The sequence below is a fragment of the Balearica regulorum genome, chromosome 4 (assembly GCF_011004875.1).
Source record: "Balearica regulorum gibbericeps isolate bBalReg1 chromosome 4, bBalReg1.pri, whole genome shotgun sequence".
NCBI classification, from domain to species: Eukaryota; Metazoa; Chordata; class Aves; order Gruiformes; family Gruidae; genus Balearica; species Balearica regulorum.
The window spans coordinates 73,057,661-73,179,556 of NC_046187.1; the positions used below are offsets into that span (position 1 = coordinate 73,057,661).

General features: G+C 43.3%; 2 protein-coding genes across 2 annotated transcripts; both read right to left on the reverse strand.

Moving 5' to 3' along the window:
- Positions 1 to 64,994: 64,994 nt before the first annotated feature.
- On the reverse strand, positions 64,995 to 76,349 carry NICOL1 (NELL2 interacting cell ontogeny regulator 1). The gene is made up of 4 exons (XM_010297823.2): positions 76,247 to 76,349; positions 75,912 to 76,069; positions 70,647 to 70,735; positions 64,995 to 66,741 (listed from the first exon to the last, which is right to left on the reverse strand). Exons 2-4 carry the CDS (start codon positions 76,042 to 76,044, stop codon positions 66,676 to 66,678), a joined length of 288 nt encoding a protein of 95 aa, XP_010296125.1. The 5' UTR covers positions 76,045 to 76,069; positions 76,247 to 76,349; the 3' UTR covers positions 64,995 to 66,675.
- Positions 76,350 to 90,538: 14,189 nt separating this feature from the next.
- LOC142601788 (NELL2-interacting cell ontogeny regulator 1-like) lies at positions 90,539 to 100,676 on the reverse strand. Its single transcript, XM_075752672.1, has 4 exons — positions 100,567 to 100,676; positions 98,337 to 98,479; positions 96,501 to 96,589; positions 90,539 to 91,559 (listed from the first exon to the last, which is right to left on the reverse strand). The coding sequence occupies exons 2-4, from the start codon at positions 98,458 to 98,460 to the stop codon at positions 91,488 to 91,490; spliced, it is 285 nt and encodes a 94-aa protein (XP_075608787.1). The 5' UTR covers positions 98,461 to 98,479; positions 100,567 to 100,676; the 3' UTR covers positions 90,539 to 91,487.
- Positions 100,677 to 121,896: the final 21,220 nt, after the last annotated feature.

Genomic DNA, 121,896 nt, shown 5'->3' on the forward strand with positions numbered 1-121,896 from the left:
TAGATGAAGGACCACTGTGCTGAGCTGCCGATGGGGAAATCGTGCAATGTCTTGCAGGATACAGTGAGCCTGAGAAAATGTAATGCTAGCTATGCTGCATAGTAGTTCAGAAGAGGTAAGAGCTGAATCACAGCTTGATCCCACCACCCTGCTGACCTGCAATCCTTTATGAAGTAATTGCACATATGCCAATGGGATTGCAAGAAAGGTGAAGTCAGCATGGAGATTTTAACAGTGTGGTGGTTCTCAGAAAGAGCTGCAAGATGTATTTATTCCTAGAAAAGTGACAAAACTAATTTAAACCAGATTTCTTTACAAAGCAAGTAAAAACAAGGAATCAGAAACTGCTGTGCTGGCATCTTGTCTCTGCAACACATGGGTCACATAAACCTGCAAGTAACTGCTTAGCAGCACTAGTCTGCATGGAGCATTTCAAAACCCCATGAAGCAGGAAGCAGAGCACACTCCAGCTGTCGGAGCTTCCTCACAGTCTTCAGCACTTCCAAAGCATCTCATGGTCCTGTCAATTCTTTAATTCCTTATTAAAAATATTAAGCACAGTCCAGTAAGAAAATCTTATTCTGTAGGATACAGTAGCGTAAGGTTCATGTTCATTCTTTGCCCTGTTGCAACTGATCCTTTATTTTGTTTTCTCTCAGCCAGTTTCTAGTCCCTGACAATATTCGGTCTCATATATTAGGGTATTTGTTTCCCAGATTGCCTCCTGTGAAGGACTTTGTCCTATGCCTCTTGAAAGTCTAAGAAAGACACAGCCACTCTTCTGGCAATGTATTTAAAAAAACTCTAGTAGATTAGAAAGACAATTTCCCTTCAGTGAATCCAGACCGAGTCGTCCCAATTCTGTCATGTTCATCCAGCTAAACTTCTGGTTTTAATTAGTTTCAACCAATGCAGCTGGCACTGGAGAAGGGCTCGCTGGTCCCCCATCCTAGGATCAGCTCCTTCTAAAATACAGATATGGCATAATGAGAGGCAGCGTATTTTTGTTAACAACTCAGCTCCCTTTTTCTTAAATTCCTCCAGTTCTCTTGGGATATATACCTTTCATTCCTAGCAGCTTGTGGCTCTTTAGCTTGTTCAACACCTCATGTTTTAACATCTCACTGTCTACAATTTGAGCCTGAAAAAATACATCTGGGGCCAATATTTCCCAGCATTCTCTGTGGTGCAGACTGATATTAATAAATCCTTTAGCTCCGCTGTAAAGGTCTTTATGCTCCTAAATACTTCGTTGTCACCTTGGTGCTCTAGGGAATCTCTCGGAGGCTTCCTGTTTCTGATGTGCTGAAGTTTGACATCGTTGGGTATCTGCTCCTCTGAAAGCACCATTCCACATTGTACGTGCCTTTGTATAGGTGCCTCTGTAAGACTGCATTTCCATCTTCTCACCTGTGGCATCGAGGCACACAGCTCTCCTCATTTACGTTGTGTGGCTGAAATAGATACTCCTAAAATGCACAGTGCGCATGCAAAATTGGGACTCCTTAGAAGCCTGGACATGACCAGATTCTACTCTAAAACGAATAAAGAAATTATTCAGATCCCCAGTCATGGCTTCTTTTCAGTGTTTAGTTACCACAAAATGAAACATCATTCTCTCGATGGTCACTTGCCAAGATGCCCGGTTGAGGAAGTATGTTCTCTGGAGAAGATTTTTTTTTTGACCCGATAACACTGAGCCAACAATTCCTTTCAGAATTGATCTTGAAATAAACAGTGCATTCTTCCACAGGCTTGTATCAGTAACAGCTGACAGTGAAACACACCCAAAGAAAACAGAGTACCACCAGACTGAGCAAGCTTGATGGTACAGCTAAGCTCTGGAGGGGAGCTGGAGCCCCTACAACCTTCTGTTTCTCCAGAACAAGAAGGGGTATTTGCCCACCAAGATCTCAGGATATTTACTTTGTTAAATGAAAGTGGATGCAAACCCTCCTTGCCAGCTTGCAAATATTTCCTGTTCTAGTTCCCTTCTTTATGGGTGCACATTTCCCTGCCTGAACCAGCAAATACCAATTTCAGCAGATATTATGCAAAATGGAGAGGATGCCAAGTGTGGGTATTTGTTCAGAAGAGCCAGTGTTTATCCCCCTAGGATGCTGAAGGTTTTATGAAGAGCATGGCCTCCCTTGGTGGGTGAGACAATAGGTGTCTTCCACTCCTTGGCTTGTCTCTCAGGAATTTATCTGCCCTACAAATGTTTTCAGAGCAGTTCTCCATGGTGTGGCTCTCCCTGAGCTATCACAACTTCAGAAGAAGCTCAGACCCATGAACCATGCACTCAGGAGAGATTAGGTACCGTATAATGACACTATTTACACGGCCAAAATTGCACAGAGTTGGAAACAAAAGACCATAAGAGATGCGGAGAAAATGTCTCTGCGTGCAGTCCAGGCCAAAGGAGTTGTCCTGACCCAGCTTTCCTTTTCTAATTATTAAAATTATTTGTGTTTGTATTGTTGGATCAACATGACATTGAGCTTAATCCTTCTTTCAGGATGTTGCTAACCACTGGACAGGAATTGCTAATGAAGAGCCGCATCCTTGCTTGGACAGGGACAGTAACTACAGGCTGATGTCAGAAGTTGTTTATGTTCATACATTTTCTGTGCTGGGCTGATGGGCAGTGGCTCAGAGTTGGCTCAGGCACTCAGCAGCCCCAATACCAATGCAGTGGTTGCCATATCCTTGCTTCAAAAACCCTCCTGAGGGAAGTAAATTGGCAGATCTTGGCCTTTTCTGACCAAGGTTATTCCCACAGTCTAGTTATGCACAGGACTGAGATGCCACCGCCCGGCCCTTAGCATCCAGGGCTGTGCACTTCTCCATAACCTTTGAACTTTTCTCTTAGCTTACTCTTTTCAGTCACTTTCTACCCCCATCCAATCTCCAGGAGCCAGGGTTGTGAGATGGCTGCAATTGTCATACTGGTCACGAAGAGGACAGACCTACTGGGTCAGCCCAGTGTCAGCCTTATATTGCTCCACTTCATTTTCTGTGCCTTCAAATCCCTCGTCTTCACACTTCTCACTTGAGATAGCAGGTAGGAAAGTGCGCAAGTGTTTTTATAAGCAAAGATAGATCAGATTGAAATGTAATTGTTCAACCACTATGACTTGCCTCTCTATTTTTCAGTGCCTGTAGTTAGATGTGATTTGTGACACTCGGTTTATATATAATCGTCTACATTGATTTAGCATGTCAGCCTCGTATTGATCCCACACTTAGGTCTTGTCATTTGTAGACGGTGCAGACTGTAAGCTTCTCTGCCTATTTGAGGGATGACATCCAAATCCTTAGTACACACCACCATCCTTCTCTGTTCGCGCTCTTGTAACCATTTTCCTGGCTTATATTCTGTCCCAAAATACAATTGACTGAAAACAGGGTTCAGTTGATTTTTTCTGTTTTTCCAGGTTTTCTCTTCATGTGTCTTAAACGCCTTTACTGATCTCATCCCTCCAGCTTGTATTGACATGTGAGAAAACCTGGAAGATCAGAAAATCAGCTGAACGACATCTTCCATCAGTCTCCTTGGGCTCACCCAGGCAATGCTGCACTATGGCAAAATTCTTCTTTTTGTTTTGGTATCTTGTTTCAGATGATGATAAAAGTAATGACTAGTAGGTAAGGTTTGTTGTCACCTTGTACCATACAGCATCCTCGGAAATAACCTGGGCACACCAGCACTCCTCAGTCACAGTGCAGATGGGTTTTGAGCCTATTATATCAGACTGGAGTGTGGCAGATACATGTGGTGAAGAGGGCACCTTCCTGTATATGATCATGGCATCAGAATGAAATGAAATGAAACAGCATGTTGCTAATGCCATTTGGCATTATACTGGATTTAAATAATCTTTCTGGGGAAGAGAACACATTTTTACTTTATTTTAAGAGAACCAAGAAAGCTAAGTAACTTTTTACATTTTAAGGTACCTTTCTGATTCATTGTTCTATTCAAATTGTGCTTTAAAATCTCATTATTTCTCTAGCTAGTCTGCTTATTAAACTTTCCCTTTGCCTGTCATGGTTTTGTGCAGCACAGTGGAGCTTACAAAATCTGATTTAATTACATTTTGGAAGAAGACACAGATTGCAACCACAGAGCTGCCACCCTCACGTAACCCCCAGTCAACTCCCAGGCTGGAAATATCACCTTTTACATCTGCAATGTAGCTCCATGTAGGAAAAGATGCAGCTGAAACCCCTCTCTGCTGAATGTAACAGTGTACAGTCCCCTCGGTTGCTACAATAATGACAAAGTTGTATTTTGATGTAATTAGCAGCTTGATCCTCAGAACTGACCTTCAGAGACAGACAAGGTTCAACCTCCATTGCTCAGATAATGAGTTGAAGAATAATAATACAAAATAAACATTTTCAAATAATTTCTTTCTTTACTCAGCGAACTCCCCAACCTGATGCTAATCCGTGTGGTGGGAGGACACAACAGTGTCTTCCACCTGACAAACGCAAGTAGTTTTACAGCAGGGATAGCAAATTGACTATAACAGAGGCACCAGCAGAGATAAGCTGAGATACAATCGCTATCAGACCATTTCTTCTAAAGCAATTTAACAATGTCAACACTTAAAAATGCTGTGGTTGGGTGCTCTGGACCCTTGGGAAGGAGGCCACCCTGAAAACATAAGTTTGCATTTAGTAGCCAGTGATATCCCAGAGAGAGGTTGTCTTCTGGGAAGAGGAGAAGGGAGGTGATGCTGCTGAAGAGAGACCTTAGGGCAGCTGGGGACAAAGGCAAGCTGACAGCACCCCTTACGGGTAATGTACGTCCCATCCTGTCCTCTGGTGCCAGCTGGCTGCCATGGACCCCTCTGCTGCTGGCCCCCAAGGACCACAGCTCAGCGGGGTGGGGACAACTATGCCAGTGTCCCTTTGCTTCTCCTGCGCAGGTGGCAGAAACGCAATGGCACTGCAGGAGTCTGGACAGATCCACAGATATCAGCCTTGTAATTTTAATGGAGGTATCTTCCTTATCTCGCTGCACATAACTTTTGCTAACAAAAGAGCTATTGATGCCTGTGGCAAACGGAGCTGGCTCCTGGCACAGGACCTTACATACTCTTTTTATCATCCTTGGATCTAGCTCAGTTTCACTCCACTCCAGAGCCTATGAACAAGAGTACGTACAAACGCAACTGTCATTCAAATATTAGGCATTTAACTGTGCTTTTCTATGTCCTTTGCTCCCTTAACAGAAAGCTCACATCCTTTCCAAAAGAAACAGTCTCCTGTTCTTCTTCCAGTGTCTGCTATTGAATGCTTTGCTACTCAATATACAATGGTATTTATTTAAGTGACACCCCCCCGCCCCCGCCCCCTCTCCTTGGAGTGACGCCTGCCAAGTAGTGATATTTAGCAGGTAACTTATTTTTGCAGCTTCCAGTCTCAGCCTCCCACAGTCCTGCCCAGGTGGAACTGGCCAGCATTCAGGGAATTTCATTATTTTTCTTGGGGAAAGAAAATATTTGTAACACAAATGAAGTGTTACTGAAATTATTTTTTTTATTTGCAGAAAAATATGTTTATTCAGCCACAAATTTGTCTATCGACACATTAAGCATCTAGTAAATCAGGCTGCAGTGATTTTTTTTAATAAAAGTTTCCACAGAAATAGTTCAAGGCTGTTGCAAAGTTTGGTATGCTTCATATCTTCCCAAAAGGAAGATGAATATGAAATTTCAGACTCATCTCTGAAATACTAATTTTTCTGGCAGGCCTGCCCTGCTGGCAGCATGTCTCCTGTGTTCCTGCTCAGTTCCACTTTCTCTGTGGCCAATGCGAAGATCCTCTTCTCCTATTGAGAGGGATCGCAGTTAACTTGTGTTTAATCCAACAACTAATTAATTACTTCAAAAATGAGGTTGTATAAACAAAGTCAATGGCAGCACGAGGCATTTATGTGTCTAAGCAATGAGCTGAACAGCAAAGCCCACGCCCTCTCCATTCCTCGTCATCTCCTTAGCAGGGATTGTATCAAGAGCTTGCAGACATTATATGTCAAGACTCATACTAAGGCAGGATTATACACCTCAGTTCATTTCCTAATAATTTCAGCCTGATCTAAACATTTGCAGCTTGTCTGAAAGTATAACTGAGCGCTCACAGCCAGGATATGACTGGCCTTCCCCCTCGTCTTGCCTGAACTCCTGGATGCACAAATCCCCAGCACCACGGCCCCGCAGCCAAAGCTGGCCGGGGCTGCACAGCCGTAGTTTGGCGTGATGTTTTGGGAGAATAATAAGAGCTGGTGAGACCTTGGTTGTTCCCGTGCCTGCTCTGCCTGGCCTCCCTGCCTGCCTTGTTTACAGTCAACGGGAGGATTGCGATACCCTTGCCAGCCCCGGCGTGCTGTCAGTGGTGGCCTGAGCAGACGCTGTGGAACCTTTCTCACTTCCACCAGGCTTGGGTCAAACTCAGACCTGGCTGCTATGGGCAGCCTTGGTCTGTTTGCAGAATCAGTGCCCCTGTCCTGCCCATTTTGTCTTGTAGAGGGCCTCCTGCTCTGCCAATGTCCTCTCAGTGCCCACAGATGCATTTTAAAAATACCAGATATGGTGGTTTCAGCTGTTGTCTCCTGCGGTTACAGAAGCAAGGGCTGGTTCAGGTGCTGTGTGTCAGGGAGTGACAAAGCAAACCCCCACATCCAACCTGGGCAGGCTCCATGCCTGTACTGAACACGCTGGAGCTCAGCATCACACAAGGGACAGGCAGTAAAACTTCATCTGACCTCCCAGTGCAGCTGGAGCAGAAAGACCCTTTGGAGCCTGCGGATGGGCAAGCAAAGTGCCAGAGAGTCTCTCCCAGGGCAAAACAAGGTCAGCCCTAGACAAGGCTCCCCTTGTTTTTATGTTTGACCTTCAGCCTTGTTGTCTGCAGATACATTCTTCTGTGTAAACTGCAGTTATATTTAGAGCTTTTGCATGCCCCTGGGTTGTCCTGGATGAGGAGGGTGGGGGTAGCGCTGTGCGCCTGGGCACAAGGTCAAGGGAGAAGCTCTGTGGAGTCCTGATAAAGGTTCCTTGCTCCAGCTACACATTTCTGTCTGGGGGCAATTTCTCTGCCCACAGACCCTATTACAGATTTTGAATGCTGAGAAACTCTGCTCTGGGGGTACAAGAGGTTTGAAAACCAGTGCTTGTGAAATGGGGGAGCAGGCAACCTCTGCTTACGCAGCACCAGTGCAGAGCCCAAAGGGCATCATCTTCCTCACCCCCGGGAGCTGCAGCATCCGGTGAACACACTCACCCGGGAGCTGGCCCCATGGGCTGAACTGCTCCCTAGGGCTGAAATTAGTAAATCTACATTTTCCCCATGGTCATGACCCTTCTTAGGTAGCTTCAAGGTAAAAAGTGTTTTTGCAAGAGTGCAGACCTTCACTTTAGCATAGACATATCCTTAGACATGAAAACCATGGGACTTGAGTTACAAGTAGGGCTGACCACAATTAAGAGGGGAACAGCAAAGCGCTGCTGACATTTGGAGAGGGATTTATGTTCTGGTTTTTTGTGTACATCTCGCACTACAAACGCTCAGGCACTGAGTGACAGTCTTTCTGCCTACCAGGAGAAACAGAGGACAAGCCCACTTAGTAAATGACACACATATGCACGCACACAAGTATGGTGATTCAGAAGAACTAATTCCTCCAGACTAAGGAAATGATATGCAAATTATAAGCAAACAGGAGGAAAGGCAAAGACAGAAGGCTAATGGAAATCAATGATTTTTCAAGCCAAAATAATCACAGTCCCACAATCAATAAAGAAGATAACATTGGCTAAAATCCCTTCCAGACTGTGGCAAAGTGAAGGCTCCAATTAGAAACAAAAAAGCACCATATGACAAAGAAGGAGAGGGGATGCAGATCAGAGCTGATAAAAAAGGCAAAGTCCTGAAGTCTAGAAAATTGGTAACGTATGATAAAAATATCAGGTAAAACAAGGGCTTTTAAAAAATATGCCAAGAACAAAGACCTTCTTCTACTGGACCAGAGGACAGAGATCCCATGATGCAGAAGTAGACCTCAGCAGGAAGGCGATTCCTCCAGTCCCTCTTCCCCCACAGTCTCCAGGGGAACTGGAAGGGAAGATATGCCAGACTGCCTCCACTCCTGCCATGCTGCAACACTGCTTAGGAGATTCTCCTTCCTCTGGCCCTGCTGCACATGAGAACTGTGGAGGCTTCCTTTGTTTTGGTCCCTGCTGAACTCCTCCTGCTGTTTTTCACCTGGGCCAGCAAAGAACAACAAATTTCCCTGCAGAGAGGCACTCTTGGTCCCCCCGAGGGATGAGAGCTTGCCATTTACATCCTTTGCAAGAGAGACTTGTTCTCCTTTGAACACAGACAAGCTGAGGTCTTGATTCACTGTGTTTTTACAGCGTGGCATTTTAGGTGCTAGCCTGCCAAGCCCTTTGTCTACCAACCACATTAATACAGGCAGGGGACAATGCTGTTAGACATAAGCAGCATCGAGACATTCATCTGCATGGCTGCCTTTACAGCGTATGTCCCACTCAGCCCCTCAAGAAATGCTTTTGAGCAGTGTCACAGAGTCTAAGCCTGCCAAAACCTGGATGGCTACTCAAGTTATTTATTTGAAATATGGCTTTTGCTTCCCTTTTGCTCCCCGTGTCATAGCATTGCACAGAAGGTGCCTAAACCAGCTTCTCTTCTCCATCATATGATTTTAGTTTGTCAGTGGGGTGAAGGGCTCTGTCGTTCTCCCACATCAACTGTACACGTGCAGAAACAGGATGCAACAGAGCTACCGGCAATTATGCATTTAAAGATCAAACACCCAGGCAGGTGTTTCCAAAACCTTCGGCTCCTGCAGGAGGCACTGCCCACTAACAAGCTCTCAGCAGCTCTTCCCCAGGGTTTTGCAGACAGTGACAGGCCCATGCCTGCAATAATCACCTCCCCATGTTCCAGTGCTGAAGGATAAGGGCAGCCACGCGGGATTTCTTAGTTACAGGCTTGGTGCAGGAATTATCATGATAGTGACATTCCCCGACAGCCTTCAACTGTGAGCCAAAGTCACTAGCCAGGTCTCCAGTACTCATTCGTAGCCGACGCATCTCCCTCTTCCCTGGAAGCCGAGTCCCACGTAGTGCCGGTCCCAGTGGCCTTGCATCTCCTGCCCAGCAGGTTCCCAGTGCCCAGCCCCACACAGGCGGCTCAGCAGGACCCCACAGTGCACGACACAGATGTCCCACAGCAGCCCGCACCACCAGCATTCACGCTAACCCTCCGACCCCCACAAATGTGATTTTAAAGCCTGTTGTTGGTTTTGCTGAAAGTTTGATTTAACTTTGTAGTGACACGTGTTCCTCCCTGCAACACACCAAAGGACTCCTCTGTGAACAGTCAAGCTTGGCTCTATTTTTTTTCTTCTCTCCTGAAAGAGAGAGAAAGGGTATCAGAGACACAGATTTCCACACCAGATGCATTGCTTATCTGCTCTGTGTAACAGGCCGTTGGATATTGGATCAGCTCCTGATAACACATGAATAGATTTCCCATCCCACACCTGAATGGCTCTTGGGATGACTCATCTGAGTATGCATGACTCCTCAGGCGCTGTGAGTGCAGCTGTAATATAAACCAGCTGTGGCCGTTTGGAAAAAATATCCATCCATGTTGTCCAGGAGTCACTGCAACTGGAAATGCCTCTAAATGACTAAAGTCACTCATCCATGTTATTCATAGGCTGCAGCAAACTGCTGTTCCAGAAATACTTAGTGGGCACCATATTACCCTGTGAATAGGATTTATTACGATGGATATAAAAAACAGTGAAGCTGTTCTTAAAACATCTTCCACCAAGGGATGGCTCTGCCTAAAACCATGGAAAATGCAAGATGTGTTCCGCAGTGCATTGGGAAGGTGTGAGGAAGGCAAACCAAGGAAGGCTGAATCCAAGACACCTTTAATGACTGTTGGAAGCAAATCCCAGAAAAGTCACCTTTCAGTCTCTTTCAGATGTGACAGGGAAAGCTGGAGCTACAGACAAGGCTCTGTGTGCTCTTCAGTTTCTCCCCTGCATTTTGGAAAGCAGGAACTCCTCTGTCAACACACTAGACTGTTTCGGGGTGCCCAAATCCATCACCTGTGCCTCCTCCTGTCTGGTACACACCACAGAACTGAAACAAAGCTGTTGGCCAAAGCTTCTCAGAGAGGTAAATCTACCCAGCTCTCTGTATGTTAAAATGAAAGGGCAGCTGCTTGTTCACCTGCTGATGGTCACTGAAGACTATACAATCCTTTTGATACCAGCTAAGCATCTGGGCTCAGGCTATGACGCTTGACAGGAGAGCTCTCCCACGTGCAGGACCACAGGTGACCCGCTAATTCCTCTTAAGTCAACAAAAAGACTTCCAGTGATTTCAAGACTTAATTCAACTCTTTGCAAGTACCGTGATGAATAAAAGGTTTCTCATATGGTCTTAAAAAGCTGAAAAAGGTCCTTGTACTGAAAGGTCAAGCAATCTTGACAGGACATCATGAGTGCTGGGGTTTTTTTCTAGTAGCAGAAGTCATGTAAAGAGGGATATTTGCTGAAGAGAAACTGGTATGAGCTTATTCCATCCCCACCCCTGAGGCAGGAAACAAATACGCAGAGGCAGAAATGGGAACTTAAACTACCTTTGTTATACATGTGCGTAACTACACCCTCTGGGGTTACTTGTAGGAGATATTTCAGCAAAGCCCAGTCCAAAGAGTCTGCCCTCAGCAAAGCTGATGAGGACTTTGTACAGCTCTCTACAGTGTGTTTGAGCAGACAGGACAAAAATTGTTGCAAATTCTGATTCCAGAGCCTCTCTTCTCCACTCTCCCTCAGAATTTGAAAAGTCAGTATTTCCTGCTAATTAGTAATATCTGCTTAAAGGAGTGAAGGCAGTATGGTAAGTGAAGTATCTCTCGAAGGAGAGAAGAATGAGTCAACAGCAAAGAAGTGACTTTTTAATATAATCCTCTTTCATTCCCAGATCCTATATCCATCCTACAGAAGGAGACTTAAACACCATGGACTCTAACGTGGAAAGCTGCACCACCACTGCTCACCACTGGCTGCTGGCAAAATTCACTGCAGCATTTTCCTGTCAAGGAGAAATGCCTGAGTCCACTACCAAGTCTCCCTTTAAGACATGCTTAGGTCGGACGAAAGACTAAAGCTGAAAACAGATCCTCTTATTGCCCTTTATGTAGATTAGGTCAGAGCTCGATGGTTTTTGCTGCATCTGTAGACATGGATAAGAACAGCCCATTCTTAGCTGCATCGGTCACCAGTGCATTAAGATCGAGTAACAAGTTATGGTAGCTATGGTTAAAGGTCTTGCTTACTGCTCTGATTCTCAGCTTAAAAGCGCAGCAGAAACACAGGAAAACAAACCCAAACGTTTCCAGGAGCTGAATTGCACCTGCTGGGAGAGCGAGCCATCCACTTCACAGCCTTTGCTGGGATTGCTCCATAAGGCAGCAGGAACCACAGTGCCTTTCCCTGGATTGCAAAGGGTGATTTAGAGACAAGAAGACCTCTAACTTGTTAATCACCATCCACTCAACTACCCTGCCACAGGATGAGGTCTGTACTAGCTCTCCTTTGCGTCCCATGTGTGAGGCTCGTGGCAGCAGCCCCTGCCCATGTGCATTAATTACCATTTGCCAGGCGAAAATCAGCTCCTGGAGCTAGATGCCATCTAGCATCTTCTCTGCTGGTCCACGACCAGTTTACTAAAGAGGTCAGTACCTTTGTACAGGAGGGCACCAGAGTCCCACAGGCTAGGAACTGGCTTGTAACCGAGGTGTAAATGAAACACAGGTATTCAAGCCCCATCCACTGCTCTCCACATTATTCAGCCCCACTCACACTGGTGCAAACCAGCAGACCTTGCAGGGCACAGACAAGGCAATTGGCATCACAGCATCTCTTTTTAACCAAGACCGTTGGAAACAAGATTTACTGTAGCTTTATTCCTTTGTCCTATAATAGATTTTAAAATAACAAATTTTATTTGACATAAAAAGGAGTGTAGAAGACAAAGATTTTTCATTTACATGAACATTTGGAGACTCTTCAAAGCAAACACAAAATCCAATTTCCTTCCAGTTTTTCAGCTACAAAAAAACCCCAAACCCAAAATGAGAGATACCAAGGGCTGACAACCAATGGAAGGAATTGCAGCAGTCCCCCGTGTAAGCAGAACAAGAGGCACTGCTGACCTCGCTGATATGGAAATGACAGATCAGCCCCAGGCTTGCACCCAAACTTGAACCGTACCCACGCTGTAGGGACAACGGCTTATGCTCTGGCATGTTTTAGGTGTTTAGAGAGGCTGGGCACCCTGCACCAGTCTGGGCAGTGGCTACTGCACAAATCTCCTCCTGGTAGGCAACTTGTGTACACCAAAATGAAACCATTTTCAGAGTGATTTGGCCCAATCAGTTTTCCTACCTGGCTCCATTCCTGATGATTTTGTGGTTTTCTCTACTCCTTTCTCTATTCCTTTTTTGGTACGTATGCTTATTTTTCTAAATAATCTGTTGTCTGGTGAATTATTCTGAACTGTAGCCTTCTAGACGTCACATTTCCTTTTTCTAAGCCTCCTGACACTGCTTACTGCTCCTGTTTATGCCTAATGCTGTCAGCTGCACAGTAATTACATCAGAAATGTGCTGGTTCCTTGAACATGTGTGGAAATCATGTCCTTCTGCATGTGCCCCTCACATGGTAATTAAAATTCTGCAGTTTTCCTCCAGCCGGATGATGGGACTCATTTCTTTCTTGGACAAAACATCTATTTTTTGTTGGTTTTGTAAGTGCCCCTTGAATATTAGGATCATTTTTGAATAACTGGACAAGAAGAGAAAATTGCCAAGCACCACAAAGATAGGAAAAGGCAGACAGAAAACTTGCAGAGATTAGCAGAGCTCTGGAAGGTTTCCAGAGCAAATCTGGGAGTTTGATCACTCATAGGTGACAAAGGTGAGCTGTGGAAAGGAAGGTTGTTTTTCCCGTAGGGCTGCCTTCCTGTGTTGACTTTCACATTCACACATGGGATGACCGAGCCCTGGCTGCTTACTCTGTCTCTCTGAAACTGCTGCTCCGCCTGACTGCCCATGGGGCAGACCCTGGGGCTGCAATTCTGGTTCTGCATGCACTGGAGAGCTCTACATGTGGCCATGAGTAAAAGCACCTCAGAGCCATGGGCGGTAGGAGGTGACAGTTCCTGGCCTTATATTGTCCCCTGTTGCATTGGAAACATCCATAGCACTGCAAAGTGGCCTGGCCTCCCCCAGCAGCCCCCAACGGGGTGGCTTGGAGTGGGAGACAGATGGCTGAGGGACCCCACTGCAGGCGGTGGAAAGCCTCTCAGTCTGCAAACAAACCCTGGGCCCCTCACAGGGTATAAACCATGATGCTGAAATGCTGCCCAGCACAAGCATTGTGCAGTAACAGAGGGAAACTGCAAAGCACCTTCAGAGAGAAACAACTTGGCCAGATGACAACCACGGATATGCCCTGTATCACAGAGTAAGTTAGAGCGACCCTGACTTTCCCTCTTGATTCAAATTGTCTCTGCAGAGACTCTGTTTACAGAGTAATGATGAAATAAATAATTTAAGAGGCTCTAAGCCAGTCACCACTGACCAAAGTCCGGCATTGCAGCTGGGGCCATCATGAAGATGAAAGGGAAAGAGCCCACCTTGCCATGGTTCTTTCTTTAGGGCCTAAGCAGGGAAGGGGTGAGATGGCAACATCTGCCCACTGGCCCACAAACCTCCTTGGGCTGCTTCCTGAGCCTCCCGTGCCTCGGTGGGTTGCCCTCTGACTGCACTGCCCTGTCTTCCTGGGCTGCACACAGGCTTTTCCTCCCCTGCCTGGTCACTGGCCACACAGGCTGTCCCTAGTGCCATGGGAGGAGAAGAGGAGAGATAGTGTATTCTGGGCCAGTGGCTGGTCTGCACTTCTCCACCCCAGGTGCCAGATACTCTGAACTGAGGCAGGAGAGAGATGGAGGAACGGAGGAATAAGGGGAAACCTATTGTAGAGGGGAGGGGTCGGAGCATGAATGGGGATGGGACCTGTGCATGGTGGCCGCAGGCTTGACAGGACACATTGGAAGAGGCCACCTCAAAGATTTTGTTAACCCCCCACCTCACTATACCCCAAGACATGATCTAGTGGGAGCTAATAAATAGAGGGAAGCTACAGGAAGTACAGAAGCAGCAAAAATGAGTGCTGGGAAGGGAAAGGTGTTGGGGAAGGGAAAGGACTGCAGCAAAAAAAGGAACGGGGAATGAACAGCAGGCAGTGGGGAGAGATGGAGGGGGCACAGCGAAACTCTCTGCAGTTGACTGATGGTTGCTGGTAACCCTGCAATATCCCAAGGACCAGTCCCACAAGGACTGGGGGCCAGTGCCTGGGAAACCAGCAGCCAAGAGATGCACTGGAACTCACGAGGGATGGCACCATCCCCTAGTGACATACCAGGCGGTGCCAGTGCCAGAAACCTGGCATAACTCCTGAGAGGGAAATAATCACTGCTCTCCCTGGGCAAAGGGAGAAGCAGCAACTGTAGGTTGTGTAGAGCAAATTCACCTTATCATCAGTTGTCATGGGAGAGTCCCCAGGCACTGTTGAAGAAAATGTAGCTGGAGGGAGGCCGCCTGCATCAAAAAGCCCGGCAAGAGCAAAAAAATCAGCTGAGAAGGGCATGCTTGTGATGTAGTGGACAGAAGATTAAAGGCTTTGCTTATTTGGGGTGACTAGCTCGGCTGGTGGCTCTGCAGGCTGACTGGAGGTGCACTGCAAAAGGCACCACCATGTCTAACTGGGATGAGTGTTTGACAAGTTTGTGACACAAGGACACTAGTAACAGGCTGGCAGCTAATTTAATTTGTTCGCTGGTGATGGGTACATGGGTTTCCTGTGTATTTACTTGGGTTTGCACACAGTTGTAAGGAGATTTACAAGCTGTGAACATCTGCAGTTTTGAATTACTTTTACAGCTACAGGATGCTTTTCAGATTAGTGTTACCTGCAACTTGGAAGATTAAGGATTTTCTGCTCAGAAACCTTTCTCGGTATTAAGAAGGGAGGTGTGCAGCAGGGTGAAAGAGATGCTTCTTTCCTGGACTGTCCTCCTCATTCCCACACACACAGCTCTCAATCTTGAGCAATCGCGCTGACTTTGGAGGAGCTTTTATGTTACCTCTGAAGCTGGGGGATCCCCAAAGCTCACTGAAGCCCAGATGTCTCCAAAGACTTTGTACCTCATGCTCTCCTTGTGATCAGAGGACAGCTCCATCTCAAACTAAGTCCACCCACTTGCCCCAGGAGTGGGTGATGTTGATATTGTCTGGCCAGTATATGTAAGAGTGGACAGCATCCACAGGGAAATATCCACAGGCCTACTGTGGATGGGGAGATGGTGGCTAAGTTTGCCTCGGCACAAAGCGGTAAATTTGGCCCATTTCTGGGTATCTCGTCAGGAGCAGAGAGGCGGATCCGAGGCTGCTATCTTTTCTTTTTGTAATGGCTTTTGGTCTGAGCACTGAGTTAGCATAGAGACTTTGTGCTGGGAAAATTGATAACAATATCCTCTCCTCTTCTGAGCTGCTGCTGGAATTGTTCAGTGGTTGAAATAAGTCCTTTGATTATTGTTTCTTATTGTTTGATGGCACTGGTTTGATAAGGTGTATTGAAGCCAGCGGAGTAAACCAATTCATACCAACTAATGATGAGGCCTGCTATTGTTCTGGGATGATTTGCTCCATGATAATTTCTAAGGCATTTGGATGCAATGTTTAATTAATTCTGGTGAGTGATTTAAACTCCAGTCAATTGCTGCTAACCTGAGATAGGGCTATTTGTATAATTTCAGTATAATCATCTTCTCCTCTGCATTAATTAACACATGACAGCATTACACTGACAGCTTCTTAACACTTTTCTAACATTTCTTCCAAATCTCTCTCTCCCACTTCCTTCTGGACAATATGTCAAAAAAAAAAAAAAGAAAAAAAAGCATTCTATTTGAAAGCCCTTCATTTTTTACCATTGCATTTTGCTCCGTATGCAATGATACAGGCTTATACCAAGGCCAGTTGGTCCCTGCCTTGCTGAAAGATTAATGAAGAAGCAATGGGGTCTCACCAACCTACGAATTCATCATGAGATGCAGAAATCACAAATACTGCTAATAATGACAGGACTTGGGAGATGTGAAGAACCTAGGGCAAGGCATCCATTTGGAGGAGGACAAGTCACTGCACAGGACAACTAGGCAATTTACTTTTTTGGGTAGGATTGAAGTACTCCATGCTCTGCTGCTATAAGCACATGATGTGTTTCATAGTCTATCAAGAGTTAATATGGCTGTAATTGCTGGAAAACATCTTTCAGTCTGTGGGTTTGTTTCTCACCATCTTTGTCTCTGCTTCTACATCTCAGCAATAACTTTTTCATGAATTAGCGTAAGCATTACTGCACCTTCCAAACATCTCTACAGCAATTCATCTGAGTTCCTACAGATATTTTCTCAATCATTTTTAGCAAAGGGTTCTGTTTTCTGTATGGTGCAAAGAGCCACCTTCACCTCAGCAGGGAATGACAGTGAGTCCTCTTGAACTCACATTCTCCACCTCATGGCACAGGTCAGATACATCCCACCAAACCTTAGATGTCCAAGTTAGGTACTTACCCTGTCTATGTTCCCTATATAGTCACTGGAGCCTCCACATGGGCAGTTATTTCTCCTGATTTGTCTCCTGCTAGTTTAGATGCTTGTTACCAAAAATTAATCCAGGAAGAACCTGGTCCAAAATATATCCACAGGTTTTACTACTTGGTCTTTTATGCTCTCCCCCATCTAATCATTAAGTCACTGCCGCAGCTTATACAAACAGCTCTCCAGAGATCACGTGGCTCATCCCCTGCCACAAAAACAGAACCTGTCCTTAAATCATAACTCTGCCTCTACACAAATCCCTGCAATGTGATTTCAAAGAGGTAGATGCAGGCTTCGGAAGAGGTTGTTCACAATTCACTGCTAAGAAATACCTCACAATTGGTAGATGTCGCTTTGAAACTCAGCCATGACTGCATGTCTGAAATGAACAGTAGCATCCCGAGCCTGGGTCGTGCAGCAATTGTTGCTCCAACACCCCTTCACCTCGCAGTCCTTTGGCTGGCACACCATTTTCTGAGTCACTGGCACTTGTGCTTCTTGCCCTTGCACGGTGATTACAATTTCTCAAATCATCAGTAGTTTTTCCTCTCCTGCTGTCTCTATGTCTTAAAATAGCCAGTAGAGCTCTGCGCCCTGCAGAGAGGATGACTTTGCTCTTAAACTATCTCCATGGCATGCAGTAAAGAAATACAGTAACAAGTGTCTAAATAGGAGTTTTCACAGTAACCTTTTCAGGTTACTGTATTTCTTTTTGGGTTATTGTGGTGTGGAGGTAAGTGTGCTCCTCTTTGATATATATCAAGCTTTGCCTAACTTGGCTAAGAACAACCATGATGCTCTGGCCTTACCGTCTCCTCACCAATGGTTTGGACCGATGCCTTCATTGAGCCTAGCTCCTGAGTCACCAGATATTCAGAGTTTCTGTAAAAATGAAATACCAGTTGAAATTAGCTGTTTAGCCTTGCTTAAACTTGCACAGAAGAACACTAACAAGGAGAGTTAAAAGATTTTATTTGTTAGAAAATTTTAGAGACCCATCTTGTGCCAGGAAGTACTGAGTATAAATTGCACAAAGCAAAAAAGTTTGACTAGCAATGTCCCAAGCGTTACTTCATAGAACAGCATTCCTGTTTACCCTAACTCACTGATATTTTTGAATGCAACATACAACGTAGCATTTTGCCCCTTCTGATGTGGTTCCTGAAATACTAATACCTTTTAGGCAAGCTGCAGGTCCCTTTGCATCGCATCTCACCGGTGAATTAAATTCTCACCACGTTATGCTCGTGCAGGCCAGCAAATGTATTCAGAGTGCTTGAAAGTTAACCATCAAAAATATTTTCACAGGGCTCTACAAACAATATTCATTAAAATACCCTCAGTATTTTGTGTAAAGAAGTGGCCTATATCAGACATCCACACTCGTAAAGCAGTTGTGGGAAAAAAAAATAGACATGCGTAACGAATGTTTCTGATAGAGGAAAAAATAACTAAGTAGGTGAGTATCTGGGAAGTACAGCCTTGTTATTAAAACACAGGGCTGGGAGATGGATGTCTGCATTGTATTTCTAGCCCGCCACAGATTTCCCATACAACTGTAGATAAATTGCTTGCAGCATATTTTAAACTTGGTCTGCAATTTTTGGATGACACATTCTGAAGGCTCACACTTCCTCTTGGCTCCAGAGGCACCATTGCTGCCTTCAATCTCAAAAACCTGAGGCCAAGGCTCTGTTAGCTCTGCCTATACTGCTCTGAAAGATCAGTCTCCAGAACGGGCTTCGGCACAGCGTGCCCAGCCTCCTGCCACCACGATCCACGTGGCCGAGTCCAGGCTGCCTGCTGACAGCCTGCCCGGGCAGCTCTGCCAGGAGGGTGTAGACATACTCCTGCTCTGTCTGGCTGGACCTGTCAAAACAGATCTGTTGGTTTTACTCCGTGTTTAACTAGCCTGATCCACCCGACACTGCTGAGTGCCAAGGCTCAGAGCTCCAGCACGGTATTTCCCCAGCTAATACACATGCGATAGATAGCAAGGGGTCCAACATGTCTGGTTTGTAGGGAAAGACCTGAACAGTGGTAATCCTAAACTGAGGTCATTCTGCTGTAGGCTTTGATCATATCAAGTGGTTAAAACTGAAATAATCAGTCATTGGTATCATAAACTGGACACTGAAATTTAAAGACAGTTTCCAGCCTTGGTCTGTGCCTCAGTCCCCTCACTGGTACAAGTGGGTTGGTCTCACTAATAAACTCGCAGGCTGCAACAAAAAGCACTAATATTTGTGAAATACCCAAATACCGAGGAGTTCCAGGGACATGCCCAGGAGAAAGCAAGTAATTCTGTATTCAGAGCAGGGTTTAAAGATGGGCATTAAATAAGACACAGGACCCTTCCACTGAACAATAGGGATAGAAGAGATTATTGACTAGCTGCTCACTAATTGAGCATCATGCTTTCTGGGTGCTAAATGAGGCAGGGAGCTAGAGGAAACAATGTGTGCAATTATAGTTTGTCTTCAAATGCATATGCATGGAGGGGCCTGAATTAACGTTGCACAAACAATATTAGTGCTGACATTTCCTGGATGTTGAATGCTAAGTTTCCAACTACTTTTCTAACTTACTTTGTTAGACAGCAGTTTCTCTCTTCTAGTCTTGTACTCTGCAGCATTATTTGGACCAAAGGAAATGGAAACAGAACGGAGACAGCAAATGCTTCCTTCTATTCTCAAACAGCAATTCTCCTCCACTTTACACTGGTGGGAAATACAGCATCAAACCCATGAGAATGGGGTCCTTGGCATCAACACTGGGAAGCCAAGAACTGGGGTCTCCCAGAATCACAGTTCGTAATTTGGGGTAGGACTTGACTGTGCCTTTGTTTTCCTAGTTACACAATAACAATGCAGGATCAATTTTCTGAAGGGATTTTCAAGGCCTCAGTAATATTTGGTGACACCATTCATTAAGAACCTGGGAAGAGCAGCTTTGCAGTTCGCAGCTGAACACCTGATTTCTGAGTCCTCACTCAATCATAATTACCATTGATTGACTGGTCACATTAATCCCAGTGCATGCAACCCTGCGCACAACTCACATGCCAGAATATGAAAGGGTAGGACAAGTTATAGCGAGAGGATCTGGTTTTGCTACAAGTAGTAAAATCCCCCTTAGTGCTCTTACATGCTGCCGTTGACCACAGTCAAGGAAAAAAATTAATGCACTGGTGTCAGATATTTATATATTTTCAGCTCAGAAATACCCTCCAGGAAGAGCAGGAGAGAAAAGAAGTGAGAAGGCAATAACCTAAGAAAGGAGGAGATCATTTATAAGAGATGGGCAGTTCATATATCTGTAAGAATGAAATGACCCAGTCAAATGGTGTCTGTGACACAGCACAATAGTCTATTGTCTTGGCGCCTATAAATCAGCATCTCGCAGCCTGTGCTTTGAGAGCCAGATGTTCATTATTAAACACTGTCCTGTGCTCCCTCTTGTGTTCCCTTGCCAGCCCTGTTCTGCACCGTGCACAGGAGACCGCTGTCGCTCCTACCTGGACAAAGCTGTGGTGGTGACTGATCCTGGAAGGGCACTTGAGGAACCACCAGCCCAACAGCAGTTATTTCAGCTCCACACTGCATTACACTGCACTGCATTAAATTCTGATTCCCACTGATGCCCATCACAGTGCACCAAGCCTAAGCAGTGCTCACACACGCTGCCAGGACAGAGCTCTTCTTCCCACATTTGCCTTGATAGACAAGTCTGCACAGTGAGATCTAGGTTCTTGCCTCAATTAACAGGATCGCCTCCCCTTAGATTGCAGCAAGGTCATCTTGGCTTGCAGGTTTCTCTTTAATGTGTTGGGAACCTAAGAAAACTTAAAGAGGAGTCTCCAGCTGAGAGCGCCATACTCTGATGAGTGCAGAAAAGTTTATTTTCTCTACAAGAAGGTTTATGATTAAAAACTCTTTCCTGCTTGAGTGGTGTGCAGCAATGCAAAGACATAAATGGTTTGGCATGGTACCAAACACACAAAATGATATAAAACCATCAAGAACTTTTCCCCAAATGTAGGCTGTGCTCCCCACTACCCACCTGCAATACAGCTGCAGCATATAAGGTAAGTAAAGGTAGTTTTACAGAGTTTGGATCTGAACTTCCCAACAGCCATAGTCTGCTGAAGAAGACATAGTGCTGTTTGTGAAGCTGAAGGGTGTTAGGTACCATGATCCTTCCCCTTTCAGGGTGCCAAGGTTAAAAATGCCCCTAAGAATCCTTCATTGAACCAGGCTAACCTGGGATGTAAAAAAAAGTAAATCCAAGCAGTTTTAGGCACATATGCTATTTGTTTATTTTCAGTGTTGAAAATGAGCGGAGAACAATTCATTTCTCTTGGCTCCAAGTCAGCCTTTTCCTTCGCTGGCAGAGGGAAATGGTGTTTGCATTACAAGACACAATGTAAAACCCTGCTTAGAAGGGCCAGGGCTGGTAACCAAGAGGAGGGCAATAACTTTTTGAAAGAGCATCCATCCCAAAAAATGGCTACCTGCCCTTAGAGAGAGTGATTTTTTTTGCCAGTGGCTTCTGTGGGAGACATCTGGAGGGATAATACAAATAAGTCCTCAAAAGGTCCTGCAGTCATACCTGTACTACAGGCACTACCTGTACAGGTGAGGGCTCAAAAAATCCAGTGCTGGGGAGGTGACAGACCTGCATTATCCTGTCCCTAGAGACTGGCTTTTCCTCCTCCCCTTTGCAGCTCGCTCTCTGACATAGTTCATGTTTGCTCCTGGCTTGCTGGACTTAAAAGCTTCTTGTTCAGTGATCTATCTCTTGTATAGAAATAAATTACTCTTCTCCTCCAACCCCCTGTTTCCTCTCCCCCATCATGGGGCAGCAGGGCTGGATTTTGGTGGGATCACTTGTGTGGGAGAAATCATGTCTGTGCTTGAGCACATTGCTGTCTTGCCAGGCTCTTACTCAATGCTTCTTTACAAAAAGGTGCACAAAGGAAAAATTAAAGCCAAAGAGAAGTGGCAGGAGCTGGTGGCAGGCATATGTCTCTCCTTGCTAAGTCCCCATCAAAAACAAAAGCTAAAATCCTCATGCAGGCAGTGCTTGGCTGAAGGTGCACATTAATAGAATGAAGTCTGGCCACGCAGAGCATCTGTGGCAGCATGTGAAAAATTGTGACTTACCAAGCAAGAGAAATAGAAAACAAATTTCATGCTGTGGATGAGGACAGACTGAAACAAAAAGCTGTCTGGGTGCGGAGATCAGAAGCTCTGAAGATCTGATATTATTAAAGGAGGATGGTGCATTGGGGAGTAACTGTCTCATTTAAGAGATTAATAATGAAGAAAGCATTGGTTATAATATATGGGAGGGAATACATTCATCCTCTTAATGATTACAAGACAGATGATTTCCCCAAATTTCATGCCACTTTTGGCTGTAACTGGGGAGGAACTGGGGATTGCTCCAGAGCATATGGACCCAGTGTGCGCTCCGATGCACATCCTCTTGTGAACATGCCACAGGCTATGATTAAGTGTCTAAAAGCATTTGCGAACAGAAGAATGATATGTGTCTGTTGTGGCTGTGTCCTACTGCTTCTGCTTTGAAAAAAGATTTGCACGGTAATACCGGTGCTGTGCAGCTTACCCACACGGTTTCTAACGCTTCTCACTGCCTGCATGCAACACATCACTTTTACATTTCCATCTTTTTGGAGTCCTCATTTATTCAAAGGCAAACATAGGGGTCTGTGGGGGTTTCCTTCCTTGTGTCTAATGGCATTTTCCATGGTACAGCATAACACCTGGATTAATTTGAAAGCACCCACAGACAGACCTGCCAGGGATCCCACGCAGAAAGACCTCTATACCTTAGAACAAACTGGAAACTGGCTTTCCCAAATCTGGGCCTTATTCTGGGCTCACATCCTGTCTGTATGTACTGGACAGCTCTCCTGCCTAGAGTACAGTCCTGGAAGTGAGAAGGAAGCAGAGCCACCACTGCAGGGCTGAGAAAGAAAACAGAGGAAAAATGATAAAACAGCCAAATGAAACAGGAAAGGAAAAAAAAATGTTTTTAGGGGCAGCACCCCTGAGCAAATACCAGCACTGAACTAACCCCCTCACTCCTTCTGGAGCCCAAAGCAGAGCTCTGTGGCTGCCAAGTTGCCAGGGCTCTCTCCAGGGCACTGCCAGACTGGCTTTGGACACCTCAAGCCTTCTCAGCAGCTCCGTTTCACCTAGAGAGGCTGATCCTCTGGCTGCCCTAATGCTGCGCTCAGAGCTCACCTCCGTATTGTAGTCTGTGCCTGCCTCTAATTCTTCTTCTGATGCTGCTCTGCATATTTCCACAGTCCTCTCTGACTGCCAAATCTCTCCAATTCCTATGCCTGGCGGTATATTGCTGCTCCTCCCCACCAAAGTTCATGAACTGCACTACACGCATTTCAGTCTTTTGGCATTTCCTATAGAAAACGGTCCCTTCAGGCCTGTTTTTGTTGGCACTTGCCTCTGTGTTTCTCACCCACTGCTGAGCGGACACACATGCTGCAGTTTTAAGAGCAGCAAAGCCCTGAGAAAGGAAGGACTGTCTGTATCCCCGGCTGCCCTGCCGAACGCCCTGGGCTCAAGGTGGTAATACTGGAAGGAAGAGGGCAGTTGGCTGCTCAGCCTGCTGAGGTTTGCCGTGGCAAAGGAAATTCCTCACTGCTGGTGTACCCAGCCCCATGCTCTTCCTTAGGGTTTGCTACAGTCAGAGGGATGGGACTGTTGATGGGTTTCAGCCCTGGTTGTATGAGGTTTTGCAGGAGGTGGAGGGGTTGGGGGAGGAGAGGCCAGTCCTGGCTGGCCTGGGATGGGGTGAGTAATTGGGAAAGGCCCATCTGCCCCAGCAGTGCCAAGCGTGGCACCTGGGAAACGTGCCTGAGTATTAGCTGGAAAGGCTGATTGCCCGAGTGATGTGCCAACAGCCTCGTGGCGAAGCCTGCAGACTCTCCTTGGCAGTATAGCAGGGAAAAAAGCAAAAGATAACGGTGAACCTGTCAGGAGCCAACACCGCCTTTTCAGAGATGCCACCCTTGGACTCAGTGTGCAGCTGCACAAAGCCTGTAAGACACAGCAAGGGAGGAACAGGACCAAGATTTGGGTGATGTGATGGGTGATGTGAGTTCCCTCCTGCCTCTGCCACTGACATAGTCTGTGATCTCGCTCATATTACTTTGTCATTCCAGCTTTTCCAGTTGCCTTTTTATTCCGTAAATTTGGGAGGTTGAACATTGTCTCTGGCTGCATCTGTACAACCAGTGGCACACTAGGACCTTGTTAGAGAGTCAGGACTCTTGCTGAATGTTTACCCCTACAATAGTGTAGAAAAATTTGATCTCCAGAGATTGACACCTGCAAACATGAGCTATATATTTGCAAATAAACACACAAAACACCCACAGGAATGAAGACGGAAAGGAAACACTGCTAAGCAGCTGAGCATGGGTTTTTGGAAGTTCCCTCTCAGGCAAAGAAAAGCTGTTGGGAGTTCCCCATCAGGCAGTCTGAAGGTTTTCTCTCTTTGAAACTCCTTGTGGAATGCTACAAGAGGAGCCACTTTGCTGGAATGAGGCATGCCAGAGCTATTTCACTTGAAAAGGCCCATTGTAAAATGAACATCCCCATTTTGGAAAGTTATTCACAACCAAGTGGTAAGGAACTTTTTGAGTGTCCTTGCGAATGCACTTCTACCTTCCAGCTCTCTTAATAATCCTGGTATCTCATTGGTGCCGGACAAAAGGCAAATGCAGAACCTCAAAGCTCAGGCAAGAAATCTGGAAGCAAACCTGGGTGTTTTGTAACAATGCCTGTTTGTTGCATTAAATATAGAAACAGTATACACAACCTATACCATAACTCATGTGAGCTGGTTGGCTGTTAGAGCACTAACACGAGCTATCTGTGCTTGTGGCTTGAAACCATTTGAAAAGATGAGTACGCAAAGGAAGCACGGATCCAAGGGCAGAGCCCAGGGCCTCTGGGCAGAGCTCCAAGTGCTGGCACAGAGCAGTTACCTGGGGCAAATCAGGCTCTGCCATCTGCCACAGGGAGCTGCAGAGCTGAGCTGGAGGGCGAGGTGGGAAGAGACCAGAAGGACTTTCTTTGCAGGCCTTGGTGAGCTCATGTAAGCTGCAGAAATCTTCTGAAGCTCATTTTGTTTCTGGAGTGTCTGAAAAGGAGTCAGTGTCTTTGGGGGTCACAGGCAGAAGAGGAGAAAGCATTGGAATAAGACCACTGGAGTTACACTCCAGAGAAACAGCTCAACAAGGGAATGATGTCTTCATTAAGGTCAGTGCCCCCTAGAAAAAGGACCACAGCACCCCCTTGTCTCAGAACAAGCATTTCAGGGCAGATGCAGATTCAGGCTTGGGCACTGTTGCAAAGATGTACTTTGCTCCTGCTCTACCAACTGTCCTTTTTAGGGGAAACTCAGTTCCTACAGACAAAATGATCCCTTTTTTACTGAAAGGTTAGAACAGTTCCCAAGCACAATAAGCTCTGCCAGCAAGATGACTTGTCTGCCACCCTAGGTATGTCTGCATGAAGGCTTCTGTTATTAAAAAGGAAAAGCAAAGCCCTACCAATGCTGTGATACTGCCAGACATTTCTGGAGTTGATCTGTTCTGCTATGGGCATGGCAGCCTTGCTCAGAGCAAAGTTACAGCCACATTCTGGGTTGGTGTAATTGCTGTGCAAGAGGAGGCTCTCTATGAGCCAAGTGGTTGAGCGGCTGCAACATCCGTGCATCAGGCGCAGGAACTGCATCACTTGTGCTAAACTAGGTTGTCCCTGATTGCCAACTTGGGTCCAAATGCCTCCCCTTGTGTGCTTAGTCCTCTACTAGCATGAAAGTGTCTGAGAGCTGTGCCCATATGTTTCCCTGCCATGTGGGACTAGCTACACTGGTATAAAACAACTTTATACCAGGCTAATTTCCTCCATTCTGCCTTTTCAAGTAGTTAAAGCAATAGACTTCTGTGCATAGGCAAGACTTGACATTCTTTTAATGCTTGGAAGGTTTTATTCACAGCTATAAAGGCCAGACACTTTATCTTTTTTTTTCCTTTGTTTAATGAAAGTCTGAGTCCCACAGAAGAATCTCAGCAGCTTCAGAACTGTGTTGTGCACAGGGACCTGAGAAACAGAAGCATTTCATGTTATAGATCAGCTAGGAATTACATGAGAGAAATCTTTTTTCTTTAAAATTGGTTTGTCTTGTCCTCACAGCTCCCAGTGGCTGGCAGTTGACTGAGCATGGCAATTTTTTTATTCATGACCTAATACTAGAAACTGCCTCTGAGCAAAATCTAACGTTGGGCACAGACTCAGGGCACATCACAGCATTCTTCCACCCACTCCAGTTTTCCCAGCATAGCCATCACTCCTGCACCCAGATTTGGTTCCAGCACTACGCCAGACACAGATCTGATTGGAATAAACCTAGCTGAGGGCTAGCGTCTCCACAGCTGGGATTGAAGTTGGCCAACTGCAGTTGGTGGGGTTGTGGTATTTTTCGCCATCATTTTGGATAAGTTCCCTCCCCTTTCCTTTTGCTTTTTGAGAATCTGCAGTATCCACATTGGCTGCCACTGTTTTTTGCTCTGAAACCTCATCAGTCTGAAGGAATGAGGTAAAAACCAGTCTTTTTAATAAACTGGACTTCAACTATTTTTTGCGATGAGAAAAATTAATTTCCTCTGGTGACCTTTCAGAGAACTGGGCTGTGTGAAATCAGAGCAGACCAGAAGAGCAGGTCTGAATATGCTTGGATTAAATAGCTGAGACCATGAGGGAGGTCTTGAATGGGGAGGACTGGAAGGAGCACTGCTGGAGCTGCCAGTGCAGTCGAGTATGGCAGAGAAGATGTGGCCCCTCTGTGATGGAGTGTGGAGTTGAAATCACTAAATCATGACAAGTAGGAGCCGCCAGCAGTGGAAGGGGAAAGCCAGAGGCAACAGCAAGAAGAAAATGCCCAGCAGACTTGGCTAGGGAAGGAGTGGCCCCTGAGTGAGTGGCTCTGGGAAAGGGCAGCGGGATGGTAGGGCATCTCTGCCCCACAGCCTAGCCTGGGATAGGTGGTAAAGCCTGGGAAGTCTCACTTTTCTTGACTCAGCAAAGTCAATTCACTGCTCTCCCTCCCCAGTGAGGGGCTGCTGCATTGGAGCCGTTCACGAACAGGGGCTAGCTGTAGTAGCTATTTCTCCTTCTCTCCTACCCTCCCTTTGCCACCCCCACTCCAATAAAACAGCGTTTTGGCAGGCCTGTTTATTCAGTTGTGAGGAGGGAAGGTGAGCTGGCTTATTCCCTGTCCTGCTCACTTTCCCAGCAGGGATGTGGCCACGGTTGTTGAGCATGGAGCCTTACAGGAGGAAGCCAGTCCAGCTGCAGCCCAGGGGAAGGTCACACTTCCACACTGAGAAGACTCTCGAAACCGCAGAGCGTATTTCCAAATCTTTGTCTATGTGAAGGCAGTCTTGGGAGGAGGACTGGGGAATGTGTGGGCTGAAGGCAGCCCAGGTATTTTGGATCTGTTTTGTCATTTTCAAAGGGACCTTCCCTGTTGATTACCTCCTAATTCAGTGAGAGATTACACAGTGAACCCAGGATTCTGTGACCTGTTGAATGCATTTCCAAGCTTGTGCCCTTTGAATGATGATATTTGTTTCCTAAAACAAAGTAGCATTTAGTGACAAATACAGAAAATCTGCTATTTCAGAAACTGTTAAAACTCGCTCTGTGTTTATTTGTGAAGTCAATGGAGTTGTTTATATTCAGGTCAGATTTGAATTGACCCACCAAGTCTAAATGGGCCATTATAACTAGAAATCTTGACAGTTCCTTAAGGAAATTTAACCACACAATGGTACTATGAAATCACAAAAGTCCATTCAAAAGACCACAGAAGAGCAGCAATTGGAACAATACAGCACTAACTAAGAAAATGTGCTGTCACAGTCTTCCATAGAGCTAGCTAGAAAAACCTTATAAAAGCCTGCTAACATATTGGATGAAAAGAGACACAGAAGAAAGTTCAGACTACAGTGGACACGCTAAATATAGAGGGAAGAAAAGATGAGATGATCCTAGACCAAGCTAGGTAGCTAAGCAACTAACCTACAAAGTGTCAAGCACAATTCCCCCCAAATTCCTCCATGAACTGAAATGAACAGTTATAGCTGATGTAAATCCTGAGTCACTGAGCAAAATCTCTGACAAAAAGAAGAGGTGGAAAGAGAAAATAGCCACTAGCAAATCTTTTGTATAAGTACATCAAAACCATACTATATAATGAATCAAGGAAGGAGAAAAATCCATGACACACGCAAGGAAAGAAATAATGGAGATGAACTCTAAAATGACTTGTGTAAAAGCCCAGGTGAATAAATTTTCAAATCATATAACCATGCTCCAGAAAACACAGGGAAAGGACTATAAAAGCCCTTTTAGAAAACCAGATCAATCCATTACTTCAGGGGATTACTTAAAACAGTCTGTTTGTTTTGTTGTGGCAAGAGAGAAAAAGTTGAGACATAATTGCAATTTTTCTTTATTTCTTCAGACTCTGAGGTAACTTCTTCAAAAGGTAAGTTTCAGCGAATTTTTTAGCATATGCTTCCCGTCCAGAGCTCCTCTTCCTCAAAGCACTGTCTGCAGTTCACTGTTTCTCACCATGCCATGGAACATGTAGGTTGTGTGCGAATCCACAGCCTGCCTGTTTGCCCCAAGAAATGGAAAATGCAGGACACAAGAAGAAGGCTGAGTTACCATCTTTCAAGGCTAAAATTTGGCAGCCTCGGCTAGATCACTGGCAGCATCTCCTGTGCTGACTAAATGTGACATTGGCTGCAATTTTTTTTTTTAAAGATGCTGCTATAAGCAGGTTTAAGCTATTACTTGTCATGCTAAGGCACAGCCCTGCAGGAAGTCTTTGCAGGCAAACCGAACTCATTTAAGATGATGTGTGCATGTGCATTGCGCTACAGAGTGGCAGGAAAATCTTGCCCCAACTTGAGGCAAGTAAAGCATTACATTCCTTGAAACCAGCAAAAGTTCTGTTATATCCAGATATTTAAAATGTGGCATTTTACATAAAAGAACAGATCCAGTGAAAGTGCATTTTCAAAGGCAACATACAAAGTTCTGTATTTTCTCATATATGTGACGACAACTTTGACTTTATTTAACATTTCATGAAAAAGCTAAATTCCAGTTGTACAAACACTTTGGCCAAACTGTTACAGTAAAATCAAATGTGAAATGTGATATGAATCAAGTTGTCATGTTGCTGCAAAAGTCCATTGCGTAGCCCTACCCCTGCTGATCTAAGGTCAGACAAGAAATATCTAAATAACCTACCTTTGTCTGATAAGTAGATTGTGATTGTTAAAAGCTGAAGTTTAGCTGATATATTACTGACTGATATATTCAGTCAGTAAACCAGGAAGAGCCATTTAGACTTGCCAAAAGAAATAGGAAACTAGGGGAAAGATAATTCTTGGCAGGGGAAATTGTGACCACCGACCCATGGACCACCTACCCCAATTATACTCCCTACTCAAAAGATAAAGGCAGAGAAAAGAACTGAGCATGCGTTCTAGTTTGCATGCTAGGCAAAGAAATCTAAACCAATCATTTAATAGAATAACAATGCATATGTATTAGAAAGATGAATATGTTAATGTTTTATGTATAAATAACCATTGATTTGGAGCTTTGGGGTGTGCTGTCTTGGGACAGACCCCTATATCTGTGCAGTCATGCAGTAAAACACCTCGGCTCTGTGTGTATATTGGTAGTATTGCACACCAGGTAAATGAAGCCCCAGTTTTGGGACAACGGTTTTTGCATCCCTGATGGGACTACGCTTGCCTCGATCATCTTGCCATGCCTGACGGGGGAGAAGCGGCCAGACTGGACTCCAGCGGACACCGACTTATTGATCAGGGACTTCATTGGCTCCTCTCCTGCAGTCAGGCAGTGAGCAACACAACAGTGCAACACTATTGGAAAAAGAGGTTTTTCCTAATAGATAAAGTAAGGGAAAAGGGAAACATCTTTTGGGGAAGTAGCACACATCCGGGGACATTCTGTCCCATCTGAGCTCTGTGTAAAACTCATAATTATACTGTTTCTACACACTCTTTTTAACAGTGGGAGACGTCCCTCGTTCTCTTCCGAGTGTGTGAATTGTGTAAGAAATGTCAAGTTATTCTTCACCAATATGGGCAATGCTACTTCTCAGGAGACTCCCCTTTGTTGTCCCTTAGGATGCATCCTGAAAAACTGGAATAAGTTTGGAGGGGACTCTGTGACAAAGGATAAATTAAAATGATATTGTAATCAATGGTGGCCACAGTATAAATTAGATGATGGTGTAAAATGGCCTGAAAATGGGTCTGTTAAATATAATACCATATTACAATTAATGTTATTTTGTTGAAGGACTGAAAAATGGGATGAGATACCTTATGTGGATTTCTTCTTTGCTCTATGAAATGATTGGGAACTTAGAAAAAAAATGTGGACTTGTGGATTCATTTATTTGATTAAGAAAAAGGATAGTCGTTCTACAAGCTGTAAAACAAAAAGGAATGGTAGAGAGGAAAATGATGAAGAGGTTCAATTGTTAGTTGTGCCTCCTAAAACCAAAGCTAAAAGTTTAGATGAACATGAAACTGGTAGTCCAATAGCTGGTAGGACAAGGGGTCGAAACCCAAGCATACAAGCCCCTGTCGAAAAAGCTGTTGGTTCAGAGGGAGGTCCAGTATATGTGCATGTTCCATTTACCACTTCAGATTCGTTAAATTGGAAACAAGCAGCAGGCTCATATCGAGACAACATGGAAGGGATGTAGAACACTATTAAAACTGTAACGATGACTCATAATCCTAATTGGGGTGACACTCAAGCTCTTTTGGAATATTTGTTTAGTACAGAGGAAAAGAGAACAGTTGTAGAAAAAAGCTAAAGGAGTAATCCAGGAATATAGGGGAGTGCCTAACATAGATAGCTATCTATCTCCCAAGGGGGGATCCAGGGTGGGATCCAAATACTGGTAGAGAGTTACAAAAAATAAAAGAGTACCAAAAATTTATCCTGTACAGTATCCGGCATGGAATCCAGAAACCACAGAATTGGGCAAAATTGTATGAAATACAACAGGGAGATAAAGAACCTCCATGTGTCTTTTATGAAAGATTATGTGAAGCAGCTTGGAAGTGGACTAACCTGGACCCTGAGGACAGAAATAATTCCAGTCTTTTTAATGTGTTGTTTATTGGTCAAGCAGCACCCGACATTAGAAAGAAATTACAGAAAGTAGACGGTGCTGATGGCATGACAATATCTCAATTGTTATCAATTGCTTATAAAGTCTACAATAATCAGGATGAAGTGGAAAAGAAGGAAAACCAAAAGAAATTAAAATTACAAGCTTCCTTGTTGGCTGCTTTGTCACAAGGACAAGGAAGAGGCAGAGGGAGAGGTAGAGGACATTTTAGAGGGGGATTTAGAGGTAGAGGAGGAGGTTGTGGAAATTTTGGAGAAAGCCATTGTGGTATTCCTGTAGGAGTAAATTAATGTACCTACTGTAGACAAGAAGGGCACTGGAAAAAAGATTGTCTGCAGAAAAAAGGAACGGAAGCAGCTACAGGGGTATTGGCAGAAATAGGCTTACATTGAGGGGGACCGGATGAATCTATTAGTCTCCCCAGCCAATCCTCTGGTTCCAGTAAAGCTGGGGAATGAAACAGTAGATTTCTTAATAGATGGTGGAGCAACTCACTCAATACTTATGGATTGCAAGGGACCTTTAAGTAAAATTAAAACTGGTGTAATTGGTGCCACTGGGAAAAGACCTTAAAGATCATTTTTACAACCAATGAAGTGTACTATCATCAGAAACACTACTGTAACTCATTCATTTTTCTATATGCCAGAATGCCCCTTGACACTGTTGGGATGAGATTTGTTATTAAGTTAAATGCACAAATAACCTTTTCTGAAAATTCGGTAGTTATACATTCCCCCAGAAAACGCCTGGAAAGCACAGATGTGCCTGCTGACTCAAGGTGCAAAGGATGACAATGCAGACATTCCGGAAGAAGTGCTGGATGCTGTAATATCACTGATATGGGCATCAGGGAAACCGGGACAAGCAAACAAAGTCACCCCAATTGGAACAGAACTGAAATCTGGAGCCCAGCCGCTAAGAAGGAAACAATACCCTGTGAAATTAGAGGAAGGGATTTGAACCACTCATTCATTCTTTTTTAGAATATGGACTATTATGGGAGTGCCAATTGGAATTTAATACCCCCATTTTGCCGGTAAGAAAGCCTAATTCTCAAGAATATAGATTGGTACAAGACTTGTGGGAAGTTAATACTCGGACAGTAGATGTCCACCCTGTGGTGCCAAACCCGTATACATTACTTGCTTCCATCCCATTACATGTATTTTACAGTTTTAGATTTAAAAGATGCTTTCTTTTGCATTCCATTGGATGAACAGAGTCAGCTCATCTTTGCTTTTGAATGGGAAAGCTCAACTACTGGACGAAAGACTCAACTATGTTGGACTGTATTACCACTAGTATTCAAAAATAGCCCAACATTATTTGGTAACGTATTGGCAAAAGAATTGCAACAATGGCAAAATAATAATAGGCACTATCTTCACAGATTCACAATATGCTTTTGGAGTTGCCCATGCTCATGGGGCAATGTGGAAAGAAAGAGTACTTTTGAATTCACAAGGGACTCCTGTTAAATATGGAACTGAGATTATGAAATTGCTACAAGCTGTGTTACAGCCAAAGAAAGTTGCAATAATTCATTGACCGGCACACCATTGTCCGGCAGACCTGTGAGAATTTTTTTTCTAACAATTGAAATAGGATTTTTGTGTGGTTTTTTTTAAGATAAGAAAGTGTCATTTCCAAAGCAGAAACAATAGACATGGTAGGATCGAAATTAGAAGTAGTCTTACTGATTTGCCAATTTATGTACCTTTGTCACAGCAATTTAGTTCTGCAACTTATCCAGTCCTTTGGGAGAATCCACAATGTTAGTCAGCTCACACCATGTTTACCGTTACCAAAATCTGCTGCCCCTCCCCTAGATTGGGGAATTTTAACTCTGGACCTAAACCAAACATTCAACACCATGTTGAGTTATGGAACAGGAATATTGCAGTTTAATTTAAAGAGAGAAAAAGTATTTGGGCTAGAAAGTGGAAAGTCTTGGGAGATGAATCTAAGAATTTGTGTTGGCATGTTAATGAAACACAACAGCCAGGGGTGGTTAAAGAAGCAGTCTTGTGATCAATTCCCTTGGGGAATGCAGTTTCCTTCTGTCTGGAAAACTGCTGAGGAAGGAGAATGGCATTACATGCAACAACTCCTTGGTGTATTGATTGGATAGGAGATCAATCAAAACAAAAAAAATAAAAAAAGTCATTTTACCTTCAAATTTGACTGCAAATAGGATAGGAGTTCCTAATGCTTATAACTGGAACTGCACTCAGGTCTATGACTGTTCAACAACTGTATCTGAACTTCAAAGGATAGGACCGTTAGCTTGAGCTTTACGATTAGGATGTTTATGTCAGAATTATTCAACACCCATAAAGGATACTTGGACAGGAACCATGATTAAGGACAAAATCATAAATTGTGAATGGGAAATTATTCATCCCATAGGACATACTGTATGGGTAGGCAGTGATGGATCTTGGTCAACCCAATTATCGTTAAAAGGACCAAGGAAACAAATTACTCTAGGAATGTTAATCTTATGTCCCTTGTGGAGAAAACAACCTTTAACTCCTGAGTTATGGGGAAAAGTTAAGCAATCTAGTATAGATCCTTGGCAACACCTGTCAACAGGAACAACAGTAGGATGGATATTAGAATCCATATTTAGCCCTCAAATATCCTTTAGAAATCATGTTTGGTTACATAATCTGACAGGACAAATTGAAGCACTGGCAAATGCCGCAAAAATTGGTCTGTCTGACCTAAATGTACAACTACAAGCTTCTTCAAGAATGACTCTGCAGAATTGCCTAGCCTTAGATCTGTTGCTACTACATGAACATGGTATCTGTGGTTATTTGAAATTAAATAATAACAAATGTTGTGTACATATCCCAAATGTAACCAAAAAATTAGAAAGACAACTTGATGCTATTCAACGAGTAGCAAAATCAAGCCAAAACTTGAGAGAAGCAATGGAAACAGGATGGCTTAATAAAATTTTGCATGGCCTAGGATTCTCCCTGACAGGATGGTTAGGAGGTTTGCTGCAAAATTTAATTATTTTTATAATAATGATAATAATTGTTCGTATCATGTTTGGATGTTTAAAGAGTCTAACTACTAGACAAATGCCTCAATCTTATGTATTAGTTGTGCAAGATGGAAGTGAAACTTGTTGAAAAATAGGATTTCGGTAAGTCTTAAAGGGCGGAAATTTTTACAATAAAATCAAATGTAAAATCTGATATGAATCAAGTTGTCATGTTGCTGCATGAGCTTTGGGGTGTGCTGTTTTGGGACAGACACCCATATCTGCACAAATATGCAATAAAATACCTCTGCTCTGTTTGTATATTGGCGTATTGCACACTGGGTAAACAAACCCCCAGTTTTGGGACAACAAAACCACAAAAGCACAAAGGACATCAAAGACACATCGTTAACTACATCAAATATTCCAGACAGAAGCCCCTAAACTTAATATTTCACAAAGAGTTAGCAATCTATTTTTACAAAGATCTGTAAAACACCTTCACTTCTGTCTTGCTGCCAGTAGTGGATTTGTTAGCAAATTTTGTCCATTAACTCTAGTTATCGTAAATAAGGAGATATACATGCTGGAAGCCAGGAAAATAATAGGATCAGATCAGCTACTGCCAACTGGTGTAGCTCTGATGGCTTTGTTTCAGCTGTGTGGTTGACATTCAGCTCACAGAATGAGACACCTACATTTAGACATCTACAGGTGTGCATCGAAGTTTCCATTTCAGTCCGTGGAGACATAATCAATGCTGACAGATAGCTGAATGGGCTATGAACTCCACTCACCATATGGAGTAGAGCTCCACTAATGTACCCCTGGATGCCTGAATCAAGTTATCTTACTTCACAGACAAATCTGGCCCCAGCTGAGGGTCTGATCCCTAGTGTCAGGAATATAAAACAAATCCTGCTGGGACAGATCTGTGCCCATTGCCCTCTCATTGGCATGGCCAGTGCCTCACCTTCAACAGAAATGGGCTTAACCCCTACATGTACCAGAAGGTGTTGTCCCTCTTCTTGGACCATGAGCTTCCATCTCCCATCCTGTTCTATTTTCCCAGATATTCCTATCAATTACTTAAACAGCCTCTCCTGCCAAGTGTCACAGTCCATCGCCTTTGGAATTATTTTTTCCTCTCCTTTGAAGACTTAACTAAATGCTGAGTGCCTGGGAAGATGCTTTTTCTAACGACGACTCTGTGAGCAAGGTAAATCAGACCTTTAGTTGGAGGCAGTAAAGTATTAAATAAAAACGCCCAGTTCATTTGCCCTGTTACTTAAGATATGTTTAGTGATTACAATCATCTGCTGGGTTTATCAATACCAAAGTGCTGGCAGAGTGACTTTCTGCCTCTTTGTTATAACCAGAAAAGAGATCTTTTCTTCTTCCAGGGAGATGCAGCACTTGCTAAGGGCTTATATTGCTCAGAGTTTCACTTTTCTCACTTCGTTTATTTATCTTCTTGCCCTCAACTGGTCTGATGCTCATTGAAGGTACCTGTTAGATTCATCCCTTTCTCTTACAGATTATTCCACTTGTATAAGATATTTGAAGATGGACATTTTTCTCTAAATGAGTGGGGGTTTGTGCCACAGCTTTTATTTTTTTTGATGGCACAATGACAGCTTTGCTCCTAGGTGCCTGGTCTGTTCAGGCTCCCTGCATGAGCAGTGGCAGTAGCGAGCAGGATTACTGCTACTCCTTATCACCATCAAAGCTGCTTTTCTAGCTGTGATAAGCATAAACTTAAGTAAGCAATGGAGTGGACAGGTAAGAAAAGATAGTTACTGGTGGGATACCTGCTCTTTCAGTTAAAATCACCATTCCTTCAAACTTCTGGGTCAGCAAGAGCAAAGAAGGGGAAGAACCTGTGTAAAGCAGCTGTGACTATTTTTAATTGCAGAGCAGAGACTAGTTCTGCAGCAAAATATGAGGACAGATTTTGGAAAAAACACCTACATAAGATCCACAAACATTTCCATTTCTACCCTTATGCCTGTAAACAGAAATAAGGTACAGGTATCCAAATACCTATTGTATCCTCAGCTACAGCTGTTGCACAAACTCACATCATCTAAGGAAGTATCGAGATATTTGCTCAGACTGTACAATTGCTGGAGAAAAAGATTCTTAAAAGCTCCTCATGTGTAATATTGGTCAGGTTGGTGGCATTATTAAGATGAAATGATTTGCATTTTAACTAAGATTTGTGAAAATGCACAAGCATTTGCTTTTGGAATACATTTAATTGAAGGGGGGAAAAAATGTGAGGAACTAGTAAACTAGTAGTACTAGTAAACAAGGAAGTCCCTGAATAAATCTTTTGAGGCACAGGGCTTTAGGCTGACACAATTTGACTGAAAACATAATATCTCATTGCCACTAAAGTATTCTGCATTTCAGACTTTTGGCTCATCCAAGGTCCACTGAAGCCAGCAAAAACACTTCCATCTTTTTCCATGTGTTTTAGGTCAGGAACTTTCTGAGGAAGATGTATAACAAATCCAGCACATTGAAAGCAACAGACACATTTCTGGCTTTGCAGAAAATCCAGCTAGGAAAGGCAGGAGAGATGACAATTTTTGTGATTTTTTAGCAACAATAGCTGTGTATTCATTCTTTTTCATACTAGATAATATTGGCCCCTTGTTCCCTTCCCATGCCACTGTTTGTAGTACTCATTTGTTGTCTCTTGTCTCACTTTCTGACTGTGAGCTCCTCTGGAGCAAGGACTCTTTCTGTTCTGTTTTTTACGGCTCCTGATGCACGTGGCCTAACGGTTCCTGGCCAAAATGCTACTGCAACATAAATAACCAATCAATAAATAATGACAATATCCCTTGTAAACACTGTAAGCAAAAGTGCCAGACTTTGCACAGATTTTGGCTGGTTGAACAGTCCCTGTAGTTGTCTTCTGTGCCCTTCTGGGCTGCACAGTGCCAAAGGACTCCACGACTTTGTCCCAGCCCTTGCTAAAATACTGGTGGGAAGTGCTGAGCCTGCCTGTCTCCTCTTAATGACAAGGGTATAGCCAAAGGCACTCAGCAGGTTTCAGAAGATACACAGTCCCTTGCAGGATTTGGCCCTGATACATTGCAACTGTATCATGATCGAGAAGGATAAATCTGTTACCAAGTCATGGATACTGAATTGTCCCTGTAGTAAGAAAAATGGGAAAATATACATACCATGCCATGAAGCCATTCATTTGGAGAGGGCTTATTCTGACAGCTTGCAGTTCTCCTGACTGCTTTGCACAGATTTTGTGAACAGTGAAAACAACTGTCCCTCTGGCATAATCTGGAGCTAATTCATCAAAAGGTGGCAAGTTTTCCATCACTGTTTCCCTGTCCTCTTTCTGTAGGCGTGCTGCCATTCTAGTTAGGGATCCTGGCATCTCGTCCGGCAGCATCCAGCAAACCTCTCCCCGAGAGCTGTCCGTGTGCTCCCCCCTCCTTGCTCTCAAGCATACTGTTGCCTGGACAACGTTACAGCTTTCTGCACAGGCATCAACACCCATCCATATAGACAAACGAGACTGTGCCACGGAGACCAACTTCCATGGCTGTGACAGCAAAGGCCCCAAACTGCTAATTAAAAATAGATCAGAACAGAGAGGAGCCAGCAGGCTTCGAGCCTCATCAGGAATGTACGAAGCAAAGACTTTGGACAACATCAGAAAGTGCTGACTAAGTGATCCATTCCCCAGGACTCTGACTAATACAACAACCACAGCCTAGAGGTGAGACTGACTGTTAGGACTAATTAAGCTGACTTCCTGTAAAATGGCCATGAGATTAAAAATTTGCTGTGAGGTTGATAATTGAAGCCCAGCAGGTCTTTGTGGAAGCGATGCCCTTGCAAAGGGATGAAACTGAGGGCTGCATTGAAGGCAAAATCCGCCTAAAGGTCATTAATGAATGGAGGGTGAACAAACAGACCTTGAGCTCAGTGGGCGATGCTCGGTCCCCACAGCAGAGCTGAGGACCAGACTTGCCCAGCCCATCGGTGGCACTGGCCCTCCTGCGGTGAGGGTTTGGATCCTGGGTGCTCGCAGGTGGCACGGTGACACTGTGAGCGAAGTGCCACCAGGTGGCAGTGCTTCAAAGCAGTATTCAGGGCGCAGCAGCAGATGTTTATTTTTATTTAACTATCCTGAGCAATAATTTATGGGATTATAGTAGGAGAGGTAGAGGGTTGCCCAGCCGTTGAAAGGCTCCTGACAAAACCATGCTTATCCCTAAAGCCCGGACTTAGGGCCACTGTGCCCCACTGGAAGCACTTCCCAGCCCAGATTTTCTACAGTCCCATTTAGATTTCCAAATACAGCAGTGACGGCAGATGTTAAAGTCCTGGACTTGGTTTTGATTTTTCCTCTTTATTTAGAGAATAACAATCAATGAGTCAGGTTCATCTTTTATTCTAGCTCATCTCACTTTCAGATCCTCAACACAATACTGCAGCAGAGCATTTATTTGAAAACAGGTATTTCCTTTTTTGATGTTAACTGTGGAAATTATTTGTGGATGTGCAATCCTTTTAAATCTAAGGTGACATTGTCCTTTTAGAGGTAAGCAGCAGTGCTGAAACATTGAAAATGGTTTCCTTTATCAAAGGTGGCAATGAGGAGAGGGAAGCCATTGCAGGCTGACAGCGCTAAGTGGGTAAAGTGCAAAGTGTGTCAAAAGAATAGAGAGTTTAAAATGGATATTGATGCATAAACTACAAGGTGTCCTTGAACTTCAGAGCTATAGGAGGCAGTGGAAAGAGCAAAACCCCACTCAGAAAATGCTTGGGTTTAATTTTGTTTGTATTGGTATTGGACTTGCGCTGGGAGCTGCAGAGACTCTGTGATACTTTCTCTGGGGTGGGCAGGGAACGAAAACGTCATGGCTAGGGAAGAAGAATGCTCATGGGAGAAAGTGCTGCACTTGCTGTTGCTCCATGTATGGCAAATTTCTTTCGCAGGTACAGGTAAGGCACTCAGAGCTCCAGCCACACCAAAAAAATAAATTAAAAATCAGACATCTCAGTGAATTTGTGAGTTTAGACTCTGAGGTCTTTTCTTTGTGCTTTGGTTTTCTAACTGTGAAAAGAAAAAAAACAACACTCTTCACCCTCTGAAAGCAGGAAAATGTTCACAGATAACACAGGAACAGGGGCCATACAGATACCTGCAAAGGACAGTCCACAAAGTAGGTTTATCATTAGGGAGTTGATTTGTCTGTCACCAGTCAGATAAGTAAAAGTGTTCTTGCTCTGACAAAATCCACCTTGTGCAGAGGGTGAGTGCTAACAGACGGGCAGCTCTTTGGATGGCACCAAAATCTCATGTTTTCTTTACTGGAAAGACAAAATTTCACTCTCTAAAAGCTGCTTCTCACCACCACAGCACTCTCCGCAATGAAAATGACAAACACTCTGACAAAAAGATGGAAACGCAACCAAACCCCTGTATCTATTTGTTCCTGTAATCAGAGCAGCTCTTTGTCTCAGGACAGTGGCAGTTGGACCATCTCTCACCACCAACTCTCTATTGCTTCTGCAAAACAACCAGAGAATATTTTGGACAGAACTGTTGGGAATAACCATAGAAACAATCTCTCATATTTACAAGTCAGGAGCAAACTTCCTATGTAAAAGCCATGCGGGATCAAAGGGTACCAAACACTGCCATACAATGAGGACAGCAAGTCTTATCAAGTATGAAACACTGGAAATAAATTTTTCTCCCACACCAGGACATCACACCCTTGCTGAAGTCCACTCCTTCCTATGATTTAGTAAGCTGCAAAGTAAAAATCAAACCAATCCTACTCAAATTTTGCACTGAAAAGCAACAGAGTCGCTTTGTGAGGGAAAGGTCCGCAGCATCAGCTGAAAAAATTCAACATCGTTGACTATCTCCATTTACACATATATGCAGCAGAGCAGGAGGGACAGGAAAACCACCTCAGCTACATCCCACCCACAGGAATGGGAAGGCTCACTGGATGCATGGGTATAAACAGGGAGCTGAGTTCTAGCAACTGGCAGCCCACTGCAGGGTTACACAAGTCGAGTTGTTTAAGGAAATAAAAAAGCGGGATATGCTAAAAGCCAGCCATTGTCTCCTCCTGGAGAGTTGCCCACTCTGCAGGCACTTACTGCTTGTCTCAGCTTTTAGGCTGAATTTAACATTTATACAGTTCTGGAGATGGCCCTATCTGGATTTGTGTGACATGCAGTATAAATATAAAACCCTCCTTCTCTAGAGGTACCTGGTTGGCTTTCTATTTTTCTTGCAAAAACATCATCTTCTGCCTGATCTAAAGGAACTTGGCCCATCAGTGCAGCCCGACATTCTTTGGAGCATCATCAGAGATTTTAAGACCTACATTAGCTGAGCAGCCGGCAAGCTTCCAGTCCCCCTAAATATTTTCTAAGCACTTGGCTCCCTGAGGGAAGAGATTTAAGAAGAAATTGGCATGCAGTAAAACTATTCGTATTTGTGCTGCCACTGTCAGAGAAATGTCTGTGGGCTTTTTTTTTTTTTTTTTCTGGAAAGCTGCAGGTCTCCACTAGCATTTCAAAACTTGTCCCTTTTTGTTTGCAGCTGACAGTGCCCAAAATGACGAAAAATTAATTCACCTGGTCCCCAGCTGGGTGCTGAAGAGAGTTAGAATCTCTGTATGTTGCTATTTTACCCTTGCCTCATGGCAGTCAATGCCCTTGGGACTTGAAACCCCTGCCTTGTCCCTCCCTCCTTTTCCGCAGTGTATGGTAGCGCACTGCCCATCCCCACTGCAATGAAGGTGAGATTTTCTGGTATCCTCCTGCCTGGTTAAATAGACTGGGAATTTACAGAAGATTCCTAAATTGAACATACGTCACTGGTAAAACTGCCCAGCTTTGCAGCAGATATCCAGGTTGAGTCCCAGAGAGACTATGGTGAAGATCCCATGGGAGGGCAAGATGACCAGAAGGGCAACTGTGTCCAGGGTAAGTAGTTCCTAGGTCTGGGAGGGGAAAGAGGTTGGTTCACTTCTTTTTCCTGCCTTCTCTTTTGATTTGTGCCCACCACAACCTCTGCCAAGGAAGCTGAAGCACTACTGGAGATGCTGCAGTTCAGTGTCCCGTCCAGCACAGGGCATCTCTGGGTGAACGCTAGAAACTGCAGTGACTTACATTAGATCTGCAGTTGTGCAATTTTCCTACGTTTGTTGGAATAGCTGAAGCTCACTAACTTCACAGTGCAAACCCAGTCCAAACAGTCGGAATCATGCCCATCACGTCAGACAGTCACTTTTCCCCTCACTTCCCAGTGACGTTGAACCACTAGCTCCCTCCATCCTCCCACTCCTAACTGCAAAAGGCAGTAAGATACCAACTCCTCCTCCCAGCTTTGGCAGTGCCATCGTAGCACATAAAGCCATAGGACTTACCTTGTCCCCAAGTGCTCTAGTCTCTTCCTGTGGAAGAAGGAAATGGTTTTAGCATGGGGATTATAAGCAGAAAGCCCAGCCTCACAGAAGTGCAGATGATCTTTAAACAAATCACCAGTGCAGAGAAAAAAAACAGTGGGTTTGGATGCTGGTATCGGTGGGAATTCTTGACACAGATATTCGAGCAGGCAGACAGAACTAAACCAAACACAGACTGAATACTTGTGAGGCTGTCTTGAAAAAGACTCGTATGACTCAACATGACATCCTATCATGCCATGTTTGCTCTGAGGTTAGTAGCACAAAGACATTATCCCAATAATATCGTTTTAGTCTAGGAATGCCTATGAAAAGTATCTATAATTGGAAAAGAAAATCACAGAGGAAAGAACTGAGGCATGTTATTATGGCAGGATGATAAAATGCAGAATACCTAAAAAAACTAGGATTTAAAACATCTTTGACGTTTCCACCCAAACTTTTTAACACCTGTACCGGTGTAAAACAGGGATTCCTGCTGAGGCAGATGCAAGGATCTCCTGCTGTACAGGTTCAATACAAACAAGCTATGGACTTTCCCCAGGCTGTGCAAAAGTAGTGCCCAAGTGCTGTGGTTAGCAATCATTACAGGCTTGTATCCGACCAGAAAATGTAGGAGCCTTGTCAAGTATCTTATCTTAGCACAGGCTTTTCCCAGGGGAATTTTTCTCTAAACACTTGGAATTGATTCTTCAATGCCCAGAGGAACAGATACTGACCCTCCTCCTCTGGGATGCAAAAACTGTGCTGAGGACTGAGACTATTAAATGATGAGTGCTGGGACTTGGCTCTAGGAAGGCAAACAAGGAAAGCAAGTTCTTATGGATATTCAACTATTCCCCTTCCTGTATAGGGTGTGACTGGAGAAAGCAGGAGCAGTCAGCTGTCTGACCACTCTATGAGTGAATATTAAACTCTATCTGAATATTAAACTCTATTTTGTTTCTATTTCTTTAGCCTGAATCTGTATTTATAAACACTCCTATATACACAATTTGTCTCTAACCTTATACTGAAGCATCATTGCTACTACATCATGAGGTCAGTGTCCTTCCAAGCTCCAAGGCAGCTGCAGGAAGGGATTATGGGATAGGTAGTTTTCTGGAGTTTGGCCAGCCCAGAGAATGGTGCTGCACCCATGCACACAAGGGAGAAGCTGTCAAGGGCAGCAGTGTGGCCACAAGGAGCATGGGCTCTAGGGAACTCCATTCATGAGCCTGTGCATGGGCCCTTCTCCATCAGAGTCTGGCCACCTGTTCATTTAATGAGATGACTGCACCTGGGAACTCCAAATCTACTATCTTAAAACAGGAAAAAAACAAGCATCCCCACCACTTCCAAAAGAGAACAAGGTTAAGTGAATTACCAAGGTCACCTGGAAGCCTGGGCAGTAACACAAGCTTCCAGACTCTTATTCTCCTGCAAGATGACCAAATTCTAGTCTCTGAACATGAGTTTTAGGTCTAACACTCATTACAAAAACATAGAACTGCAAACAGTCCTAAATTTTGTGCACTGACTGATAATAAAACCAAACAAAAAAGAAATATTATGAGCAAACTTTTTTCATGAAATGCTTGTGTAACTTGTTTTGCAAAATTGTTTTCTATGTTTGCGTGCATGTTCAACATTTACACTGCCACAATTTGGCTGTGTTAATCTTTAACTAGCCTACACAGCACATGGGCTGATCAGACAGGCAGCTCTGGGAGGGAAGAGGACAGAAAATACAGCCATAAGGAAGGAAAAATGTGTAGGAGTTCAGTTTACAAACCAGTGAAACTAACCCATGGGCTATAAATCAAGATGAAGTTAATGTGTCTTACTTCAAGAAGGCCCCAAGCATTGAAAAAATGAAGTCTGACTGAACTAATGAGACTGATTTGAACATAATGAAAGAGAAATTTGGTGTTGGTGTGACAGCAAAGCATCGCCAGGAGCAGTCTTTGTTAGATCTGTTTCACTGCAGACATGCTGGTTTGATTCTTGGCATCACTGAATGAGCGATGTTCATACTAGGAAGCTGATCCCAAATCATCTTACATTTCTGTAGCTGTCTGAAGCTGGATACTTGGAGCCACCTCTGAAGCAAAGCAGCTGCTTTTTGTTGTTGCTTTGGATTATAGGAAGAAAAGAGAGGCTCCGTGCTGCATTGAGCCCTGTGCATGTGTGTGCTAGCTTGGCATTCATGGCAATTTTCAGCCATCAGCAGAAAGTGCTACCTAATATTGCACGGGCATGATAGCTCAGAGAGGTCCTGGTGACCCTGCCTTGAGCGGTCTGTGCCTCCAGCTACTCAACAGCCTGGTGGCGTTAGCTGAAACAAAAGCACAAAGCTGAGATGTCTGAAACGCATGGGCTAGTTCCAGCTCGACTGATGATTCTGGTGCCTCATGTATTTTGTAACTGCCTGTCAGTGGCCTGATAAAGCTCTTGCTGCCACAAATGTACCAGACTTCTGTGCTGGACCTGTGTATTTGGCCTCAGATCTGAGCAAAGCTGAAGCACGTAGCCCATCCTTGTGCTCCTACTTGCATTCTCCACAGTGAATGTGTATCTTCTGCCTGTGTTACCTTGGGCCCTAAGATTACAGCCAGCTTGCCCAGCTCCCGCAAGTGCTTACCAGCTCCCCTGCTGGCATTCTGGTTAAGATTTTATGCCTTCAAAGCAGATGGCATGTAAAACCACGTAACACTCAGAGTGCTCAAAGATCAGTCAATATCGTAGGAAGAACAAGGAGCCAAAGGAGCAGACCTAAACATCCTTCCCTGCATTGCTTCCCTGAGAGACTGAACTACTCCTTGGGCTGGGGTTGGGTGATTCCAGATCTCCTGTCTTCCTGCACCTCCACTGCTCCTTTGTCAGCAAACCCACTAACAGGCCCATGAGCCAACAAGAACTCAGGACCAGGCGATAAACTGCTTAATTATGAACCTGCCTGAGCTGACTACTTGGTCTGACCTCTTTTCTGACCAAAGGGTACTGCCATACAAACAGAAAATTGCCAAGGTTTGGTGACTATCAAATTCTGGCACTATATCATGCCCTCTGGACATTTTTTTGTGCCAAAATTGATGTAAACAGACAGAAGAGTAAGATCAGCCCTACATTCAAAAGAAAGCTTGTAATTCAAGCAAGAAACATATATAGCAAGTCCTCAATATCAAACAGAATTTCTAAGTTGTACAGATAGATTTCCCAGATCACTACCAAGCTGTTTTATTCATGTACCACAGCTGTCAATAATGATTTGCGGTTGCTACTAAACAGCACGCGCAGTGTAAGGTAAGTTCCAGAATTGTGGGGCAGGAGGTTGCAAAGTCAACGCTCTGGGTTTTTTGCCCTGGCTTGGACAGTGTGTACAGTGCTGAGGAGAACCTGGGGTAAATGGCCTGGTTTTCATCTCTTCCTGCCCTTACTTGGGCATTATCTCCAAACATGACCTCCAGGGGCTCCTTATCTTTACAAAATAGTAGCATGCTTTGCCTCTGACAGGGACTCCTGCCTGCTTCTGCACTTGTACCCTATCCTAGCTGGTCACATAGACTCCTAACACCCAGGAGCTTGCTCAAGTCTTGCTTAGCCGTATTTCTGCTGCCACATATGTGTTGGAAAGCATTTCACAGCATGTTCAGGCCTGCTCCCAAACTCACCATAAATCCATCCTCCATCCAGAATCCTGAGAGATGCTCCAAACCTACAGCCTGGGGTCACGTTCTCTTAAACATGCTCTCAGCGCTCCTTTAGACACCAGAGTGAACAGCCACACTTCCAGGAGCTCAGACAAAATGTTGCTGCAAGAGTTGTCCTATCAGGAGCCACAGCCTCAGGAGCACTCTGGAAAACCCAGACCTTTTTTGGGGTCTTCCTGATCCAAAGCTGTTTTGATAAGCTGGGCCTCTCTGGCTGCACTATCATTCAAGATGATATATTTCATGCAAATATCTGTTTTCCATTCCAGAATTTAAAAAGAAATGCTAGTGACCCTGAACTGAGACTCTAAAATACTGTGAGCTGAGACGTTTTTCAGAGCTCTCATATCTTTACAAGTGAGGATCATTTTAAGGGTCTCCTGAACATAAAGGCCTGGCAGATGTATATGGAAGTGGGCGCTGCTTCTAGGTCATCTCATGTGAAATAGCAGGGTGAAGTTTATTGAAACAAATACATATATAGCATTTGTATGCTGATGGTGGGTTTTTTTTAATATCTGCTTTTATATTACATTATTATTAAGTAACTGCCTCTGACAACTTTATCTAACTATGATCCTTTATGTCACTAAGGCAAATTGGTTTTCAGGAAAGCATTGATAGAACAAGTGGTAATGGTTATAAACTAAAAGAGGGTAGAGTTAGACCAGATATAAGGAAGAAATTTTTTACAATGAGGGTGGTGAGGCACTGGAACAAGTTTCCCAGAGAAGTTGTGGATGCCCCCTCCCCGCAAACATTCAAGGCCAGGTTGGACGAGGCTCTGAGCAACCTGATCTAGTTGAAGATGTCCCTGCCCATGGCAGGGGGGTTGAACTAGATGACCTTCAAAGGTCCCTTCCAACCCAAACCATTCCATGATTCTATGAATACATGGAGGAAGGGGAAAAGGTTTTATACAATGTTGTTTGTTTCTTTTTTTCTTTCTTAGTGTTGGAGAATTTCTTCCCATCAAAAAAACAGTGACATTTCATCTGCCTTCTTGGTTGAAATTATACAGTGTTTAAGAACTATATATTCACTGAAATTTTAATTTTCAAATTAACAGGTTTGTAAAATGACACAGTTTTATATGTAACTTTTCCTTCATGTACATCCAATGTTCCAGTCTTGAAAGAATTTTGAATTAACAGGCTCAGCTTCTTATATAATGAAAGCTAGAACAGAAGAAAATAAATACATGTGAAGACGTTTAGCTTCTGATATTCTGAATTTTCTAAACAGTCAGTGAATTCAATGGAAATTGAATCAGATCATGGATGGCTAGGGATGACTTTGTGGCTAATAAATACTTTTGCTTGTGGCTGATGATAAAATTAATGTTGTTTGGATGTATTCATGAAGACGTGAAAAACTTACTTGAAAAGATGTGTTTCTCAAAGACTTCTGATGTTCTGGCATTCCATTTACACCTTATTGCTAACATGTCTTTGCCCCATGAGCAGTACGGACAAGTAAATATGATATAGTTATAATTACATTCCAGCTGAGTTTTAAAGGCCTACAAGGATGGACAGCTTAGGGAAAGGTTTCATTCTGAGTCCCAGTTTCACCAGGGTGCTTAGTGGCAACCATGGGAAAAGCCTCCAAATCCAGGTGAGTGCCATGAAAGTTAAGATTCATTCCTGGCACAGGCACACTGGCTGGTTTAAGAGTCATAGTAAATCCCAGCCTTTGGCACTCAGGTCTTCCGTAGTCTTGTACATCTGACTCATCCTACATATCTCTCACCTGGTGCTGGAAGTCACAGTGCACTTCACATGTCGTCCCTCAATTCTCTGAGCCAGACAGCACCTATATGATGGTATAGCTGCTCTTCCCTGTCACTCTGGGATGCTGCAAGTTTTATGCTGAGAAAGCTGCTTAGTAGTGGGGATGACAAGGACCATGTCGGTACTCAGATAAATAGTGAGAACCATCAACTAATCAACTTAATCTGCCTCTGGGAAGTTACTTTGTCCAAGTGGCACATGAGGGTAGAGGGGGTCACATTTCCTGCTTCTCAGGGGAGCGATGCTGCCCTTTCTTGTCCTGGCTGCCACCTCTTGACCTCTTATATGCATGGGGACAGTCACTCATTCTGGTGACAGTGCACAGATGGGACAACCCAGTTCACCCTTGCAAGCTGTACTAGTCCTGCAGGCTGCTGGTTGCACGGGAACGCTGCCTGGCTGGACACCACGTTGCTTTAAGTAGTTTCACAGCTGCTCTGATCCATTGCACTTCTGGGGAGCTGAGATGCTGGTCTGAGGAGCCAAGATGCTGGTCTGAGGAGCCATGCAGAGAGCAGTAATGAATCAATTTGGATGTTAGGTAGTGAGCAGTTAAAGCCCTGAGGTAGTACAATTTTACTTGTCTCCCCTAACATCAGCAGATCTGACATGAGCAGGGAGCAAAGCCACTGAATAAGAAAATGCCAGCCTGACAGCCCTTTTTCAGGGTAAAACTGCCTTTTAATTCACCCAAATAAAAGACTGTAATGTTTTTCACAGTCCCAGGACAAGCATAATAGTTGCTGGCAGCAGGTCTATTTTCATCATTATCAAAGGCCTTGTGATTATGTGTGTTACTGATTCCTGTTGAGATTGTTACAGTGAAAACCATTTGTGGAAAATTAAAATGAATAAAAGTATAAAAACATGGTGTCATGTTTCACTGTTGTCTCTTAAGGAGTAAAATTAAACTATCTATGTAGGGGAGAATGCTAAGAGCTCTGGTAAACAGGAACATTTATTTGCATGGAGTGTTTACATCTAATGAATGTGCTTTATCCTTGATAATTGGTCCTGTTTGGGTCCAGGAGAGCTCAGTCATCATTAAAGCATGGAACAAGGTATAAATGCTTCTAGCAAAGAAACCCATGTTGGATTGAAGTGTGTCTGCATGAGAAAAGCTTGTCTGTAGAGTGTACTGATCCTTTGGCAGGCTTTGGCACAGATTAGAAAAGTACCAGCTGAACTAGAAAAAAAAATCATAGAAGTGTCATTAGATGTGGACCATTTGGACCAACTTTCCTGACTTTGGCCTTAACTGATCAAAGGTGGTGTGAGTTGGTATGCAGATAAATGAAATGAAGGACCAGCCTGGATCAGACCAAGTCTTCTCCAGGAGAAGATCTAGCAGATACATCCTGTATCATTAAAATCTTTCCATTTACTTCTTGTTCAGGATCAATCAGCAAATGGCCTACAGGATGAAGGGAAATTTTAGGAGAGACTTTCTCCTTCCCAGTTCCAAAGGGATCAGACTAGAGGAGGCCACAAGGTAGCAGAGACATTATTTTTACTTCTTCTCATTTTTATATCACTGATCTCCCTGAGGATGATGCCAGTTACATGTTATTTTTCCTTAAGCCTTCGCATCAGTGGTTCTAACAGTGTTAAAAGGTTCTCACTGTGCTAAGCACACACCTGAGGCAAATTCATTTGTGAGGAGGCCTTGCTCACAGTGCCCCAACACACAGTTTTATCACTCCATTTTCTCTGGTCTCCCTGGCTTGGCTCATTGGGTTACTCAGGAGTGCAAAGCCTGATCAAGGCAAGGTGGCTGAGATGGCACCTAGTAAGACTGGGTTAATGCTGGCTGGCTGGGGAAAGCATCCAGAAGAGGCATTTGGGATGGTTTTGAGCTCAGCCTTTTGTTGATGGACTTTGCCAGCTGAGCGCACAGTTCAGCAGCTAGATGATGCCAGCAGGAACTCTGAGCCCCTTCTCTGAGTGAAGGATGTGCAACACTGAGGTTACATATCACAGGGCTATCTAGTCTATGCCCAGCCTCTCCAGAAAAAGTTTAGCTGCTGGCTTGTTCAGTAACATTTGTCAACTTTGGTTATGCATCACAAGGTCTGCAATGCTCACCATACCTTCTTTTGCTCTATAGCTTCTATTCCTCTCCCCACGACCTGGTAACTGGGGAGATTTTCTGTTTTATCTGCATTGTTGGGAAGTTAGCAGTTTTGTTATGTGGTGACTGACACATCTGTTTATTTAGGCATGTGTTGATACAAGATGTCATGGGCATAACTGTAGTGTAATACAATGCCAGCTATATGAGAGGAGCTGTTTTCTAGTAAATCCAGCCCCCATTTGTATCTCTAGTTCACAAGGATCCTGTAGGGAAGACTCAAGACAGAAGTTATCAGTAGATAAAAGGCTTCTTTACAGATTTCATTGCAGTTAAGCAAGCATGGGTAAATGAGTGTTTTATTGTAACACAAAAATCAGTTAATATCTAGGACAGATACCTCCAGCAGGAAATGGCAGAACAATATGAAGAATGGTGCAACATCTGCTTTACTCTACCAGAAGAACAGCCAACAGCTGGCTAAAAGGAAGAAGAAAGCAAGAAGAAAAGCAAAAAAAAAAAAAAAAAAAAGCATGGCCAAGAATCCTAGAATCCTAGAATCATACTATCATAGAATGGTTTGTGCTGGAAGGGACCTTAAGGATCATCTAGTTCCAATCCCCCGGTCAGGTTAAAGAGAGGAAACAACTCTACAGAACCGCAAATCACAATAAGGCAACACAAATATGCACCATTAACATCCACTTCCTAGAGCAGGCAGGATGGTGCAGGGCTCTGCACGAAATACTGATCGTAACTGCAAGTGCTGCTGTTAAGCCGTGGCTGTGTGCTGAAAGCTGCTGCAAGCATTTAGACAGGGGGAAACTGGTGTATACTGGATTTTGCACTAGAATGATTTTTGTATTATTACTGAAAAACATGAATTTTGACCACCAGCTGTGGTCGTCCTCCTGCAGATTGCTGCATATGATGGGATAGCTATTAACCCAAATTGCTTCCAAGTAAAACACAGCAGGCACTAGAAAAAGGGAATGTGAGTATCATTCGACTGAAAAGTGGGGCACAAGGGGATTGCAGGGATTCCCAAACTGCTCTGAAAGCTGAGTTGGCTTCTGATGAGCCTTGAGCTGTATGTGTGAGCCTTACCTTAGTGAAGAACATCATCAGGTGGTATTCCCGAGTGAACTATGACGGTCATTTTAACGCAGAGAGAAAATTTTTGTTTCCTAACAATTGCTACAGAGAGAATGCTTTTTTGGCCTCTTTCTGTCTGTTACTCTTATGCAAGAATTTCACTTCAACTCTAATTTTTCCTTGAATAGATTTTGTGGGGCTGCAGGCTGACCCAAAAGCCCTCAGAAAACAGAAGAAAAATGCTAGTGCCAACAGCTCTGCAATAGCCTGCGGCAGCTCAGCAGTGCACTGAGCAGCCAGAGCATCTGAGTGCCAGTTTGGGAGCCCACTGCTGCTCACCTCCACTCTCTAATGGGCAGAGAACTCCGTAATTGCTACAAGTCAACAACACCTAGAGTTCAACACAGAAATCAAACAGGAGGGCAAATTAAATGACTGTACATGGCAGGTACATGCTTCCAGCAAGACAGCCAAAGGCTACGCTTCTCTCAGCAAGTGGACTATAGAGCAAGTTCCTAACACATGCACGTAAGCTCCAGCATGCAAATGTACTGAGCACAGTGAAAATACTGACGTATTGATGAAAATACTGAGTTTGGCATTTATTTAACTCATGACATGGAAAAGGAGTTTTACATAGTTAGGTTAGGAAGTGAGAAGCATTTGCCTTCTTGTGCAAAGAATTTATGAGACACACCTAGGCCTGTGAGGCCAGGCATAGCTCCTCACTACTCAAAGAGGAAAGCAGCTGTCCAGCTCTGCTGTATTCCCATTCACAGGGACCAGAAGGTTTCTAACCTCATTTAAATCTTGAGAAACATCTCTCAGGGAAGTGCACAAGCAACACTCGAGGTTTCTTTCTTTTGATTCACGTAACCCATCTAAATGGCCTTCTGCCTAGGCCCTCACACATTCCCTCTGCTGCATCATCTTGTCTCCCACTTCCCTGCAGACTCACAGAAGAGCAGCCAAAACATGAGAGCAGAGTGATTTCAAAGCAGTAGTGCCAGGCCACCCTATAAATAATGTATAGAGATCTTTGGTGAATTTTTCTTCTGAATTGTCAACAGTGTTATTTTTTCCATTCCTGCCACAACCTTCCTGTAACCCTCCTAGAATTAAAGTTATGTAAACAGCAGATTTGAAGTGCATTTTTTTCTGTGGGTTCAGCAATCCACCGAATGGCTCCTACTACTCACTGATTTCACAGATGAGCAGATCTCCTTTTCCAGGGAAGGAAGCTGTGGAGCTGGTGCTCAAAAACAGCAGTAGAGAAGAGGCCTTGAATTATAACAGTGCTGCAGTGCTCGGTGAGAAAGGAGGTTAAATACAGTTTTTGTAAGTAAACAGGACTGCGTACAAGAAAAGTCTGACCTTGACCATCCATTTTTCCACTTCAGGGGGCAAAAATCCCAAAGGCTTCAAATACTGGCAAGTCAGAAGTAGACGTTCAAAGATCAAATCAGACATTTTCCTATAAGCCAAAATCTAGTTACCTCTGATTGCTGACTTAGAGATAGCATGCTATATCAGTACAGTGGGGTATGAATAATTGGCTGAGATACATGTTTGTGTAGTTCTCTTCCTTAAAACAAACACAAAAGTGTAAGATTAGTAAAGTTAAGAGCTATTGGCCCATTAATTTGTTTGCTTTGCACACAGTGACAGAGAGCCTGCTGAAAGTGTCATTCAAGCTAGGAAAAAATGATTACTTCAGTTCAAATGTGGGGCTGAATAGTGCCCTTCCACGTCTGAAAGGTCCCCAGAGTGGAGGAAATAAACAGCTCATCATAAAGTCTGGATTGTAACTCAGCGCATTTATAATTGTATCAAGCGTGCTAATGGCCCCAAAGCAGAGACTAAGTGCATGAGAAAGCACCCATGCCTTCTGCAGAAAAATATAAACAGATACTAAAAGAAAAGGAGATAATAGGTTTAAAAATAATGCCCTGCAAATTTCCACCAGCTTAGTGATATTTATATAATAATGCTTGCCAGATCCAAAAGCACCCGGAGGAATACTTACTGTCACCTCCTTCTATCCACCAGTTTGGTCCTGCTGGCTCTCTGAGGCTAAGCACAGAGGCAATCCAACTTGGCTTCTCAAAAGTCCGTAGAGGTCACTGTTTATGAAAGGGATCCACTTTTTGCTCTTCCCATCCTATGTTCTGCCTTAAGAGGCTGAGTCTGATTGTTGGCGACTCTTGCCTCAGAGGAACTGAGATGCCAAGATCTGAACTGAGCCCTGCAGTTGTGCTTTATGGGTCTGTAAGGCCCCGTATTTTTGGATGCCAGTGTCATAAAAGTATTTCAATTCTCAGACAGCAACAGATGGAGCAGTTCTTAACTGATGTGCATTTTCTGCAATGGTAATAAATGGTAGGGAATCACTCTAACAACCCAACCTTTCTGACTAAATAAGCATTGTATTTCCCAATAGCTAAGATGTACTAGCACCTAAGATGCAGTCCCTCCCCACCATCAACAGGGACAACTCCTTCTCCTAGAACCATAGAAGCTGGTCCCTTCTCCTCTTTATCAGGCTGTTGCAAAGCCACAGCTTGGGGTAGAGATGCTCCATGTTGCTGAGCTCTTCCTTTTCCTTTCTTCTGCTTCTGTAGGGACAGTGTTGGCCATGGAGGTGGCAGGATGGAGAATCCAGAGTAGCACTGGCTGGATGCTGTACACTGGTGGCACCCCCACAGTTCTTGGAGTGGCCCTCTGCCTCCCTGACTGCCCAGTGCTGGGAGCACTGGCAGCATGGGGATAGTGCGCTGGTGGTCTCTGTATTCTTTCTTTTCCACCTCTCTGCCCCTGGATTTTCATGTGTCCCAGGCTGGCACTGTCCCCTGTGCAGTGGGTATCCTACTTTAGCTGAGGCCTCTAAGATACCACGGTTACTTATACAAACCATGTGGTTGATAAATCATGCCCGCTTAATGTCTTGAAGAACTGGACTTCACTACCTTCATTGTTGCTGTTCTGTTCCCCAGCAACAGCACATTTTCCTAGTAATTTCTAGCACTTTCACTACCTCCCAGCATTTTGTCCCCTGAACACTGGGTTCTCCCCATCTATCCCAGGAATAGATTGACACCTGGGTCACTTGGGTGTAATTGCTTGCAGCACGTTCCTCCACTGACATTTCTATTCCCCCTCTAACGACACTAGATCATTAACAAGTCTGTGATGTAGATCATTAATTATTATTTATGCAGAAACTCAATAGAACATTGTCAACTTGAAAAATTGTTTTCCTAGATGAAAACATAAATTGTTGCTAAAGCTGAAAACATTGACCAAGTTTTCTTTTTCAAGTTCTTGATGCACCTGCCAGCAAGCTGAGCAGACCCATGCCACTTCCTCGCTGTACTTCCATTTGTGATTTCCAGCTCAGTCCTTACCACCATTAGACTCCTCTTGGGAAGAAACATCAAAACCTAATAAAACCTAATTATTAGAATTGTGGAAAAAGACTATTTAAGATAAGCTTCCCTTTCTAATGACATAAACCTTCATTATCACATATAGCAGTGCTTTCCTCAGGCATTTTCTAGCAGCGACTCTTTCAGTCACAAAAGAATAAAGCTCCAATGCACAGTGATTGAAAGTGTGCCAAGCTTTATTGACAAGGAAGCACCAAGGCTTTGGAGCACTATGAAACAGAAGCCTACAGAGAGAGATACATTATGTATAAGAACATATTCTAGAAAATACCCAAAGGGAAAAACTAGCTAGCCTTGAACAACTGTGACAGAGACTTCCAGCCTCAGTACTTACACTTGTTTTGAAATCTGATGCGGAGAACTGATCAAGAAGCTGAAGTCAACAAAAGACAACAATTCACAGGTTTCACACAGCAATGAGCCTCTGTAAATCAGTTAGATGGATGGGAAAAGGAAAGACAGGTGAAAGATTGGTTGCCACAACTGGGTTTTCTAATTCCCTAAGAGAGAGGCAAATTCTAACTTTATTGTCATAAAAACTCACAGGGAAATGTGGAACTGCATAAAGTTACAAGATGCACAGAAACAAAATAATTGTCAGCAAATGTGAAATATCAGCCTGGATATCTTCTTGCTCATATGTGTTATGCAAAGAGCCAGCAGGTACCGGAAAGACCTGGAGGTCCAAATGTACTAAGGACATTGACAAAACACATCATTGCAAACCAAAAATAAACCGGTCTATGATTGACAACATAATTTATACATTCACAGCCTCAAGCCCCTCTCACGTAGTTCAAATTATTGAGTGATCTTACACGTGCTTTAGTTTGGGGCAGTCACAGCTATCTATGCTTTGGCTAGAAGCTCCTAATATTTGGAGCACCTAGTTCCACTAAGGAGCTTACTCCCTTACAATTTTCTTAAAAGTAAGGTGAAGATATTGATTCACAGTACAGTTTAATCCATCCCAGAAGACCACTCCCAGCATCCCAAAACCGAGCTTAAAATGGCCATAGTCACGCTTTTCCAGACAATAAAGGAAATAATTTATTTAAAGTCTGGCAAAGGTACAAATGCCACCATTTTAACTCCCAATAATATAAAAAGCACCTGTTTTCCATGAAAATTATCAACTTAACACAGGTTAAATCCCACTGTGATCTGCTTGGATCCTTCTTCCCCATCCACAATCTTTTCGGTGTCCTAGAAGTGGTCCCTTTTAAGGACATTGTAAGGAATGACCCTTCTGTCTATGGAATGTGCAGGCTGAGACAGGTGTTGGCTTGCTCTGCTCCTCACCACAATTTTCCCAGCCTCAGTACCCAGCACTGCATGCCAAGTTTGATGGGAGTCAGCCTGAAGCCCTGCCCCTTCGCACTTCCTCCTGATGGATAAATCTGGGCTGCTGAGTATAGTAGCATCTGCTTAATCCTTCACTTACTAAAATTCATCTTTAAATGCTTCACCCTCAAATTTCTCCAAGTTAGAGCTCCAACCCTGCTTTTCTAAATATTTTTTGAAAGAATTGTCCCCTGAGAATGGGCAGGAGCCCTTCTGTTTCCTTCAAACTTTTCTAGCCAAAGCACTATCTTTTTCAGCAATGCCTGGAGGATAGCTACAGAGGCCTGTCAATACAAATCCCTCTGATTCACAAGCGGCATTTCCTAAAACATTCCTGCTGGGGTTCCCAGTTCACTGCACAGGAGGGCTGAGCTACCCTTTATGTTCTAGTGCTTGTCCTGTGGGCCATCCCACAAGAGGACTTACTGGAGCTGTTGTGTGACTTCCACTGGCCTAACTCTGCAGCCCAGTGACGCAGGAAAAAGAAGTGTCCCATAACACTGTTTTAAAGTAGGAAAAAGCTGCTGCAAGCCAAATTCAAATAGCCTTTCCTGTTCTTGTTAGTGCCCATATTATAAAGTCCCAAACAATTTTGGAGACCAGTGACAAGTGGTGTTCCTCAGGGGTCAGTACTGGGACCGGTGCTGTTTAACATCTTTGTTGGCAACATGGACAATGGGATCGAGTGCACCCTCAGGAAGTTTGCTGACGACACCAAGCTGTGTGGTGTGTTTGACACATTGGAGGGAAGAGATGCCATCCAGAGGGACCTTGACGGGCTGGAGAGGTGGGCACACGCGAACTTCAAGGAGTTCAACAAGGCCAAGTACAAGGTCCTGCACATGGGTCGGGGCAATCCCAAGCACAACTACAGGCTGGGTGGAGAATGGATTGAGAGCAGCCCTGAGGAGGACTTTGGGGTGCTGGTGGACAAGGAGCTCAACATGAGCCGGCAATGTGCACTTGCAGCCCAGAAAGCCAACTGTGTCCTGGGCTGCATCAAAAGCAGCGTGACCAGCAGGTTGAGGAAGGTGATTCTCCACCTCTACTCCACTCTCATGAGACCCCACCTCAAGTACTGTGTCCAGCTCTGGGGTCCCCAATGTAAGAAGGACATGGAGCTGTTGGAGCGAGTCCAGAGGAGGCCATGAAGATGATGAGAGGGCTGGAGCACCTCTCCTCTGAAGACAGGCTGAGAGAGTTGGGGTTGTTCAGCCTGGAGAAAAGGCGGCTCCGGGGAGATCTTATAGCAGCCTTCTGGTACCTAAAGGGACCTACAGGAAAGCTGGAGAGGGACTGGTTACAAGGGCATGGAGTGATAGGACAAGGGGTAATGGGTTTAAGCTAAAGGAGGGTAGATTTAGATTAGATATAAGGAAGGTACTTTTTACGATGGGGGTGATGGAACATTGGAACAGGTTGCCCAGAGAAGCTGTGGATGCCCCATCCTTGGAAGTGTTCAAGGGCAGGTTGGATGGGGCTTTGGGCAACGTGGTCTAGTGAAGGGTGTCCCTGACCATGGCAGGAAGGCTGGAACTAGATCATCTTTAAGGTCCCTTCCAACCCAAACCATTCTAGGACTCTATGATTCTTGAAAAGTTGTTTGAAAAAATAGCATTTGGATGGTTTGCACACTATACTTCCAACTGGAGTGGATTTTTTCAGCAGTTCCAAACACAGGGATACGTAATGAAAAAAGCTGTCATGGCTTGAATAATGGCACCATTGAACAGAGAGCAAAACTCTCTAAGCAATGAATCCGAAAGAGTATTGAGCCCTCAAGGTCCAATTCTGCAAAGCTGTTAAGCATGGATGCATGTTGTTTTAAGCAAGCTGCTGTTGTAGCACCTTGCAAGATTTATTGTTCGTATTCTGAAAGCACATATCGATTCTTGGGATGTGCAGAACTGAAACAGTTATTACAGAAAGTGTATCTAGAGTATTAGATCTGGAGCATTGTATCTTGGCTCACTGTTCCATCCAGTTCATCTATCCAATCTCTCTGCCTTTGTTCATCAGTATCCCATGCACGGCTATCCTACTTGTTTTTCAAGCAAAACATCTTAAAGCATCTCAAAATGGAACTGATTCTAAGATCACACCTAGGTCCCTTGGGCTCCACAATCACTTCCTCAGCAAATATTTGAGAAGCCATCTGTGTGTGCAAACCCAGTATCTGCTTTTGCTTTATGAGGCACAACAAAACACAATTCAACAAACTGTGTCCAAGTCTACATCAAAATGTAATGAATGACGGGATGTGGAAGCAACCTTTGCCTGATTCACCAGACTAAATTCATCAGTAATTGAACTCAAAGAAAGTCGATGGAGTACTTTGACTAAAGTCTGCAGAGGTCCTTGCAGTTGCACAGAGCTCTTCATGCTCTATCTATCTGCTCTAACAACCAAAGGCAGCACATTAAAACCTCAACTCTCTGGAGTTATCAGTTTTTCAGATTTAATACAATTTCTGCCCTATTTCCTGCTGTAATTTCCAGCTAGTGTGACTTAAAATTTGAAAACTGGCATAAAATTAAGAGAACCAAATGAATGTATTAATTTCATCTTGTGTTTTTTATAAAAATCCCATGATTTCTCCTGTGGTGCTTGTGATTCTGGACTCCTGGATTTGGCAGTGCAAATAACCTGGCAGATTCTGTGACTGACATTGATGTTGTAACACAGTGGTTCTCATATAATTTAATCACAGTCATGCTATTGAGATAATATGACAGTAGACTGCATTGTAGGTCTGTTCCTTCCTTGCAAACAATACACCTGCATTAGGCTGGGATCATCCCAAATTCTGCAGTATGGTTGTCTCAAGATGAAGGGGCAGCTTTGAGCAATGACTGTCAAATACTGCAAGGCTGGGGTTTTATCAAAGGCTGCTGGAAGCCAACTCAGGGCCAGGGGAATGCCCCTCCTAAGGGGCCAAACCCAAGTGTCTCAGGCAAAAAGCAATTGGAGGTTTCCATTCCCATGGAATATGAACCTGCATATGCTTTCCTCCCACTAACACACTGGTGTTGACTCACAGAGCCAACAGAGATAGGCACAGTTGTCTTTCTGTATCTTAAGGTATGTACAAATCCCAGCCCTTCTGCTTGGGCTTTGCATTTGCTTTATGAAGGATGGGCCCAAGGGCAGTTCTAGTCCCCAGGCATAGCCTGCTGAACACTGGGGGAAGTGACATGTCCAGGAAAATGGACATTAACACACACCTGCCATTTTGCCCCCCTGCTCCCAGATGTTCCTTATGGTTCAGTGCTCCAGAGTGAGTGTTTTCATGCCCAGAGGAAGAAATAGAGGCTCTCACCAGTGCCAGCAACCTCATTCCCTGCGACCCAAGGCAAGCTCCTCAGTGTGATGACAGCAGGGCTGTCCTCTGCCCTGAGGCTCTGCCCACCGGTGGCCATTTTGTCACAGGTGCCATTCTAAGGGTGTACAAAATGGCGCCTGGTCTGGGGCGCACAAAATGGCACCATAAGTGCTGGGCATCGAAGTACGTACAGCACCTTGGAAGGCTGGTTCTCTTCACTGGGTATCCCTTTTCATCTTGAGCCTTAGGAAACTTCTGGGGCATGCCACATCTCTGGCATGTTTATGTGTATTAAAGATGTGCAGAATACAGTCAGTATGAAACATAAAACTGAGATTTTGGTTTCTGAGTTTTTCTTAACCGATTCATGTATATTTTGACACGCTTCTGTGTGCTACAGTGGCCGCAGCACCTCTTGTAGTGTACAGCATTCTGCTCTCCATGCTCAGCGCTCAGCCAAGCCATGCTAGTCAGCCTGCAGAACTCCTCCCTGGCAAGGACGACAAGCATCCATGCCAATGGGTTCCTCGAGTGAGGCGCTGGCTGCTCGTCTTGCCAGGCTTTGCCTGCAAGAGCCCTTGGTCAGCCCTTGGTTCTCCACAGAGCCAGTCAGTCACTTGGGCAGGGGTGGCTGGATGCTTTCTCCAGGTTGGCAGTGACTGGGAGGAGTATATGGGCGCCCAAACTGTTTGCCAGTCACAGCCAGAAAACCTCACACTTGCTAATTCCAGACTATGAATTTGGTGATAAAGTCCCTGGTCTGATGTACGTGAGGTATCTTGTGGTCTTGCATGAACAAACTGCAGATTTAAATGGCAACTAATCTTGAGGAAGCAATACAAAAAACTTGCTTACATGCCATGTACAGTGAAAATTTTAAATGGATATGATATAAATCAGACCTCAGGGAAAATGGAAAGCAGCTAAATGCATTTTTCCCAAGTTCACCGTATTTGTCTTCCCAGCCTTTAGCTACTAGTTTGATTTTTTTTTTATTTGAGTGTTGCATATTTGCACTTGTTCTTAGAGAGCTGGCCAAGGTCCAATACCAATTAAATCCATTGAGGGCCTTCTTTTACTTCCAGGTCCAGATCCTCTCAACAAATGTTTAAATGAGACTAGTTCAAACTCCATCACAATACAATTGTTTGGGTTTGTATATAACTGTACTTATGGGAAACAGCTAATTATTTGCAATGAAGAAGGTTTTAAATTTTGCAAGTTCTCCTTGGTTTGTTTTAGTTTTTTCATTCGTTTTTGGAGTTGGTTGGTCATTGGGGTTTTTATCATGATAATGAAGCATGCTGGAGTCCCTACAATCCATTCTTCAGAATAATTTCACAAATTCAAAATCACAATTATTCAATGCGTTACTGGGCATGGAGTACTTGTTCTGTTGCAGGCAATACACAGCAGTCTATTTAGATACAGAAAGTCATGTTATGATGGGTCTAGCAAGTCACATACCAAATCCAGTCTCTGAACAGAAATTTATAACCTTCTTCTTAGTCCTCCTTTGTGAATGTTCATAGAATAACCTTGGTATTTCCTTGCTGTTGCCCATCTTGGTATTGAAACTTACTCATGTGGTGGTTCGGGGAAAGGAAATACAAGAAGCACAGGTCAGGAAGATGCGTTAGAAATGTGGATCAGAATTTGAAGTAAAGGTTTTCCTGAGTTTCCAAGCAGGAAAATCAGCGGGTTTATAAACTGACTTAAATATATAACACTCACCTCTTTATTTCCTGTATAAATTATCCAAACGTTAGCTAAACAGGCAAAAATTAATCAGACACCAGTTATTTGTATCTTTGACATTAGAAGTCATATAGGGCTATATTGTCTACTAATTTCACCTTAAAACAATGGTAACTAACTCAATGATTTTGGTATTTTCATCTGTAAATGACCTGCTTGCTTTTAATACATCCACAAGTGAGACATGGCGGTCTGCATTCTTCTTATGAAAAGAGCATTTCTCCATTGATAAATATGGAGGCCAGCGATGGGAAAAGAAATGTGGCCTGTACCCCAGAGCACCGGAGTGGCAAAACTGTGTCCCAGCTCAAGAATTCCTGGTTTCCAAATTCTTCTGCAGGCTTATACTATGCTTAACTGCTGCTGCTGAGCTTTACATGCTTTACAGTCTGTCATACATTCAACTCCCACGCACACCTGAGCAGTGAGATACAGGCATAGTTTCTTAAGCAATTAAAAAGAAAAGGAATTAAACATCAGAGAAGATAGACTTGTTATAATCATTGTGTCTTTGCAAAAAACCCCCACCAAAATTATAGATCCGTAGTTTTACCTCACCTTTTTCATTTTTTTATATGGAATGAAATCTGACTTAAAGAGAAGTCCCTCTTGGGAAGTGTCACTCTGTCCCCATCTATAATGTATAGCCTAGTAAAAAATGGTTGGTGTATCAACAGTTAGAAAAAACAGATATATTCAGTAGTCAGTGCTGCAGACACCATCTATCTTTAGTACCTTAATGCTTTTAAGATGATGAAATACCTTCTGCACCACTACAAAAAGGCTAGGCTTCTGTTTGTTGTTTCATACAGTCAGTACTTAAACTATGTACTTAAACATTTAATCTTGAAGCAACTTGTGAACAGCTTGAGAAAACAATTTATAGGATCAAATTTCTTTAGCCCTCAGTCCCCTGTTCTGTATTTCTCGGGGTAGGGCACACTTCAACTTCTTTTCCAGCCGTATACATAGAGAACATAACACAAGCACATACGCTTGTCCACATTGGGATAGACCAAAGGCCATTCTACTGTGGCATCCTTCTCCAGCAGTCAACAAATGATCATGAACATATGGGGGGGGGGGGGGGGGGGAATTCATTCCTTCATTTGCCCATGTGAAAATGCAGAGATGCTGAGTGCATGTTCTGAACAGAGGCCCAAGGCCTGTTCGAAGCAGAGCTAGAATCAGAAATTGGAAGGTCATGACATCTTTTCAGAATTTTAGCAAAAAGAGACCCATCCTGCTTTATCCATTGCTATCAAAAATTATTTATTCAAAATGTTTACTGGAGTGAAAATGGGGTGAAATATTTTATACATATATACATATTATACATACATATAGATATATATATTTGCAATTTATATTAGTTTCCCACCTCTATTTAACATTCGCTGCCAAGAACACTCTTTCAGTGAGTGCTGCCTTCCTCCTTGGCTAATAAAAGTACCTGCAAATTTCCTCTTAATGTTCAAATCAGCAAGTACCAGTTTGAAAAAGATGCTTCCAGCTCTTCCGTATTTTATTTGGGAACAAGCACAGCACAAAGCCTCCCTGAGACTCTCCATGTTCTGCACAGCTCCAGCTGAGGAGCATGGGTTATTCACAGCCACCTCTTCCATCTGCATTTCATTGCACAGCTCTCAAAAGCAGGTTCTGGAAAGCTTGAAAAATTCACATGCCATGCTTGATGAGAGCAGGGAAAATAATTCCTTCTTTTACATCAGTGTGCAAAACATCTCTGTGCTCCCCATTTCAAATGCTGTCCCTGATACCACTGTGCTGGCGTTGTCTGCAGCACTGCCCTCATTCTAAATGATTGCAGCCTCCGCTTACCACACACAGCATATAAATCCTTAGGAGGCTGCAGCTCTGGTTTCTCAGTCAGGAGCACTGATTTGCCAGGAACTCAGCGAGGCTGCAGAGGGCAGGTATCTCTTTTCCCCTCTGTACTTGCTCCCCTTTTCTCTCACTCACTGGGTCCTGGCCAGGGAAGGACTAAGCAGAACATTGTTTTAGGCAAAGGGGTCTTCTTCCCTGTCTGCTAAGAGAGGCAAAGGCAAACTTTCTGCCTTGTACCAGTTCCAAAGAAAAAACATCCTTTATGCTTCTCTGCCCTGGGAAAGGCACAAAAGCCTCAGCGTCTGTCTTCTTTTAAATTACCTTTGAGCTAAACTGGAATTCCTGTCAGCCTCGTTCACCACAGCAAGCGCTTTCTCTCAGCAGGGTGAGATCTGTCTTCTGGTAACAAACGAACAGCCAGCATCAGCCGCCTCCACAAGTCGCACTGCTCCAGGAAGAGGTCTTGGCTATGGGTGCCAGCCTGGGGTAGGTGAAGGAGGGGGGACAGGAACCACATGACTACTCTTAAGGGAACTACCTACACGTTTTGTAACTATTGCTTAGAAAATGAGGAATGTATATTGGATGCTCAGGTCACCCAAGAGTTACCTATAGACTAGTTCTGGGTACTGAGATATAACTGATTTCTAAATATGAGATTTTCATCCAGAGACGGTATTCCATGGGTCTTTCTGAGTATTCCACACAAAAATCATAGAATCATAGAATGGTTTGGGTTGAAAGGGACCTCAAAGATCATCTAGTTTCAACCCCCCTGCCATGGCCAGGGACACCCTCCACTAGACCAGGTTGCCCAAAGCCCCATCCAACCTGGCCTTGAACACTTCCAAGGATGGGGCATCCACAGCTTCTCTGGGCAACCTGTTCCAGTGCCTCACCACCCTCACAGTAAAGAATTTCTTTCTAACATCTAATCTAAATCGACCCTCCTTCAGCTTGAACCCATTACCCCTTGTCCTGTCACTCCACTCCCTGACAAACAGTCCCTCACCATCTTTCCTGTAGGCCCCTTCAGGTACTGGTAAGCCGCAATTAGATCTCCCCGGAGCCGCCTTTTCTCCAGGCTGAACAATCCCAACTCTCTCAGCCTGTCCTCATAGGAGAGGTGCTCCATCCCTCTGATCAGCTTCGTGGCCTCCTCTGGACTCATTCCAACAGCTCAATGTCTCTGCTGTACTGGGGCCCCCAGAGCTGGACGCAGTACTCCAGGTGGGGTCTCACAAGAGCAGAGTAGAGGGGCAGGATCCCCTCCCTCGACCTGCAGGTCACGCCTCTTTTGATGCACCCCAGGACACGGTTGGCTTTCTGGGCTTCAGGCGCACACTGCCGGCTCATGTTGAGCTTCTCATCAATCAATACCCTCAAGTCCTTCTCCTCGGGGCTGCTTTCAATCAATTCCTCGCCCAGCCTATAGTCGTGCTTGGGATTGCGCCGACCCACGTGCAGGACCTTGTACTTGGCCTTGTTGAACTTCATGCGGTTTGCACAGGCCCACCTCTCCAGCCTGTCCAATATGGTCAAGGAACACCAGCCCATACACTAGCCAGATTCAGTTGGCAATAATACTATTTAGCTGTGATGTTACCTAACAACCTAAGTTGTTACAAGCAAGATAAATTGTGTTCCCATTTTGCATAATGAAATCCAGACACACATCTTCAGACTTGTCCTGAGACTCAGCTCCAAATTACTAACTTAGAACACACATGGAATTACACCCAAAGAAGGCATTAGCTCAGGTACGAGAAGTTCTGGAGATGTGGCAATCATTACCAGGATTTATCCATCACCTTGCCTACCCAGAGATAGACCCAGGCTAACATGATTATACAATTTCTCTTATGGGGAGGACTTGGCTGTGCATCTTTACAGCCTACCTCTTGCGCTCCACCTTGTGTACAAACGCCATGTGCCGAGGGCTACATGCAGCAGCACTGCACCAAAAGAAAAGACACAGCTTGGTTTCAAAAGGTCATGAGAGCTGTCTTGGCTCCACAGCAAAACAGTCTGGAAGTGTTGTGTGGGAAAACAGACTTTCTGCTTTAAGGCCTCCTGCAATTAAATCCTTTCATAAAATACATAGTTTCTTCTAGTAAGTGGAGACTGAAGGGGGTTCTGAATTTAAATTAACTTCATGAGCAATAATAAATTAAAACTATCTAGCTCAATTTTTTTCTTCATGCCATCATAGCAATTATAAGGAGCTTTATCACAACCAGCATGTACAGAGTATGGGGTCCTTAAAAGAGCTCATAAAAATTGTTACAGTACTTTTAATTCCAAATAAGAGTCAGTTCAATTTTATACTTCAGCAAAGAAGAATACATTCATAAATTTAGCCCAACTACAAGATTTCTTTATTTTTTTTATTCAAAATAGCACTTTTTCTCTGTGGATTTTCCACCTAATTAGAGACCAGATATTTATTGATGCATAACCACTACCATTTTTCAAATCAGCAACAAAGCACACCAAATACTACAATGCATCTTGCCTTTTTATTGTATTGTGCTACAGACAAAGAGGAGTGTGTACAGAATAATCGTTGCCTCACAACCATAAAGTTGCAGTGTCACTCTGATCCCTTTGGGAGTCAGAGAACATCCACTTGTCATTCATTCCACCTTTTTATCGTAACAAGCAGCATACATCAAAACTCAACTGTGAGCAACCATTTTTCTGAATAAAAACACAGCCAAAAAACCAGTGCTTGCTAACAGGACTTTGCAAGATGCTTTAAGGTACCAGCAGAATAAGCATGCACAATAGCAATACAAACCCATAGACATGCTGCCCCCTGAAAAGGTGAGCTGTGCTGGAAAATTCACAGGTTCGGTGCTGGAACTCCACCTCCTGCAAAAAAACCACCTCAAAATCTGTGTATTGCTTTGGTTCAAATCTAAGTGGGAGTAAAGCAACCTAAGGTCGGCATTTTCCAAAGGAGTTGTGTCAAACCTATTGTTATATCCGTAAAATAAAATATGGTCTGTGGTAAGAACCTCTAGTTCCCATTAGTGAGTTACCAGTGCTACAGAGGAGTGTAATGCTACTAGAAGCAATGTGTTGCTGTGTCATGCTGCTTCTTTTTTATACAAACTAGGTCCTGATGACCTGTAAAGAGTTCTTCTAGAATACCACAAAGGACAAAGCAAACTTCCTACTTGAAATGCAGGTGCAAGAAAGCTTTTTCTTGCTGAGAACCACATGCCTTTCAAACAACTTTGGCAGGTATATGGCAATCACACCTTCATGTTATTGAGTATGACTGCACACAAAATACTAAGTTGGCAGTGGGTCACAGCTCCCTATTTCCCTGTGCCTACTCTGGTAGATAAAATGGGGGAGAAGCAGTTTGCAAACATACAGATAGCTACCATCATAACTTACTGAGCTGCCTGACAGCAAAATATCAGCCGCTTGTGGGAAGACAGAGATTAATAAGAATTGGTAAAATGACTTTGAAAACCACTGCTGTTGATACAGCTCCCATACTCCTGATTGCATAAAAGTTTCTAGCCTGTACATAGATGCTCTAGCTGATACACAAATCTCCATTAATTATACTTTGGGAATGATATTTTAAGCCCTATGAAAATTCTGTTATTATCTACAAGAACTTTCCACTGGGGCCATTTTCTGCTCTCCTCCCCAAAACAAAGGATAAAAGGAGGACAATGAGAAAGGATTTGCTATTCTTTTTCAAAGAGTACCAAGGCGCAATCTTGCTTACTACTACTACTACACTGCCTAAATTGTTTCGTTGTCTCATGTCTCACACTGACTACAGCAGGAATATTAATAGTATCAGCACCGTAACCCACCGCTATGGAGTGTAAAGTCCACGCAAGAGTTATGGCCCATTCTGCAAGAACTTAAATATTTCTTAAAATACGGTTTGCAGGAGACTCCTGGGCACGCAGGCGTTTTGTAGGCTCTCTGCCAAAACTCTCTGTAGAGGCCAGTTTGAGTGGTTCAATCCAGTATGTGATTTGCTTAATGAAAGACACTTCTCTAGAAGATTTTGGCAGACGCAATCAGTTCAATTGCCAGGCAGTATTCATGTGATTACAAGTGTTACTGATCACATTAGATACTTAATAAATCTCTCCAAAAAGATCACAGCTACTGTGTGATTCTGAAGAAATTCAAATTGTGATACAGATTACTGTGTCTGCTGTGTGCTGGACTATTGACACAATTGGGAACAAATACCTTCCTTGGACTGCCAAGCAGTCAGTGACAACTGTTAATTTCTATATAAAGCCATGACTGCTTGTTTGTAAATGTTTAGCTATGCATCATTGCAAAGTAGCTTCCTTTTCAGGTGAGGGATACATTCCACCATAAATATATTAAAGAATTTGACTCCACTGGCTTTCACAGATCTATGGCAATTCATGTGTGCTGAGGGGTTGGCCTGAGAGTCCAAGGACAATTTTTGGCTTGAAATACTGGAAAAGCGAGATGCTATCCTTACAGAAAACCCATGAGCGAGACTTTGGCAGTGTTTCTTCTGTTGACATTTCAGCAGATGCAATATCGCACACAGTAATGATAAAACACATCAAAGCAAAAATTATCTGAGCTGTACCTGTTTGGATAAAAATTGTTTTCCTTGCGGTGTGGCACAACTTCAACTCTGTATCTTCCTGTCATTTATTGAACGGCATTTTGAAAATGAGTAAATGTCCATTGGTCAAATCCCAGTGCTCATTTCAGTGTATTGCATGAAAGCAATCACACAGGCCTCTCTTTTCCGCTCTCAGGAGGAGGGTTTCTGTCTGCAAAAAGCATGAAATCAAAGAACTGAATATATCATTTTAAAAGGTTATATAATTGATTAGACCTAATCCCTCTGCACAGCTGTAGTCAAGGTGCTTTGCTGAGTCAAAAATCATAGTTATTAGTGCTGGTTTTCATCCAGAAAAAGTGATGAAATAAGTGTATTCAGAACTGAGACACATGAAGAGTGTTTTTATAGTTTAAATGTTTTCACTTTCATAGTTAACTTCTAGAAAGTAGCTGTCAAAATGATTAAAGTGTCGTTTATAAATGCTGAGAAAAATTCCACTTTCAACTGCACTGCTCTTAATTCCCTCGCAGTGATTGATGGCTTCCTGTTGACAATGTCTTCAGTACTGTATAATTTAATTGCACCAGATAGCATGTGCTGAGGAGCCAGTTGTGCTCTCAGTTACACTGCTGTTTCTCTGGAATAACTGTGCGTTCAATCCAGCTGTCAGTCTACCCTTGCTGTCTTGGACTCATAATCTTTCAGGGCAGATCTAGACGAGTTTGTGGCTCCTATTTTAACCCAAGTTAATTTACTGACAGTTGCCTTATTATCAACTCCATTTGGAGCCGTGCCCCCAGAACTCCATCAAAAGCTCAAAAAACATTCTCTATATACACCATTTAAAATTACTTGCTCTTGTTTTTGGAGCGTCTTAGTGGAAAAGCATTTCCAACCTTCTTTTCTCTAAAAAAAAAAAATTATTAACTTCAGATCCTCAGAGATTTTTAAGTATTGTTTATTTAATTGTGATCAAATAACTTAAATCTTTTGTGGGTCCTGGTCTCACTCTTTGAGAAACAAAGGCTGAATTTCTCAAATGGCACCATCATTTCAAAAGCTGAGTCTCTTGCAAGACTCAAAATAAAATTGTTGGTCCAAGCAACTCACATTAGCAAGTGCAATTGTGACTGAAGAGAAACTTCTTCCTGAGCATATCTTGTGGTTTTCACCCTGTGGTCTGTGGTCCCTTAAGTAGTCTGTAGACTGACTTTGAAGAGTTTCTTGAGGGGAAAAAAGTTACCAGGCTTAAATTCACCATGAATGGGTTTCCCATCTGCACTGGAAAAAACCATTAAAGGTTTAAAACCACTTGTTAACAAATTATCTAAAAGCTCTTTGCAACAACAAAGTGTTCGGTCTGCTGGCGTTCCTCTGACATGATGCCTCCTGACGAATTAGAAACAACAAAGGGCTAATTAACAAAGACACAGAGTTTCCAAAGGAGTAGCTGGGCACTTCTACCTGAGGAGCAGCTCTGCCAAGCTCTGCCTTGCTCAGCCAGCAGTACCTCTGTCCTCCCCGTCATTCCCATTCTTTACTACTCGTTTCTTGTTCTCGGACTTCAAGCTTTCGCAGGGAGAGGCTGTTTCAGAACTGCTTTTCTCTCCCCTCCACAGCCCTCTATCCTCTTCAACTCAAACTTTTGACATCCGCCTTTGCATTAAAGAAGACTTGTTCGCTTTCCTTGTCTGCTTTCACTTATCGGCTTAGTGCAATGGCAGGCGTTATTAAACACTGCTCCTCGCTTGTACAATGCAATCCTGGATGAGTGAATGCTCTCATTGTTGGGAGCCCAGTAGAAATCATAGAATCATCTTATCATCAAACAGGCTTATTGGATTTCACTGTAATGCCAACAAGCTGTCACAGTTACCACAAACCCTGCCTAGGTGTCACTCATGACTATCTGCAGGCAGGAAGAGCAGCTCTGGGAGCACTCAATTGTCAACTGAAAAACTATGAAAGATAAGCATCATTTACAAAAATTAATTGTGGCCCTGTTGGCATTGGCTTAGGAAGTCCCTGATAGGAACAGTCCTGCATGGGGCTTGCCCTTGTAACAACAACTTTCAAGACTCAGCAGTTGTTGAATGAAGTTATTTGTGTGTAAAACTTGAGAAATGATAGTTGGTCAGCATGAGCCAAGTCCCAGTGGTTAAGTAAGGATATGGAGGCTATACCTTTCAGAATAGAAGGCCACAGTGTGCCATTTGTAGGGCCCTGGCCACTGCATTTCACTTTACTATCTTTGCATCATTCAATAATTTGTATTTAACTAAAGCACCTCTTCCAGAAAGGCCTTTGGAGTCTTATTCCAAAGGCTGGAAAAGATGGACAGTAATATACCCTTTCTTTACTAGCAGTATTAAACTCTGACAGTTGTCAAAGGGTGAGTGATGTTCCAGATGATAACTGGTTATGTTTGTTTTGGTGATGCACTGTTCCTATACCCCTTGTTCTGTAATACTGAGAGCTGTCTGAATCAGTGCCTCAGCATCTCAGGCCTGTCCATGACCTCACAGAAACAGAAGCTTATCTTGCGGTGCTCTGGGACCAGCTTCTCCCTTTATACTCGGCCTCACCTCTTACAAGGCAGCATTGCTCTCTGATGGGTCGTATTCTCACTCCACCCTCCAAATAGAACAGCCAGCACAGATATGTCTGAATATCTCTGTAAGTGGGATTAAGAAATTGTGCTGCCTCTATTGCATTCAAAAAAAATCTTCCCAGTGCAACTTAGACAGAACTTTAGTACCTCTTTTAAATTCCCAAGTAGAGCCTGGTGGCAGCCTAAGAACCAACACAGCTGCGATTGCACGTGGTCTTGCTGAGTCATGTGTAGGTACAAAACATTTTGGCTGAACCTAATCCAAACAGGTGAAACCCCCCTGTGCACCAGAACAGCCCAGCACAGCTGCTGGAGGTAAAGCCCCTCTATTCACAGCCTACCACGTCACAGGTAGTATTATGCTAGCGCATGGGAAACTTTTCCAATGTAACTTGTACTGCACCCAGAGCTCTGCCCTAATCAGTTTGCTATTGATAGCTCAAGAAAGCTAAAGTCACTCCAACCTTATTGTGTGGGGCCCTACATGATTGCCCAAGGTCGCAAGAAACCAAAGGCAAAGCAACATAATTGCCCTTTTGTGTTACAGTTTGAGAGACCTAATTGATTTACATCTCTTTGGTTGACTCTGCTGCGAATGACAATTTAAGCCGAGCGTGACTTCAGACAAACAAGGAGCCCTTCGCACCTGCCAACAGACGGCACCGGCCAAAGGCACTGAGCGGGTACCTAAAGGAACTGGGAGATGTTGCTGCAAACTGGTTTCACTCACCACAAGTTGCTTTACTGCCATGTTGCCAGTGTTGGTGGGGCTGATAGGGAAGGAGAGGTAGGACAAGACATACGTGGAGGGGCTTTATTAGAGGTGAGAGACCTCCTCCCTCTTGCAGACTACAGACAACATGGGAACCACTGTGGTAAGTCCTACCCCAGTCAATGTTTGCGCATGTTTATGAACCCACATATGTATGCCTTGCATAAATCTGGGCATTTAACACACTCTCATTTTGCATTCATTGGGACCTCTGCAGCACAAGACTGGACTGTGAAGTTGCAAAATGCCCCATGTGCTGCCATAACTACCTGAGCAAACGTGCTTCCCCCTTTTTCACGGAGTTTCAATCCATGAGCAAGGAATATATGTGCTTCCCTTTTCTCTCTGCCAGCCCTGCCTGCCACCTTTCTGCTCTCCTGTTCACTTTCTGGTCCTGCCCAGTGAACAGGCAGTCCAGAGCTCAGAAGCAATGTGGTGAGGTAGAGTAAATCATCTTTCTCATTCTCCTCTCCCTTCATACATCTTCTTTCCTTCTCTATTTGATGCAGGGAATGTCTGGGGTAATTCTTTAGCCTGTTATGCAAGAAGTCTGACTAGATGATCTTTAATGAACCTCTCGAGCCTGTGAAAAATAATCTGTACTTGGTACAATCCTATTTGCTGAAATGGAAGTGAGTCAGCAGAGATGTCATGTCTGCTGTACACAGACAGGCAGACCTGGCCACTTGGAGATAAAGACTAAGTAAAAGCATTTCTATAGAACACATACCCGTGTGTCTAGATTATACGCCGTCTTCTTTAAATCCTGCAACGCCCTCTGCATGAACTCAAACGCATGGCAGTCAACACAGGGACGGCCTGGAGAAAGGTACAGAAGAAGACATCACTGTCGCAGCATGGAATTTGGAGTGTGGCAGCACAGAGGGGGAATATTCAGAGACATTGCAATGCCAGGAGAAAACACGTTTTACCAGATACCCACACCTGCATGTGTACAAAGTTAGGGCTGCCTGTGGACAGGGCTGTGTCTATCGTTGTGCAAATGTGTGAGGACCAGCAAAAGCACAAGAGCGTTTTGCTGCGTGTGCTTTACTGAACACAGCCCAGGCTTGAGCCTGCCTGGTACTGTGTGCCTGCAGCCCCCAGCCTCTCCCCTTAAAATGGAAAAACTCAAAGTTTCTCAGACATGGGTTAATTCTCAACTGACACACTGAAAACGGCACTTTGCAGTGGTTTAGAAATCAGACAGGCAGGTCTGCTTTTACAGGAGCTCTTACAGAGCAGCTTGGCAAGGGTCAGCGCCAGATCTGTATTTGCTTCCTTTCACCTGCTGCTGTATTTTTTCTCTGCCAGGAATGCAAAGCATCCCACTGGCTCTGCAGCTGGTGCCAGTGTGTGTGCACAGGGGGGCAGGGCAGGAAAAAGGCAGAGAAGTGGAGGAGGAGGAGGAAGGGACTTGACAACAACTAAAATGGCTCACTTCTGGACCTGAGCATTTCTGCTCTGTCAGGATTCACCCTGCACTGATCTCAGGCCCTTTCGTTCAGTCACAGAGTTAATGAAGTGCGGGTTTTCAGAAGAAGAGATTGCAGATACTGGAGGCGATACAGGGGGAATGGGAAGAGAGGGTGTTTTACGTTGATCACAGAGCCCCCATGTTGGGGGAGTGCTGAAATCCTTGTCCACAGGCAGCCACTTGTGCTGCTCTGACAAAGCAAAGAGGGTGCAAAGCTGCTGCTGAGATAGCTGGTGGCTGCCTGGAGCCAGGTTCCTGCCGTGCAGCGCTGCAGCTCTCCGTGCCTGGCACCCTGCTGCCAACATGCACCTCTGAGTCGAGCCTGATGGAAGAGAGCAGCCAGAGTGCTTCTTGGTCTCCAACATGCCTCTTAGGGGCTTTGACCCGTCCAGGAGGTGTTTCACTCCCACTCATCCTCCTCCATCTCCCCTCCACACAGCTGACATCTCAGGGAGACCCAAGGAACAAGCCAGGGACTTAATTCCAGGGATAAGGGGAGATGCAAAGTCCCCACCTCTACAAGAACAGCATCACTCACAGAGACTCTGTCTCCAGCCTGAGAAGAGTAGCAACAGGCTGGTTTTGAGCACATTTTAAGCACACTCAACCCCCTCCTGTTTCCAGTATTTCAGTAATTTGATTGTTTTCACTTCAGATCATGGAGCAGAGCCCTTAGGAAGAACCTGCATCCTCAGTCTGCTGTCAGCAAATCCATCATTCACTTGGTGCCATGGCCTGCTCCCTCCCCTTGCTGTGGTCTTCTCAGAAAGCATCCTGCCCAGGCTCCACCTCGGTGAAGTGCTGCATACCCTGAAGTGCTCGTCACTAATGTGTTCTCAAAATCAGACCTTGTTGGAGAAAAAACAAACTACAGGGTCATAAATGAATGTCTTCTGCTCTGGCAGTATGGAGAAAACATCTTTGAGGAGAGCCATGAATTCCACAGTCAATCACTGTCTGCCACCCAGGAAGTCTTCCAAGGCCCTTACGAAGGGCAAGGCTGTGTGGGATCATTCATTGGTATTTATGACAGCCAAATGCTCCTGTGTGGACAGGGAGGTACTGGTGGAACTGCAGAATCATGCTAAGGGGTTATTTGACTTCTGCCACCCTGTGAAAGCAGCTGCTCTGGCATCAAAGCAGCTTCTGCAGGAAAATGGTGGCTGGGCTGGTAAGCTGGCTTATCTAGTTAGACTTACTCTCTCTTCAGGCTCACAATATTTTCAGTAGGATGCCCACAGACATTTCCCCAAAGTAATGATGTCTAAGAGTCTGTTTTCACAAAGGTTTTAAACCAAAGCTAAATATGTGCTGTTGGCAATAGGAGCAATCCCGCCCTGCTTTCTGTCCTTGGCTATGTGTTCCCACACCTTCCATCGCTCTCGTCAGGAGTGACTGCACAGTTGCTTGGTCAGCTGGATTGCTGATTTTTTTTTTGTCCAGATCAGATCCCGAATGCCCAAGTTCTGAGGCCAGAACAAGCAATAAGGCAAGGACAGGAGGCCAGCTTATGGGGAGGAGAAGGGCAGAGGCAGCATCGGCTTACATCAGCTTAAAGTAATCATGAAACCAAACATGCAGAGTGCTATTAATTCCTTGCTGACAGCTGGGAACAGACTATCATTCATAGGGAGACTTAACAGGTTTGTGGATTAACATAATGAGAATTATCAAGAGTCAGCTATAATTCTTTAAATGGGTCCTGTCAGCACGAAGACTGTATGTGTCTTTGTATGTTTGGGGAGAAGTGGGGGAGGAGAGCTTAAAATATGCTTCTTGGCTTCTTCTTGGTGAAAAACTGGAACTGAAAGCACTGTGGAAGTCTAATTTACTTTCCTTCACATGCACATGGTGTTTACTCTTTGTATTTCATGCACCTTGGCTAATGAAAACAGACTGACCAGCTTCTGTTCTTGAAATTCCACATTTCAGCTTTCACAGTGTGGGATCTGGGCTATGAATGCAACGGGAAGTTGGGCAAATTGCTTAATTTTTTTTTTAGTGGATTGCACTGAACTTTAAAGAAAATAATCCACAAACATGAGCAACACCACATCATATCTGAATAGTCTTTTGCATATGCAAAGTGCTGTGTATAAAGTATAAGGACATGATTAATCAGAGAAAAACATCGAGCACCACACTGGTCTGCCCTGCAGAAGGACAAATATATGGTCCATGTACATCATATATCCCTGTCGAGAACATGTTCTAGAGCCCTCTTTTTCTCCCTGGGTCACCCAGAATCATACAAGCACCATTTTACCTGTGCTGACAGCACGGATTTAAGCACCGGCAACAGGGAAGGTGTGCACATGTGCTGCAGTAGCACTGCCCCCAAAACGGGTCAGTGCCCAGGAGGATCAACTCCTTGATGAGAAATAGCCAGTAGAGCTGACATCAAGCAGGAAAAGATCCAGGAATGTCTGTACTAGATCACATCAAAGGTCAGCCTGGCCCAGTGCTCTGTCTCCTATGAGCTACATCTCCTGTAGTACACTAAATGTGTCTAGGAGCATTCCCAAGCTTTGAGAGCAGCTGGCATGGGACAGCTCATCTCTGGAACAGTAAACTCTCTTTTCCAGACAGGCAAATGGCCTCCCGTCATGGACAAAACTGTGCTGGGGACCATCCTAGCAGGTTACTAGTACAGTCATGTCCCTGTGCCATGGAACATCCATGGGCAGTGGTTATAGACGTGACCTTCACAGCCAATATGGATGCCCATGAAAGAGCACAAGAAAAGGGCAACTATGGAGGGATGTGTCCCCAAAGACCCCCCCAGACCTCAGGAATATTCAGCTCACAGCTTCTGAGCCAGGGGAACTGCTACTGTATCCAACAGCCCTTTCCTTGAACCAGTTCTACAATTCCATGCAAACTTTTAGCATCCACAGTGCCCTGAGGAAGGAGTTCTACAGGTTAACTATCAGGAAGAGCTCTGATGGGCCAAGGAAAGTATCTGGAGCACTTAGCAGCTGTGCAGCACTCTCTCAACAAGCTGCCAATTAGGAGCATCCCGAGTTCCTTGTTCCTTTAAAACTCTGTCCCTGCAGCAGCACAAACCAATTTACGATTCATGATCAGCTGAGAGCCTTCCTCCTGGCCTGGCCTCAGACATAAACACCGTTATGCGCTCGTAGCAATGCTACCAGCCTCCATTACTTAGGACAGAGCAGCATGTCTCTGCAGAAACACCGGCCACAGAAAGACTCTCACCTGCCCTCCATTCCTCACTCTCAATGCAAGATAAAAAGGGATTTTCCACTACACAAGCAGAACAAGGAACCACTATATACTTTTTCCCAAAATCGTGTTAACTTGCCTCTGCTAACACAGACTCACAAATTTATCTTTCAAGCATGATTTTCTCCTTGCAGAGACAAAATGGACTACTTGTCGCAAAACCTATTAAAGTTAATTAATGCCTAGAAAACAGACACAAAAAATAGAGATGAGGTCTCTTTTAGAACAGACAGAAACTTAGCACTAATAAAAGAAGAAGAGAATGGAAAAAGAAGGAAATTCGGCATTTAAGTCCTGTAGAGACAAATACACATAGGTATATTTGAAAACTAGTAATGGTATTATAGGAGAATAAAATGCAGTGATTATATCAGATCTTGTATTAAATATTTTGGTAGTCATGTAAAAAGATAGCTGTAATACAAAGTAAGTGTGACTAAGAACTAGAGATTGGTTTGTATGCAATTACCTTCCTTTTTTTTTCTCCCAGAGGATATTTTAAGTTTCTAATGAGTAGCTACTTCCCACTTGCTGTCACCTAAACACCCTGAGAACATTGACTCCATCCTCTAATTTCTTTGAACTATTGCCTCACTCGGGAGCTGAGAAAGTTTAACTAGAGCCTTGCTCAAAATGACAGGGGAAGCCAATACAGACCTGTGATCCAAATTCAAGAGCTCCCACCTCCGCGGTGTGCTCAAGCCAATCTGTCATATTTATTTATTTTTTAGGTTTGCAGAATAGCAGCAAGATTTCAGAAATCTATGTATGTTTTACAAATACACTATTTGGGTCAACTTCCCCTGTGTCAATCTACAGTAGTTACAAGAAAGTTGAACTTGACCTATTGTTCCAACCAGATACTAAAATAAGCAAAGTGTAACGCCCTATCAGAAATAAACACAAATTTTCTTCTAACAATATCCAAACTAACAAGGATGTCATATGTATTGTGGCAAATCTGGAAACGAAACTCTCGAGAAGCAGATCTACAACCAAAGAGCTTTACAACAAGTTTCAGTGAAAATTATAGTAGGCAGTTAGTATTTTTTCCTAAATAATTGCTAATCCTTTGCTTGCTTGCTGATTTTATAAGCGCTGTTTTCCTGTGCTTTGCTGACATGTTACAAATTCATGTTACTCCCTCGCTAATCAGGCAATGCAATGTTCCCCTGGAGCTTAAGATCCGTGTAGCTGCTGTGGGTTAAGTGGAGGAAACAAAGTGGGACGCGGTGCAGCAGGAGGGCAGGAGTGCGCAGGGCAGGTACGTACTTTCTGCAGGAATGACACTCCCAGAGTCCTGGCTGGCCCCCACAACCCTCACGCTTAGCAGGCCAACCACCGAGATGAACGGGATCGCCACACGCATCACGCTCCGGACAGACGGCAACGCCATTACTCTCATTAATAATTCAAGCTTTCTTCCCTGCCTGAAACGAGGAGAAATAGTGAAAATCAGCGGTTTGCTCCCAGCACGCTCCCCACAAAGGAGTGGATGAGACGTGATAAGCACAGACCCACACGTACACGCAAACCCACATGCATGCATCAGTGCAGCAACATGCCACGGGCTTGCAATGCGCCCCAAGGACCGGTTTGCCAAGTACCTGATCTTTCTCTTCGCCTGTGTGCCAGACCCTTGGAGCAGCTGTAGCGAGCAGGCGAGGCTCCAGCAGCTGCTCTGAGCATGCGTCCCCCCTGCATCCCCTCTTCCCTGATTAGGGTCATTGCCATGGAGATTTGCTATAGCAACACTGAAAAATTGGAGCTGCCAAGTGGAGAAGAAGATTTAAAGGGACCACAATGTGGTGGATGGTCACTGCTGTACTGCTCCTCTGCTTCTCAAAGGCCATGTGCTCTCCTTGGCGAACACTGGCTGCTGCCACACACGTGAGAGGGTCTTAGGCAATTTTTGTGTTTGTTGCTTTTATTTCCAAAGGGACTGTGCTGAAATATGCAGCTCCCATCCTTTGCTTTAGCTGTAACTCACTTAAAGTGAGATTTTTTTCTGGGTGGTTTCAAATGAGATGAAAACTCGGAAGTTTGCTTGGAAAAATAAAAGATCCAGGGCCTGCTGATGGCACCCTGGGCTCTGGGGTGGTCTCCACTACAGGCTTTAACTACCCTGAAAATGAAGCTTTGTGGACAACAGCAACGTTGGCACATGAACCAACCAGGAACATGCACCCTGCACAGCATCACACTAGATAACCGTGATAAGAGCCTAGCCAAAACCTACGCACTGCTGAAGTTGAAGGATGCTTGCTTCAAGCTCAACTCTTGATTTGGGATTTCGCTAATAGGCTCTGTCCTGACAAAGCTCAAGCACGAGCCCTCTGGATAGGGGATCTCCGCAAGGACCTGGCTGAAATCAAGCGTTCAGAAAGTGGAGGCAATACCTTTTGGAAAAGAGAGAGAGAGGCTCTCAATACCTGTTTGCCCCAGAGTGCGCTGAAGACCCATCTCGCAATGTATCTGTTCAATACACAGCTTTGTCCTTCTCCCAGAGAGGATGCTCTACCTTCTCTCACAGTGGAACAGGGTCCAGCCTTCCTGCTCTGTAAAGAATAACTCACTTGCCAGGCTGTGGAGGTATCAGCCTTCCCAGGCTGAGACACAATTTATCCCTGGCTTTCTTCAGCCCTAGGGACTGTCACCAGCAATGTTCTCAGCTTCCATTTCATTTGTCCCTGTGGCTTCCTCACAATTACCTCTCACATCCCTCATTTCAATGCTTATGTTTTTGGACCAAGTTAGTTTAAAAGTCATCTCAAAGGACACCAGGCTTTTGACCATTTTCTGGCAAAGTGGAATTACCTTGTGCACGCAAGAGAGGACTTTGCAGGGGGCCCAGAGTTGTGGAAGCAATTCCTACAAGAATGACACACTGAGCAAACTTTTAGCCCAAAGTGCAACTGAAACTCAACTTCCCTTGCATGGAAGGTCCAAATGAAGCTGCCAGTCAATGGGGTCTTCACAAGGTGAGTCAGCACACACATGTGCTTCAAAATGGCTCTGCTGTCTTTATGAGAAGCTGAGACTCCTAATGCTAGCTCTGAAGTCAGATGCCTGAAGGGAGGTTGTGTGAAATAGCCCGGTTTAACATTGTTTGTCCCTTCACAAGTCTCACTCACATGCCTGTTAAAGGAGCAGCTCTGTAAGAGCCAAGATATAATGGAACAATATTGTACAGTCTGACTATACACTCATCTAGGGCTGGTCATATAGTCTAGCCCTGATCTGCAGTTTGAAATAACACCAAATGGAAATTCTGGCACAAAATCCAAATCTTATATTTCCATTCACCTTGGCATATGTGTTTCTTGAGCATACCCTCGTTATGGTCCCACAGCCACAACACACATGTGCTTCAAGAAGAGGACAGAAGGGAATTGCCTATAGATGCAATAACCTTTGATAAGGTGGAAAGCACTGTTTGTTCTATATTTTTTTCAAGTTATCAATACAGTCTTTTCTAAAATGGTAACTAATTTGTAAAATTGCTTGGTCTTTTCATTAGGTAGGTAGAACAAGCAGTACAACCCACAATGTAAAGAAAGGAATTTGACATCTCAGGGAGGAAGGGCAGCCACAGAAGTAAGCTGAGGTGTTACCTATCTTAAATAACTGCAGAAAGTATAAATGGGGATGAGAGTAGAGAACTTGGGAAAATTTGGTATAAGGAGAAGCTAAATGTCCTGAAATATGTCATTCCCAGGATGCCAAGACTCCAAGGATGCCTACACATCGTTTGGTGGTATCTATCTTGGGTTTAGGGTCTAAATATCACAGCAAAGTTTTGCATAGTCGTATATGCATCCAGTAAAGCTTCTCTGCAAGAGGATGGACTGTCTTTGTCTTGGTTTCTGACTGCTCAGCCACCCACTGTCCAAACTTAACACTATGATAGCACCACAGGAGGAGTCCTTGCTGAATTGGACCACTGCCATCCAGACAGTACCACACCATTGAACCTGCTCCTGCTTGTGACAGTGGGGGGGATCTGCAGTAGGGCCCTCTCTATCCACCATCTAATGGGGTGGAAGGTGTTACAGCACACTACCAAGCTTAAAATAATGTCCTTTTTTGGATTGCTTGGTGCCAACATAAAACAGACACATGTTGCACTTGCAGAGTCAGGCCAGTTTTTGCATCAAATGCCATGGTCTTTAAGAAGCCTGAAAAATGTTCCCAACTCCTCTTTGAACAGAACCGTGTGGTCCAAGTTGCAGTTCTCAATTCACAGGGAACAGGAGCCAGTCTGCATGGAAAAGTTCCAGAAATCTGTGTTGTTCTATCACCTCCAGCAAAGCTGAAGAAGAGAGAAGCATGAAAAAGCACTTGCATGATTTGCTTTGCTATTACATTCACTATTTCCTACCACTATGACTAAGGGATACCAGTACTAAATTTACTTTGAAGGATGAGAAAATTCCAAGAGATTCATAGGAGTCCATTTGTTGTCTGAAGAATGCCACAGTGAATCCCAGAGGGCTGTCAGAAATATATATACTTTGTTTTCTTTTTCTACAGAGAATACATACTTAATTATCATTTGTTAACAAAAGAAGAGTTTCCTCCAAAATAATCAGAAACATCCAGACATTTATTGGGAAGATGATTAGCGAGGATAGACATCTGGCAGCTCCCTTGGAAAATCTCTTATTGATGCCTAAGTGTTACAGGTTTTGAAAGTTACGTTTTTGCAATGGAGGAAGAAAATCTGTATACCTAGTTAAAATCACTAATATTAAAGGCCTGCGTTAAATATGTGTGCGTAAAAGGAAGGTGCAGGCAAAGTTTCTAGCTTTAGAATTCCGCTGTTATAGTCATGGCTACACATGGCAAAGATAGGGGTGGTTAATCCCAGTCTAATATGAAGTGCTAAATCATTGCCTGCTAACAAGGCCATAAGCCTTTTGTTGAACTGAAACAGAAGAAGAAATCACGGAGACAGAAGAATCGGTGTCTGGTTACTATTACTTGAATAATAGAGTGGCAAGAGAATACAGGCACAACTGCAGAAAGGCCAAGAAGCAAAACCAGATAAAAAAAAAAATAGTGAGAAGAAAAAAAAAAAAAAACCCCAAATAGTGAGAAACATGAAGAACAGCAAGAAAGCATTCTTTAAACACATGGGCTGTAAGGAAGGGAAAAACAAAGTGAAGAGTTTGTTATTCTCTCTTCAGCAGAAGGGGAAATTTAATCAAGTTGATGCCTAGAAAGTAATACAGAGCTTAGCATCTATTTTATCTACCAACAAAAATAAGGTGAACTAATAAGCAGGAGGCAAACGTAACTCGTACCAGTGACCATGTTTTAGTAAGAACATTTAGCAGAAATTTGTTTCAGTTGCATATGCTTGTAGGTTTGTGCCAGGTCACTTTTCTGGGTTTCAATCTGCCTAAAGCTCTCTTTTTACCCAGGGCTATCACTAGACGTACCTCAGGATATTTAAAGAAGACACTAAAGCAATCACCATCAGCAATTATTGCTGAGAACTCAGGGAAGATGTGAGTTATACCAGCCATGGAAAAGGGTAAATGCAGCGACTATCTTTAAAAGAGGGAAGAGAAACTGGAAAATGACACACAAACCAGTTTCCCGTCAATCCCTGAGAATGTTTTAGAAGCAATAATCCCACTGGCAGTTTGTAAACATCTGGAAAACAAGAAGTGGAATTGCAAATAAGAGGTATTTGTCAAGAATCAAGCCAAACCAGTTTAGTTTCCTTCTGTGGCATGGTAACAGGCCTTGCAGGTAGGGAAAAGCTGAATTTAATCAACTTCAGGAAGATTTCTCATGCTGTGTCACACAGCATTGTCAGAAGCAAACTATGGAAACAGCTCTGAGGCCAGCAAAGCTGTCTGGGTCACTGCTGAGAGTTAGCAATGGGTCACTGTCACCGTGGAAAGTTATATCACATGGGGTCTGCAGAGACTCACTTAGGTCAAGGGCTATTCAGCATTTCATTATTCAGGTGGATAATTAATAAGCAAAGTGGTTATTTAAGATGTAACATCAGCTCGGGAGGTTATAAGCAATGCTGGGGGAGAGGACTAGAATTCTAAATCATACAGACAAGTTGAATAAAAGGGTCTAAAAACAGAATAAAATTTGATAAGGATGGGAACAAGGTGCTACACTTCATCAGGAATAATCAACGGTGCATATTTAAAATGGGGAAGAGCAGATTAAGTGGCACTTCTACAGGGGAGCTAGGGAGTCACGAGCTGAAATCAGTCCACAATATTCTGTCATTGCCAAAAAAATGCAGTTATACTGAGATATACAAAAAAGAGTGCAAGAGCTTAGACTGCCTTCAGCAGAAGGTCTGAGCTGTAGTACTGCAGCTGGTTTGGTCACTACAATACTAGGAACTAACAGAGACACCAACAGCAGCAGAAATAACCAAAGGTTTAAATGGCATCAAGGAGGCACCACCAAAGCCCCTGGCAAACGTTTTAATAATAGGGATGGCACTGGGATGGATTGCCTGGGGAAGACAGGGGGATATTTATACCTGGAGGTATAAATTAGACATCAGTTGGGAATGGCATTGGCATAGTTGGCCCTGCATAAAGACAAGGGATGGACTGAGTGATTTCTTATGGGTACCCTTCCCTTCCTGTTTTTTGCGATTCTATGATTATGAGAATCATTTTGCTTCCCAGGCAGTCACTTCCCAGCTCTCTGTGTTGTAATTTCAGCATAAACACAGACACCCCTGGGAGAAATGCATTGCCCTTGTGCAGCATCTGAAATTCAGACTATTTCTCCTTCCTCAGTTATCATGGCAAAGGCAATTTTTTTCTGGTCTAAGCAAGTATGATGGCTTGAGAACATTCCCATTTTGGGATAGGTCACTGATATAGGAATTCAGAGACATTTGGTTGCAGGGCAGCTGCCAGGGCCCATGGCTTCTTAATTCTTCTTTAAATAATCAGTTCACAATCTTACAGATTAATTGAGAGGTCAGAGGCTGGTGCACTTTAGATGTTTCAGCCCATGAACAGAATAAATTGTATTGTCTTTTTTTCTGACAGCCATCTCAGGCCCCGAGAAGGACTGAAAATTAAAGCACCCTATACTGATCCTGTCCCTCATGCCATGAGATAATGATTCAGCTTTGCTTGATGGCTCAGTGTCTTCTCTAAACACTAAGTCAGAGGTTTGGTGGGCAAAAGGTCTCCCTCATGAAATGACAAATTTGCTCTTGGCAGCATTGCTTGACAAGTTCCTTATCTTAGAGCTTCCTGGAAAACCCTTCAAGTATCCAACCACAAGCTGAACCTTGGTCAGACTATGAGGCTTCAAGACACTGCAGCTGTCCCAACAAAGTCCATGCAACAATGCAAAACAGGGGGGCAGCTGCAAACAGGGAGTACGATAGAAACTCAGCACCGAGATACCCTCTAATGCAGGAACCCCTCAACTCCAAGAGGCCTCTTTCACCACAGTGTAAGATGTGGGAAAGCATCCAGGCTTGACCAGTTCTCAAAAATCAACCAGACTGTCAGAAGAATCTTTAAACAGCTTCTAAAGCCTGGAATGCTTTCTGCTGCACAGGAGGGGCTGCTGTCAAGCTATGGTGAAATGAAGGTCAGTTCAGGCTTTTGGATCCAAGAAAAAGTAAGAACCACTGGCAAAATACCAGTTTTCCTAGTTTATATTTGAGGTTTGCATTGGACCGCTGGAAACCCAGCAACTGATCACTGAGCTGTACGAGGGGTAAATTTACAGCATAGGCCAGGGCTGTGTGCTGCTTATGTACTCTCAGTCCAAATGCCCCTGACAGGGAAGCTATTTGCTCTGCTCCTGCCAGCCTTATCCCTGTCTAGGAAGATACGTCCTTTTTTACTTGCTAGAGAACTGTGTGTAAAAATCCCTTCTGAATTCCTGTGTTCTGAGAGCAGTTGATGTTCAGGGAGAACCTGTTGGTTCTTTTTTTAAGTGCTGGGATTTGGGCACGTTATTCTGTGGCTACCAAAACCCGAGTAACAAAGGGCACAGGCAGTTCTCCTCTGCACAGCCTGTATGTGCACAAAGAAAGGGCAGGTGGGGAGATCTCATTTTATTTTAGAAAAGCTATTGACTTCTAGGACATGGTTCAACCTTCCATGGGTAAAATACAGTTTGATTTTTACACTGTATGTAAAACAAACCATACTTTAAATGTCCAATATACCAGCTGTCAAAAGGCATTTAAACATTGTTCAGTTCCCACTTCAGTGCAAGACTGAATTGTGCATTAGTTATATTCAGTGCTGTTGGCTGAAACCAGATACTTTTCACAAGCTGGATGTTTTATTACAGTGTAGATACAGTCCAGGACAAATGCAAGAGCTGCTTAGGCAAGAAACCACGTGTATCAAATTTACTGCATGGATGAGATTCTGCCCTTTAACTGGGGAAGAGAAATAGGCCACAATGCCCAGAGCTTTGAAAGTCAACTTACAGCACTAAGGATGGCCTCCTGTTAAAGCCTTGACTGTAAGCACTCACCAACGCTGGTAACTTTGATTTTGGTCCCTCCTCAGCCCCTATATTAAACTGAAAAGTTTCAGACTAAAACCGTGATCATCTTTTTAGGTTGCGGTCGAGAGCTGAATAGATCTAACTTTACTAAACCTGGTATCACTGGGCACTTTAAAGTCTATTGGGATTTATGAAAGGAAAATGCTAATTTTCACCAGGCTCAGTACAGAAGCCACACAAAATGATAGATTTTGTCAATATTGTTTGCCTAAATGAACAATGGTTTGCTCAAAAGTTAGTCCAGATTTGACATTAAAATGTACTTTGTTACCAAATCTTTCCATTAATTTGGACTGGGCACAATTCTGTTACACAGAAAAGCTCCTACACTTTCTGTTTTGTAGAAAAGCCCCTTAGATAAATGTCTTTATGCACATCAACATATCATGCAATAAACATTGTGTGCACTTCAACAGAAGCTGTGTTTTGTCTCTACTTCCTCTAACAATTAACACAAGACCCTAACTGCTGTAATGCAACAACTCACTCTTCACAAAGCAAAAAAATCTGCTATATTTACACTTTCCCAGGGATGTGATTTCTTCATTTCTCTGTCAGTGGTGCCTACTGGCTTTTGCATAGCCAAATATTTTATAGAGTTTAGGAATAAAATAATTATATGTACCTCAGGGCTGAGGCTGCCATTCTGTTTGCCTGAGCATGAACATTAAGTGTTAAGGGCAGCTATTAATGCACACACACAGAATACTCAGATCCCTCCACCTCAAAACAAGAACTTGAACACTGGCCTCCCTTGAAACCTGTGTCCTGCTTACCCTGTGGAACAGTCTAACTTGTGTCACCAGTCAGCGGTCTTTCCAGTTCGTTTCCAAGAAAAGAGAAAGTTTCCAGTTTCCACTCTTTTCCAGTTCTTCGACTTTCAAAGAGTGAAGCTATACAAAGACTAATCAGAGAGATGCCAGTCCTGTTCTATTTTCAGACTCTATTGACAAAAAGAACAAGCTATAGTTTTGTCACTTAAATGACCAAAAAAGTGCAGTATCACTTACTTTGATTTAAACAGCAACAAGTGCTGAAGGTTGATGAAGACAAGCTGACATGTCAGTAGGTTTTCAGCAACTGCATGGTTCAGAGAAGAAATCAAATGATGACAGTCTTGACTATCAGGAAAGAAAAGTGTAGGCAGACCAAGGTAAGAAATAGAATATATGAAGATATTTGCATTTCCTTTCTCATGGCATCCATGCCTGGAACTCTTTTTCCTATGTTTTTAAACTTTTTAAAATTCAGGAGCTTAGAGGCCTTGAAAATACCATCCCTGCCACTCCCCATCTCTACAAAGTTACACTCGGAACAGGAAGCTGGAGTTAGAAGGTTAAGGAAGATTATGGAGATTAAACTGCAAACCTATGCATAAAAACAAATACTATGCTTTAAACTAGAGCAACAGGCCAGCATATTTTACATTGTGATTTAAGTTCACAATGCCTGAAGGTGTCATGGCCACCTTCCAGTACTATTGAGATGACAACTTCTCTGCCCCCAGACAACTTTCAGTGCAGTCGCAAAGCAAGAGACAACCACATAATGCAGCACAGGGAATAAAACCAGTCGAGGTGTACAGTGAGAAGGATGCATGCATGTTCTGATGGCCCTATTAAAGACATATGAAACAACAGTTTGAATTTAACAGGGACCTTTGGATTTTGAGGAGAAAAAATGCACTTCTTGTGGAGGCACAGTGGCAGTTTTAAGCCTGGTGGGAAGAGAAAACCTCTTTGTACTAACACTTTCCATTTTCATGTTAAAAATATCAGGCTTTCAAAGAGCAGAGAAAATACTGTGTGTGCAGATGAAGAGGGTCAAGAAGCAAAACAGTGCCAGAGCCATCAAAGATGTAGGACCGTAAGTCTGGAAGAAATTTCCCAGCTCAGCAGCACGACCACAGCACAATACAATCACTTTCAGACGCTTTTCACGCACACGAGTGTTCGCTACTCACGAGTGAATTGCTGCAAGATTTCTTTATGGCACAGGAGAGGTGACTTGTGTATCCAATGGTCAGCACAAAGGGCAGCTAGGATGGTGGCTTGAGCAAAAAGCCAAGATAGAAGCAGAGGAAGGCCATAGGGCAAGGAGTGAAAGCTAGACAAGAGTGGGCTTGTACGCTATGTAGAAGACCCTAATATCTGAGTAATTATATAGCTCCTTCCTGGCAGTACGCAAATGTTTTGCAGTACCATTTCTTTCCCTTCTAAAAGGAGCCTTTACTCCTCCCTTTGAGTGGCCTCTGCAATGTATTGGGCTGCAGAAGCAGCACCACTGGCCTACTGAATGGTGCCCTGTCCTCAGGCAATGGGCAAACCCAGAACTTCAAGGCTTTCTAACAGTGTTTGTTTCTCAGGGATACAAATGAGTGGCTCTCTGGAGCACAGGGAGGTTTGCTTTATGAATTTGGGAAGAGGCTCATTTCTACACATAAGAACAACTGCACCAGCTCACACCAAAGATCCCTCTGAGGCCAGCGTCTCATCCTTGGCACTCACCAATAAGAAATGTATAGGGAAAAATATAAAACCAGGTCAACTACAATGTCTTCCTACAACACTGTTAACCTGCAACAACTTGTGGTTCAGAGACCTCATTAATCAAAGTTGGTGGTTTTATATTTAACAGTTTGTAATAGAATTTTCAGACATGAGTCTGAACAGCTGCTTTTTAAACCCACGTAAAATTTTACCATCAGCGACATCCTGCAATGAGGACTTCCACAACTGAAACACGCAGTAGGTCAAGAGCATCATCCTCCTATTTGCTCTGACTCTGCCTCAAGCTGGTTTCGTTCGGTGCACCCCACTTCTTGTTTGGGAAGGGACAGCAAACAGTTATTCTCTGGTCACTCATGGTTTTATAAACTTCTATCATCTCCTACTTCAGTCATCTCTTGTCCAGACTGAAGACTCCTAGGCTGTGCATTACTTCGGGTTATCCTAGCTGCTTTTGTCAGCAGTTTATCTGGTTCTGATGTATTCTTTTGTTCTATAAAAATGGTCTTGACTCTTGTCACTGTGTCATAATAAACCTGAGTTTACACACTCAAATCCTTCAAAAGTTTCTGTTCACTTGCCCAGAACAGATATTCTGGTTGCTGGATGCAATTCCCAGACTTCCCTGCCAACCCTTTTTTAGAACTGGTAGCACATTAGCTGTTTTCTCCTTTCCTGCTGTTTTGGTGGTTTTGAACAAGTAGTACAGAACAGTCACAATTAAAGGAAAATAGGTAAGGTGGGCTTTAAAGGAGCATACAGCAATTTCCACTAGGCAATTCCTAGTTCTAATGGGTCTTCTGCAGACTGAAAGGAATCTTTAATTTTTCAGATTGTGAGGAAGAGAATGAGAAAGTTATTCCTCTCACCCCATCTATCTCCCTCCTGGTTGCTTTCTTCTGGAGCAACAGCTATTATGTCCTGTGCTTCACTACCCCACTTCTGGCGATATGAATCAGAAGGTAGAGGTGTAGCAAAATGACTGAAGGAAAGTATTTCCACATGGTCAGATTTTCTTTTGTTCAAGCTGGTGTCTGTGCAGACACCATGGGAAAAATTCATCAAGATGTTTCCAGTTGTGCCAGAACTTCTTATTACTCAACACCCAGCAAAACCAGTAGCTGACCATGGCTGGGTTCTTGTCCACACCTGTAACAAGCTGGTGAGATTATAGCATCCTGGTGGACCATTCTGCATTTTTCTGGAAAAATAACATCAGAATCCCCTCTCCAGTTCACACTGAGCTTCTGTGCTGGCCTATGTCCTGGTCCCACACAGCAGGGCATGCTGCACTTCTCAGTGTGCAAGAATTGGTTTTCCAAGCCCTGGACAGGTTTGGTGAGCCACTGAGGCTGTCTATCCTGTTTGCCCACTTCCCCAGCTGTTTGTGACCATACCTACAGCTGCATTGGCAGAGCAGTAGATATGTCTCCTCTCTCATCCACTTCCAGCAAAGTCCCACCAGTTTAGTTAGAGAAGTAAGGCCACAGGCAGGCATTTTATTCCAAACTCATCTGAAGAAATTTTGGCCTTCAGATGTTCACCTCCCATCCACTCCCCATGCCAGGTTAGCAGCCCACAGTCCCACTGCTGGAGTGGTTTGAGACGGCTCTAAATAACATCAAACAAACTCAGAGCATCTACTCAAGCTGCTCAGCTTAATTCAGACTTGTGAGTGGACGCAGTATCTTAGAATAAAGTGGTAGAGTTGAGGATAAAAATCATCTCAGCTTTCAGGTACACAAGCCCGTCTTCATGCTTGAAACAAAAAAGCAGCTTTCAAAGGCAACTACAAGGAATGACCAAAACGTTCAGAGCATGGACCAAATATGCGTAACCTAACCACTGCGTTTCACCTGAAGCAAAATAAGGAGCACTTTTATGAAGAAATTTCTTGGCACTGCATGGATCTTTCCTTCAATGTGATGTTGAGCAGTTGCTAGTGGTAGCATTTGGTACAGCTGGAACTGTCAAGGCTGCCTTGTCATAGCCTTATTCTCCTTTTTCTACTCTATCCATTTGACCTGCTAAGATAAAGCTATTTAGAGATAGAGTGGATTAAGAATGGAGTGTCCAGTGAAGGGTGGGAAGAAACTAAAGGTTTTAATTAAAGAAGACAATACTCCTACACAGGATGCAAGAAAACTCAGCACTAAGATATAAACTGGTTTGGTCCAAGTACAGCATACATATAACTTCTCATGACACTGATGTGGTTCAGCCCCAGCCGGCAGCAGAGCACCACGCGCCGCTCGCTCACCCCTCCCCCAGCGGGATGGGGAGGAGAATGGGAAAAACAAAGGCAAAGCCTCGTGGGTTGGGGTAAGGACAGTTTACTGGGATTTACAGCTGTCTTGCCTTGTAGCTCACGTACCCGTGCCTGCAGGGTTGAGGTAGGCTTCCCATCCCATCTCCTCATGTGTTCTCCGTGGTCATGCAGATAAAACCACAGGATACCTCGTGGTGTGTATGCTCTATATCCCCTCTCTGGAGCAGAAAAACGCTTACTCCTAACAGCTGAAATACGGGTCTGTGCAGGTGGGGGGTAAGATATATCCTCTTTGAGTTGCTGGACGTCCTGGGACAGTTTCTCCACAGCCGAGACTAGGGAGGAAGAAAGGCTCTCTTCATATTGCCGGAGTCGGCCAGCCACTTCATCCACTGTGGGCGCCTCTTCACTCTTCCAGTCAATTACTGCCAGTGAGTTGGCATGCGATGATGGTGCACTTCGCACAAATTTTCGCCACATGGGTCGGGTACATTGGACTTCATCCGGGTCTGTGGGCAACTGCACGTTGTCTGGATCATAATAAACCATCTCCTGCACAGCTAATTCCCTCAGATATTGGATACCTCTCTCCATGGTGGTCCACTTGCCTGGCCGACATACGACATCTTTGCTGAAAGGATACCTTTCCCTCACACTTGACAGGAGTTGCCTCCAGAGGCTGAAGGCCTGTGCATTCTTCCCAATTGCCTTGTCAATGCCCCCTTCCCTGGACAGGGATCCCAGCTGCTTGGCCTCCCTGCCCTCCAGTTCCAGGCTACTGGCCCCGTTATCCCAGCAGCAGAGCAGCCAGGTAATAATGTGCTCCCCTGGAAGGCGGCTGAAATCTTTCCGCATATCTCGCAGCTCACTCAGGGACAGGGATTGGGTGATCACTTCTGGTTCTGGCTCTTCTCTTGGTCTCATGGTGGTCCTGGTTCATCATCATCTCTCACTAAGCAAACCGATTTCCTTGTGTTATTTCTTGTTGTGTATAGGGGCGACTGATACTGGTGTGGGTTGATCTTTTGGCTCTGCTGCAGTGCCTGTTGCGGGGGCCTGGGCAGCTGCAGTGCCTGTGGGTCCGCTCTCTCCCTCTGGATGGTGCTGTCTACTGTCAAGCAGTGTTTGATAGATTGTGGCCAGGGCCCAGCACTGTGCAGTAAGTTGTGTCTCCTTAGAACACCCACAGCATTTTTCTTTCAAATATTCCACCATTTTATCAGGGTCTTGCAGTTGTTCGGGAGTGAAGCTCCAAACCATCGGGGGTGAGAAGGTCTCTAGATACCCACCCATATTCTCCCACATGCCATGCCAGCCCTGACTATTCAGCCTTGGGGAAGATCCCTGGGTGGTATTCTTAAAACAATTTTTGCTAACCCTAAAAAGGACTTGGAAAACATTCAGGAGACTAGCAATAGGAATATACTGGCCTGAACATTCCAAGGGTATTCAAAATTATCAAAAATTGTTGTAACCAACCAAAACAGAAAAGGGGAGGTGAAAGAGTGGGAGAAGGTATCCCCCCCTGTCTTCCCCATAAATTGGGTGCAATTACTAATCATTTCTGAAAGATGTTGACCGAGGTACGAGCATGACAGAAATGCTACATACAAGTACAAGCTCAGACTCATGACTGTAGATGATATCATAAGTCAATATCACTCAATACAACAATATGAGAACATGAACCCCTCTCCCAGAGGCGATAAACAGCGCCGCAGGGATTGCATAGAGTAAACACGGGTTTACAAACCAGAGCCATGGACCAAACAGAACATCATTATGACCAGCGACTGTTTAAATAACATTATAAATGCTTATAACAACTTAGTTTTAACACATTTGGGTCAGACTTGTCATTATCACAACCCCTCGAGCCCCATGTTGGGTGCCAAAAAGGACTGTGGTGGGTTGACCCTGGCTGGGGGCCAGGTGCCCACCAGAGCCGCTCTATCACTCCCCTCATTCACTAGACAGGGGAGAAAAGGTACAATGAAAAAAACTTACGGGTCGAGATAAGGACAGGGAGAGATCATTCTTTAATTATCATCACGAGCAAAACAGACCAAACTTAGAGAGGGAATTCATCTTATTTATTACTAAGCAAAACAGAGTAGAGGAATGAGAAATAAAATCAAATCTTAAAACACCTCCCCCCACCCCTCCCATCTTCCCAGGCTCAACTTCACTCCCGGCTTCAACCTCCACCCCCCCCAACGGCACAGGGGGACGGGGAATGAGGGTTGTGGTCAGTTCATCACGCGGTGTTTCTGCCGCTTCTTCATCCTCAGGAGAAGGACTCCTCTCATTGTTCCCCTGCTCCAGCATGGAGTCCCTCTCACGGGCTACAGTCCTTCACGAACTGCTCCAGCGTGGGTCTCTCCCACGGGGTGCAGACCTTCAGGACCAGACTGCTCCAGCGTGGGTCCCCCACGGGGTCACAAGTCCTGCCAGCAAACCTGCTCTGGCGTGGGCTCCTCTCTCCACGGATCCACAGGTCCTGCCAGGAGCTTGCTCCAGCACGGGCTTCCCACGGGGCCACAGCTTCCTTCAGGTGTCTCCACCTGCTCCGGCATGGGGTCCTCCATGGGCTGCAGGTGGAATCTCTATACCCCCTCATCCTTCCTCCATGGGCTGCAGGGGGACAGCCTGCTTCACCATGGTCTTCACCATGGGCTGCAGGGGGATCTCTGCTCCGGCGCCTGGAGCACCTCCTCCCCCTCCTTCTGCACTGACCTTGGTGTCTGCAGAGTTTCTTACATCTTCTCCCTCCTCTCTCCGGCTGCAAAAGCTCTCCCTAACTGGTTTTTTTCCTTCTTAAATATGTTATCACATAGGCGCTGATTGGCTTGGCCTTGGCCAGCGGCGGGTCCGTCTTGGAGCCGGCTGGCATTGGCTCTATCAGACACAGGGGAAGCTTCTAGCAGCTTCTCACAGAAGCCACCCCTGTAGACCCCCCCTGCTACCAAAACCTTGCCATGCAAACCCAACACAGACACATACCTCAGTGCAGCTGGCAGAACTACAGCATGCCTGAATGTGGTCACAGTGCAGACAACAAGCAGAAAGGAATTCCATCATCTTTAATACACAGGCAAAGCCTACAGAGACCACAATTCCCTGTCTCAATATAACTGGGTAAGTTGCCACAAAGATATGTTCATATTAGAGACAAAAAACAGCTGCAAGTGTCTCAAGAGCACTGCTGGCCATATTTATCTATCTTGTGGGTTACACTTGGCCAACTCTGATTTAAAAATCAAAGCAGGTAAATTTTTCCCCCACTCTAACACCAAGTAACAGATTTACTGAATTGAGCCCTTACTGGCAACCCAGCAGATGTGAAAAGAGGGTATTCTTTAAAAAAAAAAACAACCCAAACATAACAGACAAATACATAAGACACAGCCTCTCAATTTCCTCAGTACAATGGGGCATACATGCTTGTAACATGAACTCCATAAAGCTGTATTTTATACAGCTGCATTTTAAAAACCGCCGAACAGGTGATATTCCTTAGCTGCCCTCCAGGATTCAGTTCAGCAGATTTGCAGTTACACAGTCACACAGATTTCTCTTTTCCACCTGAAGAAGCAGAGTTTCTGTCTATAAGAGTGGGGAACAAAAGCAACATCAAAAACCAAATGTCAGTACTGTAAAACTAATTAGCTCTCAAAGAAAAGTCCATTTTACTTCTGTCCTAAGATTTGGAATTGGTTATATGAGATGAGGTTTGAGTTAAAAATCAGAGTTAATGCTTACTGCTCTGCAAAATAATTTAGCTTTTGCGTGATTAATGGGCATACCAGCATAGCAATACTTCCTGTGACATGGAGAAATTCAGTCCAATACACATTGATGTTTTTCACATCAGTACATTCAGTATGTGTCTGGGTGCTGTTATTTTTGTTTAAAGTTATTTGTCTTGCAATCTTACTTCAACTGCACAAACTGGAGCTTAAGCCCTCAAGTTCATGAAAGGCTTAAAAAACCCCCAGAAAACCTGACAGACATTTTCTTTTCACTTAAGAACAGACTCAAAAAATTAAATTTAGAGTATTACAACCTGGACTCACTGTTGAAAGTTATACAGAGAAAGTAAGGCATAATTTAATCATAGAATCATAGAATATCTCAAGTTGGAAGGCACTCATAAGGATCATCAAGTCCAACTCCCTGCTTCTCACAGGACTACCTAAAACTAAACCGTATGACTAAGAGTGTTGTCCAGAGGGTCTTTGAACTCTGACAGGCTCGGTGCTGTGACCGCTGCCCCGGGGAGCCTGTTCCAGAAACCAGCCATGCTCTCAGTGAACATATTTACTTCTGTTTTAACTTCTCCTGCTTCACTGTTGTTATTGTTAATATGCTGTTGGAGCCTAAAATAGATGATAGGTGCTAAGCTGGCATACAGCCATCACAGTTCAAACATATGATGAGATTGCTGGCTTCTTTAAGGAAAGGGGTCTGGTGAAAGCAGAGGTCCCCCAGTTGAATTGCGGTTCATCAATATCAGGAGATCATTGCTGCCCACAGGGATTTTCTGGAGCAACGAGGGTGGATTGGGAACTTCTCGGAGCTGGAGCTGGGTATAATCAGAAAGGCCTGCACCTTCCCAGCCTACCTGTGCCAGAAGGGGCTGAGGAGCAGGGAAGGGACTGCAGGGCTGCATAAGGAAAATTTGGGAATCCTTTCTCTCTAGCACACACACTTTGGTTTTCCTGGCTTTTTGGAGCACTTGTGGCTTCAGTAGATGGATGATGGAGCACAGGGCTGTTTGACATCAACATCATATCTTCATCTCAGTTTGTCTATCATGAGCTGAAGCTGTATCTGAGAATCAGTCTGATCCAAGAGAGGACTTCCTCCTTATTGTCATGGGACACACTGGCTGTGGGAAGTCCACTCACCAAATTTATCCCCACTGGTGTAACCAGCTACACAAAAAAAGAGATCATTATGAAGACTACCAGCTCTAAATGGCAGTGAAACCCATCCTTAATCTACCTATGTTGTGATTTTCATATGAGATGGAATCACCACGTGATTAAAGGCTGTGTTTTAAAAGCCGTGTTATCCACTGACACACATGAGCTAAAGGCACTTAGAGCAGGGCTGGGCTGAAACATCCTGCTTACCACCTGCCTTCTTAGTACGGGAAAAGCTCTATTGGTCAGGCTTTTTTCCCAGATGATAAATCACTAGACACAGCCCTGTGGTTCTATATTAAATCAGGTATCACTTTTGATTGTTTCAGCTACCCTGCAAAACTGGAAAGATCTCATCAGACTTCGCTAATCACCTAAAAGACACTCAATCACCACCTTCTAACCATCTCCTTGACATCATTTGCAATGGCTTGAATAAGGGAGGTTGACAGCATGCCAACAGCTTTGGAGCTAAGCCCCAAGGCTGCTTACCATCTTATATATCTTTAATAACGTTTTCAAGCCTTTGTTTTTACTTTCATGGGCACATCTAACTTAACATTCTTTGAATATTGCAAATGACCATTGACAGTTTAGAAAGGAATAAAGAACAAAATGACTGGCACTAAATACAGCTTTGCTGACTGTTTTGTGAGAATGATCACAAAAACATTTGCACAGAGATTTGTTATTATCCCCTTCCTGGTGGGTTAAAGCATGATTTAAAATAAACAAAACAAAACAAAAAAACCACCCAAACCCCCACCAAACAGGGCAGGGTCCAGATTCTGAACCTACAAAAAAGCTAATAACTTCCAGCTAAAAATACAGTTCCTGATTTTAAAGTTGTAATGCAATGTCCACTGGTTAACTCTGAAAAATGGGTTGGAATTTTGAAAATAAGTGTCCATAGTGCAGACTTACAGTGAACTGTGTAGCCCATGGACTGGATTTGTTTTACAGAATTTGTTTTATGGCCTGCTCCCTGCTGGCCTCTGTCTTGAGCAGCTTTAAGATGCAGTAGGGAGCTGGCTGTGAACTGGCTGAATGGTTTTGATGGTAGCAGCTCCCTCCCAGCAGTACAAGAACCCTCTCCCTAGTTCATGATCAGAGCTGCACCTGCCACATACTGCACTTTGGCTGAGCGGTGAATCACAGATATCCCCAGAAAAGATTGCCCCGAGTTGGTTACTGCTGTTGAAACAACTAATCCAGCCTGCAGCCTGCTCCTTGGGGCCAGCAGCAATGAAAGAGTGGAAAACAGTATGCAGGGGACAAACAGATCTGGTATGTGCGTGGGTAGTAGCCAGCCTCCCAGAGGCGATCTGTGACCCTTCTCTTACCGTGTGAGTAAAATGCAGCCAGGTTGTCTATCAGTAAGTGATCATCCCATCAGTGTAGGTTACAAGCATGTCTGGTCTTGTAAAAGGAAGGAGATGCAGCCTATGGTCCCCGTAAAAGGTTATGATGTGATCTATGCTAGAGTCAGTTTTCTTTGCGAGACACCATGCAGATCAACACAGGGCCAAATTAAGTGTGAAAACTCTGGAGTTATGCAATAAAACTATACGGTTTTCCCTGTACAGAACTGCAGGGTGAGATTTGCAGGAGGAGTTAAATGGGAATTTCCTCTCTAAGCCTTTGGGAATCCCTCCCTCTCCAACACAGTTAGGAGCTGCTTAGTCATCATCTAAAAGTCTTGCCTGCAAACAAAAGAGTTTTTCAAGGAAATTAGTGTCTCCAGTGGGAATATTAACAAAGGGAATTGTATTTTCAGGGACAGAAACATTTGCCCAGCTAAGCAGCAAAACAGACTAAAATAGTCAAATGTAAAATATATATGTGGCTTAAAGCAATTGTCTTAAAACTCACAGTTTGCATCAAATTGGGCCACAGCTGAATAATAAAACTAAAGAAGGCAGTTCCAAGAAGTCCTCAACTATTAAATATTTCCATGTCTTTTGAAGGTGTAGGCAGAATTCCTAATTTAATGACTGGAATAGGCCTGTTCTTGTCCAGAGGCAATGGAGGATCTCAATACGGATTCAATTGTTTAGATTTTAAAGTGATAAGGAAGCGATAGGCTTGTTTTGGTAAGACCATATAATGGAGCCACATCTTCAGGTTTGGTGTCAAATCTACAACTGTGATAGTCAATAATAGAACATTCCTCTCAACTGAAACTTTTTTGTATGCTCATTTCCTCTCCTTGGCTGTCTTTTATTTTTATTTTTTAGAAAGTATTAAAATACAGGTACTGTCTTTGGGGCTTTTATTGCTACTCCTGCTTTGGATATCTGTATTTTATAAAGCTTCTGTCTTGGTCTGCAAGCTGTAGGTGTCATAAAGGTCACTAACATAGCCAGAAAACCAGAGAAGATTTTAGTAGTTGAAATATTTTTGAATCAAGATTTAGAAATTCTGGCGAAAAGTTCAAAGGTTTGTAAAAGAAGGAAAAGGTGTGCTAGAACCACCTTACAGCACAATCTGAACATCTTGTTTGGGCTGCTGTACACAGTGCTCAGCAGATCTATTCATTAACGAGATTTCTTGATGAAGAAGCCCAGAGTACATTTGACCTGTAATTATTGAACAGATTTTGTTTAACTGTAAATGTGCTACATACCAATCTGGTTCTGCTGGAATGTTTGTTTCGTTTTTTGCTGTATGTCACAATGCAAGGCATCTTCGTTCCTGCACCTGCATTTTCACCTAAACATCATGGACCCTGCTGAGAGTTACCTCAAACCATTCTTCAAAGGTACCAGTTTGCAGGCTTTGAACTATGAACAACCTTGACCGTAGATTAGAAAAGCAAAAAATTTTGAGTGCCTTCTGTTGAAAAATCTGTGCGAGAGTGTAGATGTAGCACTTCAGCTAACAGGTACACAGGAGGTGGGGAAAAAGCTACCCTCCTGAGACACCGTGCTCTGACAGCAGCTGGGATACAGCTAGTCACAGATTGCAGGTTGCAGTAGCAAGAGGCAGATTCCACTTCCCTCACAGAAGAAAGATACTAACCTTGGCAAATTCTCCACACTGACTGCAAGCCAAACAAGTTTCGTTCCCTATGCTGTTCTACATTGTGGCATTTTTCATCATTATGGAATCAGAGCAATGTAAAAAGTATCTACGAGATGATGTTTCCTCCTTTAGCCTCCCCCCCCACAAGTAAAAGCATGTGCAGGGGAGTATTTTATTTTAGTAGGCTTCTTGTTTGAGCTGGCTCTCTCATTTTGGGAGATATATAATAAATATAAATGATGCTCTCACCTTACTCCCCCTAACATAAAAACAAAGGTGTGCACCCAGCATTTGGAATGACAATAGCAGTGCTAATGGCTGTAACTCGGCCAGAGAAGGATAAAGGGCTGATGACTGTCTGTTCACTCTTTCCTAAGCTTCCTAGTGTCCCTGGTACCTCAAGGAAGAAGAATTCCACAGATGATTGCGTAGAGAGGTGAAATGTAACTACCCGGCCTCACCTTAGAAGAGAGGACAGTAGAGTTGACTGTCTTATGCAAAATCCATTCAACTTATCTACTTTTATCCACAGCACTTTCTTCCACATTAAAAAAAAAAAAAAAAAAAAAGAAGAAGAAATTGAATGTTTCCTTACCCGCGTGTCTAGATTATATGCTGTCTTCTTTAGATCCTGCAGAGCCCTCTGCATGAACTCAAATGCATGGCAATCAACACAGGGACGGCCTAGGAGAGCATTAGTAGAGAATCGTGACTATAAGGCATGAAGTATTAAGTAGAAGGAATAAATGGGGATTTTGAGTATGAGGAGCAGCTACAGAAAAGAGTCCACAGAGTGAGTATTGATGTATGTACTCTTGAAGAATACCAGCTATTGGAAATAGTCCATCATAATGGTCCACCCAGTCTCTCAATGACAAAAGAATTACTTCAACAAATCTGTATTAAAAAATTTCTTCCACTTTTATTGCGGTTCCCCTCATCCTTCTCTTGTCACAGTTCATAGTGTGGAAACACTAAACCCATAACTTGAGTCTTTCATTTTGCTCCAACCCTGAGCACATTTTCAACCTCATCTTCAGATTTTTCAGAAATTACCTCTGAAACCATGAACCTGTTCATTGGTTAATCTTGTCTCCTGATCTCACAAACTTGATCTCTAAATAGAAAGTTAATGGGATAAAATCGATTACATTATCACCTAGCCTCTAATTTTGAATATGACACAGCTTTGTCCAAAGCTTGTGAAGCAAGCGGCAGATAAACACAATGCCCTGTCATTAGCAGGCATTGCTGATAAGCAGAACTGCTGCATTCTGGACTAATTACAGTGTTTCAGATAGTGTTCCCATATCTAGATATCCAGACTAAAGGTCACAAGTCTTGCTTTGCCTTGATCATCATGTAACACAAAGCTGTGACCTAACAGATAGCAGTACTGAGACAGAACAAATATAGACATGATGAAATGCCTTCGAATCATCAGGCTCTACATATGCTCTTATTTGCTTCTCAGTGCCTGTGCCTCTTTGACAACTTCATAGGAAATATTGCGCAAGTGAGAAATTCTGAGTGCAGAGTAAGTTTGCTCTTTGAGGTCTGGTAAGGAAGAAAGGATGAAACCTAGAGTGATGTTGGAAAATCCTGCAGTGTCTGTCAGCCTATTTTGCAAACACTTGATATTTGACTGATTACTACATGCCTCTGATAAGCTGGAATATGAGCTTCCAGCTCATGATCTGTATGCTAACCAGCAGGCAGGAATCATGCTTGCTGGAGAAAAGGAGCCTGCCAAATTCTTTAACTGGCTAAGAAAAAACAAGAGATAAAAAATAAACATTGAGCAGTATTAAAGACCTCCTCTTTCACTGTTATACCACCACCCAACCTTAGTGTTATATTTGCAACAGACAAAAGGAGAGGACAGCATTTTCCATGTCAACAACTTGATGCAAGGACCTCTCATTGTATTTATGACATAAAATAAACTCAAGACAGATCAGCAAAGGAGAATTAGGTGATTGAAGGCTGCAAGACTTGACAAAGTGTGCTTTCTTGGCATCTTTGTTGTAATTTTTTTAATAAAAACTACTGACTTCAATACAGTAGACATTACAAAGAATGAAAGATGTAATGAACAGTCAATGTCAGTTGAAAAAAGCAAGTCCCAATAATGTCTCTGAAAGGCAAACAGGGTGATTCCTGGCATAGAAAGGGCTAACACAATGTGAGAGCTGTACAAAAGAAAAGGTGCAGAAAAGTGGCAGATTTCACAGGCAGGAGACAAGGGTAAGAGAATAGAAAGCCTTGGATGCAGGAGAAAACCAGCACTGGTATACTCCCAAGTTGTGGTTTTAAAACAACATAAGCAAGACATTTCCAAAACAGTTTGGCTCGGACAAGCTTCAGTGAAGTCCTGCAACATTAAAACTACCATACAAGCAGTATCAGAGGACTGTAGGGTGGTACGTACTTTCAGCTGGTATGGCTGTTCCTGCTTCTTGATCAGATCTAACAGGCTCCACGAGAAGCAGTGCAACCACAAAAACTAAAGGAACTGTAAGGACCACTTTTCTCAGAAGGCAAGGTGCCAGCATCTTGGGAAACGGTGCTTCTCTGTTTATCAAGAGATAGAAACAATTCAGTGAGGAACATTGCAGATACAAGGGTTTTGTTACAAAGAACTTAACGTTCCTGATAGCTAAAGCACTGGCAGTCTTCCTTTGAAAGAAAAAACAAAAAAATCAGAAGATCTAGAGCATGGACAGAAGTTTTCCAGCAGTGCCCATAAAACCCAACTGGAAGAGAATGTCCCCAGACATGAGGGAGATATCAGAAGTCCCTAGATAGTTTTGGGTTTCACTTGCAAGCCAGGATGCCAGCAACTTTGCCTGCTCTGTGATTCTAATCTTTTTTTCTAACTACACAGTTCCAGACCAGCACATGAATCTGGACAGCTGGTTCACTGTTAGACTTTGAGATTGAAACTGCAGGGATCTGAGAGCTGAAATAGACCTGAATCTGGAAATTACAGTTTTACCCACTGTCTTGCTTTACTGATGCACCCTCTTTTCACAGGAATAATAACTAAAGCTAACAATTATCGTTAACTACGTACCACACTGATCATAAAAACTTACTCCTTTATGGAAGTAGCTGAAGGAAAAGACTTTTGTCAAACCTCCACTAATTCACAGGTAGAACTTCTAATGGTAAATACATCAAAACTCTTTGACCTTCTGTTTCCCCTCCTAATCTGGGCTTCAGACCTTTATTTGCAGCCATCCATTTGTTCCTGAACATCACAGCCAGGCACACCAAGCCCTTAAGATAGGTATAGTCTGGTCCAGCAACACCTCCTCTTCACACAGAGCTAAAATTTTTGATAAGTACACCGGCTTCAACTGAAGCATTTTCTTCACCCAACAGGTAAACTGTTTAGATCAAGAGAGAACACAGGAAACTGCTAGAGTGGTCCTTAGTTCAGTCAAGTTTACCTTCCCTTCCTGTATGTTCAAATGGAAGAAAGAAAGAATCAAATAAGGTTAAGTTGTAGCAACACAATAAAATCCACATGAAAATTCTCTTTAGCTAAACCCAGGAAAGCAGGACAACATTCTGTCTCTCCTCGATTTTTTAAGTCGGTGCATACTAAGCAAAAGATGTTGCGTAGGAACATCAAATCTGCATGTGCTGAATGCAAGAGTACAGCAGTCCCCAAAACAAGCTTGTATTTCGCATTTGGAAGGGCAATACAGGGAGGCAGGAAAGGAAAAGGTTTTCCCCATCTTGCCACAAACACAGAGCAGAACAAGCTTGCTCTTTGATAAATGCAATCCACTGTTTCAGACACAGCTAATCTGAAGCTGCAAATTCTGCATGAACACTTGCCGCACGTGCAAACCAGCAATTCATCCAGGAAAGGAGCACCATTATATACATTCCCTGCTTTGTGCACCTCAGCCTAAACATAAGAGTAGGGGATGGTTCAGAACTAAGAGACACACACGTACACGTAGACTCACAGATATATTTTGGCCCACACCAAAAAATAGATCTGGTAATGTAATTTCTATAACCCCAGGACTGGGTTTCCTACCCATCCCACTATTTAGGAGTGATCTGATGTGATCCTTTATTTCTACAATCCTTAAAATAAAGGGATTAAAATCATAACAAGCGGTTTGGTTTTTCTGTTTTAATTAATGGTGATCTGCAATCAAAGCAGTACAATCAAAGACACCAGGCTTTGCAACAGGATACAGCAGGGTGTCTCCAAGTAACAGTAAATTAGGATAATACCAGCTTCCTTTGAAAGTGCCCAATGCAAAAGCCTCCTGGTCAGGAGGAGCAGAGGTTATTCTCATAGTTGACTATGAGTGCCAGAAAGGTTCAACAAAACACAGCAGATGATATGCTGTGAAACTTTTTCAGGGTACCTTACCACACATCACCCACCCCAGCTTTGTACGTGAGCCCTGCTGCAAAAATAATTGCTCCCCGAGTGCAGCAATCACCTTAGGCCACATCTAACTACTGCCTCTTAGCTATTCCGTGGGAATTTGCTATCTCGAGGAATAATCACAACAGGCTTCAGGGTGGTCTCTCACTGCAATGCAGCTGGGATCAGAGACAGGTCTGTGCATGGACTTCTGTGAAAGAGAAAAGTCACCCCCTCTAACAAAGGAAAAAAATATCAGTACCTGATCTCTCTCTCGTCTTTGTGATGGTCTCTTTGAAATGGCCGCTGCAAACTGCTAACAGAACAAGTGCAGTATTTCTGAGCATGTGCACTGTCTCTTTTTAACCTTCTCTGAAAGAGGTTATTACTATGGGGAGATTTCTGCCATGGCAACAATGCAGAGCACTGCAGCACACAGCACAGATTTAAAGAGGAACAGGCTGCGCCTCCCGGGTCTGGGCAAGGATGTTTCTGCTTTGACATGCGAGTTCCAGCAGTGACTTACCTGCTCTGGGTAAGGGTTTTAAAGCGGGGCCATTTGATTAATCTCTGTTGAAGTCCACTGAATGGTTTTCCCGAAGTCTTCTCAGCTGGATGTGGTGCCTGATTCAAGCAACTTGCTTCCCTACGTGCCTGAGAATAACCATGACAGATTACACCTCCTTTATGGGAAACCAGGAAAAACCACGGGATCGAACTCAGAAACTGCAGGACACGCCACAGGTGAGACTTTGGTGAAGGCCAGGAATTGTTTGGTGCACAGTCTGCCATCTGAATGGTTCTGAGTTACTGGGCTCATAACTGCTCATGTCTGCTTTCCTGGATGTTTCTGTGGTCCCAGTCTCAGGGCTGCCAGGAACAGCTGTAGGAGTGCAGGTACTTAAACTCTGAGTGCGAACTTGAGTCTAAACTCAGGGTAAACCTCACTCCCCTTTTCCAGCCTGCACCTCTGGTCCTTTTTCAATGCCTGTACTCCAGACCAACACTGATGGTGCTTCTGCTGAATGCAGTACTATAATGGAGCACAGATGATAAAAGTGCTTTTGTCAAAGCAAAGCTAAGTTCAGGGGTCACATCCCCCCCAAAAAACAAATTTCCCATCACAAATTAGCAATTCTTGTTCCAGAGAGAATGAGCACAGCTGAGGGCAGGCACAGCACTGAGAAGCATGCACACAACTTCAAAGGGACTGTGCTCTGTGTTTGCTTTAGCCAGTTCAATAGGGACTCCATTGTAAATGCTTTCATGGTGAAAGCTGGGGCACTCAGTGTCCAGGAAGGTCAGGCACACAACCTTTTTCTTTTTCATGAGCAGAAACTCCTTCTCAGAATTATGACTAAATTTCTGGCTAACATTTTTCTTTTCAACATGCTGTATACCCTGTCTCTCCTGTACAGCCCTAGGGGAATGGTTTGCCTCCATTAATTCAAGTTTTTCAGTAAGATGCTAAAATTTCAGGTTGTGCAGTGTGTAACTATGATGCTATATGAAGTTGCAGCATCCACGAGCGGATGTCAAGAGCGGATTAATTATAGTACTGCCATCCTTATACATCACAAAAAACAGAAAGAACGGGAAAATCATTTTTAGAAACTGCTCTTTTGGGCAAATAAGATTTAGCATTGTTCTTGCAGAGATAATCATACAGGATTTGGTCTGATTAAGTATCTGCTTATATACAAATTACAAATGCAGAACTTTATTAATGACCTTTCTCAGCAATCTAATCTCACACCTTGGCCTCTCTTCCTAGTAAGTAACATAGATATTCACATATACATACATACACACATATCTATCTAACCTGTGCTCTTGACCATTCCCAGTAAATCTTACCTTGTTCTCCCAAATCCTGTTCTTTCTCTATCACAACGTAACACCAAGCAGCCAGCCCTGGTACCTTGGGTGTTATCACTGATTCATTCTTCTAGACCCACGCAATGGGCTTCTGACTCCATTAAATCAAGTTTTAAAAATCTGTTTCTGCCATTCTCAGCTGCCAAATTCCTTGCTCTAAGCATCTCATACCAGCTACTGTGACCTCTCTTCTTTAGCCTTGTCCTATATCTACTTGTCCTGCAAGAAACAAGTTCCTTTTTAGCGCTTTAACCACATTTCCTCTTTATTCACTTCTCCCCACTCTGTACTGTGTTAAGCACCAGCTTTTCTCTTCACTGAAGCTACTATTTTCTCAACTAGAAAATATCAGTTCACCAAGGAGGAGATTTTCCACAGAGGAGGTAGAGATCCCATTTTAGGATATTTTTATTTGAAAAATGTTTTGGAAAAAATTATTTTGATAATTTTCATATTGATAATTTCTGGCTTTCTGCTTCAACATTATTTCCTTTTTAAACCTAAGCTTAACAGAGTAAAAATACATTTCATGCTTAGTTGATGGAATTGCAGAGCAGGAGCAGCTCTTATGTTAAGGGTATTGGGGCACATCCCCACCAGACCATTACAACCCCAATAAAATCTTTCCTTCTCTTATTTCCCTCACGCTTTGTGCATGGGTGGTACAGATGCTAGCCCAAGGGCACCCCAGAACTGGAAGTACAGACCAGAACTGGGACTATACAGCACCTGCACAACAGCCCTCAACGGCAATTTCGCTGGTGTGCCCAAAGGTGCAATCGTGGTCATGTGGCACCTCAGGCTGAGCATGAAAAGTGACATTTAAGTGAAAGCTGGAACCCCCCAGCTGCCCTGGGGGATCAGTCATGAGGTAAGAAGAGAGAATTTATAGTTTCTTTTTATAATGAAGTCAAACACGATGGATTTTTTTTTTCCAAGATCCCCACCAGCTAAAAAGCATCAAAGCAGTGTTGCTGATATTTCAATTTTTCATCTTGATAGCACATGTTTTGATACTATAAATATTTCTGTGGGATTGGGAGAAAAGCTCAAGCCTTCACCTCAAAGCCTCTTCACTGCTTGGTCTCTCCTTGGCTCTTAAATCTAATAGTCGGTCACAGCAGAAAACTTTCTTCCCTCACTAAAGATAACAGATTCTGTCATTTCTCCTGCAGACGCTTTTATGCTTTCTCACAGCCTGCCCTCTAAATCATGGTAAAAATCTCCCCACAAGGTACCATCTTGTCTTCCATCAAATCCTCTTTTAAGCTTTACCTCTGCCCCAAATCCTACAAAGCACTGCTGCCTGGCAGAGCCTGGGGAGGGAGCTGGCTGTGACTGTTGATGGTATGCAAATGTGCTCGTTATACCAATATCTCACTGCCTCACACCTCTCACTGATTCCCCCCCTTGTCATCCCGCCCTAATCCCAGGCTGCGAACGCTCGAGGGCAGGGGCTGTGTTTGCACTTGTTGGCACAGTACCACCAGGCTGGAGTGTTGATTGAGGCCTTTGGGCAGATGTGATGAATAATAATGTCAAACTACCTAAAGCTGATCGCATTGTCCCATGCTCTGATATATGAGCTATTCACAATGCAAGCCTCTTATTCTTTTCCTTCCAATTTAAAGCTCTTGGGAAGTGTCAGAGTGACCAGATTAAGAAATGAAGCCTTCCTTTGTTCCCTGAACAGGTCTTGCATATCTTGGTAGCAGCAAATAATTGAAATTGTTCCTCTTTCCATTTTCCCCCTCAGTAATTTTAGGAATAATTTCCTTCTCAGTAACTCTGATTCCTGCAGTCCCTGTCTGTCAGAGTATGGCTCATCTGAAATCATTCTAGGCTCCAAAAGTCTTGAGTTTCAGTGCAAGACTAAGGCTGGGCTCATGTCCAAATCTGAATTTTCCACACAGCACTCAGGGAGACCTGCACTGTCACAACTACTTACTACTTTTTGGATGAGATGCTAAGCTGAGGTCAAATCTTTCAGCGTCTCTTTGGGAGATGAGAAGCATTTAAAAATCCCATGGCAGTATTCAGGAAGGGTTAGCATTAGCTGAGTTATCCTTGGCTTGCACTGTCCCTATCCAACCTCCTGCACACACATCTTTGGGAAAATAGGCTGTATTCCAAGGTGTGCTTGAGCTATTTCCAGCTACCTAATAGTTGCAACTTTAGTTTGCTAAGTCCACAGGGATGTCTTGAGTACTTTGCAATAACTATACAAATATGCATGAATGGCCTTTGAACTGGAAAGGAACAAACTGCCATCCTTCAAGCTTCCCATTCCAGAACTGGACTTCTGAGTGCACGGGCCTCTTCTAACATGGGTGGCCTAGACAGGTGAAGAGAAGATCTCTTAGCCGAGAAGCAGCACACCATTAGCCAGTTTCCTTGTAAAGGGTGCCTTTAAAAACAGCAGCTGAGGAAACTAAAGCAAATGAGATGATTGCTAAAATTGGAAACTTATCAGTGACCCTTTTTTCTCCCAAAAGATGCTTATTATCCAAAGTCTGCATAAGGACTTTCCAACTTCAGAATCCAGAAGACCCACAGTCAGGGGGCTCCAGATCCACTTCCTGCTCTAGGAATCAACTCCTTCACAACTAGTCACCTGAGATTGATCCAGGATGACTTTTATGACACCAATACTTAGATCTCATTGATAATAATTCTGACATTAAGACCCCTATGATTTAATGGCTTAAAGATGGATGTGCCTTCATACTTCTATGTTTGAAAACAGCATCTTTAACCTGAGTTCATGTTCACAAGATATTTGCAAGCTGACAAATATGGCTCGTCCTTGTACAATTTGTTTCCCCTTTCTACAATCACAGTGCTACAAATTGCAAGCTGGTTAGTGCAGTACTATCCTGATGTTGCACTAACTGTGACTGCACAGTTTCCAGCTAAGAGCTTACTCATGTCTGCCTTCAAAATGTCTTGTTAATGAATTCTTCATTTGTGATCCAGGGATGTTTTTAGACAGTGGCCAGTGACCAATAAGCAATTAATGTTCCTTAAGTATCAGTATAGTGGTCACAATCTTGGCTGAGATGCTGGAAAACAGACCAGAACTGTCACTGCTAAAAGCAAGGCTAGTTACAGCATAATCAACTGAGTCAAGAATCAGTGATCAGAGCTGGGACAGACTCCCATCCTCAGGAGGTCTAGAACTAGACCTAGACAGGGATCAAGTTCTAACGCACACTCATTAACAGATGACATTCCCCAAGTCCTCAAGATCACCTGGCTATCATTCTAGAAGGGAGACACAGTGACCACCAGGGCAGAATGGGTTATTTGTTCCTTGGAGCACTTTTTCTAACTGTTGGGGGAAAAAAAAGAAAAAAAAAAAAAAAAAGTGTAGCTCTACAATCCTCAAACCAAGAGATTGGGTTCTTCTGAAGGAAAAAGCATGAAGAATCCTATGTTAGTCTTCTCATTTACTAAGTTACACTTGGTAGTAGCAACTACTGTCAACCTGGATTAGCACCCCCAATGCCCAATTTGCTGTCCAAATGCACTGTAGGGCACTGTAGGCAACGGCCTTCCTATGCTCTGTCATCCAGTCTCAGTTTCTAAGCAATGCATTCTTTCATTTCTAGCATCCTGGGAAATATCTTTGCTTTCTTCCACACTTGCCTTCCTGGTTATGTTATTGGCTTTCACTGCACACTGTTGTAAATCACATAAATGTATGCAGAAAGACAGCGTCTAGGCTCTAGCTAGTACAAGATCCCTGTCCAGTTTTTGGCAGACAAATGCATGGCAGCTCTGCTTTAAGTCTGTTCATTCGCTGTCCTCTTCCAACACCTGTTAGAATATGCATGGCAGTTAAGTATCTCATGCCCCAGCAATATCCAACTCATCTTAGAAAATGCAATGGCAGTTCTGCAGCTCTGAGACTATGCAGAATGCACTTTAAGAGAGCTGAGAACAAATCAATCTTGTTGAGGCCATTTGCCTGCACAAGTAGCTTCAGAAGAAATACGATGAATCCGGAGTCTGACCAGAATTAGAAAATGCTGCAAAATCTTCCTCTCAATAAAAGCCTTTAAATAACCAGCAACCTCCCAGGAGGCTTAAATGCTGAAATGCTCCACTGAAATGCTTCTTTTTCTCCTGAACTCTTCCCAATCTTCACATCTACCCACTTAAAAAAGCAACAAAAATCCCTACCATGGGCAAAAAAGTGTATTCTAAGGGGATGAGAATGTAGAAGGGAAACAAATATGCCATGATAATAGGTGTATTAAAAAACTCCAAAACAGATGGAAATATATTATTTTAAGGTCAGGCTGGATCAGGCTTTGAGCAACCTGATCTAGGGAGAGATGTCCCTGCCCATGGCAGGGGGACTGGACTAGATATCTTTATAGGTCCCTTCCAACCCAAACTATCCTATGATTCTATGATTAATAGATGGCAGAAAATCTTAGAAAACTGTAAAGCTAGGAAAAGGGATATTTTCCTCTTATTTCCTGATGAAAAATAATAAGCTGGCCATCCATACAAAGAAAACTCTTTGAACTCCCATCCCTCTCCATGGAAGAGCAAAGATTCATCTATAACTCATTCACTGATATGAGAAGAGATAATGATAAATTTAATTTTGTCAAGTAGGCTGAAAGACATGTGGGGAGCAGCCCCACACAGAGGTCAGATTGAAGGGCAATTTCCTTTTGTGGAGAAAAGAGCAAGCACGGTCTTGCAGACAGAAGCATAGCCACAGAGCAAAAGTGGTATGAGATAAGAAAGTAGGTTGGATAGGGGAGAGAAAAAGAAGGGCTAGTTTAGCTGGACAAGTGGAGGAAAGATCTATTTTCTTAAACCTTTTAAGTCCTCAGATGAGATTGGTATAATTGTGATGGACAAGAATGCTTTATATTTGGAGGTGAACAACAAGTAATTTTTTTCTAGACCCTCTCAAAAATACCAATAGTGATACACAGCACTCTGAGGAAGAAACAGATATCCTGACTTTGAAGGTCTGGAACTGATCCATGAACTACAAAGTGTTACTCAAGGGATGTAGACATCAGGGTGACACATCATAAGGAATGGAATGCCATCATGCAACTTTGTTGTATGGGGTACTCTCTAGATACGTCCCGTTACCATGACTTCTGTGGATTGCTGTTTTTAGAAATTTAAACCTCAGCAACTCACAAAAACCAGGATTTTCACTGTTATGCCGGAACCCAGAACTGTCAGAAAGCCATAAGCATGTCTGTCTGATACGTGAGTCTGCCTGCCAAAACAGCTGAACACTCTTCCAAGACTGAGCACTGACTGAGTGGGAGTTGGACAGGTGCTCATACAATTTTAATAGCTTGCAACAGTGCTTATGTTTAAAAGCAGGAGCAGGTTATTTACAGTACAGCTGAATTTTCAAGGTGAGGAGGAAGAGAAATCAGAGAAGATATTTTACTGGGTGCTTAGAGATTTGCACAGGACAGTATGGCAGTTGAGAGAAAAGGAAGGAAGTGTCTGTCAACTAAACTCTTCCCTTTCTTACCTTGCCTCTACTCATTTCATATATTCCTTGTCTCTTATACAACTTCGGCTGTAATTATTCATTCTCTCTATCTCTGTCTCTTAGCTCTTTGTCCCCAATTTGACATTCTTTGTTCTCTCAGCCCCTGACATTCTCCTGCAGTCCAATGCTCAGCCGCAGCTTGTGAAAACCGACCCCTGGTTTGGGCTTGCAGCTGAGTGCAGTTTAGCAACGCCCCAAAGAAACAGTTGTTTGTGTGCATCTCCACGGCCATATCCCTCTGCCAAAATGCTGTTGTTCTCTAGAAAGATAGCTGGAGCAAACACATTGGCTTCTCATCCCCTTGTAGTTGATAGTGTGTCATACTATGCTAGAAAGGATCATAGAGTGCTTTGTAAAGGGCAACGCGGAGTGTCACTGAATGACTACACGCTTGTCCCATCTGCCAGAATTAGCATCAACTAATCATCAGGCTTTCTGCTCCTAACACAGCTAGCTCCAAGCAGCGCAGACTGTAAACAAAGATGTTGATGAATGTAAAACAAAGAGACACTCCTGTTTTTAAAAGTCATGTAACCACCCTGAGAATGTCGAACATGCGTGGAAGTCTCTCAAAATACTGTGGGGATAGTCAGTGGCATAGGTTCCCTGAGATCAGTCAATAAATTGATATGGGTAATGGGACTGTCCTGAATCAGTGTATATCAGGTATTTGGGGAAGGTATGGCACAAATATATGTTTTTTTGAGGAGTGTTATAGGCAGGGGCGGGCTGAGAGAAAAATCTGCCCAATCCATCTCCCAAAAAATAACAGCTGGCTCGAAGTCGAACCCTCAGGCATTAGCAGGAGGCCCTAAGGTGCTGACAAGGCTCTCACTAGAGGTTCTCTACCTTTTCCACACTGACGCCCATTTTGCCTTTTCTAGGGCTTTCTACTCATTTTTAGGGATATGGGAAAGGCCAGGCAGTAACCACTTGGTTATTCCTGATCACTGCTTCTGGATGTCCCCAGGAATGTGGGCAGCCCACAGCACCATCCTGCTATGTTTGAATCTGTGATAATGCACAAACTAGTTCTCATCTCCACATCTCAAAGGAGGGAAGAAAAGATCAAGGCAGAGCTCTCAGTTGCATAAATACTTTTCTCTTGCCAAGGAATCTTTTCTGGGCAAGTATCCTGCATTTTTTATCCCAGAGAGCAGCATCCTCTCCTCAGAAAGCAAGGATCTTTAACTTAGTTTCCCACTCAGTCTGGAAACTGCATCAGGAGGGAGAAAAAAGAGATTATGTGAGGGTTAAAAGATCCAATTTTTCAAATAATAAATTCCTGCAATGTCTATGCTAATGGTGCACGTGTAATATGCTAATTTTGCTAACATGAGCAGCCACCTCTCAAGAGCTACTATCTAATCTAATATGACCCTGAATCACTATGGGGCAGTGAGTTCACATTTAGGGCATGTAGTTGTCACATGGGGAGATTTTTTAATAAGCAATTTGAAGTAAATATTTTTCAAGATGTAAAAAAATACATTCCAGTGGATTTATGTCAACTTTACAATATAGTTGAGGCAAAGAAAGGTTTTCAAGTAACATTAGATGAGTATTCTTTTCACAAAGAGGTACCAGAGCTCTCGACAGTGTTTGAAAAAACATGCACTATACACAGCAGATAAACGCAGCTAGAGCATACTGGGTTGTCAAAGCCGAAGTACAACTTTTACTGTGCTCCTTGCTTAACTTCTCCAATTGCTAATTTTTTCATACACTGTCCTGGAACAGAAGTTAATTTAGGGAAAGCACTTTAAACAGAATTGATGTACTGGTGTGAGAACAAAACAAGCTTACTATTCCTCATTGGTTCCAGTGGTTTTTTTGAGCCTGAAACACTCCCACTTGGCTCAGCTGTTTTTGTATTTAAACTTGAACAGTTTTGAGTCAAAACCAAGAAGCATCTGTTCCACAATTTTAAAGCCAGAAGTATTTAACATTTTTCCCTTGATGTGCATGATTTGATTCACTGGCCTGTTGTATTGCTGTTACCAGAGGGACTTTGCACATGGTTTAAAAGACAGATCACCAATGTAGGACACCCAAAATGGCAAGTGGGCAGATACATACCCTCTTTTTGAGGAGAGAAAAACAAAGCACCTCCAGACCAGCAGTGTAGCCCTCTTTATCCTGAACCTCAGGAGTGCCTCTCCTCATTATTAGCACTTAGACCTGCAAGCTGCTTTTCTGCTCCAGGCTTGCTGGGAAGAAAAAAAAAAAAAAGGCAAAAAAAAAGCATATGCATATTCCAAAGTTTAAAAACTCTTAAAGAGAGGAAAATATTTCCTGTTTTACTATAAGTTATTTTATTGGTTGGACTGTTTTTACCCTAGTCAACTATTTTATTTATTGGAGAAACTGTCAGATGTATTTTTTCATTAAAGGCTGTAATTAAGCACAGTCAGGAGTCATTAGCTTATTCAATAAGCCTGCTGCTTCCTATTAACTAATAGCAACTACCAAAACTAGGGGTTTTTTTATGGACTAGGCCTAGCTCTAAGGGTAAAAGTATCTTAGAAGGTAAAGGCATGTGCTTAGAGATTCTGTCCTCATGCTATAGAATGAGCTGGCAATGTGTGCTCGCAGCCCAGAAAGCCAACCGTGTCCTGGGCTGCATCAAAAGCAGCGTGACCAGCAGGTTGAGGAAGGTGATTCTCCACCTCTACTCCACTCTCATGAGACCCCACCTCAAGTACTGTGTCCAGCTCTGGGGTCCCCAACGTAAGAAGGACATGGAGCTGTTGGAGCAAGTCCAGAGGAGGCCACAAAGATGATCAGAGGGCTGGAGCACCTCTCCTATGAAGACAGGCTGAGAGCATTGGGGTTGTTCAGCCTGGAGAAAAGAAGGCTCTGGGGAGATCTTATAGCAGCCTTCTGGTACCTAAAGGGGCCTACAGAAAAGCTGGAGAGGGACTGGTTACAAGGGCATGGAGTGATAGGACAAGGGGTAATGGGTTTAAGCTAAAGGAGGGTAGATTTAGATTAGATATAAGGAAGGTACTTTTTATGATGGGGGTGATGGAACATTGGAACAGGTTGCCCAGAGAAGTTGTGGATGCCCCCTCCCCGCAAACATTCAAGGCCAGGTTGGACGAGGCTCTGAGCAACCTGATCTAGTTCACGATGTCCCTGCCCATGGCAGAGGGGTTGGACTAGATGACCTTTAAAGGTCCCTTCCAACCCAAACCATTCCATGATTCTATGAATGTTGTACGTAGCAATTAGTTCCTTCCAACTAGAGTTGAAAATTGCCTCTTTCCAAACACCAAAATTAACAGACGATTAAACTGTCAGCTTTTGCATAAAAATTGCCTTTGAAGATTGATTACGCCATGATTCACCTTTTGTCTTGAGATCAGCCATTTAAATCTGATGTAGGTTGCACCTTTTGCTAGTACTTTTTATCTAGATGGAAAAGAGACTGGATATTGTGGTGTGGGATGTTTCTGAATCAGTGAATTCTGGCTTTTCTATCTAAACAGTGTTAAACTGCAAATGTCATTGGAGAAAAAGAGGAGGGTATAAAGGTAGCAGAATTGGTAACTGTCCAGAATAAAGAAAATATAGTCTTAAGACCCCATCTTCATCTGAGATGATAGACAAATGTTAAAAAATACCTTTGTTGCACCAGCAAAAAAAAAAGACATAAGAAAATGTTTGGGCGCTGTTCATGTCACACCATATTATGTTGGCATTTCCATGTGACACGCAGACTTGTCGGTTTTGAGCATAGCTGTGAACTAGATGCTTTTAAAATAATGGATAGAGAAAAATAGATTCCCGTTCAAAATAGAACCTGTGCTGAATGTCTGTTCCAGGTCTGAGATTTACTAGTCATACAGACAACTTTCCAGCTGCACTAACACTGAGAGAGGAGAGAACATAGTGAGGTGCTCTCTGTCCTTTATCGATCAAGCTGGTTTTGAAATCTCCGAACAGAAATATTTCCTCTGTTTCTAGAGACCAGCTGTTCAACAAGAGGTGGGAAATGGAGGGAGCAACAGACAAGCAGCTTTGAAATCTGCTCATATTGGCATGGCTGAATTGTATTAACTCATCCCTTGGCTGACAGCATGTAAAATATCAGACAATTCAAAGAGGATTTTCCCACCTGTGCATTTATAAGTACATAGAAGAAAATTAGTGATAGTTCCTTTTTGCTGTCTCTCCAATACTAGACATTAAACCGAGTGTTACTGGCAAGGGGCATCCTTCATTCTGAGTAATAGACTTGCAGTGGCTGGGGCTCACCACGTGTGCCACCTTTTGTTGGTTATCATCTCTTCCAGGAGCCAACACTGACATTGTAGAAAGGTGAATGAACTGAGGACAGATTAAATGGGAATGCAAGTTGCAGACACAGACAGGGCAGGAGCAGCCACTCACACAATAGAGAGCAACAGAAATACTACACAGTAAACCACCCATCTGGTGCTGTGCTGCTGAGGAACATCCTGATACAACCACCACATCAAAAACCTCCAACTTCCCTCAAAGGCATCTTTACTTACAACAGACCCAGAGTACAGCCTGGAAGTCCTCTTCCATATGTGCTTTTACATGGCCTTATTGCTAGGTATATTTTAGTACTTTGCATTCATGTGCTGGGCGAACATCATGTATAATTTTCATACAGGCATTGCTGTTCCTCTTCTACTCTTATGAGGGAGAATGCGATGTTTGGGGAGCTTTTTTAGTTAATTGTATGATGCTTCTGTGTGAGAGATGGCAGGCCAAAAATTTGCTCTTCCATTTGCAGGGATGAGTAATAATTTAAGATGATCCTTAATATCCAAGAGTTGTGTCTTCAGTCTGTGAGCTACTCCTCAAAAGCGCAACTATGATAGCAGTTATAACTGAGATGAAGGATCACGTGCTCTCAGCCACCTAAGCAACCTTCCCTGCATCTGCATCTTGCTTGTCAGCACCAGCTTCCACATCACTCTCCTTAATCCTCCATCCAGCCCTGTCTATGAATTGAGTTTCTCCATTAAGTCTTATTTCGTTATGGACAGCAAAGACAGGAGGTATAGTGCCATGTGGGATTGCTGCTCACTGCTACCCAGTTCAGCTAGATGAACTATGTCATATAACTTCAGAAAAGCTTCTGGACTCAGACTGGATGGCTACTGAGGCTTGTACTTAGGGCATTTCTTTACAGGCATCTACCGAGTTGGGGCTTGAAAGTGATACTGAAGTTTTCTGTAATTATCAGACACATTCTTATCCTTTCTGTGCTTCTGTTCTCCAGCTGGCAAATGGGTCTAACAGAAGTTCTCAAGTCTCTCAAGTTGAGAGGCTTTATTTACCTCCCTGTGGTAAAAAGCTTCCTAGTGCCTCAGGAACAGTACTGTTAACTCCAGCCAACATCTCAGACCAATGTCATTTACAGCTTCCAGGCCAGGCCTCAGAGCAGCTGGAAAATCATGACTGAGACCCTGAGTTTAAGTATGGGAAGCCAGTGTAGAGAGCAGGAATCAGTTTGACATGCATGTGGGTGTTTTGAGTTATTAAGGACACACACTGCAGTGCTCTGTAGCAGTCGTGTTTCCTGAGGACTTGTGGCATCATGCCCAGTATACTGTACCCCTACAGATTTGAGAGCTTTCTTCCACCTCCAGATCTCTTTACCAGCCAAAATAGGAAATGGGTGTCTCTGGGCATCTTTCCAGAAGCCTCTGAACTGATGCACTTATGCAGCAAAACTCAGCTGATACATTCATGTTCTTTTCACCTTGGTATTTGCACTGCATAAAGTATTTGCCCTAGCTTTGCCACTCCTTTGGATGCCCACTGGCCTTTTGTCTAGTTACCAAAGCAGGAAGTACTTAAGTAGGAACAATACAGAGTTAAAGTCTGACAGATCAATAGTATCTACCAGATACTATTGGCCTACCAGATACTATTGGCTCCGGCTTCTTAACAATCATTACTGTTAATAAAAGTGTTAAGCTCTGTAGGCAGGTGTCCCTTCTGATGTTACACCACTGAGCTGAAATTTAACCCTTCTTCACATTTCCGAAAGTCAATCAGTCTGTCATTGAAACAACAGAATAAAATCACCAGTCCTTGATCTATTCCTGTTTCTATTTAAAGGTGATAAACAGTTGATTTCATATAAGATCTCATCAGCGTTCCTTAGTCAGCATGATTGTTCTCGACTTCCTGGCATTCGGACAAACTGAGCAAGTAAGGTTATTTAGGATCTCAGAGCTAGGATGGATGGAAAGGGAAAGTAGACAATATGCTGCCACCTTTTGGTTATAGAAACGAGAACAGGTATTATCTGGAAAGATCTATCTAGTGATCTATGCTTGTTTTCTGTAATAAAACAATCTGAAAGTCCATACAGTGTGAGATGCATCCACCCCTTCATGTTCTAAACTGTTGCTATAAGCTTAGCTGACATATTTCACATTTGTTCAGTCTTGTTGGGGCTAATTAATAATTATCAATCAAAATTGATAGTTTCTCTCATTTAAAAAATATAGGGTTGAGTTCATTCACCTAAAACTAATGCTTTGCATCACTAAACTGGTTAGAGGAACATAGCTGCAGAAATAAAAGGTACAATATCTCATGAATTAGTAGCTTGTAAAAGTAAGTTACTGCATGTCATAACTCCTGTTTGGCTATTTATATGGACACACACAGTTAAGACAGCCTGACACTTTCATTACTAGGTTCGTTATCAGTATGATCAGTACGTTACAACTTTTAACCTTAACTGTTCAAGTAAGATTTTCTGTGCTGGCTGACTTGCTGAGGAACGGAAGGGTATTTTGTTTGCTTGTTTATTGAAGCGTTGATTCAGCTGTCTATGAAAATAAAAGATGGAAGAATGCCCATCTTAATAAAAGAAATGAAAGATTGTTCTGTTAAAAAGTTTGTTCACCTTCTAGTTTGATGCAGAGCCTTGAAATTTAACAGAGAAGCTATCTGTATCTGGGATGTGCTTCTCACTGCTCCTATGAGTCACTGCACAAATTTGGGCCAAGCAATAAGCCTTTGAAAATATCAGTTCAAGTATGTTCTGTAAAGACTTATGGGAGCTTGTGAGCACAGGGCCATGAATGTTCTGTCACTCTCAGCTCCCACGTGCCAGAGGCACTTTACATTTACTGTGCATACAGATTCACTGAGTGTGCCCCATCCCGGGGCACAAAAATCCATCAAGCACTTGATCTCCTGTTTCTCAGTGCTGGCACTGAGTTGTCAATCTCTCTGCTGGCATATCGGTAATGTAAAGGGGGATCCTGTCTGTCTGTACTGCAGAAGGGACAGGAATTCTCCAAGCACCATTGAAGCAGTGCCGGTAGGTCTGTACTGCCCTATACCAGTGACCCATTGGTCCTTGAAGCCCTTGACAGTCTGCAAGATCTAGCTCTGAGAGTACTTGATAGGGTGCTGAAGGTCCATCAGGTGGAACACCAGGACAATGTACTCCAAGGGTGTCTGGCCGTGAGATCACCTTACAGGACACTGCTCATGCAACCTGTGCAGACTGCACTTGGGTGCACCTCCTACCTGGAGTAGCCCCAGTCACTCAACCATGAGCAAAGCTGTGCAGCAGACCTGAACTAGACCCTTGTGCCACATCGTGCCGTTGTTATACTTTACACATGGGTGCTTATGCAAAATGTCCCTGTCTCAGGAAAGACTTGCAAACGTTTAAGATATTAACACTGCCACCCTACACTGTCTGCTGCACCACACTCCAAAGGTGGGAGTTAGAGAGCACCTTCGTACCTTGAGGAGCACTAGGCTCTCCTGCCATTTGGAATAGTAGCCAGAGGACCACAGACGTGAGAAAAACACTAGGAATTATCTTGTTCATGCACTGATCACTCAGTGACTCCCAGCAGAGTCACTTAACAGCTTTGCAGACACTGTCATTTAAAGATCAAGAAGCTGAAAGAGACCTACAAGAAGGCTGTTGGTAGGAATTTTGAGGCAAAACAACCCTCACCTATGCATTATCACTTCTTCAGTGGGTTTAGCTCCATCACCATCAGGAAAAGAAAGAGAGGAACTGATTTTATCTTGCTCTTTTTAAGGAGGGAAGTGGGGCATTGATTTACAATGCAGTGCCAGGCTTTATCTCTCAGGGTTGAGGGCATCCTATAATCTTTCACAGGCCAGGATCATGCCATTAGCAATCTGGGTCAGTGGCAGGAAACAGCAAGACATATCCTTCCAGAGGTAAATGAGGCCTCCTCTTCCTAACAGTAAATCATCCTAAGCCTCTTGGCAACCAGAATTCCTTCTCCCCATCTCAGCACTCATCTTCCACACACCTCATGAACTGTTTTTTTAATAGCCTCTTAATCTAGTGGTCCAGTTTGAGTATTTAACTTTTTCTTAAGAAGAAGAATTCTTGTATTTTGAAGCTGAAGGCTTCTGTCACTTTTTAACCAGTGTCATCTGAAATATCTTAATGGTGTTTCTTAATGAACGCAAACTGGTACTTCAGTCATCATCGTAATGTCTGGGTTTTTTGGGTTTTTTCTCATCTTCCAAGGGTACTTTTTTATCCATTTACCCTACATGCTCAGCACCAGCACAGACACACAGTTGCCCAAAGCAGTCACTGAAGCCACCACAGGTTAGAGAGGCATGGAAATACCTGGACCATCAGGCCTGCTAGAAATACTGGCAGGGATGGCCTTTTTTTTTTTTCTTCTTCTCTCCCTCTGCAACTTTTCCATCATTTTTAGGGAAGCATATCTAGTTTGTTGGTATGGAGCTGTATATAGCTATTCACTGCACAGAATGGACCATGGTATGGAGATGAGTCAGGATTGTGCAATGAATCAGATCTTGTTCAGAGCATGCTGGCTCTTTTGTTGCAGAAAGTGAACACAATGACTGCAGGAAGTAAAAAAGTGGTTGCTGGCTAAGGTGTTTGTATGCTGCTCAGAAGGACTGGATTCTATTTTCGTCTTTTGCACAGATTGGTCACTTAAAAAAACATTTTTCATTGGTGGCCATGAACTGGGTGCAGGGTTTTGCTGAAAGTCCAAATTCTAACCTTGTGCTTTTATGGATAAAAATGTAGCTGCAGTGTAATGTAATTAGCTGTAATGCTGTCTTTTCCTTACTTTATGAGGATGTTATCAAAATACATTGAATTCAGTTTGTGAAACTCTCAGCTCCTACACTGTTGTATACCACTGAAAAGTCCAGAACAAAATTACTAACTCTGTCTTCAGAGCAGAATTTGAACAGTGAGTAGCAAGGCATGGAGTCCCACATCAAGCATCAAAGACAGAACAAATTATTAAATAGTTGCTCATTAAGTGATTAGCATCCTTTCTGTGCACTGAATGGGCTCATGTAATTAATTACTACCTTGTAATCAAACACAAGGGGAGGCAAATCAAAGTTCTGCAAACGACATGAATTCTGGCATTTTCTAACTTCAGAATGCTTGATTTTGCAGCCTTAAAAGCTTTCATATAATTTTTGTGTGGAATTTAAAGATGCGTTATGTAAAACAAAGCATTAAGAACCATAGAAGGAATCGCTGTAGATTAAAAGTGCATTAAGACTGACATTTCTGAGACTGTAACCCTGATTATTGTGGATTAGTTTAAACCTATACATTCATCAGAGCAAGCTTTATCATAATATTAGAACTGTAAAAAGGGTCCACAGAGTTTTGAACTAGTTGAACTAAGCTACTGTCAAATAGTAACGAGGCAGTGCAACTCTGTGTATAAACAAACTTAAGATAATAATGTAAGAGACATTTAAATAGATAGGGAAAGTGTAAATTAATATGGAGAATTTTGCTATTTTTGCTAATTATTCCCTTTGGAACACTACACTGATGAAATCCTGCCTGCAGCTAACATATTTGAGCATCTGCGTCCCATGCTCCAGTGCATAAAGTTGACACATTTGGTCCTGGATCTGTGGCACTGCAGTGGGTTGGTCTTTAAGTTCCTTCTCTGTATTCATCAGGATATGGGTTGTTTGAGCAGTCAGCAACAGATCCTGCCTCTTAACTTCAAGGGGTAAGAGGTAAAACACAATCCAAATACATCAGCCAAGAGGACAGGATTACACTTGTAATGCAGCTATTAGAACACTATGGATTTTCATATTTATGATTTTACACAGAATACCTCTGTCTATACCCATTTTCATTTGTCCTCACACCTCATGTAGAGGCCAGAAATATGTTTTCCAAAGACCTTTAACTGAATTTACTCAAAGATGGAAGAATCCTGTCATCTCTGCACGTGTGACTGAATTGCCCTCCTCTGAGCTTCCTCCCTGGATTCCTGCAAGCTCTTCTGAAAAACTGGTTCTGGAATCAATTTTGTAAAGGTTTGTATGTGAATCATCAGGGCCTTTAGCATTTCATCTGTGAACATTGTAACAGTGAAAAGGCAAATAGCGAATGACAGTAAAACAAATAAACCCATTAAATCCACCATTGTTTTCATGGTCATCACCACCCCATGCTTGGCTGCGATCAGCTTTCCCTTTGCTTGCTCATTCCCTGTTCTGCATTTTCCTGCCATGTTGTCAAATGTGCAAAGAACTGGTTTATCCCTGCCCCACCAGCATCAGCATTTTACCACGTTATTCCCCCAATTACTGTGGAAAGGTTCTGTGTAGCCTGCAGGTTAGGACAGTGATATTTCTATTGCAGTTTCAAGCTTTGCATTTTAAGTGCTAGGATTAACCAGAGATCTTTACAAGGTATCTGGCAGCTTTGCATTTGGCAGTTTGCAAAGAAGCTGGGTACCTAGTTCAATGGTGGAGTTATTTTCCTTGTTCCATATCACTTGATATATAATTAAGATACAATTGTACTACTGGGCTTTCCGCATGCCAGTGTACAATCTATTCCATTTAGTCACAGTAAATTACACACTCATCATTATCCTATGAAACAGCATACTACCGGTGAGTCAATTGTACCTGACGGTCAGATTGCTCTGCATTCAGTGTCTTTCTATTCTGCCTGATCTTCTTGCCATTAAACTCAATGATGGTCTCCTACCCATTTAAAAAAGTAGGATTCGAAGAGGTTTTATGAAATAATGTAAAAATTGCTATTATTAACATTTTCTAAAACATTTACTGAAATAATTTTTGGTTATTACTGGGTTTTTTAAACTTCCTCCTTGTTTTTCTGTTCCCTCTTTTGCTCTTCTCACTCTCGCCCTCCATCAGTTTGAAAACCTAAGTCCAAAATGTTGTCTTTGAAAAGGGCTTTGAGAACTGTAAATCAAAAACTCTTCTATGTAAGTGTCAATATAATACATTTCAAAACATCTTCCTTCAAGTTAATTTACATCACCCAACAGTAAAAAAGGGATTAACAGATTAAGCTGGATTTAAACATCTCCCTCATTAATACAACTGAAAATTGGTAAGAGTACAACATCATTTTTAACTCCAGTTGTCGTCTCCTTGGTTTAGCCCAGCTAAATTTCAGAAGAGGAAAAATGTAGAATAAAAATCACCGATGACTGGAGAACTCAGTTAAAGACCTGCCTCATCTAGTTTTCTTATCTGGCCCTAAGCATATAATTTCATCTATCCTAGTCCTTAGATGCCTCTTTGTTAAACAGGGCAACACGTGCACAAATCTCATAAAACTGTGAGAATCCTTTTCATCAGGGATTGAGTCAGTAAAATCCAATGGCAACTAGAACCATACCAACAGATACCAATAGCACTTGTAACCCTAATTTATGCCTTCTGAAGCTTCCTGTAAGCTCGACCATCAGGACATCACCTCAGTTATTACAATACAACAGAAGTCTTGCTAAAGTTATAATAATATTTTTTTTAAAAAAGCAAGAAAACTCTCAGCACATCAGAGTGAAACAAATCATACTAATCCCAAACCCATGGAAAAGTAAAATTTTTTAAAAAGTTAATTTACTGGGTCTCTAATGGGCATTCAATATCAGTTTGTACTGAGAGTAACAATGTCTCAATAATTCATAAACAATCACATACTAAATACTGTAAGTTTGCCCACAAAAACTGCAACCTTGTAAGTTATTATTACAGTTCTGGAGGAAATCCAGCCATGCTGAGAAAATCTGTGCTGAAAAAGAAAGTTTGTAAGGAGAGGTAATATGTTTTATTAGATGAAATCAGACCAAATATACGGAGTGCAAGCCTGAAAGCTTGTTTATTTTTCCAACTATATCTGATAAAATATAATGATGTCCTCCTACAAGCCTAATCTTTCTATAGGTTACAAAAGTATTACTTTAAAAGTAAAGCATTTACAAGAAACACTTTACTATGGCTGATAAATATTAACCAACAAATGCACATATGAAATAACATCATAAAACATGTCCATTTGGAACCCTTCCTTTGCCAATAAAGCCTAAGATAACTTATAACTGAAAAAGACTAGCAGATTTATAATAATTTTCACTGTTCTCTACATAGTTCTAAAACTGTGTAAACCTACTAATTTTCTCCTGATTATTTGGATTTTTCTCATAGCAATGAAAAGAATAAAAATAAAAAACTTTAGAGTCATTGTAAAAACACAAAAATGGGTGGAGAAAATTCACTGGCATGAAAAACCTTGAGAAGCTTTTAGTTCATTTTATCCTTAAGTGCCTATAGTTCAAGTTCACAGTGTCCCTTAAACTATGAGAGATGTTTCAATTTCAGCCAGACTCTTCAGTTATGCATATTTTGTCATGCTCTTTGGAGGTGTCTGTATTTTTTTCCACTATAATCTGTGTTTTTCAAAAAGACTCCAATTCTCAAAGCAGTATCTGAACTAATGCTAGAGATCTTCATTGCCAGGCACTAACATTTACCGTTTATTCAGACAAGCTGGAAAGCGTGTATGCATTTGAAATTTTTGGGGGGTGAATTTGTATAATTTTATGATTAATGATGTGCCTCAAATGATGTTTTTGTGTGTGTGAATTCTCTGGCTTTATATGCGCTACTATTAGAACTTCTTTGGAAAAAGTATTACTCAAACAACGCCCATTAGCCCAAGCATGTCTTACTGAAACACTATCCTGAAGCCATTGTTCTGCAATTGCTAAGTGGTTCCACTCATAAAAAACCCATGATTTTGCTGGCTACCTAGATTGTCCTTTCTATCACACTTACTGATTGCCTCTACAGCCTGAACTGCTGGTGTCCCAGCTTCTGACACATTCCCATACCAGCAGACCTGCATCTCTACAGCCAAGCCTCAAACATCAGTGTGGTCTGGTATTCAGCTCCTGGTTTCATTGTCCTCGTAAAGGAGTACGTGCTGTCCCACTGGAATTCTGCCCAGCAAGCTGCACAAATACAAAAGCAAATATCAACAAATGAAGGAAACAATCGGAACATAAGCAAATACTGCCATAAGGAATCTCTCTTTTAATTATAAGAGTGAGGAATACATCAGCAGTAACTCTGGAAAGCTTACTGGGTAGGGAGCCACCATTAAAAGCAGGAAATATTGTCTGTGAGAGTTCTCAAGTTCTAAATTCAAGTTCTTCTATCTTGTGTAGCTACCAATGTTGATCCTGACCAGGATCCAGAGCAAGCAGAGATGGACTGTGAAATCCAGGTTCTCCATTGACTCATAAATATGGAAAGAGTTTCAGGCCCAAATTCCTACATCTCCTAAGTCACACCTAGAACATCCAGCTGTATCACACATGGAGTCTCTCAAACAGTGGAATAAGGTCTGTACAATACGACTTTACGGTAAGACTTAGATACCATAATTCCTGTCTGGATATTTTAGTGTGTCCTTTCTATGCCTCCTGGGCTTTTAAGTCTTCTCCAAGTGCTCAGTGTGGGATCTATGCCAAAAAAATTACAAGTTTTCTGTTCACTTCTACTTTAATTTATACAGTGATACAAAAATGGTCATCTTTGTGAAAGTGTGGGCTGGGCCACCAGTCTGTCAGATGGTTTGAAAATTGGCTGGACCACCAGGCTCAACCGGTAAAGACAAATGGTTGACATGTAGCTAGTGAAGAACATCTAGATGAGAACATCTAGAACATCTAGAGCATCTAGATGCTAGTTCAGCATCTTCATCAGAGGCTCAGATGACGACACAGAATTCACCCTGAACAAATTTATGGACACCAAATTAAGGAGTGGCTGACATCAGGACTGGCAGAACTTAATCCAGAGAGATCTCGATAA

Bases quoted from the DNA above. Each gene is read 5' to 3' on its own strand.
- LOC142601788 (XM_075752672.1), bottom strand. From the start codon at position 98,460: ATGCTGGCACCTTGCCTTCTGAGAAAAGTGGTCCTTACAGTTCCTTTA. The intron at 96,590-98,336 runs GTACGTACCACC...ATGCTCTCCTAG, and splicing joins AACAGCCATACCAGCTGAAA to GCCGTCCCTGTGTTGATTGC. The intron at 91,560-96,500 runs GTAAGGAAACAT...CCACTCTTATAG, and splicing joins CATATAATCTAGACACGCGG to ACAGAAACTCTGCTTCTTCA.
- NICOL1 (XM_010297823.2), bottom strand. From the start codon at position 76,044: ATGAGAGTAATGGCGTTGCCGTCTGTCCGGAGCGTGATGCGTGTGGCG. The intron at 70,736-75,911 runs GTACGTACCTGC...ACCTTTCTCCAG, and splicing joins GAGTGTCATTCCTGCAGAAA to GCCGTCCCTGTGTTGACTGC. The intron at 66,742-70,646 runs GTATGTGTTCTA...TGCTTTTTGCAG, and splicing joins CGTATAATCTAGACACACGG to ACAGAAACCCTCCTCCTGAG.